Source organism: Clarias gariepinus, chromosome 3 (assembly GCF_024256425.1).
Source record: "Clarias gariepinus isolate MV-2021 ecotype Netherlands chromosome 3, CGAR_prim_01v2, whole genome shotgun sequence".
NCBI lineage: Eukaryota > Metazoa > Chordata > Actinopteri > Siluriformes > Clariidae > Clarias > Clarias gariepinus.
The window spans coordinates 1048996-1193174 of NC_071102.1; the positions used below are offsets into that span (position 1 = coordinate 1048996).

At 40.0% G+C, this 144179-nt stretch overlaps 1 protein-coding gene across 1 annotated transcript; it reads left to right on the plus strand.

Moving 5' to 3' along the window:
* The first annotated feature begins 25298 nt into the window (after positions 1-25298).
* On the plus strand, positions 25299-107681 carry cdh11 (cadherin 11, type 2, OB-cadherin (osteoblast)). The gene is made up of 12 exons (XM_053491311.1): positions 25299-25789; positions 80078-80478; positions 81708-82002; positions 83405-83524; positions 84114-84281; positions 91790-91977; positions 95170-95423; positions 96005-96141; positions 99177-99298; positions 100704-100821; positions 105676-105927; positions 106205-107681. The coding sequence occupies exons 2-12, from the start codon at positions 80242-80244 to the stop codon at positions 106702-106704; spliced, it is 2391 nt and encodes a 796-aa protein (XP_053347286.1). The 5' UTR covers positions 25299-25789; positions 80078-80241; the 3' UTR covers positions 106705-107681.
* Positions 107682-144179: the final 36498 nt, after the last annotated feature.

A 144179-nucleotide genomic window follows, 5' to 3' on the forward strand; every position in this document is an offset into this window, starting at 1 on the left:
CACTTATCGGTCGGGATTTATTTTTCCTTTTTTAAAAATAAAGTGCAGGTTAATTTGTGTTATTTTTACATTATATTTTGTGTTTTTTGGGGGGGGGGGGCTGTAGAACAAATAATTTGAGTTTCTATTATTTCTTGTGGGGGAATTTGCTTTGATTTATAAGTGTTTTGAATATGAATGAGTTATGCTCATAATCCAAGGTTCCACTGTATTGTTTTTTTTTACTGTAGTTTTCCTCATTTTACATCTATTTGTGTGTTTTTCTACAGAACAGAGTTATTATAATAACAATAATAATAATAATAATTTTTTACAGAATGTAGTTCAGATATTCAGTGACATGACTCTGACATTTAAAGCTGAGGATGTGATTTAGATCAGACAGAGAGACGGAGTGACGTCAGTGATGTCTGTGATGAGAGGACGGAGACATTCTGCTTTTCTGCTCTGGATTATAATGTAGGATGAGTGGATGAAATGAGCACTTTGTGTAAATATCATAATGATAATTCTCTCTGTCTCTGTCTATCGCAAATCTGTCGGGTGTCGACCGTGTTTGTGGGCATCAGGGGAGAAACAGACGGCGCTAGCGGAGCAGGCGAGTTTGTCTGAGGTGGAGAGAACAGAAGAAGATTTGATACACAATGACACACAAAGAGCTGAGACGATCATCACACTCGTGTTAAATTAATCACACCCAGATCTCATCTCGTAGCTCGTACGTGTACAGACTGCACCTTAATAACAATAAATACGCTCCTCGCCTCTTCGCAGGTGCCGCATCCAGTTTGCAGAAGCAAAGAGGAAAATAAATAATGTATGAATTATGAATGCGCTCATCTCATACATGGGGAAATTGATGAAAAGGTGGAACGGCGCAGGCCTTCATCCCTCGAACCTCTCCCGGTGTTTGGAGTCAAATGCTTCTGAATTCAGATATTAAATTTTGAAGCGTGTGCTGATTGTGTGAAAGCGATTTGTGGGTCTTCACATCAGCCTTCAGGTTATTTATTCTAATAGTCTTGTAAAAAGCAGCACGATGCTGTAGCGCTAACGGCGCACGTCCTGCTGATTCGCCGCGCTCTCCCGAGCTAACAGGATTTCCAGCCGGTTCGCGGGTCTGATAAACGATCCAGTGACGGGACGCGGCTGGAGACACGTGTGTGTGTGTGTGTGTGTGTGTGTGTGTGTGTGTACCTGCAAATAAATACAGCAGCTCTAATGTTAGGTGGATGATCTAGTCATGGTGTTACACACAACCGCACATGTGATCATACAGCACGAGTGTGACGTGATCACGTGTGAAAACTTGGTGAGGTTAAAACTACGGCCTAGTTTCAGGAAACACATCATCATGACATTGTTTGCGTAACAAGAGGAAATGAATCATCTGAAAAAAAGTATATGAAATACCAAAGTGTTAAAATTACATAATAAAATAAGTTGATGGAAATTCACAGCATTATTCATGAATGAGATAAAAAATTATTCAGATGTGGAGCTTTATAAAAAAAAAAAAGACAAGAATAAACAAAAGAAAAAAGCGCAATCAGAGGTGTAACAATTGCATATGAAAACCGTGTAACCAGCGTGGAGGATTTCATCGTGTCAGGATCGCAGGATAAAAGTGAAAGCAGTGTGACGGCTGTCGGCTGTTTATTTACTTCGAGGTTTCCTCTGCGTGTTTTCTGTCTCGGGCGAGTGACAAGATTGTTGGTTTCCGAGGGAGAAATCCTTCTACCGCTTCCTCTTTTATCACACATGCTTCAGCTGCACTGACACGACTCTGTCTGACATGTGCAAGTCCTCGGGAGCTTCTGAACCACTTCATCATGCTCTCCTGTAAGTCTTCAGGTACACCGAGGTACACCGAGGTACGCTGGACTGGACTAGCTGCTCAACACATGGTGCTGAACTGCTCCAGATGTTTTATTCCCCCTAACTCAGGACATGTGACAATGTGAAACATGCTAATTGGATAGTTAGAAATCCAAGGTTGTGATGCTCCAGTGGGGGTCTTTTAGCAGTCTGGTTAATGTAGCAGGCTCAGAAGTAAACCAATGTGTAAGTGCAACAAATAAAATCCACTTGACCACCAAACCACAAGTCCAACAACAGTGTTATTTTTCCTCATGCTAAGGCTTGGAGTGTAGAAATAGCACTATACACAGAGAATAAAAGCAGGACACATTGGGAAACCAGATCATTTAGCAAGCTCAAGTGCTTGCTAAAGTGGCAGAACGTCTAGATGTGCTAGCTAATCTGTATTCTGAAATGTTTCGATGAGTTGGTGCATTACTGATCAACAACAAACATCAGCTAAGATGAGACAGAAAATGTTATTCAGGAACTAGTGACAGGCTAACAGACAGTCCTGAGTATTTCCTGCTGTCTGTCTGACATGTCAGACCTTTCTTAGTTTGTTAGCACAAACAGGTTCCTTAAAATGCATTATGGTGTCCCACAAGGCTCTCCTAGAGGCCCGATTTCTTTCCTATTTGAAGTAAATTTTAATTTGTAGTGTTAGCCAGCTCTGTCAAAAACCTTTGGCTTATCTTTTAATGTTTAATAAATCTCCCAGAGTGTTTCATGAACGGTTGGCTGTAAGGAGAGCGTAATTAAAAAAGAAATCCGTTATTGCATCCAAATCAGCAAGCGTTGTAGCACGGGGACTTGGGAATGGTGAATCGTTCCCATCATGCTGTGTGCTGGACTGTGCTGCATTGATCACACTGCAGGTCTTGAATATTGAATTTGGTCCTGATCCCTCTTCAGCAGATGTGTGTCCGGCTCTCAGCTCTCGGCTTCGGCCTAGAGCGCAGCTGAATTATTTAAACCTTTTAACACTGGCGAGGGTTTGTGAATCGACGGCTCTTAAGATTCACCAGAGGATCTTTGCTTTGCAGCAAGAAAACACTAATGCTAGGTGTGTTGTTGTTCAGAGTTTAGCACTCAGTGAGATTTTAATACTGAAATGCTGAAATTCCAGACGTCTGGAACTACACGCTAGGGCACTGAAACTTGTGCACAAGACAGACGGAGTTTGTCTACAACAGGGGCATGTCTTAGTTAGTGCATGTTTACTACATAACCAGTCCAGACGTGATGGGAGATCACTTAAATGGTAAAAAATGTACAACTGGAAATCAGAGCTATGTTTAGAGTGACAGTAAAAGCATTCACACACACATACACATACACACACACACACACACACACACACACACACACACACACACAGTGTAATGGGAACTCACAGGATTGGGACTAAAGAGCTGTGTGTACATAAGAAAACCACTTGTTAGTGAAGTTAGTTCCTAAAAAAGGGCTTCAGTTTGTTAGGGATCATAAAGACTGGAGCGATGGAAAAAGGTCATGTGACCTGATGAGTCCAGACTGAGCCTATTCCAGAGTGATGGAGTGTTATGATCTGGGGTTGATCAGTTACTCAGGTCTAGACTCAGTAACGTTATGGGGCAATAAAATGAAGTCAGCTGACCACCTGAATGTACTGAATCACCAGAGGATCACATCTGTGAAGGGGTTTTATCTTCCCTGATGTTGTTTTTTCAGGTATAAAAGTGAATATATTGAAGGTAGTCCTGATGCTGCACACATACTGTAGTATTAGGAGGCAGTGAGTCTGAATTTGGTACTTTGTCTGTTTTTCAATCAGGTTTTTAAACACTAACGGTGTGTGTGTGTGTGTGTGTGTGTGTGTGTGTGTGTGTGTGAGAGAGAGAGAGAGAGAGAGAGAGAGAGAGAGAGACCACAGACATTATTATTTTTTTTTTCACTTTAAATCGGATGCAGTAAGGCTTCCAGATCAGCAACTTTCCTTCCAGGCTTCCTGAAACATTGCTCTCTACTCTCTGAGCTTTTTCTTCTTCTTTTTCACCGTGATCTTCTTCATCAACGTAGCTCACTGATCCAGTGACATGTAAACTCCATCACACATTTTTTGCACCCGAGACCCATCAGCCGTTGTAGAATACGTTTCCATTCTCCACAAGGGACTTTGCTATTATATGTGCTCCTGACAGCGCCATTTTTTTCCCTCCACAACGCCTCCAGCGGGGATCAAATGGAGACGAGTCTCTCCCGCTAGAAAGTAAAGAAAATACAAGGAAACTGAGATGAATAGATGTTTGAGACAGAAGCCAACAGAGTGACAGATATTTAACATCCTTCATTTTACATCTGGGCTCGTCTCACTTTGACTGTGGAAGGGAATTACGGTGAGCCTGAAAGGTCAAACCTTACCAGATTGTAGCAGAACACTAATCATCTCGGCCGGCCCATTTTCTGTACTGACATTCGCTCATTTGTTACGTGCTGTCTGGCAGCTTCAAAGCGCTCCGAGAAGCCACGGGCGGCGTTCGCTTTCTCTTACTCGCTAAACAAGAATGGAAGGGCTGCAGAATGGGGGTGGGGGTGGAATGGGGTGGAAGTGTGTCTCAGGGTGAGAGTTGGGAAGGATTGCGGTGCTTCATCACAGACGTGTTCGCTCAGGCTAGAGAGAAGGACACGCTTTATGTAAAATTTATTTGTTCTGGCTTGTATATGTGACGCAGAGTTCTCCAATCTCGCTCCTCGTCCTTCAGCTCCTCTCTGACGTGCGCCGGCCTCCATAAATAACCCGCCTTTCAGCGTAAAAAAAAAAAAGTCTGAAAACTTCCACAGTGAAATTCAGAAACTGGTCAAGATAAACAGAAATCTGAAATGCAGAAAAGAATGTTGTGAGACGTGAAGCTAGAAGGCCGAATTTCCCGAACATGTAACACACAGAGTATAAACCTCTCCTCTGACCACGCCCAGTTCTTTTGTGATGTCACACAGACAAAATGTGACCGGTCCGGTCATCTATAATTATGAACTACGACGTCATTGACTGTGCGAATAGACGCTGGAATGTTATTCACCGTGGCAGCCATCTTGGATTGTCGCCATCACGCGGCCACGCCCTTTACAGTTTACAGCCAAAATTCATATAAACTTTTACTGATATTTATTTCTCTTTTTATTATTTACTAAAATCATAAATCATAATAAAATCTGTGTATTCGCATTTTAGCAGTGAAACAAACACTGCATGGCTAATCGACTCTATTTAGTGTTTTTCTTATTAATATTCTTATTGTTTACATTATCACATGTTTTGATGCTGGCTCCGCCCCTCTCCTGTGATTGATTTACCTCCCTCGTGATACACAGCAGTTTCCTGATTGTGTAAAATTTACACACTTGCATGCTGAACTCTGGAAATGTACATTATGATGAGATCCTGTCAATATTTTTAAAAATGATGCCACTTTTCTGAGACAAACTCTGACTGGATGTAGCTGACTGATGTTAAAATGCTGTACTGAATTTTACAATTATACAAAAATAAATAAATATTTTGATTTGATATTTATGGAAATTGTTACATTTTATTGTGTTATTGTTAAACTTATTAATTTAAAAAGTAGTATACCGATATATCATAGATATACTGTATTATTAAGTATATTATAGTTTAACAATTACAAATGTGCTTGTTTTTAAAATTATTTATTTACATAATGTTTGGCATATTTATTAAGTACAAATTTAAATTATTGTATTTTAATATTTATTTTATTTAATAATCCTTTAGGGTTATTTATTTATTATTTATTTTTTTTATTTAAATTTATTTTTTGGATACATCATGTATCGTAGGAACGTCTAACTTATCCTGATACAACATTCCATCATATCAGACGTAATACGGAAGGTTTATGTGAATAGTTTCTTTTGTTTTGAATTTGTTTAATGATAACATTGTCATCTTACATTTCTTTTATTCTCTCTTTTTAAGGACAGACTTTTTAGGGATTATTATAAGATGTATGACATTTTAAATATTTAGATAAAGAGTGTGTAAGGTGATAAGCCTCCGTGTGACTACAGAGCTGAAGGTAAATACGTGTCTGGAGCTGAAACTCTGCTGTTATCATGTCCTGGGTTTGAAATGCTCGCGGTTGCTCTGCTCTATCTGGAGTGACCCATCCTCCAAATTCAATTTCCTGCTAATAGTAAGCAGGCTCTCAGTCCCCGGCTGCCTAACGAGAGACATATGATGTGTAGCTCGAGGGCAGAGATAACACACTCGCGAGTGGACAGTGCCGAGCGGGATTATTACAGCGACGCCCTCCATTTAGCAAAGAAAGTCCATACGAAAGCTAAGATGAGATAATTAGACTTTGATTAAGACTAGAGGGAGCAGGAGACTCGCGGATGAGAGAAGATTCATCCCGCAAATCTGGCAGTGAGAATCCGGCTCGGGTAATCGCAAGGGCTCCTGCATAACCGCGCCTCGAGGCGATCTCCAAACCTCTTCAAACTGGCCCTCTTCTCCTTCACACACACACACACACACATATACACACACACACGCTTAAAATCATCCACAGTACAACACTAACACGCTCGGGACATTTCAGCCGTTTGACCCGACGAGGTCATGTTCAGCATCTCGCCTGCAAACAGATTCATGCAATTACCCATAATCCTCTGCTCATATTACATGCCATAACACACATACACACACACACACACACACACACACACATCCTCTTCTCCTCTGGGTATTTTCACACTTTTATGACAATCACATAAAAAAAATCATGACATTTAAACTACACTGATTTTTTATGATTTATTTTATTTACACTCATGATTCATTTATATGATTCCTTTTAATTCATGTCTTTTTCCCCTAAAATCAGACATTTGTTGATTGTGATTAATTAAATTGTATTTAAATTAAACTAGATTCTTCTATAGATGATTCATTCATTTGCATATTTGGTCGGTTTGTCCGTTTAAATGATTTTTAAGTTTTGTCCATGTAATTCCTTTTTTTTTTTTTTTATGTAAACTTTTTACCCTTAGATCTTTAAATGTTCACTTTTTTTCTTGAGATTAATTTTATTTACACGTGTGATTTGTTTGCAATTAACTCATTTATTTTTTATTTAAAAAATTCCATTTCTTTACATGGTGATTTATTTATCATAATTTATTTGATTTGATGAAATAAACAAATAATAGTTTATTTCAGAATCTTTTCCATTCACATTCTTTGCATATGACTCTAATTTCAAATTTTTTTTTTCACGGCTTATTCGACATTTTCTACCCATGAGTCATGACCTTCATCACCTTGACCCAAGACTTTTCATGTAAATCATGTGGTTTTAATTTGTCACATGTCGTATCATTTACAAACACCTGATTGTTTTCCCCATGAGCGTATGAGCACGTGTGACATCTCGCGGCTCTGCTCTTCCCTGCACGCGGCGGTGCTGGTGCTGCGGGGAAACGAGAGGTTTCTGGTTCCAAGCGCTGCAGATTTCCAGTCGAGCTGTGGCGCAGAGCGAGCGCCCGCACAGTCACACACGTCTCCGCTCAATCACGGCTCAGAATGGCCGCCTGGGCGATTCCACGGGCCCGGGATCAATTGTTAATTTAGCTTAGCCGTGTGCATTTCCAGTCAGCTGGCTCTTGGAGTCAGACTCCGGTCTCGAGACTCCGATAGATCAGACGCATTGGAGTGTCTCTGAGAGTAATTAAACATTTCACTCAGGCTTGGGGTTTTGTTTTTTTTGTTTTTTGTTAGGAAAGTCGTGAGGGGAAAGGCGAGCGCTCGGCAGGGGTTCGAGCACCACCATGTGTGACACACATGTGACTCACACCAGCCATCAGAACGAAACGAAAAACACATTTCATGAGTGTTTTAATCCTTTATGCTGTTTCATTCAAATTCAGCTTAAATTAGTTAACCATGCTTTCATGTTTAAACACTGTATGTGTGTGTGTGTGTGTGTGTGTGTGTGTGTGTGTTTTGGTGGGGGATTCATGCAGTACTGTAACTACTGTATCTGGAAAAATTCCCAAATACACTGCTGTGAAGAAAGTATTCTCTCTTTTTTGGCATATTTGTCACACTTAAATGATCCACATCATCCAACAAATTTAAATATTACACAAAGATAACCCGAGTAAATACAAAGGATGACCGGCCGACGAAAATCACTCCAAGAGAACAACGACAACTCATCCAGGTCTCAAGGCGAGAGCCACTAAAGACCAAAACGAAAACAAAGGCTCATCTGAAATTCACCAAAAGAAACTTTTGATTATTCTCAAGACTTTTAGGAAAATATTCTGTGGACTGATGTGACAAACGTTGAACTTTTTGGAGGGTGTGCATCATGTTATATCTGGCATAAAACTAACAAAGAGTTTCATAAAAAGGACATTGAACCAACAGTGAAACATGGTGGTGGAAGTGCGATGGTCTGGGTCTGAATTAACACAATTCTGCATAGTGGGTCAAGTGATGTGAAAGACTCAGTGTCAGTTATTACAAACACTTGATTGCAGTTGTGATGGGTTTAGGGGGCAACTACTTTTTCACACAGGGCCAAGGAGGTTTGGATTGTTTTTTTTTTCCTTAATAAATGAAATCATCATTTAAAAACTACATTTTGTATTTACTCTGTTTATCTTTGTGTAACATTCAAATTTGTTTGATGACCAAAATTATTCATTCAGTCAGATAGATAGATAGATAGATAGATAGATAGATCCATTACAGTGCTGTCTGGATAGTTTGTCCTTGTGTTTGCTCGTAGTGTTTGCTGTGTGTCTGAAGCTACACTAAGGCTTTTGTTTCCTCCGCTTTTGTCCGCATCTGTTTTATTTTGTCTTTCTTATTGTAATCGATGACCCGAAACCCGAGCTCTGAGCGCTGTTTATGCGATTCTCGAGTTTCTGCAAAATAAAAAGTGGAAATGTAAAAAAAAAAAAAAAAAAGATGACAAACTGATGTGTTTATTCCAGACTTCCCCTTTTTATCACCTCCTAATTTTATCTACACACCAACTGTTCCACACACCCCACACAGTCCCGGAATCTGGCGTTAAATAGCACAAACGCAATGCCAAACACGAGCACAAGACCTTCAAAAACTACACACACACACACACACACACACACACACACACACACACACACACACACAAACAACTGCATAAGTGAACAATTACAGCGATTTGCGCTGCGATCTGCCGGGACTAATCGATCCCAGGTTGATTCCTAAAGCTGCTGCTGCTGTTCTGTGTTTGATTCCAGCATCTGGTTTGCGTTTGTCCACTCGCTCTGAAAGCTTGCCTCTCAGCACACGCTGTTTGTTCCGTAAATCCTCTCAGCTGCGGAAATGAAGAACACGATCCAGGTGTTGACAAATGTTGCAGCGGTGCTGAGCGGAAACGGCGTAAAACACTCGAGAGCGGCTCGGGAAAGGGCGACGATCTACAGAGCTACTGAGTGAGCGGCTGTCGAGACGGAGACGCTCCTGAGCGCTCAACACTGACTGCGGAAAATTCACAAGTATTATAATGTCGGTCTCTGTATTCAATCCAAAACCTTTACAGGCTTCAGTCGGGGCCAAACGGTAACACAAAGTGTAATTTTAACAAAATTCTGCTGTTTTAGATCTTTTTGATTTAGATGTTACTCTGGTCTACTGATGTATAATTACAAGCATTTCATAAGAGTTAAAGGCCTTTATTGACAATTACATTAAGTTTATGTAATGAGTCGATATTTGCAGTGTTGATCTTTCTATCAAAAGACCTCTCAACTTCTGTTCCACACCCCGACTGATCGCAGCTCAATGCTTGGAGTTTGTGTTTTTGTTTGTCCGCCCGCGTCTTGAGGATCGACCACAAGTTCTCAATGAGATTAAGATCTGGGGAGTTTCCTAGACATGGACCCAAAATTGCCATGTTTTGTTCCCGGAGACACTGAGTTATGACTTTTGCCTCATGGTGAGGAGCTCCATCATGCTGGAAAAGGCATCGTTCATCACCACACTGTTCTTGGAAGGTTGGGAGAAGTTGCTCTGGGAGGATGTTCTTGTACTGTTCTTTATTCATGGCTGTGTGCTTAGGCAAAATTGTGAGTGAGCCCACTGCCTCGGCTGAGAAGCGACCTCATGACTGGTCTCAGGATGCTTTACTGTTGTTTACAAGACTGATGGTAGCCTTCACCTTCTCTTCTCCAGATAAGCCTTTTTCCGGATGCCCCAAACAATCGGAGAGGAGATTCATCAGAGGAAATGACTTTACCCGAGTCCTCAGCAGTCCAAATCCAGCACCTTGTGAAAAATATCACCCTGGTCTTTTTTTTTTTTTTGGAGAAGAGTGGCTTCTCTACGGCCTTTTTTAAAATGTAAGGTGAGCGCTACCATCACTGATCCGCTGGTAATTATGATAATCTTGTACCAGTTGCTATAAGTTTGTCATGGAGTACACCTTTTATTTTTATTATATCTTTTATCCTTCTATAGTTACACTCGATGTTGTTTAAACAGGTGAGTTCCTGTTCTCACTTACAATATAGCAGCTACAGTATAAATCTTCGTTCCCTCACCAGACTCTCTTTTTATTCTCTCTCTTCTAGTTAAGGCAAAGAACAATCCTTGTCTTTTTTTCTTCTTTTTGGTACTGAGGCACTGTTCTGTCCTGAAGACCAAAAACTTAAACTTTAATCTTTTGCATTGACACTAGAGACTCCTTCCATAAAGCTTACAAAATCCTGTCTTCACTCTGCAGAAAAATTTAAGAACTTATTAAGAATTTACATCCCTACAGTATGAATGAGCTGTTGCTATAGAAACCATAACATATGAGAACCTGCACTACCGTCAGAGCTGCTGTTTAAGAGAACTAATCTAAACCTTCTCTTCTGACCAATCTGGACTCACAGGACATCATGGCAGGTTGAGCTGTTTTTACCTTAAGGCAGGTTTATCTCATTTATGCGAGGAGTAAGAGACGTGCTCAAGGGTCTACTGCTGGGATTTGATCTCATGACCTTCTGAGGTTTTAACATCCTGTGCTCCCACCACCTTGTGATGTGACTCACAGCGTTATTATTAGCACCGCTGTCTTGCTAGCACGCTCTGGGTAAGTGTGCTAAGTGCTCAGTGTGTGTGTGTGTGTGTGTGTGTGTGTGTGACCCCCATTCTGACACTTGTACTCTGCAGATCCAGCGAGAAAAAAGCTGCAGGCCTTGACCAGAAAAAGCTGCAGAAGAGCTGGATTGCAGAGTGTGTGTGTGTGTGTGTGTGTGTCATGTCATGTCATGTGACTAAAACACACACTCGCACACACTTTCAGACAGTGATACACACCAAGCACAATGAACAGAAGGTGGTATGAAATAAATATATGTTTATAAGTCAGTTGTGAAGCTTAAGAAATGGATGAAGAACATCTTTACAGTTTCTCCCTCATTAGAAATGCAACGGTCTATGAATATGTATGAGTATGCTAATCTGGAAACGCCCACGTGCCCCTTCTGGTAGGACACACAAAATCTGTTTATTACCCACGTTACTTCAGTTATTCTGTTGTTTTTTTTAAAAAACTGTTTTAAATGTGAGAATATAAAATCACCATGGCAACCAAACCACAGTTAGCATTGCGGGGCGTGCGGCTAATTTTTGCCTAGCGTGTCGCTTATCTCCAAGATGTATTGTAAATGGGATTTTGTGACATCACAACCTGATGTCATACTTATCCCCGCCCTTACTATACAACCCAGTGAGTATACAGTGTACCATGAAAAATAAAGAAAGAAAGAAAGAAAGAAATAAATAAATGAATGAATGAATGTAGGAGAGAATTTATATTGTAACACAAAAATCTATTAAATTAGCATCGTCACTGTAAATCCTAAACTTTTTTTTTTTTTTATTATAAAAATTACAAATGTTGGAAATAATCCAACATGTTTACAGTAAAAAAAAAAAATCTCTATTTTGCTCTCTCTCTCTCCCTCCCTCACACACACACACACACACACACACACACACACACACACACACACTTTGAATGGATTTGAATAGAAGCAGGAGTGACCTCAGGCTTGGTGGAGCGCAGGAGACATTTAAATCAGGACACGTTCTCATCTCACTTTAAATCTTATTCCGGAATGAGACTCGCGTAACAAACCAAACATCATCTCTCATCTTTATTACGCAGAACAAACAGGTTGCCAGATTATCACATTTTAGCCTCACAAATTATGGGACCACTTTATGATCTGATGTAGAATTAAATAATGTAGTGTTGGCAGGGTTGCCAGATCTGTACCTCTGACAGGAAGTCTTATGGGTGCTACAGAAACACATAAAGATCTTAAATTGTTCTTGGAAGTAAAATTTCAAGTTCTCGCTGTTGTGGTGTGAATGCAAGACAAGTTAATGGATTTCTAGGAAAAACACAGTTTATTTTGTTTTAAGATAAACTGGGGTTCTTGAGAGTCTCTAGTGTCATAAAAGCTCTGGTTGCTTAAAATCAATCAATCAATCAATCAATCAATCAATCAATCAATCAGTCAGTCAGTCAATCATGGGTTTCTTAAGGTTGTAGAAAATAATCCTGTGTTCCTGTAAAAAAAAAAAAAACATTACATAAAAATTCCAGGCTCCTAAAAAATATGTACAAGAACAAAATCGGACATTTCTGAGTTTCTGGGGGGAAAAAGGTTTCTGTAAAAATGCGGGATTCGTTTCAGTTCCTACGACAAGTTTCTAAAAATAGTTATAGGTTCTTCTTAAATTTTTTTTGAACATACTGTAGATTTTCCTTAAGTGGTTGACCTTTCCATAATAAAAGCTCCTGGCATCATTTAAAATATATAAAGTTTCTGCACAAATACAGTTCTGAATTTTGTCACTGCATATCGTACTGTGTATGACTGTGTTTGTGACAAATAAAATTTGAATTTGAAAAGAATGTGTTTCTCTAAACATTGCCACTTCACTCAACAAGTTCCAGGCTGACTGTATCTTCTTAAACGATCCTCCTAAAGCTGCTCTGAGGTTGATGAAAAGATTGCTAGTCTCCTAAATAATCCTGGTTCCTGTAAAAGTTCCTGCCTTCGTACAGTAGTTGCATGGCTCCTAAAAAGTTAATAAGAGCTTTAAAAAAGTGGACAGTTTCTGTAAAATATTAATCTAGACGCTATTTATCTAAACAAGGCTCCAGAATTTCTGAAAAGGTTCCTGGGTTCCAGAATACTCCCGGCCTTCTGAAAACAGCTCTGTTTTAATGACCACAGTGTTCTGGGTGACCTTTGACCTCCGCAGCTCCAGCCAGTGAGTTCAGTGTGAAGAATAAATGAAGTCTGTGAGTAATGAAGGACGAGGTCGAGGCACAGGATGTGGAATATTTTATTTCTGTGTAATTACAGGATAATTAGCATGCAGTAATCAGACGAGAGCGTCGGGGTGTGTTGCGTGTGTGTGTGTGTGTGTGTGTGCGTGTGTGTGTGTGTGAGCCTCGGCTGTTAGTAACACTCTGTGTTTTTATGTTTTATGTTAACACACTCTGCGTGCTCGATGTTGAGGAGACACCGTGTGACTTGGCGTGGCTGCAGGTTTGAGTCGAGGCCGCTGGCATGACAGAACATAAAATATACCATATCTATACCATTCTCTGATGGCACGCGCACGTGTGTGTGTGTGTGTGTGTGTGTGTGTGTGTGTGTGTGTGTGTAATCAAAGCTAAACATGCTCAAAGTGTTTCATTTTGTTATTTAATATACACAATGGAACCAAAAGTATGTACACTCCTTTTCATCCCACCCTTAAACGGTTCTTCCCCAAGTTCTTACTACACAGCTGTATAAAAGCACACAGGCATGTGGAATGTCTCTGATGCAGATTCCCCTAAGTAGATCCAAGAGGTCCAAACATTCTCCAGCATGACGATGCACGAGAGTGTGTTGGAGTGGAAGAACCCGAGTGTCCTACACAGATCCCTGACAGAACCATCAGATTTGTGATGAACTGGATGAACTGGAGCTTCCTCAATATACCGACATCAGGTTCTAATGCGAGTGTAGACCATGTGAATGAACATAAATACACACACACACACACACACACACACACACACACACACATCTAATGTAAAACTTTCCCAGAAGATTGGAGAACATTATAACAGCAATTAGAGAGTGTAATACATCTGCAGTGGGAAAATATATAAACTGATATTTATTGTACACTCTCGATTATTAGTAACACGGAACTTATTTATTATACTGCATTTCCCTGAATGAAGGATCTACTGACTGTATCCATCTTTATACTCCTTCTCTTTTTTGTTTGTATGTGTGTGTGTGTGTGTGTGTGTGTGATGGATGTGGAGTTCATTGGAGGTCTGAGCGTTAACCGGCGGGGGAGAGAGACGATGGAGAGAGCTGAGAGGGTGGAGAGGAGGGGGTTTGATCTGAGAGTGGAGTGATGGATGGAGCGGAGTGACGGCCTGATGTGATGACCTCACACGACTCGGCCTCCTCGTCCCCCGCCGGGAAAGAGGGAACCTCTGTCAAAATGGAGAACGGATGAGTGACGGCTCGGTGTCGGAGTTCAACTGCACGCGATGTGAAGAGAAGTGGAGTTCAAAAGAGAGAAGATGATCAAACTAATATGAAGATATGAAGAGGTCTGGAGTGAGGTCTGGGCGGCTCTACTGAGATCTGAGTTCATTTCTGCAATTATTAAATGCTAAAGAGGGCTCGCTGAAACCTCCTTTTAATTAAAACACATCATGAGTAAATGACCACAGTGTGCCTCAGAAGACTCTTCTTTAAGATGAGTTCGTTTTTCGCATATCTTCTTGTTAGGAACGTGAGGTCAGAGACACGGGGTCAGCCACGAGACAGCGCTGACGCGGTTATGGGCCGGGATCAGAGCACCTTAGTGGCAGATGCTGGGGCTTGAACCTCTGACCTTATGATCAGGAACCAGAGCCCTAACAGATGAGCCGCCGCTGCCCTGGGCACGGCTGATCGGCCAATCGGAGGAGAGAACAAAGCATCCGGGTCATTTCCTGTGTACTCACGTGTTTATCGATAAACTACAGTTTTTTATTTTTATTTATCGTTAAATTTCCAAGAGTGTTCAAATTCAGAATATACAGTATTTTTATATATTTTGCTATTTTAATTTATCTGGGAACACCAATTAGCCTAATCTGCATGTTTTTGGATTGCGGGAGGAAACCGGAGAACCCAGAGGAAACCCATCAAGCACGGGGAGAACATGCACACACACGGTCTCCACACACACAGTCCGACTTCAGGTTCAGTGAGTGACATCAGATCAACATGGCCGCTTGCAGCATCAACAGTAAACACAGCAGCATCACATCTTACCTGTACATGAGTTAAACCGTACAGTATCTTCACATTTCTGCTTTATATAATTTAACATACAGACGTATTCATGTGCCGTATCTATAACACTGACTCCACGGGCGGTAACTATACATCACTCAGGACAGCGAGGTAGATAGCTTGCTGCTCGTGAAAGACGAGGATGAAGGTCTCCATGTTCTTTGTACTGTGAATGTGTGAAGGTGAAATTATTGTCATTTCCGAGCTCTAGCTTACAGACACCCCCCCTCCCCCCCGCCTCTCTTATCCTGTATAAACTCTTCTGCCTGTCTGAACCTGAGCCATGTGTTCGCTCGTCCAATCTGCTCTGTATCCTCTGGTGGCAGCTCCTAAATTTGAATGTGAGATAGAAAAGCACCGGCCGGACAGTTGGTTGATAAGGACACGGCGATGGACGGGGAAGCATTGGCAGGGGCGCTGGCCGTAATTGAATGAGCACTAATGGAAAGGGAAGCGGGCTGCTGAGCTGAAATGGGAAGCAGTGCAGATCCGAGGCCGAGTGCTGGCGCTCCTGCTGTGACACTGATATCCAGTAAATAGGATTGAACACGGCGGGGATTCTTTTTCGTCTTCTTGGGGGGTTTTAGGGGACAGACATGACCTCGAAGCGATCCCTGTGACCAGAGACGTCTTGCAACAAACATCACCGTTATGACGGACACGTGTAGGACCTTTAATCCGATCACATGGACCAGCCCTGATAACTCTGATGTTTACTTTATCATTTCTATAGTAACAGCTGCTACGGTAGAATAATGGCTGTACCTATTAAGGATAAAACAAATGATGTGATTTCTTTTATGAATAAACATTTTCCGGTGGTGTAAGAGAAATAAAACACCTGATGGTAAGAACTGTACAGTAACTCTGCATCATCATCACCCGACTGCTGATTATTTCCTGTTGTAGACTCACTCTACTCCTCCATCCAGGCTGAAGACGTCATTAAGGATAAACTAGTTGCTGTGAGCTGAAGGTAGATTTGATTCTGTGCTTTGATGAAATCCAGGCCACGGCCCGAGGCTTTAAAGCAGTGAGGAGTAAATCAGCTCATCCTGCTGCTCATTCAGAAGCTCACTAATGATCCTGTCACATACACAGTGCTCAGTCTGTTCCAATGGAACCTTGGCATGTTGTCCCCCTCGGGGTGGTTCTGTGGGGCAGTTGAGAACACACTCGCAGTCACACTCAGGTCTGAGGGGATCAGAGCAAAATGGTCACGGTACGTTTTTAAAGTGAACAGTGTGATACAAAGAAAATGTGATAAAGAAGTTTTTTTTTAGTTTTTTTTGCAAAGCACGATATATCCCTCTTTTTAAGGCATTAGTGAACAAACATTTGATCACTGTCACGTGATCGGTGAAGCGTAACTATGGGCTGGGAAACATAATGATGATTGCTATGTAAGTGAACTAAATGCGTTTGAATGATTTTTGGAGAATTTTGAACCTCTAGTAGAGGATGTTTACAGTCTGTTAGTGTCGTTGCGCTCACTTCAGCAGGCACTGACTTCTGTAACACTGCTCTCTCTCTCTAACCTCTGAACTGAAGCTGAGGCTGGTAGAGGACTCAAGCTTTTGTATTGTTTATGATGTTTCTCATAATTTCCGACAATCTTTGTATTAAAAAATGTTTTGTGTAGCACAAAACTCAACATGCTTTTTCTTGAACAAATTTATCAGTGATTTACTGCAGAAACACAATCAACGCATGAGTTTGTTATGTTTTGTATTAAAATTCAACCAACATGTTATTGATATTAATTCGCGTACATAACCGCAAACACAACGTCAGGCTGATTCACTGTCTCTGTCGGGACAAAACTGTGCGAGGTCGAGTTATAGCATTTAGAAAAAATGCACAAAAAATTCACATATTTATCATCTGTTCCTCTTGACACCCATGTGACTCAAAGAAAACGTAAACAAAATAATAAAAATTGCTTCATGTGCAAAAACTCTTTTACCACAATTGAAAATAAAAGGATTTATCTTGTTTTGCATTGAAACCTCTCAAGAGATCTCTAACATTGAGAAAGTGAATTGATTCAAATAGCTTGAAAAAAAAATGGATTGAATTGTGTTAAGCAGTGATTTGATTCGATTGCAGAGATCTACTGTACAGTTCATGCTAGCTAGCCATGCGGTCAAGAGCAATGTGTTAGCAATATCTAAAACGTACATGAGCAGTCAGAAGAAGAAAATCCTATTAAACACGGCTGACTCAGATCTGATACAGATCAGAAAAGAAACGCTCTCGATAGCTAGCACGCCTGACTAGCATGGCTAATTTTTGACATTTCTCCATCATTACATGACATTATTTACCTTAATGCACACTTTTACAGCAGCTAAAAATAAAACCTGGTATTAAAAATAATATTATTCATAAAACTAAGTAGCATGTGTCAAGGGAAAACCGTGAAACACTCTTGCTAGCTAACGCTATCCACATTAATTTAGGATTATTTTTATGCTCAGTTTCCTGCAAGCTGTTCTTTTGACACAAATCTAAAAAAAATGTGAATAAATTAAACGAGTGGACACTTCATGGAAATTTGGGAACGCTGTACTGATTCCATTTGGAATTTCATTACGAGCGTAATAGCGTGAAATGTGTGAAAATTCAACCCGATAACTCGATAATGCACTTCCTTAGGCTGTGTGTGTGTGTGTGTGTGTGTGTGTGTGTGTGGTGCACCACATTATTCACAGGAAGCAGGTCGTGTCTTTAAAAGCTTTCCGTGTTACTGAGGTGATGCGGCTGAAACGTTCGCTCATTATCACGTACGTGAGCGCGATCGCTCGTCTGTCAGCCAGCTGCATCGACAATTAGCGTTAGCTTCCACAGAACAACCAGCGTCAGCAAAAAAACGTAATTATCATCGCTAACGTGAAGACCTTCCTCACTGAAGCTCATTAAATTATTCATAGGTCATCCTCTGAGTCTGTACGTTCTGTTCAGCCTGACCACGACCGTGTGTGTGTGTGTGGTTGCATGCATGTGTGTGTGTGTGTGTGTGTGTGGGTTTAAAATTACACAGTAAACCTGTAGATACATTTCTTTTCAAACATTTTGCACATTTCCCGAAATAAAACATCTTTAAATAAAAGAATCTGCTCGTTCGGTGAAATCTGGACTGTTTATTTGGACGAGATACACGCGTAGCATGCTAATAGCCCAACTAGATAGTTTGAACTAGTTGAATACATTCATTAGCAGGAATCTGAGGAATAAACTGCTGCCGCTAGCTTTATATACAAACACATTTATATCCATTGGTTTTGTTAAACACATTAGTGTAGTGACAACCATAAACATCAGCTAAAAAAAAGACATGAGTCTAGCTAAAGGGTGAGAAAGTAGCTAAAAGTGAGGGTTTTTTTAAAAGATTTTTTTTTTTTTTTTTTTTTTAATTGGTGCAAATGAAGTAATGACAGTCAAGTGTGTTTCAAAGTCAGTGAGCAGTGACACATCAATTATATATATAAAACTACTTTTAAAAAATCATACAACTAATTAGTGGTTTAAAAAAAGTGTAAAGTTAAAAAATATATATAAAAAAAAAGATAGGAACAAAGGATAAAGATTAACCTTGCTCCTTGTCATAGTTTTCTCCAGTTTCTTTCTTTTTGTGTGTGTGTGTGTGTGTGTGTATTTCTCTGTCAGGGTTTTTTGTCGTTGTTCATCTTCTTCTTGTTGTTTGACTTCAGTTCCCAGCATGCACTTCAGCCAGTAGTCACATGGTCCTGACTGCACTCAGCTGCATTGTGGGAGGTTTTGATTAGTTTAAAGCCTTTTATTCTTGTTTAAACTCTTCCTCTCTGCTTCCTGTTCTTGTAACACTGAGTTAGCATTAGCATTATGTTTGGGTTTGGATTCACATTTTATTTGTCACACACACGGTTAAACACAGAATGATATTCAGTGAAATGTTTTAACAACCGCCCATGACCTTAAAATAATTGGACCTGTGTAATGTTAACACTTTACTAAGTTACAAAAAAAGTCCGCACCTGCATCCGGCGTGAAAAAAGGAGGAAAAAAAGATAAAACAAAAAAAGTAATTTAAAAAAACCCAAACAAACAAACTGCAAAAAATAATACTAGCATATTAAAAAATAAAAATAAAAAAACGTTATTAAATTATTAAAAATCTAAAATACAATAAAAAAAGAAAGAAAAGCACAAAATGTTTTAAGAATTAATTTTAAAACAAAGTTTAATTCATTAAAATTGTTTAATTTGTTAAAATACAAAAAAAATAAAGTATAACAGTAGTATAATAGCATATTATCTCTGAGCAACTCCTTCAGTGACCTCCTGAGTGTCTTAAGGAGCGATATCGAAGGTCGTGACTACTGTATTGTTTGTTTCTTTTATTTTACATTAATATACTGTACTGTATCTACTACATATTTTCTTTGCCGCTGTAACATAAAATTTCGTTACTCTCTGACGCTTCACAAGGCGGATGTTACGAGCGATACTCTGAGGTATCGCGATGCAGAATATCATGATAGTGAGACGTGTGATAAATCGGACCAGTCGTGATGGCAGAGAAAAGCGAGAGATAAAGAGGAACAAGGAAAGAGAGAGAGAGAGAGACGGCTATTTGTTTGCTTTACAATGGCTCTGGTCTCGCCTGCTGCCTCTGTTTTTACAGCAGCGGTGTGATAAGCAGCGTGATCTCTGATTCCACGTTCAGCGGGGAGGCGTCTCATCCTCCCCCATTATCCGAGGAAAATCTCTGGAAAAGAAAATAAAGACTTAGCGCTCGAATGCACTCCTCCTCCCGGTGAGGAGTGAGATCTATCACTCCATTAGGGAGGAGGACGGAGAACTGCTCTGGTTTTTGTTTCGCTTGAAATAATCATCCTTTCAGAGGCAGAGGTGGATATCGACGTCTCCGTTAAAGGATGAAGGCCACACTCATCACACTCATGGATACCGATCTCCTGCAGTGCGCTCTCTCCATCGCAGGAACGGAGGTGTGGACGTGGAGAACGTGTGATAAACGGCACAGAGGATTGATTGTTTTCTTTTTCTTCACAATAAATGATGATAAAGCGAGTGGGAGTCCTCGGCTCTTATCCGGATCGACCAGCACGTCAGGAAGAATCCAAACAAAGCATAGGGCTGAGGGATCTGATCTCATAACCTCCAGGTTACCAACAACACTGACCAATTAAGCAACGATGCTAACTGCTAAGCTATGCTAACCTGTGCTAATCTGTGCATGTACATTGTTTTAGACAAAGCCTTGGGTTAGCCTTGGGTTAGCATCACGTGTTTGTTTGATGAAAACACGCAGCATGTAACAAGAGCTGTACCTAATGTACGCCTCCCGCTGCCTCCTGGGTACCAAGAGTACCAACCAGGGGTATGTGGGCGGAGCTAGAATAATAAAGATTGGTCAAACACAATTATCACACACTTGTCCTTCTGGCATCTCTGACTTTATTTAACTTATTTGACTTTATTTATCTATTTTTTATTTATGTATTTTATTTAACTTTATTTATTTGTTTGTTTGCTGTAAATAAGAGTAGCTTTTAGGAACGAAGTTTAAGGAGCGAAATAATATATTTTTTTAAATGACAACTATAAGGAGACTAATTAAAGATACTAATTCCAATAATAAAATATGAATAAAAAATATATAAAATCCATAAACTTATTTATGCAAATAATATTTTTCTCCCATCGACATCCAGCGATTTTACACTAAATAAATTACTTATTATTACGATAATGTAGTAGCATGGCAGACGGGATATTAATAATTTGCTTTAAATGCTTTAACAGCATTGATGTTGATCCATACAGTACATACAGTATGTATATAATACAGTATATAATATATATATATAAACATTTTGAAACTCTTTTGATTTTGATACATGTACAGGATGTTTACATTTCGTGATGAGGTAATAAGATTCGTCTCACCCGGAGGTAATTCCACAAAACTTTTGTACACACACCTGATTGTGCGCGGGGGTGTTACCTGCACCTGCACCGGGTTTACGTTACAGCACCATAAAAGCTTCCTGTCAGTAATCTACCTGTCCTGGCCACGCCCCCTCGTCTCCACTATCACCTGGGACTCCTCTGGGATTGTGTCATTGTGTGTGTTACTGTGTGTCTTACTATCCCTGTGTGTGTGTGTGTGTGTGTTTATACTCCTTTATGTTCATGTCATTGTGAACTCTTTCACACACTACAGGTAATGTTTGCGGTGCGCTCTGAACTGCTCTTCACTGGGCGCTCCTGCTTTAGACCTCTGTAGGGAACGAGTGATACGTGTGTGTGTGTGTGTGTGTGTGTGTGTGTGTGTGTAATGATAGCGTAATGTTATTGCTGTGTTTCTGTGTGATAGTTGAACTGTACATTAGAGCCACGGTTACTTACGTCCTGACATTTTATGAGCGTAACGTAACCTTCTGTTCCTTCTGCACGTCTTTATTACTCCACATACGTGCTGGTTTCGACTATAATCACGTCTGAGCTCTGAGAAACCTCTCTGTGAATAATCTGTGAGACGAGCGTCTGAGGTCAGAGAGGAGAAGGAGACGAGCGCCGAGTAATATTTCACAGGAAATGTCAGCGTGCACAATGTAAATATAACAGTGTCGCTCTTATGGCATCACTCCTGCAGTTCAAGAGAAGTGGACCGTGTTCCTCTTAGAACCCAGAATAACCCTGAGCCACAGACGTGTGATTCAGGAGCAAAGAGGAAAAACAACACGCTTAATCTGTGTCACCAAGGCAGCTGTTCAAACCATCGCCGTCTCACTGCCTGTCTCACTCACCCTGTCTGTCTGTCTCACTCACCTGTCTGTGTGTCTGTCTTGCTTTCACCATCTGTCTTACTGTGTGTCTCACTCATACTGCCTGTCTCACTCTCATGGTCTATCTCACTCACACTGTATGTCTCTGCACTCAGTCTGTCTGTCTGTCTTCCTTACCCTGTCTGTCTCACTATCTGTCTTACTGCCTTTCTCACCCACACTATCCATCTCGTCCTACCGTACCCTGTCTCACTCACACTGTCTGTGTGTCTAACTCTCACTGTCCGTCTCATTGTAACTATCTGTCTCACTCTTACTGCCTGTCTCGCGCACCCTGTCTGTCTCATTATCACTGTCTGTCTCACTCTCATGACATGTCTCGCTCTTTCTGTCTAAAGTGTCTCTGCCTTTCTTACTCTCTTTCTTTTCTTAGTGAGTTAAATGTGTGTGTGTGTGTGTGTGTGTGTGTGTGTGTGTGTGAGCGAGAGCTCAGAGTGAATCCATTACTCTGCGACATTTTGATTCAGTTATTAGAAGAGTTAATAATCTGCTGGATTGATTGTTCGCTTCGTCTGCAGCCAAACGGCCGACGCTGTGAAGCTCACAATGAGTTTCTCGCCTCAGGAACCTCCAAAGAACGTTCTCCAGAATACACCAGGTAAATATTTATATATAGACATGAAGTACCTACACATTTAATATAAAAGAGTTATAAAATACAGAAACTATTTGTCTGGTAATGAAAAAAATATCTTTAAAAAAATTCTAGGGCATCTTTAACGCTTGCCAAGATTTCTCCTTGATTCTCAAACCATTAAGCTCTCACTCACTCAGTCCTGGTCTGGTGATCACGCTGGACTCCTGACTCCATCCAGGCTCAGTCTTAGTGCCGGGAACCTACCGGAGATGGGTATGGGCGGTACGGGTGATCCAGAAACATCTCAGTTTTTTATGTTTTCTTGGGACGTGTGTTTTGTGCTCACTGCAGTCGTTCCTGTGAACATTGAGCGAGTGGAACATCTGACCCTTAAATAGGGTCTGTGTGATAACTCACCTTGTGTGTGAACTGTGCACACACACTCATTCACCAACACTACCTGTTACAGGGACTCGGCTGGGAGTTATCGCCACGTCCCCCTGTACAGTCCTGACCTCGCTCCAAGACATTTCCACAGTCATTAAAGGAGTTCCTGGGAGGCCGGCGTTTCAGACGTGAATCATACAGATGGTCCGATCACGGCTGCGGCGTACTGAGAAACTTTTCTACCCTGATGGTGTCCAAGCGCTAGTGAAACACTGGGGAAACAGAGAAATAAAGAAAGTCTATTTCTGTTATAAAGGAAGAATGAGTTCTGTTATTCTGTACAATCACAAGTCCTGCTTAAATAAATAAATAATGTAATACCACCAAAATGCTTTTTTTTATTATAAATGTGTAATAACAATAGATTTTAAAAAGTAATGAGACACTGGCGAGTGTTGTGATCCAAGATGGATATGATGTCATATTCACATATTAATCAATGCTGTTAAACATGATGATTACAACACACACACACACACACACACACACACACGCACACACACATCCTCCTTTTACTTTCATATTTCATCTTGTGTGTGTGTGTGTGTGTGTGTGTGTGTGTGTGTGTGTGTGTGTGTGTGTGTGTGATGAGTTGTCTTCATTAGTAATAAGACCGAAATTCTGCACAGTCGAGAGATTAATTCATTCATTTTACTCCAGTTTGAGTTTTCTCTTCCTCTCTGTGTCTCTGTGTTGTTTTTGTCTCTTTTTTAATTTTTTTGTTTGTTGTTTGTGTTTAATGGTTTTCATTTCTACATTTCTGCCAAATCTACAGTGTTCAATTTCTTTATGTTATTATTCTTTAATATTCTCACACTGCGTGATTAGTGTGTTGGTGAGAAAAGAGAGAGAGAGAGAGAGAAATGGTAGAAAAAGAAATAAGGAAATAAGCAAGAGAGAGAATGAATGAATGGATGAATGAAGGAAGGAAGGAAGGTATAATAGCAAAGAAAGTGTTTAAGAAAAATTAATAATAAATGGGTGGTGAAGGGGTAATGAGAATGCAAAACTGAATATGGGACATGATGGAAAGATGAAAGAGAAAGTTGATGGTGATGAAGATAATGATGAAATGAAAGAATAGAAAGAACATGAACAGGTGAATATGAATGATTAGTTGAATGAAGAAAGTAAGGATGAAATGAAAGAATTAGAATGAAAGTATGAAAGAAAAACCGATGAAAGACTGAGTTTTAAAAAAGATAGAAAAAAAGTAAAGTTGAGTAATAAAAATGGCAGAAAACTTATGAATGGAATAGGAAATAAGTGTGTGTGTGTGTGTGTGTGTGTGTGTGTGTGTGTGTGAGAGAGAGAGAGAGAGAGAGAGAGAGAGAGAGATTTTAAAAAACTGAGTCTTATGTAAAAAACACTCAAAGAGAGAGAGAGAGGATGAAACAAAAGAATGGAAAGAGAGAGGATAAGGATGATACAATGTAAGAAGGGATGCTAAGATTAAGTTAGGGAGGGAAGAAAGAACGAATGAAATGAGAGATGAGCGTAAAAAAAAGGAAGAGAGAGAGAGAGAGAGAGTTAAATGGGGTGCTGGGGAAAGACGGGAAGAAAGAATTGAGTGATGAAGAGGATGAGAAAGATGGAATGAATGAGAATGAATGAGAGAGACACCAAAGTCCTTAGGAGAGAGAGAGAGAGAGAGAGAGAGAGAGAGAGAGTTTTGTTGTTAATGGGTTTTTGTTGTTACTTTTATTGTTTACCTAATATGTTATAATATTTTTATAAATTCAGATTGATGTTATTTATATTCTTTATTATAATGTTTTATAATTGCTTTGTTAACATTCAGGCCAATCAAACCCTGAGGAACTGAACAGAGAGAGAGAGGGAGGGAGAGAGGGAGGGGGTGAACAAGGGTAGGAGCCAATGAAGGAAGGAAGGAAGAAAAAGAAAGAAAAGAAAAGAAAAAGAAAGAAAGAAAGAAAAAGAAAGAAAGGAATGTATAATAGCAGAAACAGAGGGATATTAATGATTAGGTGGATGAAGACAGAATAAATGAGAGACACTAAAGTCATTGGGGGAGAGACAAGGAGGAGAGAGAGAGAGAGAGAGAGAGAGAGACACACACACACACACTCACATAGAGAGGAGGAGGAGAGAGTGTGTGTTTAGTCGCGCGCTGCCGCTGCAGTTTGCACTGCGCTCCGAGGAACAGAGAGAGAGAGAGAGAGAGAGAGAGAGAGAGAGAAGCTGCTCTTATTCTCTCTATTCTATTTTTCCTTTTTTCTCACTCTGGACTCTTTAATCTTCCACACCGGATCATTTGCTTCATATTCTTCTTCCTCTCTTATTCTTATTGTTGTTGTTGTTGTTGTTGTTTATCTCTCTGCTTACGGACTCGCGCGCTTTAACGGAAGAAACCGGAGAGATCGGAGCCACACACACACACACACACACACACACCCGAGAGGAGAGATACAGAGAGAGAGAGAGAGAGAGTTGAAGTGTGTGAGTGTGTGTCAGTATGAGTGTGTGAGTGTGTGTGAGTGTGTCGGTGTGTGTCGGGGGCATGTCGGTGGTGGTCTCGGCGCTCGTGACTCGTTAATGGGACCGGAACTTCAACAGCGACCTTCATCATCATCATCAGCATCATCATCCTCATCTTCTTCATCAGGTAAGAGATCAAAGCGTTCAGAAATCAATCCGTTAATTAATTAATTAAAGGGATCAAAGTGAGTGCGGTGCCGCGCGCGCATCACACACACAGACGCGCGCGCGCACACAGAGACAGAGACAGGATGCTTCTGAGAATTCTGAATAGAATGTGATGATGATGAGACACACACACACACACACACACGCGCGCGCGCGCGTGTCACAGCGTCCTGACTTACTCACTTCATAACACGCTTATGAACGCGCGCCTGTGTGTGTGTGTGTGTGTGTGTGTGTGCGCGCGCGCGCATTGTCGCCCGTGCAGTCCCTCAGCGAGGACGTGCAGTTACAGGGGAAGAAAACACAAACCGGATTAAATCAAAGTGTTCCGACATACAGGGGGGAAATTAACCAGCTGCGCGTGTCGGTCAAGTCGTGCGTGTCGCGCGCACACCGGGAGCCCCGGGTCTGAGTGTTATTACCGGCGGCTATAAGCGTTCAGGGGGATTTATAATGCAAATATGTCGCGTCTCAGGACTGTGGACTGGACACAGGGAGGATTTGGCTGAAGCAAAGCAGCTCAGAGTTGTTTGCATGCAATGTGTGTGTGTGTGTGTGTGTGTGTGGCATCTTAAGGATTAACATGCAGTGTAATGGAGTCAGTGCGCGCGCGCGCGTGTGTGTGTGTGTGTGTGCAGTTTTGTCTTAAAATGATGTGAAATTGTTGGAGTTGTGTTGATTTGTTGCTGCATCAGGAGAGAAAGGAGATGCTGAGATCAGGACACACACACACACACACACGAACAAGAACATAAAGTTTCAGATAAAAATGTGCAAAAAATTTTACCACATTTGCTTTTGGTCCTCAGAAAGTACGTAGTGATTAGTGTGTGTGTGTGTGTGTGTAAATGAGAGAGAACGAGGGAGTGTGTGTGTTGTGTTTTCTCAATTGTTTGACTGAAACCTAGCTTCTATATCATTATTTCTATTAATAAACATAAATAATTCAGGTTTTTATACCTATAATAAATCTCCTGTGAGCGCATCCAAATAAAATACATAAAAAGCTTTATAGCTGAGGCTCTTTTCCTTTAGTTAAAATAATAAAAAAAATATTTACAAAAATTGCAAACCGTTTAAATCTCTTCAGTACTCAGAGTGTGGGAGATTTTGTATAAAGGAAGAAAAGTCCTGAGATGGATAAATAAATAAATAAATAACTGATCCTTCAGTAGAGGGTGCTGTTGGTCTTTTCTCGCTCGTGGTGCGTCTCTCAGGCCCTCTCAGAGCGATGGAGGGCCACCGGCGCTGTTACCCACAATCCCCCCAGGGACGCAGGATTCAATCTGACGGCTGGTGTGGCTCAGTGACACTCTGTCAGGATGAACAACTTCCCCGGCGCTGGCTTGTGTTACTCCGGAGTGTCGCGTTCCCGCCTCGGCCCGGGGTTCCGGGAGGGGAAGCGCGGCTGGGAGCGAGTCACGGTGCCACGTCGCTCCGGTCAATACAAGATCACACTCTATCATTTTCCTCTAAAATAATGCGTGTGTGTGTGTGTAAGAATTCTCTCTGTGCGGATTTGTCACAGATTTTAATCGATCACGGTTCCAGAAAACACAGTGAAGCACACCTTTATCTTTCTCGCCTCTATTTTACCAGCATTTGGGATTTCTGTGACGCTCTGGACCTGGAATTGTTTTCCGTGATTTGTGACGTCACATTGTAGGGAAGAGCGATATCTCTGTCTAAAACACAAAGTGAAATCATGCTGAATGTGACAGATGTTTCAATAAGGAACAAAAATATCAAGTCATAATAAAAAGTGAATTCATATATTTTTTAAAAATCAACCAGAGGCAAGGTCACATGACTGGAATAAGATTTTAACATCGATGATGTCGAGATGTACGATTTAATCAAAACCACAATCATAAATTAAAAACAACATTGTACATTTTTATTTTAATCAGATTAATTAAGCACTATTTTATTTTATATTAAAGGTTATAGATATTGGTATAATAAAAAAAAAAATAGCAAGTAGATGAAATCAAATGACTCAACTAAAAGAGAAATATAGATTTTAAACTTTTTAACCTCTTACTATAAAAAGACTATTCTAGGTAAAATACATCACGATACTTTCCAGTGTGATTATGTTAGGACACACAATACTCACCAGCACAATCATCACAATTATTGAAATTATTTTGTTTTTGACATGTAGTAATATTTTCCCGAGAACTCTTCCTGCAATTTAATCTACATTGTAGAACTCCCCCCAAAAATACTAAAATCCAAAAAGAAAAAAAACTAATATAATAAAACATTGACAATAGGTCTCTAATAACAGGAAGTACAGTACAGTAAGAAACAAAACTATTGTGATATCGATACTGAATGATCTTAGACACAGTTAGACCACAAATAAAAAAAAAAATATTGCATAAATTATTAAATAAATGATTTAATAACAAACTAACCTCAGAGTGTAAATGAACACGCAGTTAAACTGTAAGCGTTAGAGAATGTTGTCATCATTATCGTAGGTGATTGTTTGATTAATAAAGTGATTAATTAAGGAAGCTGATGTGTGAAAGCGATGATGATCACAGATAGATTAATTAATTGCGGTTTCATGACATCGTATCATTTACAGATAATCGCGGTGTATTGGTTCAGCGATGTATCGTCACACCACCTTCCAGCTGAGGTGTTTTCCCAATGACCCTCTCTCTCTCTCTCTCTCTCTCTCTCTCTCTGATTAATAATTCCGTCTCTCTCCATCTGCTTTGGCAAAAGCTCATGCTTCTCGACTCTTCATCATGTTCGGTGAGGCTCTGAATATTTTCATGGCTGCTAATGGATTTTCTTTATCCTGCTGAGGTTTCGTCAGACAGCTTTTATGTTCGCTAGTGCACCGAGTTAATTTGTGTTTAGGCCTTCGTGAGACGTGTAAAAGGCGCACGAGTGGGAGGACGGATCGTTCGGAATTTAACGTTTTAATTTTCCTCAGAGGAATTATTAATAATGCACTTGACACCGAGCAGAGCGGAGTCGTAGCTGATCACGGCGTGGGCGCTCGACTCACTCGCACTCAATTAATCACACTCGAACCCAGGACGCTTTTCGTGTGAATATTCACACGATTCACGTGATTCACGTGTGAAATGTACACCCTTGTTTTTTTTTTTTTTAGCTTCATGTGATTCTTTACATGAGTATTGATTAGTTTATTTTTTAAATTTTTTTATACAATTCCTGACTCATTTATTCATATTAGGAATCATTTATCAGCCTGCGATTCTTTACACCAAACCCGAGTCATTTATCTTCACATTATTTTCTACACAATATATAAGTAACTTTTTAACATGACACACAGTTCACGATTCATTAATGTTTCATTTCTCAATCATTTATTGTCACGTGATCGTAAACATGACTCCTGAGTCACGTGTTACAGAACTGAAGTATGTATTTTTACGTAATTGTTTTTTGGATTATTTATGATTCATTGTATATGATTCTTTACATGATCCGTTTGTTTTTACGTGATTCTTTTTACGATTCCTGAATCATTTATTTTGGCATAATGTGCGACAACATTCATGAAAAAAGTTTCAAGTTATTGTTGACGTTCCCATATTTAAAAAATTTCACATGAGATTTGACATAACTCAAGATTATTTTTTCTGAATCTTCATACGATTCACAATTCATTTCATTTCACACGATTCCTTACATGATTCACGATTCATTAATGCTCACATGGTTTTCTACATGCTTGATGAATATATATTTTTTAATGATTCTTCATGAACCGTTTATTTTTACAAATTTTTTATTCTGACATGATTCATGTAATTCATTTGCTTTTACCTGTAACTTTTTTTAAAGTTTGGTTATTTTCACATGCAATATTTACCCATGATTCACTTCTTTTCCGCTGTAGGATGAGTAGTTATGTTTGTCCCATAAGGTTCACATAATATTCGAACAACAAAATGTAAAATGAACTCATCAAATGTGAAGAATTTTCCCCTTTATCGTGTAGTTTTATGACCATCAGCACTTTATATTCAACATTTCAAAGATTTACATCATGTTACCAATGCAGGAAAATGTAAACGTGTGTGTGTGTGTGTGTGTGTGTGTGTGTGTGTGAACACACTTAACTCAGCAGCTAAAAGGGCAAATCCGTCTCCGTCTCTGACTTCAGGAAGTGAAGTGGAGCTCTGGACAGGATGATATACTGAGCGGCCCTCACAGCTAATTTATATATTTTAACCTGCAGCAGATTTTGAAAAGGTCCGCGTCAAGGCGCGCACGCCGCTAAATCAGCACCGGGTATTTCTCCGTCCCCGAAATGTCAGGCTCAGGCTTTGATCAAAAAGTGCATTATCATACCGCTTCCCTTTAAAACCTGGCCTCGGAGTGCAGGGAGAAACTAGCGGCGTGTACGCTACATACAGGAAACCATGCTAAAGAGTGAAATAACGGTGTAACGTGACTACAGAACAGGTCTAAACCTGATTATAAAGAGCTTATTCATGCTTTTCTTTTGCAGGCTTTTAGCTGTGTGGCTATTTCTCCGGCCGCCATCACACTTGTATTGTGAGTCGCTAGCTAGTTACAAAAGAAAAGGAGAGAATCTTATAAAGTCAGATCTGCGTCATTAAAAAGTAAATCTTAAATGAACCTCAGTAAGCGAAGGAGGTTTTTAAAGAAACCACACAAAACACCATGCTGCTCTTTGCTGAGCTAACACAGGTGGTACAGGTGTGTTATGCTAGGTTGTTGCTAATCATCTATAGGAAGCGCTAGTCAAGAAGAGCTAGTGTAGAAAAAGAAATAGCAACGGTTAGCTGTAGTTAAAGAGAAACATACGGTATAGCATTATATAGCATTTAGACATGTAGAATACAGAGACCTGAAGCATTAACATATGAGCTGTGATGATACGGTGTAGGAAACGCTAACTTGATAGCTAGCAAGTGTTCTGTAAGAAGCGTAAGTTAACATTTCATTGACCAAATACATTCCAGAATTGCTAATAAAGCAGTTTCCCGCGTCTTAGACAGAACACCTCGCGGCGTCAGATGGTTTATGAAAGTTTTAGCATGTACATCTGTGTTCTGCGCACTCTACTGACACAGTAACACACACTCCAGCGGCTGCATCTGTTCTTTAATACCTCGTCCTTTAGCTAAATCCTGGCTTGCGCGCACTCGAGCACCTGGCTTATTTCAGGAGCTTGATGAATTTTTTTTCCCGCTTCCCATATGAAGTCATTAAAATACCATCACACATCACCGCTAATAATCTCTAACACAGAGCGCTGGAGAGACTCAGGCCTCGCGAGTGACCTTTAGAGAGCAATGCGGAGGCTGACGGGGAACCGGGGAACCGGAACAGAGACGAGGAACCGGAGAACATGCACCGCATGCGAATACTTTAACTGAGACGAGATGTTTCACATCACAGCATGCTAGAGAGGTGTGTGTGTGTGTGTGTGTGTGTGTGTGGCAGCTGATGTGTGCTTGTTGTGACAGGACAAACGTTTTTTATCATCTGCTGTACAGTATGTGCATACTTATACTTACTGATGCTGTGTGTGTGTGTGTGTGTGTGTGTGTGTGTGTGTTGTGTTCTGTGTGTCTGAAACTCTGCTGGGGCTAATGTGGCTATAAATGCCTTTATTTGATATTGATATTTAAAGCCCAGGAGAAATACGACAAAGCTACAGTGGCACAAAAAAAAAGATTAATAACCCACTTTTGGTAACTGATGTGTAATAGAGGTAAGTTGGCAAAAGATTAGATAAATATAATTTAAAAAAGAAATAATTGATTTATGTAACTGGTATTAGCGAAAATAAATAAAATCTGGATAAGATCTGTTTTATTAATGATGTACACTACACTGGAGTTAATAGTTTATTAAATCTGATGGTGGCTCAGTGCTTCAGGCTCTGTGTTGCTGATCGGAGGGTCAGGGTTTAAGCCACGCCCCTCTTTCTGGATCCTTGGGTGAGACCCTTAACCCTACATCCCCATACATCCCTTCCACTGCATGCAGTGCCGGTCCCAAATCCTGGGGATCACATGATCTGATGTGATGCCTCCTGGGATAAAAGGGGCAAAACCCAAAGGGAAAAAAGTGGGTAATATGGATAAAATTAGCAAAGAAAAATAAATAAATAAACTAGTTTTATTGGAATGCTTAACCTAAATATGATAGATATTTAGATGAATTTAAAATAAATGAATCCTAATAAATGTACTATTATTTGGAATAAAACCTCATCCATTAGTGAAGAATGTTACTTTATGATTTACCATTAATACTATATAAATTAATATCATAACACATAATTAACAGCATCATTTATTAATAAAAAAGATCCTTTTTTGACAAATTTGAACAATTTTTACCTTAAATTCATGTACAAATGCCAAATTCAAGCTGTTTTATTCTGTTTTGTATTACAAAAAAAATAAATAAAATCTCCTATCTGCCCCATTTGTGCCTAATGAATAAATGAATGAATGAATTTATTAATTGCCCACTTTGTGGACGATGTGGGCATAACGACCTGTAAAAGTCTGACAGTACATCCTGTGCAGTGTTTGTGTCTCTGAGATAAACCCCTGAGTTCAGAAGGTGATAAAAAGCTCTGATGTTGCTGTGATTTGGGATACATTTAGCATGAGGTTAGCGTAGCATGCATCGTTCTCCAGCAAAGCGACCTCAGTCAAGGCCAAAATAATAAAAGAAAGCCCAGACCGTAAACGTACGAGCTGTCGGCACCCCTGCCTCGCCCTACATTTCCTCCTGCTGCTCTGTGGTATTAAAGTGTATTAGTATTTAAATACCAGAACAGACATTTTTCCTTACAGACGTGAATAATGGCATCATTTGTGCCTATGGCTTTCGTCCACCGAGGCTGCTACGTCTCTCTCTCTCTCTCTCTCTCTTTCTCTCGCTCTCTCTCTCTCTCTCTCTCTCTCTCTCGCGCTCCTGCTCGCTTTAATGATGTGCTATAAGAGGCTGGATGAATGCAGGCCACGGTATCAGACCATGAGATCACCATGGTTTCCATTTCCTGAGAAAATACCAGCGGTGAGAGTACAGCGTGTGTACGCTCGAGTCCAGCGTCGAGCTCTGAGACGGTTCGGGTTATTATGATTGTTGGACGATTCCAGAGTTATGGATGCGACGTATGAACTCATATTGACCTGTAAACTGCTTCACTCACTCGTTTATCTGATCATTTATGTATTGTATCTCACACACACACACACACACACACGCACACAGCTGTTAGTGCTTTGGATATCATATACTATATGAAGTCATGCACACAAAGTGACTGTTTAAAATGCGTTCACGTTAACGAGCCGATTGTTCGTTTCCGACAAACACGTGCAACACGTGAGCCACGAATTTAAGCGACAGAGTAAAGATTCTCTCTACTTTATGCAACTTCGGTATGAAATAATTCACATTAAGCAAACCATCCAAATGATTCACTCAAATGACACTGCTGTTTATTACAATTCTAAAGAAGCTAAGCGAATAGCGCTGTACTGCATGCTAATATGTGAACATGTTAACACCACCTGTAGGATTATTGAGGAACTGCAACATTTTTACACCTCAAATGCAAAGATATAAATAAATAAATGCATTTCGGAGATCTTATATATGAAACGCACACAGAAGAATCGGAATACATAGCTGAATATTTTTTTTGCATATCTTTAGCAGCTAGTTTAGTTATCTTCTACAGCTAATCTGCTAACAGCTAATACTAAGCTTGCCATGTACAGTAGATATAGATCGTATTTACTCTATGTGCTGATTTTTTTGTGAGGTACAGTTACAGTTAGCTTTCACTGCTAACAAAGCTAATACAAAGCCTAGCAATGTAGCATGCTTATTCTTAACACAGTAATTCCTTCAAATTACAGGAATTTCAATTGAAATAAATAAAAATAAGAATTAAATCCGTCCTCGTATCAGGAATTGAAGGTGTGTATACGACTTATCAAGTGTTTTTCAACTTCTACATTTTTCTTGATTACATAAAATAAATATCCAACAAATATAAAGTAAAATGATTGATGCGGTTTAAAGGTAAAATATTATATAATAGAGACGTACTGTATATAAGTGACCTTTTGCTTTAGAATCCTACATTAAAATTACAGCTGAAGATTAATTTATGGAAATTTATGCCGAGTGTGAATCACATGATCCTCTGTGCCGTGTGAACTTTTGATTAAAACGTGGTCGCTGCAACTTTACATCTCTTCTAAGCTGAAGTTTGTTTTTTTGTTTGTTGTCATGTGACCAAGTACACCTTTTGGAAAAGTTGTGGATATTTTGTAAAGCGTAAAGTCTTTAACTGTCCGATTAGTGTCTGTGTTTAAACTACGCAGTTAAACTGCACGTTTCTCCTGAAGCAGCGTCTGGATTTGACTGCAGCTCTGTGTTCTTTCTCTTTGAGTGGATGAAGAGGAGGAGGAGGAGGAGGAGGACACGTTGAGCCCTAATGACATGCTCCATTACTCCCTCTGTTAATCTGCAATAAAGCTAATTGCCGGATTCTCCGACTCCTGACTCCGACCTCCTGAACAACACGCTGCAAACCGCATCGTATGAAAGCCGAGCACATAAACCTCTGATGTCAGGGACTAATGAAACAAATAGGAGAGCTTTGTGTAGCGCTGTAATCACCTGCAGGAGCGCTCTGACTCAAAGCCCAACTGCTTTTTTTTTTTTTTGCCAGAAAGTCTGCTTAATTATTTGGCAAAACATCCAGATTTGGCTCGTATGAATTAAACCCAGAACTAAGGGTCAGTTTCTCCAGACTGGAACTGGACTACTTTTAGGATTTTTTTTCTTCTTTTAATTTTAGGCCCATAGTCCTCCCAGTACATATGTTTTTTAAATCTCTAGAATGATCCAGTTGTTTTGGGTCTAATAAAACGCCACGAGGCCCTCGAGCTCAGCGTCCACCTGGTGCGAATTTAAAGACGCGAACAAACCCTAACAAGGGCCCTTTGATCTCAACAGGAACTGCACTGCTTTTATTTTCTTCTTGAATTTCCAAAATCGCCCGCAGCATCGTCCGGATAATCAAATCACCTGCGCTAATGAACAACACGAGATCATCTTCAGCAGATCCAAAAACAACCCTAACAAGAGCTCTTTTATCCTTTTTAATCTCGAAAGAAATCACCCGCAGCCTCATCTGTTCGTCACATTCGCTTAATTATCTGAGCTTCACCCAGTGCCGCCTCTGATTGTGGTCTCGAGCTGCCTCGTGCATTAAAGCTCAGATGTTTGAGACTGATGGAGCGATGTGAAGCCTGCTGGAGCTCATGACTCACCTGGTTTGAGCAGAAAGTGTCGACCGGACCCTAACTAGTCCTCTTTTTATCCTTTTCCTCTGGTTTGTTTGTCACATTTGCTTTCAGTGACGCCTTTTCAGCTTTCTGGTGGTTAAATCCCTCTCACGCTGGGATTAATAAAGCGATAAGGAACAATAAGGAGCTCTTCTTCATCACAGCATCCACCTGAATGAACCCAGACGCAGCCTCGACGTACAGTATCTGCTCATGGAGAGTCGAGTTCCTTAATGACAATATCTCTCATGTCGGGGTTAAAAGAACAAAAAGAAGCCTTCTTTAACAAAGCGTCCACCTGCCGAAGATGCACACGGACCCTAACTAACTCTCTTTTTATCCTTTTAATCTCATCTGTTTGTTATATTTACTTCCATGATGGCTCCGAGGCTTTTCAGCTTCCTGCTGCCAAGAAACCCGTCTCACTTTTGGATTAATAAAGTGATAATTATTTAAAAAAACCTTCTTCATCACACCATCCACCTGGCAGGAGCCTGATGATGCAAACAAACCCTAACCAGGGCTCTTTATTCCTTTTGAAAAAAACGGTGCTTTATTTTTAATTCCGCAAATCACACACAGCCTCGTCTGTTTCTCACAGGTCTATTATGGTTTGGCAGAACTCCTGTCCAGGATTCGTGATGAGATACGAGAAGTTCTGCATCACTTTAATGAAAGGCTGAAGATGCGATCCACCCGAGCTAGGGCGATCACGTTCACTTTTAATGTCTGGAATCAGACGCGACCCTGTATTTTGTAATATTTGCTCGCTGAGACGCCAATGAGGACAAAAACCTGCACATTTGGATTGATAATGAAACCTAAAAAGAAACCATCATCGTCACACCTGGTCCAAGCACAATGATGCAGACGTCCCCTACCTAGGGCTCTTTATATATACAGTACAGGTCCTTATTTACTGTTCCCAGCAGCAGCACAGCGATTCGACTTATTCTTACGAGCCGTATGAAATCTCTAATGTTTGAGGCTAATAAAGTTCTCCTGAAGCTCAGGATCCACCTGATAGGAGACAGACCAGGGCTCAGGATCCGCCGCTGGATGTGAAACCGTCACTTTAGATTTGCACAACCCACGTCCTTACTGTGTGTTACACTATATTCTGGATTCTGATTGGTCAGATGGTGTTGATTAATTGTTTAAAACAAACACAGATAATTGTTGACGTCTCCACCCCCAGCTGTGAGTGTCGGCGCGTTGAGACGGACTTCAGGCTTCTCTGTGGCGTCTTTGTAACAAACAAATTATGCAGAAATTCGAGGCTGGTGTTTACAGCTGCTATAGTGTAGGTGACATAAGGAATTAAACCGTTTCATGAGCATAAAATGTGACTATAAACAAATAAACAGCACAATATTTACTAAAAACATGAAGAAGACACTTTATCAGGTGATGATTTATTTACACTTTTGGCAGGATGAAGGTTAAGGGCCTCGCTCAAGGGCCCAACAGTGGCAACTTGGTGGTTGTGGGGTTTAAACCCGTAGTCCAACGCCTTAACCACTGAGCCAGGCCTATGATTATTGTTTTGTTCTCCGACCCTTCAGTGAAGGTTTTGATTTTATTAAAATTGTCTGATGGTGAAATTTTGACACACAGAGAGATTTAGACAAACACTTTTTTTTTTTTCATCTCAACCCGACTTGCTTGTTTTTATTTTCCCAACACCAGCATAGCCTTTACAAATTATTATAATCAATTGGAAATTGGGTGAAGATGTATTTTTCGGGTTGAATAGAGTGATACAAGATCTTTAGAAACAGAAAAATCCAACTGATGGAAGATTTCTTTCATTTACCTCAAAGCCCTAACAATCGTTCCGTTCTCTCTCTTTGTAAAAGAAAACGCACTTCCTTTTAATCACGTTGGCAAAGTTTCATGCGGTGATTCGTCTTCGCCTCGTGTGTAAAACTGATGTTTTGGGGCTTATAAAGTGACGAGAATCCTTCTGCAGCTCGGGATCCACCTGCTGCGAGACGGATGATGGAAACAGCCCTAACTAACCGGGGCTCTTGTGTTTCTTTCTTAAGGTGAACAATGCATCCCGGAGCAGGAGCGTTAAGTGCATGAGGTTTTGCCAATTATCAGCTGGTGTTCGGTAACAAACACGGAGCGCGGGAAAAAGCTTCAGCTTCAGACGAATTGCTGTTTTATTCTTCTCTCACCTGCACGTTTCTTTATCCTAATTGCGACTCGGAGGCTGAAAAAGCGAAGGATGTAAAAAAAAGGAAGAAGAAGCCCTATGAATCAAAACCCGGCTTGTTTTAATCTCCAGCGACACGTGTTCCCGTGTTATTACAGAACGTTCCGAGAGACGATGTTAATCACGATATTTTACTCCTCAAATATTTGCATGTTGCTTCAGCAACCTGTGAAATTACACAGATGAGAAGAAAAAAAAAAGAGGAAGATGAAGAAGGATGATCGCACCGCCAGATGCTCGCTATTTATCTGCTCGGTGACGTTCAGTGATTGCCTGGACTCTCACTGTAATCAGGCGACTGCATGCTGTAGTGCACCGCTAATGAGAATTAAACACAACAGGGAAAATAATCATGAAGCGGAGTCACAGTCACCCCTGGGAAGCTGATTATTTTCCTATAACTGCATGTCCCGGAGCGTTTTATTCCTCTGACGCCAAAGCAATTTATCCAATGTTATAATTTTTTTAAAACTAAAAGATCGAGACACTGTCCTGTTTGTCCATTTATAGTTAGACAGTTTAAAGGTCCCGTGTTATTCTACTGATTTAAGAAGTTAACAGCGGTCTCAGCTAAAACACCCCTCAGAGGATGATTTTTAACACCTCAAGGAGCTTCGCTTTCGCTCCTCTTGAGAATGCATTGTTTTAGTGTTCATGTAAATGAGGTCCTGCTGAGCCACGCCCCCAGAGACCAGCGTGTGAGGTCACATTAGGGGAAAAATATTTAATTGGCTTGTTTAAGCCCCGGCCAATAGATATACTGTATATTAAAACGACGAACAGCAGGGAATGTGTTTTGTGTTTGTACACACACACACACAAACACACACCCACACACACACACACACACACACACACACACAGAGGAGAATTTTGTATACTACATGTGGTTTAATGTTCACGAAACAAACTAGCTGAAGAAGATCAACAGTCCTTCCTTCACCAGCCTGTCCACGTCCCTGTGAATCAGCTGTTGCTATAGAAACGGGGTTCCTTTGATGTGAACCTGTGATTTGCAGCTGCATTACATTACAGTGAATCAGTTAACACTTTCTGACCAATCAGAATCCAGAACTTTCAGATCATCTTTAAGGTCTGGCAGTCGCGGCTCTGAGGTGAAACTCAGCTTGCTAACTCCAACGCCGCGACGTGCGCGAGTCAGTATCTCTCCGTCACTTGCTCTTGGTTGTGTTTTCGGCTCACGCGTCTTCAATATTTCATGCAGCAGAGCCTCGGCTGGACGTGTAATGAAGGGTAGGTCAAGAGCTTCATCCAGCTTCTCTCCTACAAACAGGCGCCGTAAATGTCACCTGGGCCGCGAGGAAAGCAGGCTGAACTTTTCTACTCACAGCACACGCACGATCTTCATATTCCTCTTCATCTCTCAGCTAAACGAGTTCATATTCACCTCTTCCCTCTGTGTCACAGCCTTCTCCAGTACTAACAGGGCCGAGGGTTCCTGATGTTCCAGATGTTCCATTCAGAAACTGAGGATTAGACGAGCTGAATGGATACGTCTAAGCAAAGGATCTAAAGGGAGCTGATCAAATTAAATGAAAATCTAGAAAACCTGATTTGTGTGTGTGTGAAAGCACTATTTGTGTTGAAAATAGAAAGGCAGCTAATGGAAATGTTCACTAGATGTTCAGTACTGCCGTTGACTTTCCAAGTTGTGATTTTAACTAATACTGCGAAAACTCACTTTCAAACATCTGTACAAGGTATCCTCCAGATGTTTTAACTACATGATGATTATTAAAATAATACAAAGTGAATGTTTCAGAGGGCCTGCATCAAGCAAAGATAACAACTAAGAAATGACTGAAATGACTGGAACTGGGTTAAGATCTGTCCGAGACATTACATTATTAAACCCTGGAAGGACAGAGCAGAACGTCAACGTCACAGAAGATAAAATCCTGAACGATTGTGATGGAGATCACTTACACACCTGGTGAAGTCACATGGTAAAAATATCCAGTGTTTAATGGTGAAACACACACACACACACACAAACAATGTGATGAAAACTTACAAGATTGGGACTAAACAGCTGTGTGTCCATAAGAAAACCACTTGTTACTGAGACTCATCAGAAAAAAAGGCTTCAGTTTACTAGAGAGCATAAAGACTGGAGCGATGGAAAAGGTCATGTGACCTGAAGGTGCTCAAACTGAATAATAGTCTGAGTAAGTGACTTCTTTTGTCCGGGCGGTGTTTAATCTGTGATATAATCAGGCTGAACGACTCAGCGATGGGAAACATGACCAAAATGCAGCATCATGATGTTTTAAGACATTTCCATTATACACTTTAACGCTGATGGAAGGAGTCCCCAAAGGTAAAGCTCTAACTTTAATGTTTTGACTGACAAGCTGTGCTTTCTTTTCTCTTTTTAAATGAGAGAGAGAGTAAAGAGAGTAAAGAGAAGCTGGAGAGAGGGGGAGTGTTTATAGCTGCTATAATGTAAGTGAGAACAGGAGCTCACGTCTTTTACAAACGGTAAATGGATAGAAAGTATGACCTCGTTCTTTAACAAATAAAACATTGTAATTGTTGATTGAAGTGAACTAAAGAGTGTGCATTCTTTCCTCCTTAATGGAGATTGTGTAAGTGAGTGTTGGAGCTGGCTGTGTGTGGAGGTGTGCTGCGGTGCTGTTGGTTGTGCGAGATATGGGATTCATGGCTCTAATGCATGAGCCGATACAAAGGCTTGTGAGAAACAGGGCCGGGTTTCATTCTGCTGACCATCTGATGGGCTTTGGTTTCTAAAGAGCCGAGGCACAATGGTGGCCTTTTGGCTTCAAGATAATGAAAGGTTTAAATCGAACACCGGCGCTGCTTTGTCAACACTGAATACCGAGCAGGGCTAATTACAACTCGGGGCGGAAAAAAAGCCTGGAAGGCAAAACGGCTTGACCTCTGTCTCCTAGAGGGAAAAAGAGAGGGGGCGAAGAGAGAAGTGGAGATGTGGAAGAGATAATGATGAGAGAGAGAGAGAGAGAGAACCGGTTCAACTTCCTGCTGGATCTTTCACGTATTGAAAGGTTTACCAGAAATACACTCCCGGTCTGATATGAATGATTTATAAAGAGCGAAGTGAACCAATCAGGAGTGTGTTTACTCCAGGAAACGCCGAGGTGTGTGATGAGTTCGCTTTTTCTTTCTCCTTAGGGTCCATTAAACTTGAATAGTTATGCAAATGAGTCTCTTTTCCTTCTTTCTACTTCATTTTTATTATAATATCTTATTATCTATTATCATATGATTAGAACTCACTGATTCTGTTGATTCATTTTATATATTTAAAGGGGGAAAAACTTTTTTTTTCCTTTTTGCTATAGAGGAATTTTCCTGTTACACCAATGAATGATAAAAACGAGAGATAAAAACCACGAACATCTGCTGTTTTATTGAATCTTTTTTTCGTGCAGGGGAAAATAAAAAGCGCCTGCACATGTTTTCACAGTCTAATTTCAGTGAGAGGGGAAAAGAAGATTTGATCTTGAAGGTTTTTTTTTTTGTGTGTCATTTTCTCTTTGGATTAGAAACAGTGAAAAAAAAAGAGAAAAAAAGGGTGAATAATTTATTTAGTTCTGCTCCTCGTAGTCACTAATGGGAAGCGTTTTGGGTCACAAAGGCAAGCGTTTTGTAAATGAGGCCGATAAACCTTTGGGCTAGACAAGGCAGGTTTTGTTTGACACAGGAATTCGCTGTTTTTGCTTGTCGAGTGCTCTGGGAAGGCAGGATGTGTAGCAGCTTCACAATGGCTCTTTCAGCCGGCGAGTCTCAGATGCGAAGAGACGCTGTCCCTGCCTCCTTTCACTCCGTCCTAATCTCTTTATCAGGCCTCCACAATGCCGGATTCACATCTCCGCTTCACATACGAGAGACGCAGAAAGGCCGGCGTTTAACCCCATGAGAATAGCTAAAAAAAACTTTTGAAACGTGTCTGGGTCTCATCTTTTGCAGAAAAAAAGAAAGAAAGAAAAACTGTAGCTAAAGGAGTAAACAAACCATAAGAAAGGGATTGTGTTTCTCCTCCGTCTGCTCTCTCGCTCTGTTTAGAGCAAACTGTCAGACCCGGTTTGCGTCACTGACTCAATTCGAAGAATAGCCGACGTTGTGCATTTTTATAAAACCCTAAGAGACGGGTTCTTCTGTTGGTCCTTTGATGGGCTTTAAACATATGGAAAATGCATTAGTGTGTTTTTTGTTTCATGGCAGCGTGCTCTGTAAATGTGAGTCTCTGGTCTAAAACAGAACCGAGGCGATTCGCTGATTCCTCAGGTTTGATTTTGTAAATAAAAAAAATATATATATTAATTTAATTCAGATTGCACGGTGGTGAAGTGGTTAATACTGTCGTCTTGCACCGCCAGGATGGAGGGTTCGATTCCCACCTTGGAGTTTGTATGTTCTCCCTGTGCTTAGTTAGTTTCCTCTGTGTACTCAACAAACCCGGTTTCCTCCCACAGTCCAAAGACATGCAGATTAGGCTAATTACGTTCCCAGATTGTCCATAGTGTGTGTGTGTGTGTGTGTGTGTGTGTGCCCTGCCATGGATCTGGGTTCACGGTGGTGTAATAATGACTATACACGATACGATGACTGTTTTAAAGGGTTTATCTTTATTAAAGTGAAACCATCGTGGATTTTTGGTCTTCACAACATTGCAGGGACATTAATTACAAACATTAGGACACCATTAGCATGTTTAAGATGAAAGAATTAGTTTAAGAAAATGATGCTGGACGTTGACTTTAAAACATTGAAGAAACGACCTAAAGATGACGAATAAATAAAACGTAGCATCCATAACATACATGAACGTACAGGTGTTTTGTGAAACCGAACCTTAAACGCTGTAATTAAATGTTCCGGTCTTTTAGGTTTGTATTCGCACATATTTTGTTTTCATGTGATTAAATTAAGGTTATTTAAATAAAGTCACTCTAACGTTCAGCGTTCCAGACCAACCCTAGCCGGTGTTGTGTTTTGAGTGAACGACCTACAGTTATTACCTAATTACACCCATATGGTGACGCCATCCAACATTAGAGTTCCTGCTGAGAACCTAGTTTAGCTAGCAGATTCTTTCATCATAAAAAAGAAAGTGGAAATTTTTAATAAAAAAACACTTTGACTTGATGTGATGTGGGTCTTACTGTATATTTCCCCTCTTTATTTTCACCCTAGGTTTTAAGAGGTTTTTAAAAGATTGTACTCCTCTACGTTTACACTGAAGGTAGATTTAATTTCCCGACATTGCGGGTGGCTTCACTGCTTCCTTCCTCATTAGCGTTAGCCAGCGTTAGCATTACAACAGCACAACCGGAGGACATGGAGAGTGTTAATGGAGCGTCATAAACCTGTGATGGAGAAATCTGTCCCTGCTGAGAGACCTGAAGGGCAGGAAGGGTCAGAAGGGGGCAGATAATGACTCCCTGAAACTAAAGGCCACCTGCGTGCAGCCTGCCGTTCATGCCGTCTCTCCTCCGCACAAAGCAAACGACTCTCGTTTCCTCGACTGTCATGCTAAACGTGTTTTATTGCACTGAAAGGCCGGGACGCTCTCCTTTTCAATCTACCGCCGGTGTGACTGAAGCACACTCGCGTGATTACTGACCCGCACTCTGACGAACGCTTGAACGCCTCTCTCAATGGTTGAAAGCGTGGGAGCGGGAATAAGCAGGAAGTGTGTGACATAAGGGTTTCATTTGGACAGTTACACAATGCTAACTTTATTACTTCACAATCTGCTTTTATCTAATCCCACTCACGCTTAAAGAGTTCAGTTTATAGCTTGGACCATAATGTAAAGTGAGAAGGAGATCAGCTAAAGAGTAATTAAAAAATCACCTAGCTACTAACTAGCATGTTAATCTCGATTAGCAAGCTGAACATCTACAGCATCATGCTAGAACACAACCCTGATCACTTCACACCGGAGGTAAAAGACCATCGATTCAATTGAGATTTTTTTTTTCAATTTGATTCTATTCAGTTCAGTTTATTAAACAAACCGAAAAGATTTTGAAATTAAAGTTTGTTTAAAGAATGCTTCAGATACCTCGGTGTTCACATCACGCAGGACCTGACATGGTCCTGTCACATCAACACCGTGGTAAAAAAGGCCCGGCAGCGTCTGTACCACCTCAGACGCTTGAGAGACTTTAGACTGCCCTCCAAGGTGCTCAGGAATTTCTACTCCTGCACCATAGAGAGCATCCTGACGGGAAACATCACGACCTGGTTCGGGAACAGCACCATGCAGGACAGACGAGCTCTACAGAGGGTGGTGCGATCAGCTGAGCGCATCATCCGCATCGAGCTCCCTGACCTGCACTCAATCTACACCAAGCGGTGCTGGACCAAGGCCAGGAAGGTCGTGAAGGACCTCAGCCATCCCAACAATGGACTGTTTACTCTGTTGCGGTCTGGGAAGCGATTCCGCTCCCTGAGGGCCAATACAGAGAGACTGAGGAGGAGCTTCTTCCCGCAGGCGATAAGGTCTCTCAACCACACCACTAGGCATAACTAACACAATATTTTCACAATTCTCAAAATCAACCAATCAATCTTTATACATCAATGGACAATATGGACAACTCCACGCACATCACATCTACACTACATGTTCACGTTTACATTCTGGACCATTACACAAAGTCACTTTAATAACTATTGCACAGAGTCACTTTTTCTATGCATACTTGCACAAAATTATAGTTCTATGCATACAATATATTTCTATTTTCATGTTCCATTTTTTTCTAGTTAAATTTTTATTTAAATTTAAATTTTTTTATCATATTTCGTCTATTGATATTTATTACTTATAAGTTTTAATTCTCTTTTTAAGGTCACTGGCGGTCGTGTAAGCATTTCACTACATTTCGTACTGTGTATGACTGTGTATGTGACAAATAAAATTTGAATTTGAATTTGAATTTGAAATAAAAATATTTGTATACCATGTGGTTAGCATGTTAATCTTCATATTCAAATGTTCTCATGGTAAAAATGTTATTTATTCATATATGCACATTAATTAAACAACCTTTAATCTCTCTTAACTCTGATCAACACAAGTGACTAAGATAAATAAAAAACTATAACTTGTTTAAAGCCAACTCCTTTGTTTTGGCTCTGATTACTTTTTAAAATGCTAATACTTAACCAGAATTTTTTAAGGGGATTTTAAACCTAGTTATAAAATCAAAAATCATTATCATGTATAAAATCTGCTCTGTTTGTTTTCTTATATAAACCCTTTCTCTTTTACTTTAAGAACTAAGAAGCCCTGATGCTTTAAAGACGGATAAATGACGCTAACGCTACATCACTGCCTTAACCTCGTTTCTGAGATTAGCGCTTTATGTTCTACACGACAGTATAGCCCGAGAGTCCGTGTTCAGGAAAGCAGCAGCAGACTCGACTTGTGTCTGTGTTTTTTCTTTTTACTTTTTATAATCGTCAGCAGGTCAAAATGATGAACCCTCGTCCTTGAAAGTGTTTATGGAGCTCGGTCTCCAGTTTTCGTCTCAGCAGGAGACAGATGGACAGAGCACTATCATTAAGAATAAAAAACAGAATGCTGACTCACGTCCCTCTCAAGGTCTGTGCAAAGTTGTTTTGAGGTGCGTGGCTCGGCGCTCGGACTGAGCCTGGAGTCTGAGTGGATCGGGATGAAAGCGAGAAATAAAGGCAAATGAACTGTAAATATAAAGGATGAAGAGAAGAAGAGTGCTTTCTTTCTCAAGTGCAACAAGTTCAGTGGTTTCTTTTACTGCAGAGCATCATTGTGAACTCCAAAGGATAAAGATACACACACACACACACACACACACAACACACAACAGGTATTGTTAATTTCAAAGTATTTAATTTTATAGAGACAGCCAGAGAGAGAGGAACAGTTCTCCAGGCTTTTTTGCCTCTCATCTTGTTCACTCCAGTTCCTGTACCTGAGCATTTTCAGAGGAATGTTTTTGGTTTTTTAAGCCACACAGTAACCTATCATCATTCAGGCATAAAAAAACATCTAACTTAAGACCTGAACCAGTGAGAAACATGACGACAGATGATCATTCCAGAAGTGGCTCGTATTTCAAAACACTTGTAAACCAAATTGAATTTGCCCATAAGAATTAATAGAAACTTAAATTATTTGTTCCACAGCCCAAAAAAATAAATGCATAAAAAATAATTAACACAAAGTAAAAATAAAATAAAAAACCCTGCACTTTACCTTTAAAAAGAATCGCAACAAAGCAGTGTTTCTGTGTAAAGCAGAGAGAAAGAGTGTGTGTGTGTGTGTGTGTGTGTGTGTGTGTGTGTGTGTGTGTGTGTGTGAAGGCGAAAGTGGGAGGGGTCTGTGTGTGTGGCACGGTGTCCAATGACAGACGCGCCAACAGACACAAAGACCAGACTGATACAAAGAGAGAAACTGGATCTTTAACCCCTATAATGAGACTTGCTTTTGCTTTTACTCGCGCGCTGTACACACACGCATACAGACACAAAATAAAATGTTTTAACGCACACACACACATGGTCACAGTGTTATAGTAAACAGTACATGGGTGCACGGATGTTGATTATACCAGTAAGAGACGAGCACTAAGACCCAGCAGGGGAGACGATTACCCACAATTCCGCAGTGCAAGAGAGAGAAAAGCTGATGGCTCAGTTGAGATCACATGACACTCGCCATCAAAACAAGAAGCACATGCGTGATACATAATACCTGGTACTCGTAAACCAAGACTTCGTTTTCCAAGTCAAAATTTATTAAAAATCTTTGGTCGTCTTGCGGAACACTCGCAAACCGCGTTACTCGCGATCCAAGGTTTCACTGTATCTCCTGATCCTGAATGCTGAGTGATTGGAACAGACGAGAGGGGAAATGAGGTCGCTGCTGAGGTTGTTACATAAACAAGCAATATTTGGTTGCAGTAAAACATTTGTTTCCATTTTTTTCATTTAATCTACATCATGCAGGAGTTCAGAAGAGAGTTAAATATTAAAACTATATTTGTTTCTCCCTTTACTGGTTTAAAGTGCAGGAGATATATCGTCCAACTGGGACTTGTCTACAAACATTGTATGAGATAAATATTACAATATATCATCGACATGATTTTTAGCAACACACACACACACACACACACGATAAGTATGGCACAAGTTAACAGTTTGAATGGAAAACTCCTGGGCAGAGGGCAAAAGAGGTAAAGTGAGGGTGAGCAAGTCATATTCTCTCCCTCTCTCTCCGTCCCTCTCTCTCTCTCCCCCCCTCTCTCTCTCTCTCTCTCTCTCTCTCTCTCTCTGTCTCGGGGTCATCAGTATGCAGTGTGTGTCGTCACCGTCCGCTCCATCAGCTCGGCTTTTCAATAACTGACCGAGGCTGAGGGGGAAAAGCAGCTCCACAAAAGCCATGGCATAAACCATTTATAGTGCGCCTCAGTCTCGGCCCCGGCCCCGGCGCGCCTGCCACAGTGCGCTTGAAACCCGAAATGATTTGGGACGAACACTAACACTTTACGACCGGACGCAGGGGCGATCCTTAAAACCAGAGGGACGGACTCAAAGATATCAAAACTGCTGATGAATATTGGCCTATTGTTTTAGGTAACTGTGTGTGTGTGTGTGTGTGTGTGTGTGTGTGTGTGTGGTTAGGAAGTGTAATATTTCAGATTACACTCACAGACAGAGATCCAAATATCACCATAAAGAGATAAAAAAGTAAGCAGCGATAACATACAATTTGTGTATAGCATATAGTATATATTATAATAAAACAAAATAAACACAGTTTAAAAATACAAAAAATACAATAATGTCATTATGAAATTAGATTTACAGAATTAAATAATAAAAACACTCAAAATTTATAAAATTACATTAAAATAAACTATAAATGCATTTTAGATCATTGTTACAGTATTTTTTTAATTAAAGTAAAACTGTTTTTTAAATTTCTGCCAAACAGAATAATATACACTGTAGACAAGAATCAGTTCTAAACTTTCTATGAAATAAAATGAATAAATTATAGTATTAATATTACGGAGGCTTAATTACTTCCTGTCAGCTGCCGCTGTGTGTTTAACGAATACTTCTCTTTCTCTTCTTTTCCTTGTATTGTTTACAATTCAGGGCAGTTTAAATTTTTTTTATTGAGGTTGGAGATGCAGGACACTCCCCCCCCCCCCCCCCCCCGCACACACACATCCACATCCACACACACCCACGCACACACACACACAATAAAGACTATTCCACCTATTCTCTAACATGATTCTATGGTTCTGTAAAGAACTCAGCCATATATTACTGCAAAGGTACGTGTATGAGAGAAAGAGAGAGAGAGAGAGAGAGAGAGAGAGAGCTCTAATTTAACTATTTAATCACCAGTATACTAAATACGTACATTTATAAACAGTGTGAAATGATAATATATTGCACCATTACTCTGTAACTGTAATATACGATATGTGGTATAAAGAATTGCATGCTAAACAACCATCTGTTTCTCGTCACTCACGGTAACAAAAAGAATTTCCCGCATTTTATGAATTAAAGGTAATTTATATCTCTGGAGCCGTTAAATCATTTAGAGTGATGTGTACGATCAACATTTAAATCTGCCTTTCTTATGGTATTTACAGTATGGTAGGTGTGATGATAAACTGTAGCTCAAATAACATAAATGCAAACCCAGTTAATACAGATATGTCAAAAGGAGGTCATAGCACAATGTAGCACCCCCTGTTGGCTGTGAGGTGAACTGCAACCGCTGCTAAACGTCTACAGTATGTTCCACCCAGTTTACCTCCTTATAGAAGATTCGACTTAAACTTGCGACTTAAAATTTCTAACCAGTGACCCGGATGCACTGAGGAAAATTCACAACTTTGCAATGACATGCATGAAGCTCTGTGCATGACATCATACCAATATAACATTTGCTTGGTGAATCTACAACATTATCAGTTTGTGGTAAATATACACCACTTACAGTAGCACAGTTAGCTGGCTAGCCTGTTATGAATGAATACTGTCCATGGAGGCATCTATGTTTTATTTCATTTTCCTCATTTCTAGTATGTATTTAGTATTCCCAGTATTTCTTCCATTTTTTGAGCTAAGCTGAACGTATTGTATATAATACTAACCTTGTGAGTTGCCTTTTATGAAAAATGGTGAACAGAGCTTAGTAGGACTGTTTTGAGCTAGGGGCGGGGCTTAAATCTGAACCCTGAAATTTATTAATAATAATAATAATAAGAAGAAGAAGAAAATTAAAAACAAGATTATTATTATCTGCCACTATGGTGTGCATTCAAACCAGGACTACTGATATAGGATAACAGAACACAGTTCTGAGAGTCAAAACTCCCTTTATGTCTCTATATAATCCCCTGATGCACTAATGCACTTATCCCAGTGTCTCACTAGTGCGTGGACACCATCACCCTCGTTTTCTCAGCTCGCCAAGCCTTAATTGGACTGTCTGTCTGAATCATGTCTGAAATGCCGGCCTCCCAGGAACTCCTTTAACGGCCCAAACATGTGTACATGGCTTGGAGCGACTGCACGGGGACGTGGCAATAACTCCCAGCCCAGTTCCTGTAACATGAATGGAATAACATGATCAGGCGTTCCACTTGCTGAATGTTCACGGTCATACGGGCTTCTTTAAAACATTTACACCGTGCAAATATTTTACTGTGGCTGAGTCTCATCACCTCTTACTGTGTTTAAAGTCTTCTGTAAATGTCACGCTTTCACGCCTTTATTCAGCAGAACGCCCCATGTGTAATTATTATGTTATTTTTTTCTTTTAATTTAATTTTATTTAATTATTGTTATTATTATTATTATTATTATTAAATAATAATAAAACATTTAAACTCAGCTTTACCGTTCAGTAAAAAGTAACATTATTTTTTTCCCCACAATTTTTCTTTCAGTAGTCATTTCACCACTGCCCTTGCCCATGTCAGGATTTATTCTGTGAGCTTTTATCCTGCTGGCTGTTGGTTTTTGTATCACACACTTTGTGCTGAAGTGAAAGACGGCTGCAGGCAGACAGACAGGAGTAATGCGGCCTATTTCAGAAAGGTTAAGAAGAAAATGAATGATGCATTATTCAGGTCTGGAGGGATGAACTTCCTTTCATTAGGGTATGAATTATTTCACATTTCTGTCCTATTCGCGTTGACGGGAAGGCGACAGCGCGGGCAAAGGATGAGTGTGTGAGACGCTTATTCAGATTGAAACGCCAGTGCGTGAGGACAGGAAGAGAGACGGAGTGTGAATTTGGAAACGTGAGGAATAAATGATGCGGTAGAGAGTCTCCTCACAGCTCTGTGTGACTGGTCATGACGATTTCATGATGCTGTTCTTATTTAAAATAATCGACAGGACATGGGGTGGAAAAAAAAACGCCTGGATGCTGAAACCAGAATTTAAAAAAGGGGATAAAAGAAAGATGATGGAAAGATTCAGGAGGATAAAGGGATGGAGCGAGGGAAAATCGTAATGAATGGAGAGTGGATTTAGGAGGATGAAGGCAATAGAGAGACGAAGGTTTCAAAAGTGAGGGGAAAAACAGCAGGAGAGAAAAAAAGAATTAAATAGGAAATGAGGATGAAAAAGGAAAGACTAATATAAGGGAGACCATAAGATGAATGCAGACAGAGAGAGGTAAAGAAATAGAGAGAGTGAGACAAAAAATGGAGAGAAAGAAATAAGGCAGAGAGGATGTGCAATAAAGATGGAAATTGAAGATCAATGGAAAGAAAAAAGATAAAATAAGAGGAGGTGAAAAAGTGGGAGGTGCAAATAGAGATAAAAACAAAATGAAAAAAAAAGAAAAAATAAATAGCAGGACTAGAAAGAAGGAATGAAGAGAAAAATAAAAGTAAGAGAATATAATAAATACAGAGACAGAACAAATATATAAATAATGAAAGGGATTAGAAAATGAAAAAGAAAAAAATAGGAGAAGAAGGGATGACAGAGAGAGGACGAGGAACAGGAAGAAAAAGTAAAAGGAATAGACAAAAAGGAAATGCTAAAAGAAGTACAGAAAAAAGATAAGAGAGGAAGAAAGGAAGATTAAAAAGAAAGAAATGAAGCAGATGGAGTTGAAAGGGGTGTGAATAGAGAGAAAGAGAAAGCAGATCAAAAAGTAAAAAAAAGAGAAAATTGAGATATGCAAACTGAATGGATAAAAGGGGGACTAGAAGCTATAAAGAAAAAAAAAGAAAATAAGGATAGAGATCAGAAAAGAAAGAAAATGTGGATAGAGAGAAAGGGTGAATACAAAGAAGAGAGAGAGAGAGGGAGAGAGAGAGAGGGAGAGCATTAGTGAAGGATGTATTAAAATGGGTTAAAAAAGAGGGAGGAATACAGACGTCTGAAGATAAAAGGCAGGAAAAAAAGAGAAGGTGCAAAGAATGATGAAGAGAAGATGAAGGAAGAGTGGGAATGGAAGAGAGGGAGGAAGAAGTGGCGACCTTCTCACTCAGATTGGCTGTCAATCATGTATAGTGGGCGGGGTTTCTTTGTAGAGCGCATGAAGGAGATAAAAAGAGAGGGATGTAGAGAGGAAATAGGGAAGAGGATGTAAGAGAGAGAGAGAGAGAGAGAGAGAGAGAGAGAGGAGGTTGGAAAGTGAAGATCTCATTCCACTGTAGCTCCAGTAAAGCGAGACTAATCATCCCTGATGGACTTGTAGAACTGAGAAATGACGGTTTCACTGGTTAAGCATGAAGCGCTGTGTGTGTGTGTGTGTGTGTGTGAGAGAGAGAGAACGTGAGAGATGGAGAGAGAAAGTGTGTGTGCATATGTGAGAGAGCGTCCATGAAGAAGTGTTCCGAATGTCCTTTAGCGATCTCCTCTGCGTTCCCGTCGTCTCTTCCTGATAAAGTCTTCTAACACGTGTAAATAAACCCAGAGCCGAGTCTTACTCAAACACATCGACCCGTCTCTCTTCATCTGAGGCGGTTCTGTCCGCCGTCTGTCTTTTAAATCAATACACCTTTCTCTGGGTTTAGTACAAAACTAAAAACTTTTAAAGATAAAACTCAAAATCGCCTGAGACGTCATCCGGCACGTTAGCCTCGACTCCACGGCTGACTAGCACAAGATATTTACTTTTAAATATAACCTAAAATCCTCTCGAGAACCGTGTCATGCTAGTCATATTAACTGGTAAGTCTTAGCAATTAAAATAATGTATCAACATTAATATAAAATTAATTATTTTCTCACTAATTTTGTCAAGTTAGCTTATTAAAGCTCTCTTTCTATTGTTAGCATTCATGATTATAAACAGTTATGAATATTAGTCAAAATCCCTTGAAGAAATCCTGTCAGGTTAGCTCATGTTAGCAACAAGCTATAACAGGAAATAAATTCACTTCAGATATCCTGCCAGAATATTCCATTAGCTAGCTAGCTAGCATTACTAGCAAATATTATTGACAGGAATATTAGATTAGTTGTTAGCTGATTAACATTAGCAGTAAACATAAGCGAGTATTTGTAGGTTAACTAACTAGTTAGCATTATGAATTATACATATTTATACATATAATTTATATTTATATTTTTGTTTTACATGAATTACCTCAGAAATCCTGTCAGAATGTCAGCTAGCTAGAACTACCTTCCATGTTAGCCATAATAGGAATATCATAAATAAACTTAATAGAAATAAAGTCCTGCCAAGTTAGCACAAGCTAGGATTAGTCTTATGAATGATAAAATATTTAGGAATACAGTGAAACCTTGGATTGCGAGTAACGTGGTTTGCGAGTGTTCCACAAGTCTTGCAAAGATTTGTAATAAATTTTTACTTAGAAAACGTCTAAGTAAAAAAAAGTCTTAGTTTACGATAAGTAAAACAAGCTCCTTACTTTAGCTTCACACACACTCACAGCTCCTGCCGCACAAATGGAAACAATTATCTGTCAGAATTTATTTTTATGTTTTTTTGAAGGTAAAGTGCAGGTTATTTTATTTTATTTTTACTTTATATTTTGCGTTAATTGTTTTTATGTATTTATTATTTTGAGCTGTGGAACGAATAATTTAAGTTTCCATTATTTCTTATAGGGAATTTGATTTGGTTTATGAGTGTTTTGAAATATGAGCCCATCATGTTAGAATCATGTTGACTCTGAAGATCATTCTCGTTAGCTTAGCTAGTGTTAGTCAGCAAGCTAAATGACCGTGGTTGTATTTGTTTGCCTGTTTTTAGCCTTTTCTGCATGGTGTTAGTGTTTAGCATTCCCCAACACTTTGATTTGCTGAGTGACAGCATGTGTATGTCAAAAACCCAGCTTTGCATCAGCTCCGGCCAGAAAGAGGGGAATAATGGCCATCTAAATAGAGAAAGCAACTTTAATAGAGGATTTTTTTCCCCCCCTGAGCCACTTGATATTCATTGGAGGCTGTCACAAAGCGCACAGCTCCTGGCTTCTTCTTATCAAGATAAGCGTTTTGCAGCTCTGGTTGCGCTCGAAAAACGAAAGTAAATAAAGAAATGCACAAATAAAAATAAGTAAAAAGGAAGAGGGAGTGTTAGGCACTTTTCCAGAGGGAGAAAAGACCAAATAACGGCGTTGTCGTGAGGAAGGAAGCCATGATTTATCTGTTTATCTGTTGCCTGATGTTCTCATCATTAGTGTGTTAGCATGCATGCCAATTAAGAAAAGTTTTTTTTTTCTTATCTAATAATTTTATAATAAGTCACAATAATCTCTTAACATATTAAATCTGAATATGAAATTTAATTAAAATGGTAAGTGATGCTAATCAGTTACAGAGCTAACTAAATATAACCTTTTTTTATGATAAGCCCCGCCTTCTTACACTACTTATTGGATGATACAGAACCTGCTCTGATTGGCGTATCCATGCTCTGTGAGTTAAACTTTAGCTGCTGTAACTCTTGATAATTACCACCATTTATAACCATTTGACTATTACGAATATATTACTAGAAGTTTGTGGGTAATATTAGGTGAATAAATCACTTTTAGAAAATGACCTAGCAGAGATAATAAAAGCTCCGTCAGTGCTAATTGTTTTCCATAGTTGTATATGTATATATATATATATATATATATATATATAACATGTTTTCCATAGTTGTAAAATTATGCAAACATTAATATACTTGAAAGTACAGATGCTACAATTTCTCTTTAGCAAACGCCGGGTGATATGCTAATGCTAATAGTTGCTAGCTTTTTCAGGATACTCTATGCTAATGTTGCTTTTTGGTTTGTTTTTAACAGGTTTCTGGGTGCTTATACTATTTATTTGGTTAAAAGAACAAAATGCTAAACAAAATAGTATACTATACTTTCTTTTTTTGTTTAGTTCTTTGTTTGATTAAAATAAGATGCTAAAGTTTGAATTTTACTTCATGTTTAGACTCATTTGGTTTAAAATTAGATATTATTTGTAATTGCTTGTAATTAGATTTTTTTTTTAAATGATGCAAATTTTAAGGCTAAAGGGATTTTAAGGGTAATCTTACTAAAAATTAAATTATGGTAATGCTAGTATGATTTTTTGTGACAATGTGACAAACCATGATGGTCATAAAAAAAAAAAAAAAAAAAAAAAATATATATATATATATATATATATATATATAATTATTATAAAATAACAATTTATTTAAATTACAAAAATGAGACACTTGTCAAATTTTTATCTTAAGTTTAACTGATTAAAATGAACATTTTATTTAAATTGTATTTAATATATATTTTTTCATACTGTGTACTGTAACCACTAGTCCTAATTCGCCTAGCTCTAAAGATTCTGGGAGAACACGTATACAGACAATAAAGACGAATAAAAGCGTGTGACTTGCTGAATGAGGAGCTGGCAGGTCGAACTGGCCTGTTTTTTGATGAACAGTCTTGTATTTTTATTTTATTTTAAACTGCTCTACTTCATGATGAATCCTTGAACTTGGCTGCGTGTTGAGAGCGTATCGAGTTTCCCTTCATGCAGGTTTTCTCTAACCGTAATACGACTCTGTCCTTCAAGATAAGATAAGTGACGGTCCAGGAGGGTGAGGTAAAGTGATTTCATTTCGATGACCTTAAAGCAAACAACATCAGCGCAGAGGTGAAGGTCTTAATCTGCACAATACACAATGAAAAACTGAGTCGTAAACATAAAAAAGGGAAAAATTGTCTCGGTTCTGTCAGAAATTCTACCTGCGGAGGTTACGGCAACATGCAGCATCGCCTACACACACCTCCAGCGCAGTTCTGTCTCTGTTTACCGTCGCTCAGCCCGGGAAACCTGCCCAGCATCTCTGAGGTGGGAGGCTGGAGGGGAAAAAACGGAATACAGGCGCATACAGAAACTCATTACTCAATATAAACATATTAATACATGCCTATGTGAACCGGGAATAAACTATTTTTTTTATAAATGCTGTTAAAAATAGTGATGAACAAATATATCTTGCATTGCTTTTCATGAAAAATGTAATGTAAAAGATTTGTTAAATTTTTATTTTTTTTATGTACGATTCTGTACCAGTCAGTACGAATGTATGAAGAATGATTTTAAGAAGTAAAAACCATGAGTGGTTCAGATTGCATATTTGCTCGTCTCAGGTGCAGAAATTTCCTCAAAAGAAAAAAACCCTCAAAGAACTAAATCATTGCGAATGGTTCATATTACTGATTCAGTTTAATCTCCTGAACTTTATATTCAAAACATAAAAATTTGGACGCATGCATGTGTACAAAACTTTGCTCACAGGATGCTGTGCTGCCTGGCAAAGTGTCCATAATTTAAAGTCCACCACCTGTAGGATTATAGAGAAACTGCAACATTTTACCACCTAAAATGTCAGCATAATTAAAAATGAGTTCAAGACAAATGAGGTCACTATTACTGCGATGCTTTACTCATATATTGACTTTACTTTCTGTCCTATCATCATGCCATACGTCTCCAATAGCCACATTTGCATTTAAATTCTTTTCCTCCTCAGCGTCATTCTCAAGTCTTTCTGTATTCACTGTATAAATTGATTTTTTACTTTTCTATTTTCTGGCAGCAATCTGTTTGAGGTGTAACACTAGTGAGATTGATCACAAATCGCTTTCAAGTGTCCTAATTGGACAGTGATATTAAATGATGGGAAATCCATACATACATTTTAGAGACTAGGAGAAGAAAGGCATTGGTTATGTAGTGTTGTGTTTCATTCTGTTATGTTATTTTATGAGCGTGTCTTTCACTCCTTTATTTTTAAATATATAAGTGTGTGTGTGTGTGTGGCAGGGAACTGATGACTTCTGGGAAAATTATAGCTTGTTTTTTCCTCCTTCTTTTTTTTTTGAGAAAAGTTCTAAACCGGCAAAACACCGAAAGCTGTTTTTATTCCATCAGCTGTCACTAATACTAATGCACAAAAACATTTTACTCGACACACAGACAGATCCATTGTTTAGCCGAGCCTGAAGTCCTCACATGAAACTGAAATCGGTCTAAATATCCTGTTTATGTATCATTTCTTCAACACAGCACATTTTTTTTTTCACTAAGCCTGAAAGATATATCATTTGTCACAAATATAGAGTACTGTGCAAAAGTCTTTGAAATAAAGTCAGTATTTGGTGTGATGATGTTTTCAGGATACTTTAGTCTCAGGTACAAACTGTGCAGTTTTTATGAGGAAATTAGCTGCTATGCTTTACTGAGCCTCCTGCAGAAACACACACAGTTCTTCTGAGGACTTGGACTGATGCACCTGCTTCTTTTTTGCCCGAACCCGACAGCTTCTGAAAAGGTCCAAAAAGTGGTCGCTTATATAATCTTTAACCTCTTTCTTTTATTTTTTATTTTGTGGTGGGAAATCAGAAAGTTTTTTTCAAGAATAAAGTATAAAATATATACAATACTTAAAAGTTACAATACACTTGAATTCTGGATTCTGATTGGTCAGACAGTATTAATTCTTTTTCCAGTAACTCATCAAGTTCTGAAAGTATTACGGTTGTTTATGGAAGGAGTCTCCAGTGTCAGCGCTGCGAAACACTCAGAGATAAAGCTGTAACTGTTAGTTTCACATTTTCACATCTTCAGGCCAGAGGAGGTTACGATGCTTTGTGATTTCTCAGTCACGTGACTAGCGGAGTGATGGAGTGTCTGTTTATAGCTGCTGTAACTAACAGGAATTTGCTTGTTCACGTTATTGTGTGTTGTTTATAAACATCGCTCTGATGTTATAATTATTATTGCTGCTTATAAGAAGAGTCGCGGACACGCGGACACGCCGTACCATGCTGTTGATTATTTTACTATAACATCACGGCACACACTGAGTGTTTATTACTCACGGTGTGTGTTTCAGCGCTGTGTGTTATCTCTGTTCTTTCAGCTGCTCTTACACACTGGTATTTGTGCAGGATGATGCAGGATGATGCAATCTGATGCGGCGTGATGTAATAAACGCTTCTCGACAGTGGACTCAGTCTATAAACAGCTTTAATTTGTGCGCGTCTGTTTCATTCAGACAGGAAGTAAGCCTCACAATTTCCTCCAACACGCTGCTGATAAATATAGATTTACCTGTCTGTGTGTCTTTCTTTTATTTTTCCAGTGTAATGCTCTGTTTATGGGAATTCCATTCATCCTGCTGAAATCAGAGCGGATGTGAAAGCATGTGGAGGTGTTCGGCGCCTCTCTCTCTCTCTCTCTCTCTCTCTCTCTCTTCACACGCGCTCTGTCGGGTTTTAGCACGAGCTTGTTAATTACCGCTCTCTCACGCCTGAAGATTTGCGCTCGGGAACAGAAACAGGCTCAATAGTCTCTGATTGGATGAATGCAGCGGCGCCTTTCTTCCCACACACACTTCAGACACCGTCATGGAGCTGGGAGGTGGAATTTTATTCATAGAACACACATTATTGTGGAACAAAATGGTTAAATATAAGTCTTGCTTCTCGTACCATCCAATAGAGCAGGCCTAATTTTAAAAGGATGGGATTAAACACTGTGAACGAATGCAGAACGCGAGCGTATTTTACATGCTGACCTGCTTCAGCCAGGGGGCGGAGCTTTACATGTAAACAACCAATTACTTAATCTTGATCTTTTTTCTTCTTCATTTTATGTGACATTAGCTTAGCTTAAAATAAACAACTGATTAGCTTGTTATCCAAATGCCTTTACTTGCTAACTTTAGCATTACACTTTATCGTTAACCGCCTAGCCTAGTTTACCACATACATGGTTTTGTTCAATTTTGTGATTAGCTAAACATTAGCCTGTAAATTGAGGATAAATATTATAATGAATTTATATTTTTTTATACACATACATGTAGAAACAATTTAACCTCAGATTAAACCGACGTAAACACCATGGCGACCGAACTGTCTTTCATGCTAGCACAGTGAAGCGTGCAGTGTGGGTTATTAATCATGTCGTATGTCATGCTGTATTTTGGCGACGTCCGGGTGTTTAAATTCCTTCGCGTGTCCTCATGGCTTTCGGCTGAATGACCATCTGTCCGGCTGTCTCGCTGCGGAAGTGCAGCGCTGACCGCGTCTCATTCGTTATTAATATTTTGCATAACTTTTGGAGCGCTTGCTCGCCTTCTGGCTTCCACGGTGGATTGGATTCCACGCTTGAGCTAAATGAAGCCCAGTGTGTCACCAGAAGTTATTTTGCGGGCGCCGAGCCCATTGCGTTTAATGCCTTGACCTTTCTCCAGCGTCAGATTCCACCCTGGCACGCAATTCACTTTCTTTCTGTGTGTGTGTGTGTGTGTGTGTGTGTGTATGTGTGTTAGGGGAGAAATAGAGAGCAATAGGGTTTTTTTTTTTTTTTTAGACTTCTCTCTCTTTCTCTCATCTAATTGGCACAGAGACTTTGGGCTTCATCCAGTGTGTCATAACAAGCACTTAAAAAGTGATGGATTTGTTAGCAAGAGTCTCGACCCTGTTCTCTAATGATGCATGAGTCACAGGCTAAACCTTTTTGTGTTGATTATCATCCAGCACATGCTAATTCCACCAGCTCACTGGACTTTGTGGCTCTACAGTAGGCGGAGCCAACCACAATTGTTCATGAAACACCACTAATAGCATTTATTTTCACTTTTTTTTATTATGTTTAGCATATCATTTTGTAACATAGCGTAACACATAGCAGCAATAACAAAGCCAATTGTAGCTAAATGTTGCACCAGCTAGCTTGTTGACTAGTTAGATTGGTAGCTCACAAAGCTATCTGTGGCCCCTGTGCTATTCACACTTGTATATAATTGGTGCTGTTAAAGGGGGTGTGGTTTATGTACCATACCAACCTGTGTATATGTCGTGTTATAAAAGGGGGTGTGGTCACTGTGCTATTTAAACTTGTGTATAGTATCCTCTGTATCATTCACGCTTGTATATAATTAGTGCTATTAAAGGGGATGGGCCTCTGTATCATTTATACACAAGGATAATTAGTATAATTAGTAGTATTGGAGGGGGCGTGGCCTTTTAACTGTTTAAATGTTTTCCATACCATATTAAAACAGTTAAAACCTAGAAGCCAGAATTACATTTAAATTTTGTTGTAAGGCGTGTGTGTGTATGCGTGTGTGTGTGTGTGTGTTATTGTGTATGTGTGTGAGAGAGAGATAGATAAAAGGAGGCTACAATGAGATTCTCACACTTGATAATATCTCAGTTGAACATCAATAACGCTGCAGTGTGTCGTTGTTCAGGACAGCAGCTGGATGTGATGAGATTTTCTTCTCTTTGCATCACGAAGACAAAGCGTTGTGTTTATCTGATCCTGCAGCAGCACGGCCGTAATGGAAAGGTGGAATTCTTCTTCTTCTTTTTTTTTCTATTCTATGAAGCGGTGTGAGAGCTCGAGAAGCCGGAGTGTGAGAATGATTGAGCGCGTATCTGTGATGAAGTTAAAGACAGGGACTTCTGGCGTCAGAGGAGTTTTTGGAATCAAACGTGGTGTAAAGTGTTCCTGGCACCTCGAGCGACGCTACCGATTTAGAATTCATCAAAGCTGCTCTTAAGTCCGGACGGATTTAAGAAAAGACAGACACGCCAATGTCACACAAACTTTCTATCTGCACTCTGGCAGGAGTTTCATCAGATATTATTAATCTTTAGCAACTCCAGAGCTGTAAAATATTGACTGCTGGAACACAAAGTCTTTAGCTTGGCTGTGATTACGGCTGCGTGCAGCTGCTTAGCCATGCGCTCAGGTTAAAAAGACCGAGTCTAGACTGCTTTAATTTTTTATCCTTTAAAAAAGAATAGATTTCTTGCCAGCTCATTAGATGTATTGGCTTTGGAACACTGGAATATATCATGGAGAATATAAATCCACTTGTGTTTTTCCACAAATAGTTGTATTATTTGTCTTTGAATATAAAGTACAGTAGATCACTCCACACTCATCTAAATAGACAAAACCGAGTAAATTTTTAATAAAATTGCAGTTATGGAAAAATCTAACAGATACTACCATACACTCGAACTATAAGCATACACAGTATGGCTTCAACTGCTTGTTCATTAAGATTTGTTACATTAATTATTATTATTTTGGTGCTCGTTATTCAGTATAAATTGTTGGTGCTTATTATTTGGTTCTTAGCTTTTTCAAAGAAGTTCAAATTCATGTGTTCCTCAAGAAAAGGAGATTTAACTCTAAAAGTGTACTAACATAGTACATTACTTGGTTCCTCAAGAGTTCCTTAAGGGTTCTATGACTCTAAAGAGGTTTGGCCTGGAAACTTTGCTGAAAAGATGAAAAGTCTCTGCATTCATATGGAAACTTCAGTTCTCTGTTCTCTCTGTAGGAACTCCAACAACTTCCATGCTGTATGTTGAGTTCAGACTAAGTAAAACCTCCTTGGAATGACCTGAGAGTCTAAAACCTGTCCGAAGAACCCTTAAACCAGGTACGATGTGTGTATCTGTCCATCTACAGTACATCATCAGTTATATCCTCTCCTTAAGGGTTCTTTGATTAGGTTAGTTAAGGGATCTAGGGAACGGTATCTATAAAGGGAAACTTATGTTGAAGTTTTCTGTATAAAAACATTTTATGGGATAAACCAAGGAACCCAATAAGATGCTAAACAGAATATTTTTTTGTCCTTAGAGAGTGTATCTAAAGTTAAAAGGCTAATTAAAGTAGGAAACGGAGGGTGGGGGACTGGAATTCACCATAAATGACCTGAGCGTCGATATTTATGATTAATGTGTGATATTTAATTGCATCTAAGACAAATTAGAAAAAGAAAAATTTCAATATAAACATGTTTAATGTGTTTTAGAGTGGACTTTAACTTTAATTAAGGAATAAATCATTCTAACTAGAATAAAACAATAGAATAATAATAAAAAAAAAACCTTCATAAGACTTTAGAAAGGGTCAGGAAATGAATAAAAACGATTTTTTACCCTGCATGTATTTTTAATTTTAGTTCAGAAAAAGGGAACTGGTCATTTCAGCCGGCTGTGAAACTGCACCAATGACCAGCTCCGTAATAAATAAATAAATAAATGAATGAATAAATAAAGTATTAATTTTGTCTCCAACGAGAGAGTATAATACAGGAAGTGGAGAAATCTGGTTGTGCACATCAGCCAGCCCACCCTCTGAGTGTTGACCTTTGACCTTAAGCCTAAAGTAGAATAAAGCCCAACAGGTAGCTGGCATTTATGGAGGTTCGTTCCTCTTTATGTGCAGATGAGTGTTTTTACAAGACATTTAACTTGGTTTGTGTGTGTGTGTGTGTGTGTGTGTGTGTGTACACACACACACTCATGTACACACACATGAGATTCTAGGTTTATTTTGAGCTACGCTGCTAAAAACCTAGTTTTATTGACTGGTTGCCATGGAGACGGTCTTTTTATTTATCAATACGACTGCTTGTAACGTGTTGTCTTTTTTGTGTTAGCGTGTTAGCGTAAGACATGCTAGTCACATCCCGGACTATGGACTGAACTTTTAGCCGCCAGTGTTTAGAATAAGGCTTTGTTCTGAGGTACCTGATGGTAGATTTATGGTACGGTTGCCATGACGACTGACATATATTTTGGCCCTACAAAGCTGGTGTTTTGAGGCTATAAATAGCGACGGAGACTCAATCTAAATCAGGGTCAGTGAGGCCACCTCCTCATGTCTAGAAGGATTTTCTCAGACTTTGGATATGGCATTAATGTATTTCAGATCCTCTGGCGGTTATTGATCTCAAAGCTGGAGTTTTGATTAAACAGAGATGACGAATCGATAGCTTTTCAGCTCAGAGCTCAGTGCTCAGAGCGACGCCTTGATATTCGCGCCACTTTTGATCAGAACGCCGATTAGCTCCTGAAACGTCGGGGTTTTATTTTCCGTGCATTAAAATTCAACTGCGGCCGAGTGACTCCTTTTATTACTAAACCAGATTGTCCAGATGCAAAGCCCTTCTGACGCTCTCTCGCCGAATAAAAATGTCATGCATAAATGAAGAAAGGGGGAAAAAAAGAAGGGAGGGAAGAAAGTGAAACTCGGTTTCCGCAGGATTACCGTGCTCCATAAATCCCAAAAGGAATCTGAGAAGACACTGAAAACAAATGTAATCCCCTGCAGGGGCTTTAACAATCTCATTTCTCCACTTTGTGAGAATGAGAAAGAGGATTGCCCTGGTTCTCGCTTCTCTTTGTCAAATTTCCGTCAAATTAATATCTTCTTAATTTCTGCTTTTGCTGCAGGAAGAATAGCAGGAGCTCCGGTCGGCTCGGGTCAAAGCCAGCCTGGGAGTCTGTGCGGCTCGTTTTATTCTTTGCAGCTGCTCATGAAAAACAGCGTGTTAACGCGGAGTGCAAAGTCCCCATCAGGCACATGTGGAGTGTGCGAAGGCCGCGGGGGTCAACTGCCACACCGAGAAAGGTTATTACGTAAGGAAAAGTAGACAGCAGTGGCATAAATAGCATTGTGTGTTGTGAGAGTAGCTCAGGAAAATGGCTGAGGGACGGAGCTGATGATAAGGTCCTGTATGTCCTCAGTGTCAGAGACTTAAAAAGGTCACGGCTGTCACGATGAACTGGAATGCGCGACATGTGCTCGAGCGAGACGTGCTTTCTGATACGTCCATTGGGACTTAAACAACTGCGCCTACATCTCAAATTATGCTGTACTGTATACACTCTACTGTTTCTACTTTCGTATTTATTTAAAGTTTTAGCGAAATGTACATTGAGGCACCATCGGAATTTTTTTCCACATCATCAGAGTGTTAAGTGCGTTACAAATAGGCACAGAGAGTCATTTAAGATGCGGGAATTATTTCTTGTTCTAAATTTGTAACAGTTGCTATACGAAAAGCAATTCAAACATTTGCATGATTTTAATATTTAAATCAAAGTTTCTTTTTTTATATAATCAGATCTACCTTATGGTAAATACCTCAACCAATCGTGAGCAAGCATTTTAATTGGTCATGGTTCACTTTACAATATTAATATTATCAAAAACAGTTAGCACTCCGTTAACATTCTGTTTTTGTGCAGGTGTGTAAAGTTATTTTGTCTCTCAACAAAAAGTTTGCTGTCAAATATTCTTAATAAATAACGTATATACATGTTCCACGTGCACAAGTTATTCGAAATGAGCTTAAATTACATTTGCCTAGCTCATCACCTCCCGGCAGGCCTTCACTTTTAAAGCTTAACGATAGAGACCCAGGCTAGCTTATTTAACACTGCTACGCTAACATACGGTGTATTTTTATGCTAAACTCCGCCCCCTTGTTAACCCGCTCACTCCGTATTTAAATCCAGCCGGATCGCCGCGCGTCGTGTTTGCGACTCATTTTTCACCTTAATTAAAGTGCTTCGTTTGCTTTTTCGTCACGTCTCGACTCTCCACCGTGGAGAGAAACTTCATTTCAAATTTTATTTCTGGTTCCATTAATTTCAGCATCATCTGCTCTAGCGGGTCAGAGTTTTCTCCATTAAGTCGTCGGGTATTAATCCAGACAATCATGTCATGTATGTGCACGGGCGACGGGTAATTTCCTCCACTGTGACTCCCACGTGTGACTCATTAACCGGCTGCTGTGGAAGCCGTGATATATTGGGATATATTTCACAAACAGACGTGTTGCTCCCAGACGGGATGGTTATTCTTAATTAATGACACAGACGAGACCAGAGGAGATTGATAACGTACACTATATTACTTCTTCTCCTCCGGCTCGCCATGCTTTACTCCCGCTTGGCGTCACGGTGTTGTCATTTTCGGCCTCCGTTTTGAGCCGTTTACACCTAATCAGCAGTTCTCAGTTGTTTCCGAGCGTCCCTGCTGGTAGATGGCTGTCACTGGATGTCTTAAAGGAGACGGAGAGTGTTGGAGTCAGCACTGTGTGTTCAGTGAGCTGGATTCGGAGGCCGGGAGATGATTGGAGATGAAGCATTTCCTGTTTTAGTCGTCTCAGAGGAGCGCTAAGCTCCGAGCTTGAACTTCAAATTGTCTCCTCTGATGCTCTTTGAAGCTTCAGAAGCTGCTTAGCGTTGCAGTTTTCCTCTCATTTATGTTTCTTTATTTCTCTCCTGGACCCTGGAGGCCTCAAAGTTCCACAGGTCTTTGCTGGAGTGTCTTTTCTGCTTGAAATTGCACGTCAAACATTTAGGTTCCTCTGATTTAGAGAAGCCGCTTAGAACCGTGTCGGAGTCCTCTTAGGGCCGAGGGTGTCGTAAAGAGCTCGCTCACGGTCAACCCTTCAGTTCGGGGTTAAAGTCAGATTTTGGTTACGATGGTCGTCAAGACACAGATTTCGAAAATGAAAATGCGTCACGGTGTAGCAGAGCGTGCTGATAGAGTTCAGGAGTTGATGCTTATCGGGACGGCTGGTTAGACTTTAATCTAGCAGTACAGAAATACTCGAGAGAGCAGTGTAGACATATGAGTTAACTCAGAGATAACGTTAGAAATTTGCTTTAGTAATAGAGGTACTGACATTATGTTATATAGAAAGATAGATTGAGTCAATACTATAGAATTTGGATTCTTTTAGAGTTTAGAACTAGTACAGGTACTAAGTACAGACTTCGAGCTAGCAGTATAAAAACTTAAGTTTTTGTAAAGAAATGAAAGTATCACTAAAATGTGCGTTTTCGTGGTGTAAAAATTATTTTTAATATGTAACATTAGAAAATACAGTAGAATTAGTGTACTAGCAGGATTAAACTATCTGTCTGTGTTAGCAGTGTATAAATTAGTGTGGAGTGTTGATTAGTTCTCTATAACAGCAGCTCTGACAGTAGTGCAGGTTTATATTAACATTCTGGTTCTAAAACTGTATCGTTTCCATTTTCCCGGCCGTGTACGGCACATTAACTTCAAGATTAAGATTCTAAGATGCAAGAATTGTTCACGTATGGAAGGAGTCTCCAGTGTCAGAGTTTAAGTTCTCAGAACTCTTCATAGAAGTTTACGTTACTTTGCAGTTTATCGATGACATGCTGCATTTTATTTATTTTTTTTGTTTCATTTACTTCAAGAGAAAGAGGAAAGAGAGGCCGATGAGGGAGCGGGTGTTTACGGCAGCACACAGGGACGATGGACTCGTTATGGGAAAATAATTTACGCCGCGGTGGCAACGGCATCTCCGCCTCGTCACTCTGCACTCCGTAACAAAGACTTTGGTTCAACGATGGAGTGAGAATCTGAATCAAATTTGTAAAATCGAGCCTCCCGGAAGAAATCTTTTTTCAGTATAATCACGTCGTCTCTCCATCACAGACCGGAGGAAACCGATGGCAGGAAAATGGCCTCTGACTTTCCCCGTGCTCTGCTTCTGATTTTCTACTTTCCCCGCCGTGTTTATTCTCCGTCTCGGGCCTCGTCTGTGTTTGTTTAACAGACGCGGACTCCATCAGGATCAGCGCTGTGGCTCTGAAAATTCCTGGAGACGCTTCAGAGGAAGCAGATTAGGATGCCGATGATGTCGACGTCGGGAGAAATGTCAGGAAACCCATCAGCTTTTCAGTAACGGAGTGATTTATAGGTCAGGGTGTTTATAGACCGGAGAGACATGCGAAGTGATGCGTGTCAAAATTCTGCCTCGGAAATTCTGCGATGATATCCTGAGACGAGTCCATTATTTATTTATCGAGCCGCCGAATTCTCTGGGAACTTCCTCGGCTTCAGAATTTTACTCTCTTTATGAGTGCTAATTTTGTGTTTATCCATTCAGAGGATTGAGCTTTGCTCCTGGGGGACTGATGAGCTGAAAAAGGTGTTGTGATTGAAGCGACGTTTATCTGTGTGCCATTCGCTTCCCGATCGTTTCTGAAAAATAATAAAAGCTGTCACTCAAATAGAGAAAAAAAGTAAGAAGGAGAAGAAATCCCTGCTGAAATTCAGTAGAGCGGCCCGAGGAGATTTACTTTTGCATGAATAACGCGTTGGAGCTTAATGTCACATTTTTCAGATTTTACCCAACAGATGGAACTTTTTTCTCTTGAAACTGAATCCACTTCCTTTTTTTTTTCCACCAAAAGAAATAGAAACATTTTTTGTCCTCCTCCACAATTCAGTAGTTAATCCTTCACTCTTCATCTTTGCTCTCAACTCAAGTACCGCAAAAAAAAAGAAAAATACACAAAATGTAGAAATTAGAGTTTGAGTTAACTCAGTGAGAAGTTATACAGAGTAATGCAGAGACGAGTTATCAGTGTAGAAAGCACAGTTAGTTAGCACTAAAGAAATGAGAGAAACCGGAGTGTAAACCTCGGCATGAAAGTTAGATTAAACAGAAATAAAAAATGAGTTTAAGATAAAGGTCTAGAAACTGTTTAGCAGGAAAGCAATTAAATCCACAATGTGTAGAAATCAGAGATAGAATTAGCATTGTGGAAATGTGTTAGCATTGTTTAGTTAGTTTAGCACTTTGTAAACTACAGCAAGAATTAATAATACAGAAGTCTACAAATCAGCCTTGGGTCCCAAAGTGTAGAAATTAGAGTTGAAATAGTTTTGAAATTAAAGTTTGGTACAGCTGTGTAGAAATTAGTTGAAAAAAGTAAAATTAGCTGAAATTGTAAAAACTGCAGGCGATGTTATCGCTCTAGACATTACAGTTAATATTCGTATTGAAATTCACATTGGAGTGAATTAATTAGTTAGTGTTTAATTTCTGTGTGAGTCCTAACGCTGCTCACTCTGATATTCATTGAAGTTAGTGTTAGCCTGCAGAAGTTAGGATGATCAGAGTGATCAGAGTCAGGACTTACATAGAAATTAGACTCAGGTTAAGCACTGTGGATATTAGACAGCTAGACATAGTTATTGTATCTTATTACATCTCATTAGAACTAGAGATTAGAGACTCGGCAGTGTCACTTTAAGTTAAAGTTAAAATTATAGAAATTATCTTTTAAAAGAAATTAAAGTCAGGTTCACCAGAGTGGGAATTAGGGTTTGATCCAGTATGTGATGAGATGTAGTGTAGATGTTAAAATGGGCTAAAATTAGAGGTTCTATCGGCATAGTTATTAAAGTGAAGTTTAGAAGTCTTAGATGAAATTAGAATTAGTGTAGAAATTGTGACGTTAATTAAGCAGTTTTGAGACCATGTCTCATGGTAAAATGCCATATCAATTAAATTGTGTTAAACTGAAAGTAGTTGGGTTTATTACTGCGTATATTACAGTTACTATAGAAAGTGAAAAATCTTTAGAAAGTGCAGTCTGTATTTGTATAAGAAGTTAACTTCAGGGTTGAAATTAGAGTTAGTGTAGAAATAAGAGTTAGTGTGAATAGTGTTGGTTTTTAGGGCATAAATTAAAGTTCATGCGGTACAGTTAGTGAAAAAGTGCAGAAACAAAAGGTAGTGCACAATAAAAGTTAGTGCAGGAATTAAAGTTCGAAAGTTAATGTGCGATTAAAAGTTGGTTTAGGAAATAAAGTCATTTATAAATAAAAGTTGTTAGCGCGTTTATTTGTTTTAGTGGAGAAATAAGATTGGAGTGTAGATTCTCAGTGTATATATATTTGTTAATGTGGAAATGAGACTTTAATGTAGAAATTAGCCGTGATGTTAAAATTAGAATTCCATGTTAGCAGCTTCGGCAGCTGATCCGTGATCGTTTGTTTTTCCGCCTCCTCTTATAGCAGCGTAAGAATTCCAGGCATTTTATTTTCCTTTTCCCTCCAATCGATTCCAGACGCTGTGGTTTCCTGCGAGTCGTCCCCTCCGGGATGAGACCGTCTGAAACCCTCGGCCATTTTCCAAGAAATGAAAAGGTCCTTTCTTTCTTTTTGTGTTTTTTCTTTCTCTGTTGCTTGGCAGAGGAGGAGCGCTCGGTGTCGTCTGGTTGCAGTTAAAAGGAAGCAGAAACGCGGCGACTTCCTGCGGCGTGACAGAAATCCTCCGACAGGAAGAGGGGAAACTCGGCTCTTTTATTAACCTCGTACACTTTAATTATAGATGAACCACGTTGTGAACGGATTGAAAGCTGCAGAGATGCAGATGTCCTCAGTGTGTGTGTGTGTGTGTTTATAACTCGCTCATTAACATTCTGCCGTGTACAGCAGCGCTCCGGAGTGGAGGATCCGAATAGAGGGATGACTGAAGACATAATTACCACCTTATTGATGTATGAGGAGGAAATAAAAAGGAAATAATAGTCTAAAATGACTGGAAATCTCATCACACTGTTAACTGACATCCTGAAAAAAAAAAACACCCAAAAATGAAAAAGTTTAGACTTCAATTGCTTAGAATTTTTTTATTTTTCTTTATAAAGAGTAAAAGATCAGATTTAATGATCTCATGTGATTACTGTCAGCTGAGGGATATTATTCTAATAATTTCCCCTCAATCGACTGATAATTACTTTTTAAATATTCTTTTGTTTGATTTTAATCACCAGAGCCAGAACGAAGACTAATGGATAGATTTCAGAAAAAGAAAAACAGAAAAATCTGCATTTGAATTTTTTTAAATGCATATTTTACAAGTTATTTATAACTTTTCTCAAAATCAAAATAAAAGGAGAAAACAGTCGACTGAACAACAACCCAAAAGAAAACAACATTAAAAAGCAAATTATTTCCTGTAAGGATTGTAAAATCTGATAACACGGCCACCAAAAACGGCTACAAGAAAGAAAGAAAGAAAAAAGGAAGGAAGCGTACTGATTGCTTTTAATATTCTCTCATTTTGTTCAAATCTGTAGAACCAGAGAACGAAGCATGCGATAGACTTCGTTGTGTTGTTTTTTAACAAACGCTCTGAACAAACGAACAGATTATTTTTTGTTTCTGATGTTGTTATTTTTTTTTACATCAAACAGATTGTGTGTGTTTTCTGAACAGACAAAAAAATAAATATGGTTATAAATTATAATTTAGAAAAGGAGCAAGGGAAATATCACGAGGTTTGAAAGGATCTTTATTATTATTAATCCGGTGGCGCCGAGGTTCTGCGCATATAAACAGCGAGGTGAAGCGAGAACACAGATGAGTAATGAGAAATATTAGCATGAGCAGAATGTGCAGAACCGAGGCCTTGTAGTGCGTAATTACAGCTTTCTAATGGCTTTGAAGTGTGTGTCCTCATACACACACACACACAAACACACACACACACACTGCAAGTTCAAGGGAACAGTTCTCTTAAACATAAAAATGTAGCTAATATTCTTGTTGTAAAATGTTCTTCGAAAGGCTTTTGGGACGGTTCCTGGTTCGTCCTAATTTTTATAACCCTGCATGACTGTAACAGATCTCTGACACTAGAGACTTTATTCATAAACTTCACATACTGTAAACATCATATACACATCATGTAAACAACTACCGTGTATAGTAAGGCTCTTACTATAGAAACAATACAGAAATCCAGCTGTTACTACAAACACAATAACTATTTCCAGCTGTTACTATGACAAAATAAGTATTTCCAGCTGTTACTAGAGACACAACAAAGAAATCCAGCTGTTACAACTGACAAAATAACTATTTCCAGCTGTTACATCAGAAACAATAACTATTTTCAGCTGTTACTACAGACACAACAAAGAAATCCAGCTGTTACTTTAGACAAAATAACTATTTCCAGCTGTTACTTCAGACAAAATAACTATTTCCAGCTGTTACTGCAGACACAATAACTATTTCTAGCTGTTACTACAGACACAACAAAGAAATCCAGCTGTTACTTTAGACAAAATAACTATTTCCAGCTGTTACTTCAGACAAAATAAGTATTTCCAGCTGTTACTTCAGACAAAATAAGTATTTCCAGCTGTTACTACAGACACAACAAAGAAATCCAGCTGTAACAACAGAGAAAATAACTATTTCCAGCTGTTACTTCAGAAACAGTAACTATTTCCAGCTGTTACGTTAGATACAATAACTATTTCCAGCTGTTACTACAGACACAATACCTATTTCCAGCTGTTACGTTAGATACAATAACTATTTCCAGCTTTTACTACAGACACAATAATGATATCCAGCCAATATAACAATAATGTGTTGGTACTATAGAAACGATAATGATAATCTGCTGCTACCATACACATGATAACGATAATCGTCTGTTACTATAGAGACGATAACAATTCCCCATATTTTATAGGCAGTTTGTTGTGTTTATCTAAAGCGAGTCTGTGTGTGGATTTATTTCTGCGCTTGCTGGAGAGGAAGCTTCACCACTGAAGGGGTCAGGGTTCTGTATTTATTTGTGTTCTTGCTGTATTTATATCAGGAGGCGAGCGCACAGAGGCGTTCTCTCTTACAGACACACGCCGTCTCTTTCACCGCCGCTAGCGCCGAGCCTCTTAACCTTCAGCTCGGAAACCGAAGCGGCGCTGAGACGCGTTCTCTGTGGAAAGCTGACACTCGGGCTCTCGTATCCAAGGGCACGGTTCTAGTCCACTAACACGGAGAACCACACGCCCTGCAAGAACACCAGCCAAGGAGAGGAGAGATCTTCTGCCTCTCTCTTCTCTTCTCATTTTATCTCTTCATGTCTCGTCTTGTCTCTTCTCTTGATGTCTTGTCTCTCCTTTGTTATTCATTTATTTCAATTGTGTCTCACTTCTCTCATCTCTTCTCATCTCCTTTCTTGTCTTAGTTTTATAACTTGTCTTATTTTGTCTTGTCTTCTTCTTTTTTTGCTCTTTTCTTTTCATCTTGTCTCGTTCTGTTTTTTCTGAGCTCTTCCATTCTTATCTCGTCTCCTCTTCAGTTCTCGTCCCTTTACATTATTTCTTTTATTCTTTCATCTTCTCCTTTATTCTCTTCGGCTCAGTTCTTCGTTTATTTCCTTCTCCTTCATTAACAGCCCTCGCAGCTGCGTTTCTTCATCTGAATGATTCAGGCGAGATCATTAGCATATTTGCTTTAGTCTATTTTTCGAATAATTATTATAACAAAAAATTATATCTATAACACACACACACCTTAATGAGCTGCACAAAAATAAAACACATTAATCCATGAGTCAGAAACATGAAATGAGATGATGATTGTGGGAAGAGAATGAGCTTAGAAGAGATAAATAAAGCGCTCGTAAGCTAATATGCTAAACACGTCCATTTCGGAGACGCGCGCTCGATTCATTTGCGGCGGATTTGCGGTAGTTACTGGAAAATAAAGCTATAGGTTTGGGAATGTAAAGGAGCGCAGGATGTGAAAAAGATGCGAGCTTAAAATAAACTAAAAGTAAGGTAATAAGATTTAATGACACATAATATGTGAGAATGGAGCGTATAGTAAAGAGAGCGAGCCGATGATCTTGTTTGCAGATCGGAGCTGGCCGGGTCGTGTGTTCCACAATCTGTTACTGTAATGCACTTTCAGCTGCGCTGGCTTTAATTCTGGGAACAGCTATTAAGAGCTTTGCTACCCAGTAAAAGAACTTAAAAATCAATTCTGGAGAGGTTGGAGTGATCTGAGGAGAGTGTCTTATCATCATTATTTCTAGGGGAACAACGGATCAAAAACTTACGGTTCGGATCAGATCAATGTTTTAATGTCGCAGATTACATTTATTTACAAAGAAATACATGAAGCGTGATGGTGATGATGATGGTGATGATGATGGTGATGATGATGGTGATGATGATGAGGCTATTTTTGTGTCACCTGCCAGTGAAACATAGGCGATCACATTTCATCGTCTTTCATTATGTCTCATGTCAGCTTCGTCCATCATCCGCCAGTTGAGTTTTATTGTTGAGTTTTAAACTAAACATGTTTTGACGAACACTTACTGTACGTACTGTATGAGGTTGCGATTTATCAGATGGAGCCTACCTCAGAAATGTCTGGTTTACCATTCAAGTGATGTGTAAATAGGAATTAATATGATTAGTAACATTTATTTATGCACATAAACTTTTACCTTTATTTATAAATAATGCCTGTTTTTAATTGGGTCGTGATGGTCGTTTGAAAACCCACTGTGGCTCTGCCAGGGCCGGGCGACACATTCACTGAGGTTCTAAGCAAGAAGGTACTGATCACCATCCTGTAAACAACAGGAAATTAAAAATGTATAATAACCGCGGTACATTAATCATTTTATACATACTGTATATAAAACATAAAAGGTTCACAGAAACAGAACTTGATCCATGAGGGTCCTCAGTTTGCAGTGTTTTGGAGAAGTGTTTCTCAGAGTTTTTCCCCGTGTTTGTGTGTAACACCCGGACCGATTAGTCGCTGGGACCGAACGGCATTTTAGAGTCGGGTTTCGTCCTGAGAGCGCGATTGCTGACCGCGGGAAGCTCCGCACCGTAACGAGAGCCCGAGCAAAACGGCGCCGTGTTCTCTGCCAGGCTTTGATGACAACGGTGGTCATCAGATATCCATCAGGAGGAGCTCCTCAGTGACATTTCAGAGGTTATGAATTCATGTTACAGGCACTTTCTGAAAGCAGGATTGCTTTTCACATCAAACGCTGAGAGGTGACGCGGGGGGGGGGAGGTGGGCGAGTCCTCAGGAGGGCGCCGATTCATGTCGTGGTTCGTTTGATTGGAGAAACCAATGACACTTCTTCTTTCTCTTCTTCTTCTTCTTCTTCTTCTTTTTCTTCATAGTTGAGATTAATATAATGTTTAAGTAATAAATATGAACTCCTAAAATATCTTAAACTGTAAAATGTTCTTAAACTGGTAATTATGATGAAGACTTAAAGGAAATTGCTAATTTTCTTATTTATTAGCCCCGCCCACAACCAAAAAAGGCTAAACCACACCCCTCACTTTTTTTTTGCACCTTCTGTAACAGAATGCAAGAACAATGAATTTTACCAAAAAATCCAAAAGTTGCTGCTTTACCTCTGACTGTCACAAACCACTGACACTGGAGACTCCTTCCTTTGACTCTACTATGATGATATCTAATATAGATTGTTTTTTCAGAGTTATTGTGTGCATCATAAATATTTTTAAAATAAGATAATAAATAGATTAATACAATAATTACAAGAATAATTTCACCACGATGATGAAAATAGTTATACATCATGAACTCTACTCTTGTTAATGTTTAATAATTTCCATCTGCATACAGAAATCTTCACCATGTCACACTCTTTAAAGTCCGTTTATGTGGCGCGTCCTGCACTACAACGTGAACGAACTGTTACTATAAAAACGATAACGTTTTAGAATGAGAGCATTATTTTAGAGCTAAATATAATGGCTCAGCCAATCAGAAGGCAGGATGGCACGATGTGACGGTGACGGAGAAGCTGGACAGAGAAGAAAGAGCTGTGAGTGTCAGGAGCGCTATAAATACACCGTGGTGAAGAGGAGGCGTCTCCGCTCAGACTCAAACGACGTCTCGTTATTGTTCAGTCAAAGAGCCGAGCAGCGTGAGGTGCGGCGTGTAGGAAGCCTCGCTGGGGATTCGCAGTCTGATAGACATCCGACTTCCTGCTCTGATAAACTCCGGCAGTCAGTCATGGAGTAAAGAGCAACTGTCTGTGTTTATCCACAGAGCCTCCGGGAGAAGAAACGCAGCGCCGCTGAAGCATTACACCGAGCGGAGGCACTGCGGTTTTGACGTGGTTCTGTTAACAACAGCCGAGAGACAGGGGTCTGATCCGAGAGTCTGACTCAGAAGTCTGATCTTAGAGACTGAAAAGAGAGTCTGCTCTGAGAGACTGATTTGAAAGCCTAATCTGGGACTGACTCATGAGTCTGATCAAAACGTCTGATTGAAGGGTCCAAACTAAGACTCTTCTCCCAGACCCTGATCCAAAATTTATTTGAGAGCCAGATCTGAAAGATTCTAATCTGAGCGTCCGATCCGAGAGTCTGACCTAAAAGTCTGACCCAATGGTCTAATTCTAAAGTCTAATCCAAGAGACTGACCAGAGAGTCTCATCTGAGAGTCTGATGAGCTAAACGTTAGATCCAGAATCTAATCCATAGTTCTGATCCGATAGCCAAATTTTTAACCTGTATGTTGAATTTAAGAGCCTAAATAGAGGGTATGATCTGGGAGACCCAAGAGTCTGATCTAAAGGACTAGTTCAAAAGTCTGACCCAAGAGTCTGATTAAAAAAGTCTGATTCATAGTCCATACTGAGACTCTTCTCTGAGACTCTGATCCAAAAGTCTGATCTGAAAGCTAGATTTGTAAGTCTGACTCAAAAGTCTGATCTGAAACCACTATTTGAGAGTCTGATTCGAGAGTCTGAGCTGAAAGTTGGATCCAAACATCTGATCTGAAATTCTGATTCTGACTTGTCTAAGTCTAATTCAAGAGCCTAAAAGGAGAGTCTGATCTGAGAGACTGATTCTAAAGTCTAACCAAAAAAGTCTAATCTGAAAGTCTGATCCAAGATTCAGATCTAAGAGTCTGGTTCAAAAATCTGACCTGAAAGTCTAGGAGTCTGGTCTTACAGTCTGATCTGAGAGTCTGATCCAGGAGTGTAGTGTTGTTGTTTTTTAGAGAGCTGATTCGGTTTCTTCTGCAGTTTGCTGCTTCATGAGAAATTGGTGTGAATGATCACGTTCTCGCCCGGTGCACTTTATTTCATCACCTCTCACCCGGAGCGTTAATTCTGTTTGACTGCAGCAGGAAATCAGATTCAGAAACGCTCTCACCGTCGCCTCTGCACGTTAGCGACTGTCCGAGTGTTAAAAAATAAAAAAACACACCAGTTTATCTGCAGCGTCTCGCTACACTTCCAGAATATTTTATTTTCTTTTCATTTTATAATAAAAATCTGACTATAATATTATTATTTATTTATTTGAGATTTTTCTTATACACCTACCAACCTGATTTAAAAACAAATAATAAAATTATTTCTAAAAATTGTTAAATAATAAAAAAAAAATCTAATAAATGAAGAAATAAATGTTTTGTGAATTTCCTTATATTTACTGCAAAATTACTTCAACGTGTATTTAAATTTTAATGAATCTTTCTTCATTCTATTTTAACACATTTTTGTTATTTTATGTGTATATTTCTTGGTATTTTCTCTTTCTTTTTCTTAAATTCAAACATATGAAAGCTGCAGTACATATACATTTATTTATTTATTTATTAATGAATGAGTTTTGTGTTCCCGTGGTGTCGGTCCTCCTCAGCTGGTGATGTCATCGTTCCTTCACCTCGCTGTGTTTCCTCCGAGCGCAGCGTGAGACATTTAATCTGCTTTTATTCATAACGTAAGGGGCGTGGCTTCACTCGGCCGACTCCAAACACACACCTCAGCTTCAGTACAAAACTTTAACCTCACTCTCAGTACACACACACACACACACACACACACACAAAGACACACCCACACACACACCTCTGCTTCAGCAAAGAGAATTATACAAACTATAAAATGTATATAAAAATACACTGGAGCTATGACGCTAATGTAGCTAATGAGGCTAATGCTGTGTAAAGCATAAAAAGTCATATGAAATGAGTACTGTGTGTGTGTGTGTGTGTGTGCCTAAAGTGTTACTGTGAAATTTCTTCAAGATGTGTGTCTTTTTTAAAGCCACTGAGTGACATCACACACAAACACACACACACACAAACACACACACACACACACACACACACTTGTGAAAATATCAGGCGTGTTCTCGAGGGAGCGAGTCGACAGGAGCATACATCACATCTGCACACACATGAATCACTATTGTGTGTGTGTGTGTGTGTGTGTGTGTGTGTGTACATGAACAGAATAATGATAAAGTGTGTTACTACCTGATTCTTTTTTCCATTCATTTGTGTTCCAGATGCTTGTTTCGTTTCATTTGTCCAACATAAAACACGTTTACAAGAAACTTCAGCTTCTGCAGCGTAAACAGAGTTTATTATCTATAAAGACTAACTTTAATAAATATAATTAAATTAATAAAAATAACATTTATAATAATAATAATAATAATAATAATAATAATTTTCCTTTATTTTAAATTGTTCTAGAGTAATTTACTTTGTAATAATTATGTAGAGAACTGATTTACAACATCAGTAAGTTTCTAATTAAAAACAAACAAACAACAAACTCGAAAACTTTTTTAGGGCCCCCCACCCCCCTCCCCGTTTCCCGCTGAAATCTGCTCGTTAGCGCTTCTGCATCTTAACGAGTCAACAATTAACCGCGCTGTTTACAGTTTTTATGCAAACAGAAAGAAAAAGTCAAAGTCAAATTTGTTGCTGGGAGCAAAATGGATGCTCTGTACACACACACACACACACACACACACACCTACACACACACACACACACTAATCAGGACCACCAGAGGGAGTGTTTTAATTACCCTGCACTGTGAGAGACAGAGCGTCACATCTCTTTCTCTCATTTTCCTCTTTTTATCTTCTCTCTTTCCTTTCCTCATCACTCGCTTTTTATTCCTCATCCACATCTCCTTTGTTTTTAACTTTTAACTTTTATTTTTTTTACCTTTTATGATTTCCTCCTTTTTTAGAATTATTTTTACTTTTCTCTCTTCTCTTCTCTTCTCTTCTCATTTCTTTTTCATCTCTTTCTCTTCACTATTAGTTTCACTTCTTTTCTGCTCTATTTTCATCAACACTGTTCCTCTGGTTCTTTTCATTTTTTCTCACTATGTTTTCTTTGTTTCCTTCCCCTTTTATCCCTTTCCTCACTTTTTTCTTCCCTTTCTTTTTACATTTCCATTCTTTCTCTTCCACTTCATCCACATTTCTATTTTAAACTTCCCATCTTTGCTGAATTCTTACTTTTCTGCTTTGCATCCTTTCTTCACCTTTCCTCTAAATTTCACCCCCCCCCCCCCCGACTCCACAGTGCCCTTTATTAACCTTTAAATAACTCTTTGTGAAATGGTTTTCTAAGAATTCACTCTTTTATTGTTAGTTTTCTCATATTCTCTTCTTCTCTCTTTCCTTCTCTGTTTTCCTTTTCCTGTATTTTCCTTCCCATTCTTTTCTTCTTTTTTTGTCCTCCTCTCATTCCTCTCCTTTCTTGCCTCTCTTTCCATTTGGCGTGTCATGTTGGAAAATCACAGCATGTTGGTTTGCGGTGTGTGTGTGTGTGTGTGTGTGTGTGCAATATATTCCATTGAGTTTTTTCTTCTCTCTTTCTTTAAACTGGTAATTAGAGAGTAAGAGACTGCGTAATCATTTCTTTTTCCAGAACCTCAGCCTCGGGTTCGACCTCGTCTCCTCTAAACCCCGTCAGCTCAGTGCTGCTCCTCTTCCTCCTCCTCCTCCTCCTCCGCTCTCCTAGTCTCAGTTCTGTATTATTTTAGACGTTATCAGGTGTGTGTGTGTGTGTTTCTCTTGAACTCCCTGTCCTCACATGTCCTTCTCGACACCAGGTGCATTTAAACGCTTTTTTTCCGTCTGAGTGCTGAAGGTCTAATGCGCTGCTCTGTTCCCGTTACAGACAGACGATAAAGCGCTGACGCTCAATCGCTCTCCATCCTCCAGCGACTCCGGCCCAGACGGCTTTACCTTACGCGCAGGATGGAGATCGATCAGATTCAGGGCGTTTATTAGGATTCCCCTAAATCGCCTCGTGGTTCTGGGTTTGGTCGGAAAAGGACGGATTAATCGGAAGAGGAGAGATATTATAGAAAAAAACGTACAGACTTACAGTAGGAGCGGAAATCACAGGCGCCAGGGGCACTTATTAATATCTGTTCTAATAACGTCACTCACTCTCTCATTATCTTGTATTCAGGGTCACGGGGGCGGAGCCTATCCCAGGAGACTTGGGGCACGAGGTGGGGTACACGCTGGACAGGGTGCCAATGCATCACAGATTTAAAAGGCAGACATAGCAATAGGCAGCACGATGTCGCGATGTAAGCGATGTCGTCTTGCACCTCTATGGTCCGGGTTCGAGTCCCGCCTTAAGGGCTGTGTGCATGGTGGGTTTCCTCCCAAAGACAGGCACATTAGGGTGATTGCGAGTGAGTGAAAGCTGCTTTATAATGTAAAGTAATGGGGGCGTGGCCTAATGTAAGAGGTGTGGCTTTTGTGGGTTTGTAAGGTTCTAACATTTCTGCAGGCTGAACTTGGGCTGCATTTAAAGAACTAGTTTTATCTTCTCTTTCCTTCTATTTATTTATTTGTTTATTCATTCATGTAGTTTAGAGTCTTAGAATATCTTGACCTTGTTAAAGAGTGAAGCTTAGAGCCTGTGATTCTCCCACAATCCCCCTGAAGAACCCTGAAGAACCTTAAAGAACCATGAAGAACCCACAGTGTGAAATTGACATTCATGTATTCAGTTTGCGTCAGTTTTACTTTAACGGATCTTTAAACAACAGATGTTTTCAGATCTGTTCAGCTCTACAGTGAGGAGGCGTGGCCTAAATGTGGCGGCCGTGGCCTAAAGATTTGTAAATTAGAAAGGGTTTGACTGATCTTTTTGTGTTTTTGAAGACAGGGACCTGCAATTATTACAAAAAAATACAGTTTAAGGACATTTGATGAATTGTTTTTCTTCTATTTATCCTTCTTCTTCGACCTTCTTTTCATGTCTATAAACCGGAGAACTGGTTTGAACTCCACATCACAACCAAACAAACAGACCATTAGAGAACATCTGAAGAACCCACAGTCTTTCTCTATTAGTTCAGCTACTAGTTGTACATTAGCAGCAATTCTTATTTATTAATTTTATTCTTTTGGAAAACTCGTGATTATTACCTTCCTTTACTCGTGAGCACGTATCTTCACCAGCTTCGTCTTAGCTTCGTATCTGCAGTCCAAATCTAACTAACAGATTTTGCACTCTGAAGATCTCTTGGCTGATGAACTGGATTTGATGCAGCTTTTTATTCCTGGCTGAACTTTAGTTTTATGTGAGGAGGGATTTGTGAGCTGACAGAGTTTGGAACGTCGCTGGGATTTTCTTTTCCAGCTCCGTCCCGTGGTGGTCGTACACATCCGTTCCATCCAGCCATTTGTCCATAAAGCACATTCCTGAATACATCCAGAGCCGGAGACTCTCTGAAGAAGAAAAAATAAACCCTCCCACACACACACACACACACAAACAGTGGTGTCCAGTTCTTGAGAAAGGAAAATGCAGGGATAAAATCTGTTCTTTTTTTCTGAGTTGCTGCCAGTTTCACAGCCGCGTCCGAGCCGCAGCGCGTCAGCCGTTATCATCCCTCGTTATGGATGCTGACGGAGGGGTACGTGGCGTGGTGGGGGTGGGGGTGGGGGTGGATGGTGGGGTTGGGTGTTGGTGAGAGATGAGGCGTAAACCCCATTTTCCCGCTTCCTGGCTCCCAGCAGCTTATTTGTAGCGTATTTACGGCTCTCGCTTTTGCACCGGAGATTTGCTTGGTTTGTTTCCTTTATTTTTTTTCATCTCTCTTGTGCTCACCAGCATCCCTCTGCTCCTCTAAAACCCCTCTGTCTGATTTACGTCTGTGGCGAGCCGTGATTAGGGCCTGCGTCAGGCTGAGAGAGAGAGAAAGCGAAGCAGGCAGGAGGCCGCGGTGGCTCTCGGTGCCGGAGCTGGAGGTTATTAGTGACTCAGTGAATGGGAAAATCTCTGCAAGCCCATCTCTCTCTCTCTCTCTCTCTCTCTCTCCAGCAGGAGGTGATGAAAGAGCGTCAAGCCAACATTTCAGCTGCTTAATTAGTGTAGTATGGCATGGCTATCTTCAGATGTGGAGAAGAAAACGATGCCATTGAGGAAGGATCATTGCTCCAGTAAACACATGGCAGATGTCAGGTCCATAACTGTGATCGTGTTTCACTTTTTAACATTAGCATTCTGCTCAGATGGAGGAGAGAAAACAGCCATTTCTGTGTGTCGTGTGGTTGTGTGTGTGTGTGTGTGTGTGTGCATGACAGAATCTCAAACCTCCAGCTATTAGATCACGCGGGACGGATGTGTGTGACTTGGGAAATAGCTGCCGGGAGAACACTGGTGCTGCGATGTCTAATTAAATAAGAGCAAATGGGCTTACAACCTCTGTCGCTTAATTAGTCCAGGCTGCACCGCTACAGCACGAATTAATACATTCCAATTTCAGGCAAAGTCAATTAAACTTTGATTGTGATCCCGAAACACTCTACACTCTGTCACTGAAAATGTTCTCAATCTTTTTCTCTCTCTCTCTCTCTCTCTCTCTCTCTCTCTCTCACAGGAACAAGCGTGTCTGGGATGAACCTCAGCGTGGGTGGACATATCAAGTGAACCACCGCGTCGTCTACTTCCCTACAATCTGTCCTACTGCGGTTCTGAGAATCTAAACGTCCAAGCTTTAGGACATATAAAAACAAAAAAAGGACGTCGGCGAGGACGGACAGGATGTGGGACGGTTTAAGAGTTCAGGTCTTCTTCTTGTGTTTAATAGCAATGTTATGGATTACGGCGGCGTCTCGGGGCCCTCAGGAACACGAACATCGCGGCCATCTGGCTTCCTACAGACACAGAGAGAGGCGGAAGGAGGGACACGTGCTCCATCGCTCCAAACGGGGATGGGTTTGGAATCAGTTCTTCGTCATCGAGGAGTACACGGGACCCGATCCCGTCCTCGTAGGCCGGGTAAGACACGCAACTCACCACGCGATCATATGATCAGTGATTAAAACTTTCCAGAAAAAGAGTTTCGTCGGTAGGTTTAAGGATCTTGGGAGCAAAAACAATGAAGCCTTTGGGAAATGTCATTTCTTTAGTTTTTTTCTATTTTGGTTGATTGTTGAGCGTTCTCAAAGTTGGAAGATCTTCCACGCTGGGTGTTTTCTGCTCCGTTTGTTAGAAACTCATTAGTGCTGATGTCCGATGGAGAGAAACTGCAGTGTTTTTGCTTCTTTTCTACAGTATTGGTGCGAAAAACTAACTCGATTGTTCATGAAACTTGGAAGCTTCACTTTTATCTTCTCCATTAAAAAAACCAACACATGATGATGATGATGATGATGATGATGTAAATTTGGATGTTAAACCAGTGTTAGTTCTTTTTCTTTTTATTATTATTATCATTATTATTATTATTATTATAACAGAACATACAGTGTATGGCCTTGTTGTATAATCACAATTAAATACAACATAAACCATAAATAAATTATATAAATAAAAGTCTTTGTTGTGTCATCAAATTGATAAAAAAAAAAATAATAATAATAATAATAATAATAATACACAAATAAAATAAATAACGTCCAGGATTGATTGAAGGTTTAGTTTATTGCCATACTCTTATTATAAACAAACAAACAAACAAACAAATAAAAAAACTGATAGTCTTTATTTTTTGTTTTCCAGTAGAAATAACATATGGTAATTAAAACTTTCCCCTTTTCTTATATATTATTATTATTATTACTGTTTTTTTTTATTATTTATTTCTTTTTTTACAGTACTTCTTAAAGTTAGCTAAACATCAGCTTAACACTCATTACGAAGCTCTAAACCAGTCCACATCTCAACAGGTTTCACATCCAAACCATTACGTCATGGTGTACCGGGTTCCTGATAGAGACTATAAAACAAGTGCAGCTGTTGGTTTCTGGGTTCTTCTCCTCAGAACATTCATTCAGTATCAAGTTACTTCAGGCTGATCTCCTCATGTGTTGGTTCCTGATCAGAATGTACGAAAACCAGCGTTTCTCCAATAAAATTTAAGAAAACTGAATTTGATTAGATTTTTTGGAAAAGACTTCTAATTAATGACGTAACCTGAAATCCCATCCAGTTAGCACTACGGAGTATGATGTGGAAGACATGGTGTAGCAGTAAGTTAAGACTCATGTCCTCCTGTCTGTCTTTAGCTTCACTCCGACGTGGACACAGGGAATGGAAACATCAAATACATCCTCTCAGGCGAAGGCGCCGGAACCATCTTCGTCATCGACGATAAAACCGGCAACATCCACGCGACAAAGACGCTGGACCGCGAAGAACAAGCGGAGTACACGCTCACCGCCCAGGCCGTAGACCGGGACACCACCAAGCCTCTGGAGCCTCCATCCGAATTCATCGTCAAGGTCCAGGACATCAACGACAACCCGCCGGAGTTCCTGCACGGGCCGTACTACGCCCGCGTGGCTGAGATGTCCAACGTCGGTGAGTTTGCGTTTTTCGCCTCATTTTTTTATCACTGAAAAAAAAAAAAAAAAAAAAACAGCGACAGCTCTGTTTCCTCATGCATTATTCAAAAGCAGCTGAAACCTGACCAGGAGAAAGTCTGAAGCCTGAAGCCTGAAGTTGGTGTTGTTGTGTTGTTGTGCTGCACTGGCTTGTTTACGTGTGTGTAGTTGTTTATTTTTAACGCTCTCTTCTTGCACAATACATCATCCCTAATGTGGCTGTGTCAGGAGGTAATGATGTGTTACCCCACCACCCCACACACACCCCACACCACACACACACCACACACACACCCAGACCACTCACACAGTGGGCAGTTTGGACCGGGTCAGGTTTAGACACGCTGCTCATCAGGGAGTTACACTCTTTATCGATTATCTGAATATTTATTAATATCATATGATTCTGAGACAGCGCCGGCGTCTCGTGAGAACGGCATCTCGCGCCATAAAACCGTCTCGGATTCGTCTCATTTGTCCGAGCTCGTAGTTCAAGAACTGTTTTATTTCACCGGTTATCAAAAACCAATAAACATTCACTCGGCTGGTGCTTATTATTGAACGGCCTGCTGTTTAAGAGCGCCGAGACGAATCTAATGTTTATCCGTGTGGGAAATTCCGGTCTATACGCTCACTGTGGACTCAGATTGTTTTTCTGTCCCAGTGACTCCCACGACCTCCACAATAAAATCATAACTAGTACCACTGAATTTTGCAATTCCGTTTGTTTAAGAATCTCATTTTTTTTTTTATACAATTATAATTAGATTAAATGTTGTAGAACGTCAGGATCCCGTGGCCCACCCAGACCTGTAATCACAATTTCAACACACAATAATGGAAGAATAACATGTTTAATTGTTACATGGAAGATGGAAGTGAGTTCTGATTTCTTTCTTTAATGTAAATATTCAGTAATAAAAATCAAATTAAATGTTTAGATTTAAAAAATGATGTAAACGGCATCGTGTGGCTCCCGGGCAGTACCGCTGTGGCCCACTAGGGGGTCACAGCCTAGACTTTGAAAAACAACAAAACAATTTTTTAGACCAAAAAAATGCAGCTTGTGATTTGAGTAAACTTCACCTTATAGCTTTACCTCTGACTGACACTGGAGACTCCTTTCATTAATGTTATTCAAACCTACATCTCTCCAAAGACAAATTCAGCGATTACGAAGTTTTTAATTGGATTATTTGGGGTGTCCTGTGTACGAGTTGGTCACTCTAGCTACCTCTTTTAGCCTTACACTGTAGTAGGTGATTAGTAGCGAGGTAGCGTAGCCCTCAGCCGGAGTTGAACATGTGGACAGGAGTCAGTGGTGTTACTGGGAAGCGTTGATGTGAAGCATGGTTGCGTTTTGTTCTTCTCCACGGCAGGTACGTCAGTGATTCAGGTCACGGCTACAGACGCAGACGATCCGACGTACGGGAACAGCGCTCGGCTCGTCTACAGCATCCTGCAGGGCCAGCCGTACTTCTCCGTGGAGCCGCACACAGGTACAGCGCAAAGCAGCTAATCACGACAACCAAGGCTCCTGATCACCAGTTTAACAAACAAATTAATAAAATAAACAAAAAAATACATTAGGTTAATTGGTTATATTTTAGAAAAGAAGCCAGGAACTTTTAATTTGACAAAATTTTACTTTACAGTGAAAATAAAGTCTGAGTTGAAATAAAGGTTATTTATAGTCATGAGTGTATAGTCTCTAGAGTTTATAGGCATGGTCATCCGTTATAAATATAGTGAATAAAGTAAATAATACGACTGTTTTTAATACTTGTGTATATAAAATAAATAAATAAATAAATGGAAAAGTATTACAAAAAACATTTTCAAAAATTCTTGCAAAACAAGGCAGTCACGTAAACCAGTAGTGTCCTAATGTTTGTGTTTGTGGGATTTGACCTCACACCCTTGTGGTGCGGAGCTCAGCTCCCCCCTGTAGTGACTCACGACTCAGTGACAGATTTCAGTCTGTTTCTCTTCCTGTAGAAAGGATTTTCAGCTCAGATCCACCGTAATGCCATATCTTTGTGTGCGTGTGTTCGTGCGTGTGTGTGTGTGTGTGTGTGTTCTGTGCAGGAATTATCCGCACTGCGCTGCCCAACATGGACCGAGAGGCGAAGCAGGAGTATGATGTGGTCATCCAGGCGAAGGACATGGGGGGACACATGGGCGGCCTCTCGGGGACCACGCAGGTCAAAATCACGCTCACGGACGTCAACGACAACCCGCCCAAGTTCACACAAGGTCAGTGTGTGTGTGCTCACCAGCCTCATAAACATCTGTGTGTGTGTGTGTGTGTGTGTGTGTGTATCATATAAGCATTTCACTACACTGGCAAAATAACACGTCCACTGTGCATCTGTGTGTTAATGAGTGCGCAGTTTGGTGTGATTCTGCCTAAACGTTTAAAACACAGGGGGGCGGAGTCAATGCAAATTGATTGATTCATTAATTACATTTACATTCAGTTTAGGAACTAACGAGAGTTTATCGTGTATAAATGAGTACGACTGAAGGGCAGCAAGTAAATGTGTTGGACTGTAGGTTTGTTTCTGCAACCTGAAAGGGTTTAAAGAATAAATAAATAATAAGAAAGTTGAGAGAGATTATTCTTTGGTAAAATAATGTTATCATCATATCACATTACAATATTAGATTTTATTATTAGTAGTAGTAGTATTTATTAGAAACTTAGAAATGAAGAAATAAAGTAAAGGTCTGATTTGTATAATTAAAATAAATCTCTATTTAATAATAATAAGAATAATATTAATCATAATAAATACATATAAATAATACAAATGAAGAATATATTGGTCTTAAATAAACACAATATATATTTTATAAACTGACAGCAATACAGCATTATATATTCAGTTTTTAATATTTATTTATTTTTATTTACAAGAAAAAAATTTGAAATAAAAAAGAAATCGATAAAAAGAAACTACCCAAATTTTTACTTTTTTTTAAATATATGAGTTTAAGCACAGAATGTATAATTGTGTACAGAATGTAAAATTTGAAATAATAATAAAAAAAATAAATAAAAGCTAAAGTCGTACTTTTAGGAATAATCTCTCACTAATGCAACGCTGTAGATGATTTAATTTCATTTCATTTTTAACTCTCAAGCGTCAGAGTGTGAACACATCACTGCACTGTAAAACCTTAAAGAAATCAGAAGACTTGTGATTGGCTGCTGATGACATCATCAGTAATCGACTCGTTAATTACTAAAATGTTCATTAAACACAGACGATGGAGAGGATCTGTAGTGTGGGAAAAAACCCTGGATAAAATGGATAAAGAGAAATGGCATGAAGGTGTATGTGTGTGTGTGTGTGTGTGTGTCACGCTGCACACGAAAAGCATAGAGATCCTATCTTTTTTTCTGTTGCTGAAATCTCTCCAGTAAATCTGCCTGAGGTCTCGGTCATGGAGTCTCAAGCTCCAAAAATCAGCACAAAATTGTGTGTGTGTGTGTGTGTGTGTGTGTGTGTGTGTGCGTGTGAGAATTGAAGGCATTCCCACTAAAACAGTCATTTCCTGCTGCAATAAGAGCGGACCCTAAAACACCTGAAATAACATGGCTGTTAGCATGAGCGCTGCGCTTATTCCATTGTTTACAGGAACATTTTAGCCGCGCATTAAGTATATTTTGGTAGAAATGTTCCACTTTCTTCCAATTTTAAATTGTGTTTTTGTTCTCAAAGTGGGGATGTTTCACAACAGTATAAAACTGTTAGTGGAGAAACATTACGCTGTGCTTGTATTAGCTTCCTTTACAAAACTAAATGTGAACAAATATTCTATTGGCCAAGTATGAATTATTATTATAATTTTTTTTAAATCACTAGCAAATTTTAGAACTTACGTTTGATCAGTTACATGTAGGGTGTTGAGCAGAGACTAGTGTTTTAGATGTTTGGAGATCTAGAGGAGGTTTACTCCAGTACCGCGGCTCCAAAGCAGAGAAGATCCTGATGCAGGTTGTACCCTGAGAGATAGAGGGAGCCAGTGAGCAGTGCTGGATGATCAGTTCGGGGGTGTTTAGTGATGAGTGCGTAGAGGTAACAGGTTACGAGTCTTTGTAGGCGAGCATGAGTGAATTAAACCTGATGCATCAAAATACAGAAAGCCGCTGGAGGGAGTGAAGTTACAGGAGAATTTAGGAAGATTTAAAACATGTCATGTAGCTGCGTTGAGGATCAGTCCAGAGGTCAACCGTTCCCCCAAGGCAGATCTGCCAGGAGTGAGTGGACATGACAACCGAACAAGCTCCTGAGTGACCTGTGTGAAGAGAAACAGACAAATCTTTCAGATGTTGTAGAGACAGAATCGGCGTTAGCGTGTCAGATTAGCGCTGTAAAAGGAACCGGACAGCTGATGTTCTCCAGAAGGTTGCGTGCAGTGGCTGAAGGTGAGAGCGGGGAGCTGTGCGGGAGGATCACATCATCCTGAATCAGCAAGAGTTCAGTTTTGATGGGATTAGATTACTGCAGGGTGTTTCCAAGTTGGACGGCACGATGGCTTAGATGTTAGCGTTGTCGCCTCACGTCTCCAGGGCTGGGGGGTTGAATCTCGCCTCTGCGCTGTGTGTGTGTGTGTGTGTGTGTGTGTGTGTGTGTGTGGTTTGCTAAAGGGTGGGGTCCTCAGAAATGTATCTTCCTCTTACAACAATAACATCTGGCATATTGTCCCAGGTCATTGAGGCCAACCTTTGGTTACGATGATGGTTAAAGATGGATAGAAGTTTCACTCATCCATAATAAGATATCTATCAGACACACTGAGATCTGAGCAGAAACCCGACACTCTTAGGAAGGAAAGGAGAGGCTGAGTAGAGTGTCATCTGTGTACCGATGATATGAGAGCCAATGGGAGTGTCCTGTATGACATCATAAGAGTCAAGAGAAGAGAAGACTGAACATCAGCACCTCCCTGACCCGCCCAAAACCACTGCTGGCCAGCTGGTGATAATTCTGTACTCTAGCTGCATTGTTACACCACCTCACTGATCGGTTCTGGATTCTGATTGGTCGAAATCAGTGCAAGTTAAAATCACAGGTGTAGGCTCATTTAGTTTCTATAGTACCAGCTCATTAATAGGGACCTGTGTGTGTTGCGAGCACTATGGATATTTGTGGAGTCTCCAGTGTCAGAACTTTCTCAATGTTTCTCAGTACAATCGCCATCGATTTAAAGCGGCACCTCAGCATACAAATGTAATCCTGTCCGGAGGCGAGGTCTTAAGGTGAAGTTTCATATCATTAAACACATTGAAATAATGTACAGTAAATGCAGATAATCTGTTCCAGCCACCCAAAAATATTACGGATATTATAATCATATTTCTGCATATAAAAATGTAAAGAAAACATAAAAATGAAATAAAATATGAAATAAATAGACATTAAACCTCACTCGACCTTAATTTATGATTCCTCTTGTCACCGGCTGCTTTAAAAACCCAGCTGAAAGCGACAGAAATGCTTCGTATGCCGAGGGAAACTTCTTGCACAATTTAAGTCCTTAAGGTAAAATTCGTGCGGCGGGGCGTTGGTATGCTGAGGTACCGCTATACTTTTATGAAACAATTTTACAAACTCATTTCAATATAAAACTAAATTCCCGACAGCGCGCTCAGGTGCGACCTGGAACAGAAATTCCTTTAATTAGCTTATCAGTTTAGCTTGGAGAAACTCTTCAGACGCTCCAGGCTGGGAAAAGCGGTGTGGTTTGAGGTTTATTTTATTATTTCATTTATTTTAGTCTTTTTTCTTCACTCAAGTCTTTTTTCTTCCCTCAAGCTTTCCTGCCTGTGTAGGAGTTATTTTTATAAAAGCAGTCGAAGCCTTTGGCTTCGGAGAGACAGCGAGGAGAGCCATATGGTCCCTCTGCTCTGGCCCAGCATTGGGCAGGTGTGTGTTTCACACACACACACGCGCGCACACACACACACGCGCGCACGCACACGGTGGCAGCTGAGCGATGCCTCCACAGGTAGTGTTTATGTGTCAGTTTTCTTTTCTTCTCAACAGTGACTCATGAGCAAATTTAACATTTTCTTCTGTTCGAGGAAACAAAAAGCCACTTCTCATTTTTTTTAAATCAAAGGTGTTTAAAAAGGTCTCACAAACTTCATATTTTTAGCTGCAATCTTTAAAAAATAGCCTTTTTTCCTTCAGTAACGTTACAATGTTCATTAGCATTTTGTCCTAAAATTCCACCAGCTCCCTGGAGAGTAATGTGAACTCCTATACGTGGAAGATTTAAAACAAAAACAAAAATAAAAATCATTTAGTATTTATACTTAAATGTTCCTAGTCTAAACCGTCTAACAGCTAAGCGCTAGCTAGACAAATCATTAGCTTTTGTACGTATTTCCAGTTGATTAGCAAGAGCGTTGTCATGATATTAGCCAACTTTAACTCCCCCGTGTCGAATTCATCAGGTGTTAATTCTACCTGACAAGATTCAGGAGTTTAGAATTGAGAATTTCCACACTGTTCCTATGATCCAGTCCACCAGATGAAGTTATAATAAACTGTTTTCCAACTGATAACGGATATTGACTCGTGGACCGTAATTGACAGAAAGATTTGAGAAATAAAATATCTCTCTGTGGTTCCACTGTAGAACCACAAGAAAAAGGTACTATGACTGGTTTAAACACAAAGTGGTAACCCTCTCGCGTGTGGGACGTGGTGTAGTCCACTTCGCTGTCCTTCAGTCTGATAGTTGTTGGTTCACATCCAGCTTGTCCACAGCTGCTTTTTTTTTTTTTTCTTTTTTTAAAACATGTTGATTTTAAAAGCCAAAGGTCATATAACTCCAGGCCTTTGGTGTGGTTCTCAGTGGTGTAGTGGTAAGGGCCTTGTCTGTGAGGTTGAAGGTTGCTAGTTCGAATCCCGCTTGTCCTGTATGTCTGTCTCTCCTGGCTCGGGTAAAGAGAAGAAAGTGTGGAGCAGGAGAGGAGGTTGTGGGAGGTGGTCTTGCAGAACTAGAGAAAAGTGTGGTTGATAGGTTTTTACAGTGGTCCCTATATTATGCAAAAACTAAGTCGAACCTCTCTCGCTCGGCTGTATAACCCTTTATCTCCCATGCTCTGAGTCTGGGGGGGGGCAGCTGCCCGGAATTACCCCCCCTTAGGTTGTGCCCTCCATCTTTCCTGTACCTTTCACATCCTGCCATCAATTCCCAAACCATCCACACTCTTTTCCTGGAGTCCTGGCTGGGGTTTGAACCAGCAACCTCTCCACCCAGAGGCAAGTGCTCAACCACATGAGCTACAGGATCTCATGCTTGCTTTGTGTTTTCTAGAACATTTAAGTTTGTGTTCTTAACCCTGTCCCAAAGATAAAGTCTTGGTGGGGTTTGAACCAGCAACCTAACAGGTAAGCAGCAGCAAGTGCTCACTCAGCCTCATGAGCTACAGGATCCAATGGGCTGGGCTGCTTTTCTAGAACTTTTACCTTAGTGTTCTTAACCCTGACATTAAGATAAAGCAAAAACAGACCCAGTTTTTGCTTTAGGCACAATTCTCAAACCCATGAACTACAGGATCTTGCATCTGTGTGTATATATGAGTATATACAGTATGTGTGTGTCATTTAAAGAAAAAGAAAAAGCAGTAAATCAAACCCAAGACATCAGACACCAAAGACCCTATCACTATCCACTAACTACTGTTTAACAGCAGGACAGAAAATGTTGATGCTCTTAAAAGAGTAGGGGGTGGAGCATTCATCTCTTCGATGGAGATTCCATGTGTGAGACAGTTTTTTTTTTTTCCAAAAGTATCAAAACACAGGGCCAAGGCTTTAAAGAACCATAAACTTTGTTTTCCAGATCTTTAACCTGCAACCTCACCACCCAAGGCCTAGCACTCATCCACATGAGCCATATGACTGCAGGCTTTGGGTCTTTTTAATAGGACCTTTAACTTTTCTTGGTTAACCCTGACCTTAAGATAAACAAAACACAGGCTTGGCTGGGGCTTGAACCTGCAACCACACCATACAACAAAGTGGGTTATTCCCATCAGCCACAGAAACTCAACCCAACCCCCTATGTTTTTATAGAACCTTTAAATTTGCATTCTTAACCCTGCTCTAAAGATAAAACAAAGAAGGGAATTGAACCCAAAACATCAGACACCACAGACCAACACACTAACCACTCAGGCACAGGAGGACAGGAAGAGGTGTTGCACCCTGGAGTTTTGGTTCAAAGAGTGATGACTTTATTAAAAGCAGGTGGTGGAGGCTCAGGACCCATCACTTCTCATCACCTGCATGCAGGAACAGGAATTGTGGCTGTGAGAGCAACTCAGATCAGGAACTCTTCAGTGTCTTTGGTCACACTCAGCTCTCATCTGCCCAAAATGGTTTTCACTCCAGTTGTAGCAGGAGAGGGCGGGGTTAGACGGCAGTGGGGTAAAAGAATCAAAATTAGGGTTGATCTTAGGAGAAAGGCATTCTGGGGAAATAATGCTGGAATCTGAGGTTTGTTTTTAAAACTATAATTACTAGGAGTCTTTATAAACCAGAGCAATTATTATGAAATGCTAACAAACACAACACATTCAACAGTCATGATCTTCTACACCTTCATAATCTACGTGTCAGCAGGTTACGGGATCGATACCCAGACTCCTCCTGACTCCTCTGTTCCTGTATCCTACACACTATGTGTTTTTACTCAGACCTTCAGCTCTTATTGTCAAGATCCAGTTTGATCCAGTGACCTCCTGGGTAAAAGGAGAGGCTCAGCTACATGAGCTACAGGTCCTCACATGGGGCCTTTTATTTATAGAACATTTACCTTTTACCTTTTTAACCCCGACCTAAAGATAAAGAACAAGAATCCATGGCTAGGGATTAAACCTACAACCTCTCCATAGAGGCAACACGGACATCTTTTATAGAACCTTTTAAAGAACTTTGCATTCTTAACCCTGAGCTAAAGGTAAAGCACAAGCAGCCGTCTCTTGGGCTAAAACCAGCAACCTCCCTAGCCAGAGGAAACGGGACCTCATGTTTCTACACTCCTTTATAGAACCTTTATGTATTCATTCTTAACCCTGACCTAAAGATAAAGCACTCTTGACTGGGGGTTTGCACCAGCAACCACTCTAGCCAGAGGCAACACTTAGCCACATGAGCTATAGGATCTCATACTTGCTCCATCTTTTATACAAAACCTTAAATTTTGTGTTCTTAACCCTGACCTAAAGGTAAAGCAAAAATAAGCTGATTGGAGATTCAAGCCTGCAACCACACTGTTGAGGGACAACACTCGCCTGTATGAGCTACAGGATCACCTGCTTGAGCTTTATTTTATACAACATTTACCTTTCAGTTCTTATCCTAAAGAGCAGCGAATCGAACCCAAAACATTAGACACCACGAGCTATAACACTAACCACAGGACGCCCTCAGGACGACCACAGGAGGGGTAGTGAGGTCGCTCGCTGAAGTTTTATCTTAAAAAATGGCCCAAAGAGCGGTGGATTTATTGTGAGGAGGTGGTGGAGGGGCAGCTCTTATCACTTCTCATCACCTCCATGTAGATGCTCCATGAGATTGAGCCGGAGAGAAAGAAAAACATGGCGAAGCTACAGTGTAAAAGAAAACGGCTTTCAGTTCTGTTTTATATGTTTTCTTATTGATTATTATGTTACAGGTTTACTGAGTAGTGCATTTTACACCAGCCTCATTAGCATGCTGTGTGTGTGTGTGTTGTAGGTGTGTATTCGATGTCTGTGATGGAGGATAAAGTGCCTGGAGAGGAGGTGGGCCGTCTGAAGGCCAGAGATCTGGACCTGGGAGAGAATGGACTGGTGGACTACACGCTGCTGGACGGAGACGGCATCAACACCTTCGAGATCAGCAAAGACTCTGAGACTCAGGAGGCCGTCATTAAACTGAAAAAGGTAAGAGTGTGTGTGTGTGTGTGTGTGTGTGTGTGTGTGTGTGAAAGAGAGAGAGACATTCAATAGTAAATGGTAGACTAATGAGGCCTTAGTTTCTCTGTTAGAGAGAGAAGGACGGAGAGGGACGGAGATCAAATGAAAGTGAAAAGGTGAGAAAGTAGAAGGTAGAGGAGGAAAAAATAGGGATTGAGGGATAGAGAAAGACCTTATGATCGAAAAAGGAGGAGTGGGGTTAGGTCCAGGGTTAGGGAGTGGGTCCTAACCCTAGCGTGTAAGAGACGGAGAGGTTAAATTACAGGTGAGTTAAAATGGATGAAAAGTATGGAGAAGATAGACAGAGAGAGAGAGAGAGAAACAGATGTGAGCTGTGAGACTGCGTCTCTTTCTGTCTCTGTTCCACTCAGAAGTGAATATAATGAGTTTTATTATAAGTGTGTGTGTGTGTGTGTGTGTTATTTAGCTAATTTGCCATGTTGGTGTGACGTCTGTAAAAAACAGTGAACATTTACTTTCTTAATGACTGAATCAATGAATCAGTGAATTGATGAATCGTTGAATCAGTGACTCAGTGAATCACCGAAAGCAGTGAATGAAGTAGGCGAGTTTTGAAGTGAGACACGTGACTCACGCGTTATAAAAAGCCCTAAACTACCAGAGAAGAAGCTCAGTAAGGCGTGAGGGTTCCTCCTGCCACGGCCGAGCCAAAGCGCTGGCAATAAACGCAGGGGATTCTGGGTAATGGAGACTCTGTAGTGGCCAAATTGAACGGTGGGCAAATAACAGAGAGGAACAACAGGAGATAAAACATGTGTGTGTGTGTGTGTGTGTGTTGAAACACACAGCTGCACCAGAATTTTCGCGCTCTCTTTTCTTTCAGAAACAGAACACTAGTTCTCGGCAGAAACAATCAGCGCGACGTGCCCGAGTTTCTCTCAGTAACACACCTCTGGGCTGATACACCTCGCGGGAAATCATCACCTTTTGCTCTTCAAAGCGTTCTGTAAATTAAAGTCGAAATTACTGACAGAATTGCCGCCGTTTTAATCAACTATTCTGTGTGAAGTGCGGCCGCGCCGGCGCCGTGTGAATATTAAAAGCAGCTCGGCGTTATTGTGAATATTATCAGCTGCTGATTAGCTTCAGCCGTTCGCTTAATAGCAGCCGAGATATAACACGGTGCTGATGGATCGACAGACAGACGGAGAGAGACGGAGAGAGACGTGAAACCTCAGCCGTGATACAGAAATGACATCAGAGCTACTGTCAGCTGAGATAACGTTATCGCTAATCACATGCTAGCTATCACGCTAGTCAGCAGTTAGCAAGTCCTAAATGCTAAGATTCTTATCTGATTAGTCTGGGTGTGTGTGTGTGTGTGTGTGTGTGTGCGTGCTTACGTAAATTCTTAAAGGTTCAATGAAACACGTGAACATGGAGAACTCGGGTCCAAGAGGAGGAAAAAAGAGAAAGAAATACAGAAAGAAAGAGAGAGAGAGAGTGGGGGGGGGTGAAGAGCTGAAAGAGAAGAAAGTAGAGAAGAAAAAGAGAGATGAAGAGAGAGAGAGAGTGATGGAGTCAGAGCAAGTGGTGGCATGAGATGAAAGGAAAGAGCGAGATGGTGTGTGTGTGTCAGTGTGTGTGAGAAAGACACAGAGAGAGAGATGGAGTGAGGGATGCAGGAGAGATATCCAGGTCACGTCTGTTTTCAACCCTGCTTCATTAAGGGAAGAAAATAGATACATAAATAATAAACGAAAAGAAAAAGAGAAAATAAATAAAGAAAGCAAGGGAAATGAATTGTGTGCGTGTGTGTGTATGTGTGTGTGTGTATGAAGGTCATGGTGTTTGTCCTTTATATGCATTTGTCCCAGCTTACTGTTCATAAACTCTTACAATAGCGCCCCCTAAACACTCTCACTCACTGATACTGTGTGTGTGTGTGTGTGTGTGTGTGTGTGTTGTTCAGTTACTCAGCATAGATTTATCATCATCATGAAGCTAACGCTTTGGTTTAACAGAAAGTCATCACCGAGTGTAAATCAGGAAGACGTACAGGTTAGAGTCCTGGACACGCATACAGGGGGCGTGGCCTAATGTATGAAGGTGGAGCCTTTGGAAAGAAATGGAACAGTAAATGGAGGGAAAATAAGAAGAGAATTTGAAAAAAAAGAACAAAAGAGGGGTATAAAAAAAGCTGGAGAACAATAGAAAAAGAAAAAAGTGAAAGGGAAATTATAAAAGAAAGAAAGGCAAGGTTTAATTAAATCTGTGAAAGAGAAAGGAAGAAAGAACTTAAATGGATAAATGAAGGAAAAATAATTAGAAAACAAAAATGTAATTAAAAAAATGAGGCAAAGAAATCAAAAAAATAGATCAACAATTTAAAGAAAAATAAAAAAATAAAAGTATAAGATAAGAAAGAGAGCAGATCTTGTATCTATAAATCACTAAATAAATCAGTGAGATTGTAAAGAAGGAAGAGAAGGAAGAGATCAATAGAATAAATCCCAGCCAATTTTTCCTTAGACTAAAAGAAAGGATATAGGAAACAGATAATTGGATTAGTGGAGAGAAAATAATGAGGAAATAAAGATTAAGGAAAGAAAGAAAGCTAAAAAAAAAAAAACTAAATATTTTTTAAAACTAAAAGAAAGGAACAAATAAATAAGAAAAAGGTGGGTGTTTGACTCTATAAAAGGATTAGTGCGATTGTAAAAGGAAGACAGGAAGTAGTTTCTTTAAATCACAGTCTATTAGAGAAATTAGAATTCCTCAGACACTCAGTTTGGGAAAGTGAACCTGTGAATCTATAAATGAATCAAAGTGTTAAATAGTAAATGACTCCCAGCAGCACTGAATCGAACTGTGACACGACTCTGGTCTTGATTCACACACCGAGAGTGCTTTAGATTCTTGCCATGTCTTTAATGTAAACAATTAAGCTGCTAATGTTCGGCTAATTCCGCCCGTGTGACTAAAATGATGCGTTCAATCGCTCTCTTGAATTTTTATTGCCCTAACACAAAACTGCGGCTCGATGTATTTCCAGCCCGTAGATCTGAACTCGTCAGTACGCTTGGCACGTTTTCCACCGTGCACAGTATTTCATCAGTAATTAAATCAGCGTGGCGTTCTGATTAATGACATCAGAGAATCACAAAAAGAATAGAGGAATCTGATTTCTGTTTCCAGCACGTGGACTTTGAGACGAAGCGGTCTTACACGCTGAAGGTGGAGGCGACGAACCCGCACGTGGACCCTCGGTTCATCAGCTGGGGGCCGTATAAAGACACCACGGTGGTGAAGATCTCTGTGGAGGACGCTGACGAGCCGCCGGCCTTCTTGGCTCCTGGTTACAGCTTCGAGGTGGAGGAGAACGCGCCGGGGGGAACCGTGGTGGGACGCGTACACGCCAAGGATACGGATATTGCTAACAGCCCCATCAGGTAGCGCAGAATACAATTCCATCATTATTAAAATTAGTAAAATGCTTTGCGCCCTCTGCTGTCTGTGAGGAGAATTGCACTAACAATCGTAAGATGCCATTTCCTGATAGCTGTACTTATAGTTAGGGGGCGGAGTCACAGTTAAATGCATGCACAAACATGAACTCAATAAAACTACAAAGTGAACGTCTGGATCACAATCAAAGCTAAGTGGATAAAGAAGTCAGCTAAGCTCCTCCCTCTTTTTCCATAAAATATATATATGAGAATGTGGTTACTCCAGTTACTATGTAGTAGTCGTACACACCCCTGTGAAGGATCCGTTACTTTAGCAACAATAATGTGTTACAGCAAGAAAGTGTGTATTAATATAATAATTCTCATGTACATCTCTACATCATTAAATATTAATCCGCGATGCGGCGCGGCGTTTAACTCTGCCTCGGTGTTCATTTCTCTTCACCACTAAGGGAATCGTATTGGTGTATAAACCCTGCTGAACTCTGTGCAGTGTGTTTTTTTTTTTCTTTTGCTCTGCTCCATCTCTGAGCTCTACACGTCTCTCTCTTGTGTTTTTTTAGATATTTAATCCCTAGCTACACAGATCTGGAGGAGTTTTTCTCCATTAACCCTGAGGACGGCATCATCAAAACCACGCGGCCTCTGGACCGAGAGACTCAGGCTTGGCACAACATCTCCGTGAGCGCAACAGAGATCGGTAACGCCTCTGCACTCGGCATTCTGGGCCTCCTAATTACATGGCAGTCTTGTTTTTCTCATTCTTTCCCTGGCCACACGGCCAGACTTTCCCTCCAGTCGGCTTTCGTGTGGTCAGCGCGGCTCCGGGCCTCTGATTTCCTGCACAGATTGCAGTTTCAAACCCCTAATCATGCCTTTATTTCTGTGCAAAGAATGCTGTTTAGCTCAAAAATAGATTCATTTAGTGAGCAGGCACCGAATGTATTTCAGCTAAGCTGTGTGTGTGTGTGTGTGTGTGTGTGTCTGTAAGAGAGAGAGAGAGAGAGAGAGAGAGAGAGAGAGAGTGATACTGTGAGATACTGTTTCATCTTTCTCTCCATCATTGGTAATAAATTCCCTGCCAGCACTGTGTGTGATGTGTCTGTGTGATGCTACACTGTGCTGTTAATAACACGGTTAACACTGTCTCTATGCCTTACACACACACACACACACACACACACACAATACACACTCACACTGATACACACTCATACTCACACATACACACTCATACTCTCACAATTCCCACTCATACTCTCACAATTCCCACTCATACTCTCACAATACACACTCATACTCACACAATTCACACTCATACTCTCACAATTCACACTCATACTCTCACAATACACACTCATACTCTCACAATACACACTCATACTCTCACGGATACACACTCATACTCTCACGGATACACACTCATACTCACGGATACACCCTCATACTCACACAATTCACACTCATACTCACACAATACACACTCATACTCACACAATTCACACTCATACTCTCACGGATACACACTCATACTCTCACGGATACACACTCATACTCTCACGGATACACCCTCATACTCACACAATTCACACTCATACTCACGGATACACACTCATACTCACGGATACACCCTCATACTCACACAATTCACACTCATACTCTCACAATTCACACTCATACTCTCACAATACACACTCATACTCTCACAATACACACTCATACTCTCACAATACACACTCATACTCTCACAATACACACTCATACTCTCACAATACACACTCATACTCACACAATACACACTCATACTCACACAATACACACTCATACTCACACAATACACACTCATACTCACACAATACACACTCATACTCACACAATACACACTCATACTCACACATACACACTCATACTCACACATACACACTCATACTCACACAATACACACTCATACTCACACAATACACACTCGTACTCACACAGATACACACTCATACTCACACATACACACTCATACTCACACATACACACTCATACTCACACAATACACACTCATACTCTCACAATACACACTCATACTCACACAATACACACTCATACTCACACAATACACATTCATACTCACACAATACACACTCATACTCACACATACACACTCATACTCACACAATACACACTCATACTCACACAATACACACTCATACTCTCACAATTCACACTCATACTCACACAGATACACACTCATACTCACACAGATACACACTCATACTCACACATACACACTCATACTCTCACAATTCACACTCATACTCACACAGATACACACTCATACTCACACAGATACACACTCATACTCACACAAACACACTCATACTCTCACAATTCACACTCATACTCACACAAACACACTCATACTCTCACAATACACACTCATACTCACACAATACACACTCATACTCACACAATACACACTCATACTCTCACAATTCACACTCATACTCACACAGATACACACTCATACTCACACAGATACACACTCATACTCACACAGATACACACTCATACTCACACAGATACACACTCATACTCTCACAATTCACACTCATACTCTCACAATTCACACTCATACTCACACAGATACACACTCATACTCACACAAACACACTCATACTCTCACAATTCACACTCATACTCTCACAATTCACACTCATACTCACACAAACACACTCATACTCTCACAATACACACTCATACTCACACAATACACACTCATACTCACACAATACACACTCATACTCACACAATACACACTCATACTCACACAATACACACTCATACTCACACAATACACACTCATACTCACACAATACACACTCATACTCACACAATACACACTCATACTCTCACAATTCACACTCATACTCTCACAATTCACACTCATACTCACACAGATACACACTCATACTCACACAGATACACACTCATACTCACACAGATACACACTCATACTCACACAGATACACACTCATACTCACACATACACACTCATACTCTCACAATACACACTCATACTCTCACAATACACACTCATACTCACACAATACACACTCATACTCTCACAATACACACTCATACTCTCACAATACACACTCATACTCTCACAATACACACTCATACTCTCACAATACACACTCATACTCTCACAATACATACTCATACTCACACAATACACACTCATACTCACACAATACACACTCATACTCACACAAACACTCATACTCACACAGATACACACTCATACTCACACAGATACACACTCATACTCACACAATACACACTCATATTTACACAATAAACACTCATACTTACAGATACACACTTATACTCACCCATAATCATTGTTACTCACCCTTGGAGGCTCATACTGACTCATGCTCACTCTTAAACACTCCTAAACACTCATACTTACTCATACACAGCCCTAAATACTCACTCCTATGCATACTTTTAAACACCCATGCTCACTCATAAAGACTCCTAAACACTCATACATTCTCATATGCACTCATAATTACTCACTCTTAAACACTTATACTCACACTTACAGACTCATACTTGTTCATACTCACTCGTAGTTATACCCACACACATTCATTCTCACTCTTACACTGACAGACTGATACACTTACACACACACGCGCACACACACACTCATGCATGTGCTTCACTCTGTTTCAGGTGGACATCACCAGGACGCTAAAGTACGAGTGAACATCAAAGTAAAGGATGTGAACGACAACGCTCCGGAGTTCGCTACTCAGGATGAAGTGCTGATGTGTGAAAACGTCGCTCCCGGAACGGTAACGCTCTTCATCATCGTCTTCTGTCCCGGCGCTGTTATCTCACCGCCTGAGTCAGAGACACTTAAAAATAAAAACTCTTCTAAAGAAACATGAGTCATCTGGAAGACTGATGTTTCACGTCTGCACTCTAGAACTTTCTTTTTGAAATAAAGAGAAATTTGCATAACTATTGTACAGTTCCTCTGCTGGAACGTGTCAGACTTCATTAGGCGCGAGACGGCGTTCACACAGACAGTTCTTCCCTGTCAGGAACGCACCGAAGCCGCCAAAGACATTTACAAAGTCAAACAGAACTGACATGGACATGCGTGATATTTAATGAGAAAAAGGAAAAGTATCATTTCTAGCTCCGCCTCCTAAGTGTAACTTTAACACTTCAAAACAAAGTGATAGTGACCGTCTTTAACAGGGTTTACTGGTTCAACATAGAACAGTACAGAAAAAGTTTAAATTTAATGTAAATATATTGTGAAGAATTTGTTTCATTCATTAGCATGATTTTCCTAATATTATATACAAGATTACAACATACTAACTGTAAAGAAGTTTATATATTAATATTATTATACATTACTTTATACTGTTATTTTTTGCTGTATAGAATTTTATCTCATCATTTAAAAAAAATTTTAAAGCATACCTTTCTTGTCCTAATATTTCCGCTTTCCATGATAAAACTGTAAAGTGGGCGTTTCTGTACATTTGATGACGCTTGTCATTAGGATGAGTAATAGAACACATTAAGACTTTTATCTGTCTGTCTGTATGTTTGTGCAGCATCACGTGTAAACTACTAAACAAATGTTAACAGGGTTTTCACGGGTGTATTTGGCCGAGCTCGAGGTAGCGTCAAAATTTTATAAATGGCGCTTTTTTTAATACACGCTTATGAGTGTGCAATTTACGCAATCTCACACCTTCTTTCCGCGCACTTAACGGTAACATGTGAAAACTTTTGTTTATTCCAAAATTCAACAGATGGTGCTGTACAGTCTTACAACGTGTTTATTTAATTAAATTCCACGTGAACAAAGTCACAGGCACATCTAGTATTTATCATTTTATTTAAACATTTTTCTGCTGAGAATCTTTGTAACTTTTAATGAAAATAAATGTTACAAGAACAAATTCTTCACAGTAAATTTAGGAGTTCTTTTCAGACTTCCTGGACTTCTCTATGTAGAACCATCAAACCATCGGGTTCTCTATATGAGTAAAATGATTTAAACCTGATGTACGTTGTGACTCGAGGTATACAGTATCTATTAAATCAGTTTTGTTTGCTATTTTTTTTCTCTAGCTTTAGCTTTTAAATAATAATGATGATGAGAGATAATGAGATAAAACCCAGGTGTTCTGTTGATTGTGATGTGCCTGACGTGCTGATCGGTCGCCTCCGCAGGCCATAAAGACGGTGAGCGCGGTGGATAAAGACGAGATGGCGCACCGGCAGCATTTCCACTTTAGCCTCCCGCCCAGAGTCGCCAATAACCACAACTTCTCGCTGAAGGACAACAGAGGTGCGTCTAACACAAACACCAAAGTCTTACTGTAATAAGCCTTCATAGGTCACATTGTGTTAGTCTTCTGAAGTTTCGCTCATGCTTGCTTTGCTGAGTTTGGACCACAGATGTTGGATGTTTGATCTCATCCAGGTAGAGAGCCTATAACCTCATGATTTCTTTGTTTACAGCCAGTGGTTTCAGTACGGTTGTTTCAAGCGCACACGTTGTCTCTTTTTCCTTTACCACACCCCCGCTCCGCTGATTTTTACTCAGATGTCCTTCATCCGAAGGATGTCTGAAGAACACGACACTGAAATGTCGCTACAGCTCGTGAAATCGATCGTCTGATGTCATGAGACAAGCGAAGCTAACAGAAAGACGTTTTTGACGCGCGTGCTGGTCTCGCATTACATCATACACATCACACACTCGTTTTGGTGTCTAATCACTCGCATGTGTGTGTGTGTTTGTGATGGATACACATGGCAGACGTCCACGTGCGCTCGGTCCTCTGCATCAGCGCCAGCCCGAGACAGCACGAGCCAGGACACGTCCCTGAGATCTGCCGCTCAGATCTGACGACCGAGGGAGAGAGAGAGAGAGAGAGAGATGATTAGCAACGGGGTTTAAATCACAGCTTTAGCCAAAAACGTTTCACTTTGATTTGATATATTTTATAAGAAACTGAACTTTGTAACTTCACATTCAAATTATATATTGTAATATACACATTTAAAATATAATTAGGAAAGCATTTGATCTTCTGAAATAATAAAGCGATAATTTACAGGATTTCAAATTGATTCACATTTAATTATTTAATTATGAAAGGTATAAGGCATTGAATAACTTGGTTTAAAACATTTTTAAAGGCTTCTTTTTAGATTCAAAATAAAAAAATTATATGAAATATAAAACATTATTCGAGCCACTCAAAGTTTTCTGTATAAAATGGCTTTTTAGTAAATGGTCACTTCCCAGATCATTAAGCTCGACTTTTAAGTGTGTAATGAAGTCCATGAGAGACGTGTAGCGTCCTGAGTGTCGCTCCTGCAGGAGAAAGCTCATGATAAATGCAGTTTAAATGGATCATTTCAAATTAGAGATAAACCCTCTTTATAGACGGCTACTCGAGTGTCTGTGGAGCGACAGAAGTGAAGAGAGAAAGACTAAGAGATAACAGATCTCCCTCTCTCCCTCTTTTCTCTCCCTCCCCTCAGTCTGATCTGTTATAATGAGAGAGCAAACGAACACTTTCTTTCTCGCCACTGTTCAAACGCTGGAGATATGACCAAGGCGGATCGGGTCGCTCAGACCGGCCGTCCTTATCTGAGACTCGCTATAAATATAAAGGAAACAGTCTTGAGGTTTTTTTTTGTTTTTAAGTCCACTCGTTTATCTCACTGTCCATTGTGTCTGGTGTAGAACCTTTGACTCCCTGTTCACAGGCGGTTTAATGAAGCAGGGAACTCATCATCCTCATTTTCACATTCACTCCGTGAGCTTATGGTTCCGATCCGTATCATATTCCGGAGATTGCATTATAAAGAAGAGATTTGGTCACATGACCAAAAACGTATAAATCAGATTTTTAACCATAGCTGGATTCAGACACGCTTGTCCCATGTGAAGAGAAGAAAATAACTAAAAATATTTAAAAATAGATTTGATAAAGTATATGAAAATACGTGCAAAAGTTGTCAGAGTATTGTTGCTAGGATACTGAAGATGATGGATTTTATACATAATCGCAGTTACTTTTTTTTATTTACACTGGAATTTCCTCTGGGATCAATAAAATATCTATCTCTAATTATTTATTATTTTACTCGGATGCCTCACTAAGCCTGCTTTCACACTTGGGACTCGGACACGGATCTGAGTACACTTGACCCCAAAGCCTGTTAGATTGTGAACACTTGTGTGCTGTACCCACATGCTGTGCTCTGGTCCACTTACAGGATCTTAGGTTGTTTTCACACTAGGCACGATTGCTTCGTACAGTGGCTGGGAACAGTTGAACCCCACTCCACATTCCTCCTTTGGCCAGTGTTTACATTATTATTATTATTATTATTATTATTATTATTGTTATTGTCTGTATACAGGCACACTTGAGTATTTACACTTTAGTATGCAGTTTGTGAGCTGCCAATAAGCACAACAATGAGAAGAGAACAAGGCAGTCAAAAGATGAGCAATGCCTAGGATTATCTTTAAGTGGACTTGAGCGGTACTCTGGTCCAGGCCCGGTCACCATACAGAGTGTTTATATTACACAAACATACAGAACTTTGGGGTTAAGTGTGAAAGCACCCTTAAGCACAATACAGTGGACTCAGGGTCAGTTTGAATTAAATATAAGAGCTAGCCATACCTAAACACGGACATGGACTGCTGTTCAAAACGTGATGTAATCGATGCTGCTTGTGTCTTCAGAAACCTGCATATAAGTGCAGCACCTGCAGATGAAAGGGGGGAGAGGCTCACAAAACCAACACAATTAGAAAAATAAATAAATAAAAAAAAAAACAATGGCTGCGGCTAACAACTGTTAGCTTAGCATTAGCATACATAAGCAAAACAAAACATAAATCAAGGGTCTAGTAACACCAACAACAAACCCAACATGGAAAACAAAACCAGTGAAGGAACCAGAAAACTGAGCGGGTTAAATAGTTAAGAGGTTGAATAAATCAAATGAAGAATAAACACAACATACCTGAACAGGAAGTGAGAGAACAGTGACACGATGCCTAGAAAGGTGACAGAACTCGCCCTCCTCCTGGAGCATCGTTGGTGGGCGAGAGGCCTGGGTGGGCAGGTGGCCTGGGTGGGCGATCAGAATAGGACTAAGCTTAAGAACTGGACCTGGGCATAGCATGCGTGTAGGCTTTTGCTAAATCCAGCGCTTAGCTATGGCTGGGGCTTGAAGCTTAAGAAGGGCACTGGGCCAGGGCTTAATATAGACACTGGGCTGAAAATAGGACAAAACGGACCGTTTGATGGGTTTGAGGTGTGAGTTGATCTGTGACGGAGCTCAAGTTTGGATCTTAAGAGGCCGCTCCGTAGGCCATGTGGGAGAGCTCAGGCCCAGAAAGACGTCCTCAGTGCTGGTGGTAGCTCTAGGACGAGGTCTTCAAAACCAAGATACAGAGCACACATGACATTTACAAGCATTGTTTTAGGCTCAGGGAGCGCTATCCTACATCAGGGTTCTGTCTTAAAGAAAGATATTAAAGTACGTTACCCATCAGCCACAGCAAGTTACAGGACTATGATTAATTTTGGCAGCGTCTTTTTATGTCTCATTAAACACCCTGGGTGTTCTCTAACTTTTACCAGTTTGTGCCTCGCTCCAGCTTTCATACTGATTTCATCTTAAAAAAGAAGCCGAAACCTGCAAGAGCCTTCACCTCGACTTTATAATACATGTGTCCATCACTCAGTAATAATAATTACATCATTAAACAAGTGGAATCTATCACTGTATATCTAACCCGAGCTCCAAGCAGCTCCTTATATAACACTCGGTCCCGCGGCGAGACCCAGAGGAGCCGTTCGTTCCTGTTCTCAGTGACGAGGCTGTGCTTTACGGTGCCCATGGTAATCTGCTACAGAGAATATTATATAGAAAGCTAATAGATAAGCGGAGATTGATAGAGTGGTTAGAGCGTGTCACGCCATCTGAGCACTGAAGGCGTCTCATTAGAGCTCTGAAGACAACGACTCCGCGGGGAGGGAAAATTACCGATCCGCAGGCCCCTAAATGAACTCGCTCCATCTTTCCTCCGAGTCTGTGACCTTGCGCTCTGGGAAAGTGTGTTGGCACTCATCCATTTGCTTTTCCCCCGCTGGAATAAAACCAATATGGCCTCCTCCACCGCTGCTCTGATTACACTTCAACAGCAGATGAATGTTCTGATCGCTAATTTCAGCAGTCTGCACCATTGACCCGCACCAGCGCTGTAGATTTTATAGCAGCAGTCCTGTAACGCGTAGCATTAAACACCGATTCAGATCGTCTTACTGCCGGTTATTAGCGATATAAACACGTAATGGATCGTTTTCATGCTTGGGGTCGTACAGACTTTCAGGCTGTCTGATGTGAATAAAGACACGCTCAGTGAAAAGCCTGGAGATATGCTGATATTAATATCGGACGTTAATTCTCGTCGTACTGTACAGCACAGGACAGTTTTTGCAGCATTTCACAGACATCGCGGTACGTGTAGTGAAACCATGGGATTTTACATCTTATCCATCTTTTTTTAGAGGAATCAGAATCTCTTCATCAGAAAAAAATATCAAAGTAACTTTAGCAAAGTAATCAGAATCACTTTAACAAAAATATTCAGAATCATTTTTTTTCTTTTTAAAGAAAAACTAGAATAACTTTATCGAAGCAGTCACAATCGCTTTATAAGAGTAATCAGAATGACTTTCCTTATCAAAGGAATCAGAATCACCTTATAAGAAGAGTTCAGAGAAATTAGCATTACTTTCTCATAAGAATAAAATAAACTTTCTCAGTTTTTCTTTATAAAAACCAAATCACAGTAACAGAAGGGACAAAAGAAAACAACCAGAAATACTTAATGAGTTATTAGAGTTATTAGTTAGATTCTCAAAAGAACCAGAAAACACTTTATCACGTGAATCAGAATCATTTAGTCTATTAAGTCAATTAAATAGATGGATCGAATAAACAAATTATTTAATTAGCGCCAATAAAAATAACAAACAGTACACTGCTGAACAACAAATAACATAAAAATACTGAACTCATAAAAAGATCAGACGTGTCGCTGCTTGAGTTCGTTGCCGTGACCTTCTTGTCCGTCTGTTTTTTCTTGCTGAACTCTACAGACAATACGGCTACGGTGGTGGTGATCCGCAAAAGTTTCAGCAGGATGACGCAGGACGTTTACGCTCTGCCCATCGAGATCAGCGACAACGGCGTGCCTCCTCTCAGCAGCACCAACACCCTCCTGATCCGAGTGTGCAGCTGCGACTCCAAACACACCATCCTGTCCTGTAACGTGGAACCGCTGTTCCTCCCGGCGGGCCTCAGCACCGGAGCGCTCATCGCCATCCTCGCCTGCATCGTCATCCTGCTGGGTAAACGCTCGCCGCTCCAGATTTCAGAAATGCGCGGAGATTCAGTGCCGTCGTTTTGTACTTTAAATGTCTGCAACAGTTTTTACGGGTTTATTTCCCGCCTTCAGTGGTTATTACTTACAATCTCTGATTCTGTAACAAATTTTTCTATTTGTATTGACCCCGCCTACTTTTTAATACTTTTAGATAAATATGTAAATATGGATTAATCTATCTGTTTAAGTAAGTAAATAAACAAATGAATTAAAAATGTGACCAATCTGTTGTCCTTCCACAGCGATTGTGGTGCTGTTCGTGGCTCTGCGCCGCCAGAAGAAGGAGCCCCTGATCGTGTTCGAGGAGGAGGACATCCGCGAGAACATCATCACGTACGACGACGAGGGCGGCGGCGAGGAGGACACCGAGGCCTTCGACATCGCCACACTGCAGAACCCCGATGGCGTCAACGGCTTCCTGCCTCGTAAAGATATCAAGCCCGAGCTGAGCTACAGCGTCCGCGCTGGACTCAGACCCGGTGGCGGCGGCGTCGACGTAGACGAGTTCATCAAGACGCGAGTATGCGACGCTGATAACGACCCCACCGCACCTCCGTATGACTCCATCCAGGTGTATGGCTACGAGGGGCGGGGCTCCATCGCCGGCTCACTCAGCTCCCTGGAATCGGTGACCACAGACTCGGACCTGGACTACGACTACCTCCAGAACTGGGGACCGCGATTCAAAAAACTGGCCGACCTGTACGGCACCAAAGACTCGGCAACCGAAGACAACTCTTAACGACGGATCACGTTCGTCTTCGCAAAAAACAAAAACCCTCCCACCCCAAACACCTTCCCCGCCCCCCTTTTTCCATCACTTCCACTAACGACGTGTGCTGTGTGACGTTTACTATAAGCAATTCCACGACTTTCATCTATTTAGATTCTTTTATTTTTGATTTTATTTTTTTGTTCCAGTATACGTCGTGTACACTGCTAGGAATCTTTAACGTAGGCGTGATCGGAACAGATGGAGCAGAAAAAAAAATCATTAAAAAAAAATTATAAAAGGAATTCAAAAAATATATATAAAGAAAAAATGACACAAAATATTAAACCAACACCTCTGACACGGGACGTGCGGAAAGTCAAAGCGGCGCACGCGTGTGGGACGCGACATATTCCACGATGATTGCTGATACTGTGAACGAGCTCACACCAGAGAGAGGGGGAGAGAAAAACTGTTGCCTTATTACCACAACACACGGAAATACGTCAGCGATTCGAGACGTGTCCCTCATCAACAGCGCCTCCATCAGGACATCGGAGGAACGACCCAAAAATCGTCTTCTTTTTTTTTTTTTTCTTATTCTTCAACGTATTATTTTTTTGCTTTTCCTCTGTATTATCTTAAACAGAAATCGGGAAAAAAAAAACATCCGTACAAAAAAAGGAAAAAAATCTCCTTGATGAACAATCACGCAGAAAGACACGTGAGCTCAGAACCCGCCTTAAATCACGGACACTCTTGCAGCGCAGTGCATTTCTTTTTTAAAATCGAAAACTATATCCTAAAAACAAACTAAAACCCATATAACCTGTGTACAGTACCAATGTGCGAATACGTCTCTTGAGGATCAAACTCACGACTACCGGTTTCACAAACGTCTTTTTATTATGATTATTACAATTATTATTTTATTATGATATAATTATTATGACTATCATTATTTTCAGTGTCTTCATTTTTTATTATTATTATTATTATTATTATTATTATTATTTTTCTTTAATATTTTTTGGTGTATTTTATTCTCCCTTATGGGAAAAAATAGCAATCTGTCCTGTCGCGGTGAAAGAACGGCTAATTTCTATGTCGATTTTATGGTAACTATTTGTACAATTTTAAAAGTTCTTATTTTAGTATACATACAAATATCAGTATTTCGACATGTAAGAAACTGTTACAGCATCACACTTATATTTTATGAACATTGTACTGTTGCTTTATTATGTGCTTCAATCTAAGAAGCGGAAAAACTTTGAAATAAATGCTCTTTTTATAAAATAAACAAAACTGTGTTAATTACATCACGCTTGTGAATATTTAACAGACACGTGATCTTATAATGTCCCTCCAGCAGCACTTCAGCACTCCAGCGCCTCCGACTGTGCAGGAATATTTAGTGTTTGTGCTATTAGTGTAACTTTTGGTGGTAGTCCAAAAACTGTGAAAATATTTAGCATTTTATCACAATATACTTTGCAAACGAGGAAACAGATACATTAAATATTCACCAATCTGCGTATAGTTTTAACAGATGTAGCTACAGGTTAAAACATTTAATTATTTTAAATTTTGTTTTGCAAAATTGAATGCACAAATTATCAAGTTATTTTTTGTTAAATAAACTTAAAGATTTTTTTAATATAAAGAAATCTGTTAAATAAAGGTTAAGACATTGTAACATAATTTAAATATATTATAAAGTTATTATAATGACACATGTCAAGCATACATCATGTTAAGGGTTCATTGGTTTAATTAAAGAAATGTAAATAATAATAAAAGACTTGGGTTCCTTAGTGTCTGAGAGCAGAAATGTGTTTATTTTATTGATCAAAGAATCATTTTGTAAACATAAACATTCAATATGTTACAATAATTTTACTTACTAAATGTAATTTAGTAACTAAATAATTTATTACTAAATGTAAAAAAAAAATCCATGAAGAACGTGTTAGAATTCATAAATAAAACATTTTAATATTTAATTTTTAACACTAAAAACAAATTTTAGTAAATACTTTTTAGTTATATAAGCTAAAAAGCAATATGGGAGAAAACTATTAATTGGAAATGAGAATTCTGAAAGAAAATATCTATAACGATAAAACAAATAAGTTGCATTTTAATGTTTATTTGAATCACCAATTGTTCTAATTATTGTTTGTTTGTTTATTGCGCAGTCACCTTGCACCTGCAGGGTCCGGGTTCAATTCCCGTCTCTGTGTGCCTGAAGTTTGCATGTTCTCCCCGTGCTTGGTGGGTTTCCTCAGGGTACTCAGGTTTCCTCCCACAGTCCAAAGACATGCAGATTAGTCCAACTGGCATGGCCTGTAGTGTGTGTGTGTGTGTGTGTGTGTGTGTAATGTGCGATCAATTGCCACTCTGTCCAGGGTGTACCCTGCCTAAGTCTCCTCAGATACAGTGAGTCGCCCCCCATGACCCTAAATACAGGATAAAGCGGTATAGATCATAAGCGAGTAAGTGAGTGTTTATCAACAGCGCCTCCATCAGGACATTGCAGGAACGACCCAAAAATTGTCTTTTCTTTTTTTTCTTCTTCAACTTTGTATTTTTTTTATTTATTTTTTTGCTTTTCCTCATTTTTTCCTGAAAAAAACATCCATACAAAAAAGGAAAAAATGTCCTTGATAAACAATCACGCAGAAAGACACGTGAGCTCGAAAACCGCCCTTGGAGCACACATACTGTAAACAAGCACACGCGCACACACACAATGTTAGGCTAATCTACACATAGTTTAAGTTACCGTAAATATTGTAGTAAATGTCTTACTATAAGTAAACTAATAGAAAGGAACTTTACATTTTAAACCCTGCACTTTACATTATAATAATAATATATTTGCTTTTTTTTTCAGTGTTTGTCTAAAAATATATTTTTTTAAAAGAGAAAAAAAAAATGCCATTTAGTCCAGAAAATACGGCAATTCTCCTGCTGTTTCTCCACAGCGTGTCTCCTGTGTTACTGACAGAAAGAAAAGAAAAGAAAAGCTGGAGGTTTGAGAGTATGTGCAGGGTTTGGGAAATGCAACACACACACACACACACACACACACAGAGTAGTGTTTTAGAGTGGCAGTGCAGCAGTGGGTCTGTCCTTTGTCCGTCACCGGGGAGTTCCACATCGACTCTCTCAGAGGGACGCTGCGTGTTGAAAGGTCAGCATGCACTTTGTTAAGAAAGAAAAAAAAAAAAAAAACAGCCGAGATGGAGAGAATTGAACCCGGGCGCTGATTTCCCGCCGGACATCTGGTGGTAAACAGACGAGTGTCGCCACGGGCTCTGCTCGATTACTTCCTGCTCCTGCACGACTCCATCTGTGTGCTAAGTGAAGGCCATGAAGTGGCCTCTGATGAGGAGCTAGCGTAGCCGTTAGCGCCTCTCCAGCTTCCTCTGCTGTTTATTTCTGATTAATCTTCTGACTCAAGGTCATTGCTTTAGATGTTATAGTGACGCAGTGCCACTGTAGCGTAGAGTTTAAACTCCTCTGGGCTTCATTTAGGTTTTCGTTGTCATCAGAAATGAGCATTTTTGTTTTCATCTTTAAAGGAAAAAAACGTGTAAATAAATAAATATACTGTATGTTTGTATATGACACATTTTTGTTTCTATATTAACAATTTTATTTTCACATTTATATGTAATATAATTGAATTATAATTTTATAATAAATTAAGTCATTAAATTATTCATTTGTTTAAAGAAAACTTTACCAAACAGCCTGCATAGATTTAAATAATTTAAACTAAAATTTAATGAATTTTCGGTAAAAATTTCCAAAAGCTTACAAAACATTTGTACATATTACATTTAAATGAAAAAAGGTAATGCAATATAAATACATTAAAATTATTAACACATATTCAGATTACATAAACACAAAATGTCAACATAAATTTAATCTGTTTATGCAAGCAAACAATTGTTTATTCATGTGACATTTTATAAAGTACATAAAAAGGTAACCTTATAAAAAATAAACTTGTATAAAAAAAATAAATAAACAAAATGCACGAATATATCTAATACAGTCCAGTACGTACAATACTACCCTATTGGACACCTGCTGAACTTGGTGGTACAACCCATAGTACTACCACCGTACCCACTAAAGTGCCACAGTACCTACCCCGGTACTATATAAAGACCAAAAAAGGAAAATAATACAAATGTGCAGCAGATGCTAGTCATGATTGGATGCTAGTTGTTTGCAAAACGTCATCGCAATTTCTTCAAGTGCTGAATTTAGTTATGCTCGTTAATGTCAAGTGCTATTTGGTGCTAATTGCTATGTAGTGCTAGTCACAATAATTAATTGGACTAGCATTAAAGCTAATTGGATGCTAGTTACTGTTTGCTAATTGATGCTAATTTTAAATTAACCTGTATTTCTGTTTTTTTAAATGTTGTAATTATGCAGCTGATGCTAGTTCTTTGACGCTAATCATTATTTGATGTTTGAAACTAGTTATCTTTGATGCTAGTTCTTTGACGTTAGCTGTTATTTGTCACTGGTTGCTATTTGACGCTACTGTAGTTGTTTGAGATGCTAGCAGAGTTTGATGCTAGTTGGTATTTGTCACTAGTTGTTATTCAATGCTCGTTGTCATTTGACTTTAGTTATTATTTGTTTAATGAGATTTACTAATTAACTCCTCATTGTAGTTTCCTGAAGCCCTGACTTTCTAAAAGCAGCTGATTTTATTCAGCACTGAGTGTCCTGACTCGCTTTCTGATCATGTGATTATCCTGCTCTCTGAAGTCCCTCGAGTCGCGTTTACATCCCCGTCTCTCTCTCTCTCTCTCTCTCTCTCTCGACCCGAGCGACTCTTTTGACCTCGGCGTGGTGAAAGACGGAGAAGAGAAACAGTGGGCAGCAGGTCTGTCTCTTCTCCTCTCAGGGATCCATAAGAAAGTGTCATATTCTTCCCCAGGAATGTGGAATCGATCGTTCCTGCTTAACACCGGCGCTGCACACATTAAAGCGTGGGCTCGAGGACACTCCAGAGTCTGAGGAGGGGATAAAGATACAGAGCGAATAAAAAATTCAACATCCAGCTCCCAGACTCTGAGGCTTCAGCAGAACAATACACACGACACTTTCTACAAGCTTTACATCCTTAATATAAAGTTACAAAAAATATACTGTATATAAATTTCTACACCAAACCAGCCCTAACATTATGACCACCTGCCTCATATTGAGCAGCGATGCGCCGTGTGTTCTGACCCTCTCCTATTGGAACAAGTTTGAGCTAGACTAGCTCTTCTATTGGATCAGACTACACAGGCCAGCCTTCATCTCATAAAGGCTGCAGTTTTGCATATGCTCTGATCCAGTCGTCTATACGTCTATAAGTCTCCCAACTTCCAACACGTCAACTTCAGGGACAAAATGTTCACTAGGTGCCTAAACTGTCCCACCCACTTCCAGCTGCCACTGTTACGAGCTATTCTAACTGTACCTACTGTGATAAGGGACACTTCATTAGGTACACCTGGACCCCTTTTGCCCTCAGAACTGCTTTAATTCTTCACAACATTCAGGAAGGTGCTGGAAACATTCCTTCGAGATTTCCCTCCATATTGACATGAGAGCATCAGGCAGTCGCGGCTAATTTGTCGGCTGCACGCCCATGATGTAAATTTCCCGTTTCACCCTGTCTCACAGTCTAATCTAATATCCCTGTCTAAACAGTAATATTGAAATATTTATTATACATATTCAGTATTTAAATGTGTGCTTGGAACCGAGGCCGAGCTGGATGCAAATGGAGTTAAAAGATTTAATGAACAAATAGAGAAGCGAGCAATTAAAAATATTCAGACAGTGAGGGTTTGGTGAATTATAATTCAGTATTAAATATTCAATTAATTATTTTATACAACTTATTTTTTTGTGTTAAATATTTGAATTTAAATTTACATTTCTGTGCAGATGGGAATTTATCTGCATACATACCAGACGTACAAGGGTTAATTCACGAGGTGAAGTAAAGTGAAGTACACTGCACAGTGTTCAGCCAACCTGCTCAGTTCAAAGGGAACAGGGAACAGATTAGGGAACAAGTGAACAACGGGTCTTTACTGCGCCAAAAGTGGGAATGAAAAGTTCCCCATTAGTCATTACACCTAAAAAAATTGAGCTCGAAAAGCACATTATATACAGGTATATACAGGCGCGTCTCAATAAATTAAAATATCATTAAAAAGTTGATTCATTTCAGTAATTCAGTTGAAAAACTGAAACTCATATTATATAGATTTAGTTATATAATACAGCTAATGATTACAGCTAATAATACAGCTGATGAAAACCCAAAATTTAGTATCTCAAAATGGTTTTTGTATATTTTTATGGTATCAAACACTAATCAGCTAATTAACTTAAAACACCTGCAAAGGTTTTCTAAGCCTTTAAATGGTCTCTCAGTCTCCAGTCCAAGCACATCCGTGGACTTTTTCTTCAATGTGACAGCAGCTGGAGTCGGTGCTTCAAGAGCCACCACACACAGACGTATCCAGGACATGGACTACAACTGTCGCATTCCTTGTGTCGAGCCAGTCTTAAACCAGAGACAGCATCAGAGGCGTCTTACCTGGGATAAGGACAAAAAGGATTGGACTGTTGATCAGTGGGCCAAAGTTAATTTTACATTTTATTTGGAAATCAAGGTCCCTGTGTCTGGAGGAAGAGAGGAGAGACACAGAAGTTGCTTGAGGTCCAGTGTAAAGTTTGCAGTCAGTGGTGGTTTGCTGGTGTCGGTCCACTGTGTTTTATCAGGTTTAAGGTCAATGCAGCGTCTACCAGGAAGTTTTAGAGCGCTCCATGGTTTCCTCTGCTGAACAGCTTTATGGAGATGCTGATTTCATTTTCTAGCAAGACTTGGCACACTGCCCACACTGCCAAAAATACTAATACCTGGTTTAGGTAACATGGTAAATTATAACCACATCTATGGGATCTTGTGAAGAGGAGGATGTTGGACACCAGACCCAACAACGGAGAAGAGCTGAAGGCCACTATCAGAGCAATCTGCGCTTCCATACAGTAACACCTCAGCAGAGACACAGACTGATCGACTCCATGACACACCGGTTTGCTGCAGTAATAAAGGGAGCCCCGTCCAAGTACTGAGCGCTGTACATGTTTATACTTTTCAGGAGTCCAACATTTGAGTTTATTTTATATATTTTTTTCAGTCTTAAGTAATATTCTAATTTTCTAAGATACTAAGTGTGGGGTTTTCATTATGCCATAATTATCAAAATTAAAGTGAATAAACACTTGAAATATATCAGTCTGTGTGTAATGAATACATATAATATACAAGTTTCACGTTTTGAATTAAATTACTGAAATAAATCGACTTTTTGATGATATTCTAATTTATTGAGATGCACCTTATATAGGGAAGTGACGTCTACGCTAGTGATGATGTTGCAAGGTGTTCCGAATTCTCTCTACAGGGAGTAGGGAGCACCTGTGAAGTACACTTTGGAATTCTCACTTTTTACAATGTTTCTGTAGTACAAAACACATTTTTTTCTAAGTAACTGTACCTTTAGTGTAAAAGAGACTAATATGCAAATTAGGATTAACATGAAAAGAATAAGAGAAAGGATGTGACACAAGCAGACTCTCCACTTCCTGTTTACAAAATGAATATGAATATGTGATGATAAAAGCTAAACTCTTGACCTTCCTTATGAGAGGCACAGTGTGTGTTTATCCTCAGTGTTTAATGTGTGTATGTGTGTGTGTGTGTCATGAAGGCCGGTGTGTAACTGATATCTGTGTACATGTGCACTGACCACACATTCCCATCGTTTATCTCTCCTTCACCTCTCCTCCTCCTCCTTCCCTCCACTGCTGAGTAAATTGTGCTGAGTAAATTGTGCAGAAGCGACATGACAGCTACATGAAATCCGACCGAAGCCCAAATGGCTCCAGCAAACCGCCGGCTGAAACCGGATCGCGCTAATAGTGCATTAACACTGCGGATCAGCTCTTTAAATAACACTGTCACTTTCCCACATCAACTCCTCTCATCTTTCTGTCCTTCATTTTTTCCTTTTCTTCTTCTCCACTGAATGCTTTAGCCCTTTTAAGGTTGTTATTTAAATAAATAAATAAATAAATAAATAAATATAAAAAAAACACCATTACCTTATGCCTTTTATTCTTTTGTTCCTCACTGCTGTTGAATTCTGAATATCGATTGGTCAAAAAGTCTTGACGTGTGTGTAACCACTGATATACCATAGTGTATTTAGGGTTGTGGGGGGGGGGGGGGTATGGGGTGCCTATCAGGGTGCCAATCCATCACAGGGCACACACACTACGGGCAATTTAGGAACACCAATTAGCCTAATCTGCATGTCTTTGGACTGTGGGAGAGACCCACCAAACTCCATGCACACGGAGATGAGAATCGAGCCTGGCCAGGAATCGAACCCAGACCCTGGAGGTGCAATGCAACAGTGCTAACCACTACACCACCGTGCCACCATCTTCCAATACATTCTTTTAAACTTCAATGACTTTATAACAACGATGTCTTTCAGTCCATTAATCCGTTTGGACACTTATTACAGGCCTTCAGCCTGTCTCTTGGTTACCATGGCAACATGCCATGCTCTATCCAGATGTGGCTTCTTTGGGAACTGTTTTCACTGACAGAGGAAAAACACAGAGATATGTTGTGGCTGAAATGTCAGGGTCTTGATTTAAATTTTTTATTAGAAAGCCTGATGTGCGAAAGAAATATCACTCTGATGAAGGTGCTGCTGTACTGAATATCAGCGCGGCTGTGATTACCTGCGATTACGTGTGATTAGATGCGATTACATAAGATTACACACAGTTACCAGGTGTTGGCTGTAATTACATAAATTTACATGTGAATATATGCAAAAACATTTAATTACCTGCAATTGTCTGTGATTACCTGAGATTCCATGTGATTACCTGAGATAGGAACAACGGAGGCTCAGATGGTTGAGGCTCTGGTTTGCTGATTGGAGGGCGTTTGAGCCTTGCCACTGTTGGGCCCCTGGGCAGGGCCCTTAACTCTATTCCCATATACTGTACACTGATTAGCCCCAACATTAACACTTACATTTCCATATTAACATTGATTATCAACTATGCACGAGTGAGAAACTAGTGATAGGGTTATGGGCACCCAGGGCAAACCACTAAAAAAGGAAGGTAGCACAATTCTTCCCCAAAAAACAAACAAACAAAAAAACTATTTTGGTTCTCCAATATTGAACCCAATCTGATTTAACCCCATGAGATGCACCAGACGAACAAGTCTGATCCACGGAGGCCCTGTCCTTCAACCCACAGCGCCCAGAGGATCCACTGCCAAAGTCCTGGTGCCAGACACCACAGCACCCACCCATATGCCATGTGGAGCCACGCCCTGTGGGCGGCCCAGTTGCACTAGAAGATCCTACACAATCCTGTGCTTATTGTTTTGTGATGTGATGTTATGGCTGATTGGTGTATAAAACCGAGCCACTGCAGAGGCAGAGCATCCTCTGTGCCAGTCTGTATCCTGGAGAAATGGGCGAAAGAGCATCCAGAGTAAAACCGTGCAAATAACTTAAAGATCAAATGATTCTTCTCTGAGTAAGAGAAAAAAAAGCCCAAAATCAGCCTGTGATTACCTGCAGCCTCACGCCTACAGCCGAAGGGTCGCAGTGGTGCTGCTTCACCCTAACAGCACTCATGCCGGTGAGATAGTTCTAACTGTTTGGATTTAGTTTTAAATAAACAGACATAAAAAAAGATATATTTTTTTATTTCTTGAATATGAACAACACTAACAAAACTGAAATGTTTTACTGCCAAAGAGCTGTACTGTGACACACCCCTGAGGGGCGGGGCATAAACATAACATCTAAAAAACATGTAATACAGACGAGGATTAAAATAAAGTGTGTCTCTATTTCCAAAAGTGAGAAATATAAAATTCTGTAAGTGAATTTTGTGAAGCTGCTCTGTGACACTGACCTATACAAATACACTGAAATTTAAAATCAAAATTTAGTTAAACATTCCCCCCTTAAAAGAACGCCCCTTTGTTGTGTATCTGTTTCAGAAAAGGACATAAAGATTTAAAAGACCGACTTGGTTTTCAGGAGGACTTTGAAGAAATTCCAAGCTGGTGTCTTGTCACCTTGCAGATTTTTTATTTTTGAGTCATTTATTAAATATCGGATGCAGCCGAACGTCCATCATCCAGGATAAATAACACCCATCACTCAGGTCCAAACACACAGACGGATAACAACACCCTCTCCCCGCCCTTTCTCTTTTCTTCTCTCCATGGCTATAGTTCTGTATTTTTTTCTCAGTTGCTAGAGGACAAAAAAAAAAGTGAGGAGTTAGAAAATAAATAAATAAAGAATAGGAAAGTTCAGCTTGGTGTGTGATTTATGGCGTGTCAGAGCAGAGCAGCAGTAGCTTAGCGTCCATAATTCACAGCAGAAACCTTGCGAAGCTTCAGGGCCGTATTGCTTTTCTGTCCCTCAGCCGTGGAGGAAAGGATAAATCTCCAGCACAGATCAGACATTTCTCCTTCCAGATTCATACCGAACACTCGACACTGTCGCGAGTGTGAGATGGAGGGAGAAAAAAAGCCTGAACCTAAGCCCGTATCGGACACTTTTCCTGCTGCGACTCCAATTTTAGGCTCCAGAAGCCGTCTGTCTCCGGAGAACTGGAATATTAAGGAGTGAGATTTAGCCATTAATACACAGCATGCGTGCGTTACGGGAGCCGGAAGCGGCATTGTAGCATTAATTCAATAAACCATGCGCTCATTCGTGGATAAAAATGAAAATGTCTGAATATTTTATGTTAATATTGGGGGATAAATTTTAATGTCTATATTTCGAAAGGGTGTACGTATTTCTAGTTACATACACGAGGTCCGTCTGGAAACTATCCAGCCGTGTAATATGAAAAACAGAGACATTATTGACAAAGATCCAAGAAACATTGTATTGTACATTCTGTAGGACAAATATCGGACGGCTCGGTCCATTTCAGAGTAGACACCTTGGGACCTCACACACACCTCCCAGCGTCTCCTACACTCTTCTAAACACTCCGCAAAATCCTGGAGTGGAATCGCCATCAGCTGCCTCACTGAAATCTCTTGATGATTTTCTGGAAGGGTGAGTCAAAAATTATCCGCACTGTGGCTGTAGAAGTTGCTTTAATTCATTTTTAGAAAAAAAAAAACACATACATAATGTTTCCGGCGGTCAACAAATCTTCATATTCTCTTAATTAAAAATGTTTTTACGACATGCTGAGCTGTGAGTCACGAACGCACCGCTGTCTTCATTTCACCATCAGAAGTGAATCTTCGTCCTCGTACAGTAGTTCTGCTTTCAGGGGGCCGAACAAGTCTGATGGCGTGAGATCAGGACTATAGTGAGGACACTTTTACACCTCAGAGTGTCGAGAGTGTGTGCGGACGTGCATCGGCACGCGAGATCACAACGCCTTCGGATAGCTCTTCTCTGTGTTCAATCCAAAGTTGAATCTTATGTTCAAGCTTTTTCCTGATAACGTTCCAATACTTCTGGCCCTCGAGAATCCCAGAAGAATTTTCCAGCTGACGGTTGACCTTTGAACTTTTTCCTCAATGTTTCCGTTCCATACTCTGCCGTTTACTCTCAGGCTCGTCGTGATGAATCCGTGTCTCGTCACCAGTAATGATTCTCTTCATGGAACTTTTACTTTCTTTAGAGTATCGAGCTCAGCAGTGACTGGGGAGACAGGAGCCTTGACTGGAAAGCGCTGATAAGACCAACAGAAGTTTTAATATAACCGGAGTGCGGATCATTTTTGAGTCACCGTCAAAGTTTTGGGAGAAGCCAGAAGTGGCAGAGTGCCAGCCGAATCTGGGTCGAGTTGGGGCGGAGTAACCTGGGTGAGTACCAGTGACCCGGCGACAGGGTTGATTGATGCTCGTGGGAGGCGAGTCCGTCTGATCCAGCATGGGTTTATTCATTTGAAGGAATGTTAGCTCATTGTGCATTATTGTTTTAATAAATTCCTATGAAGCTCTAAATTTAAACTAATACAGAAAACTTTCCTGCGTGTCAAGTGCTCTGGAAGTGATTAAATCTACATTCATTTAGTGTTTAATTCCTTTTTTTATTTAACCCCTGCCATGTGTGTGTGTGTGTGTGTGTGTGTGTGTGGGCGCGAGGATCAGAGAAAACGCTCACTCTGTTAGTGATTAATAAGACACGCTGGAATGAAATGATACGATAATGGAATGAGAGAGTAAGGATACGTATAATAAGGTTAAGTGTTCAGCTTTTTAATGATTCAATGATTAAAGCAGCATATGAGCAATTATAAATAAAATAATAATTACAATTCATTTAAGACTTAAAGTGTAGTGTAATTTTTATTTGCAGAATCAGAAATCTGGTAAAAGTAGAATTTTATTATATATATATATATACACACACACACACACACACACACACACACACTGTATGTAATTTTAAGTCCTGGAGCTGCTACGGGATGATTCCAGCATTTTATTAATAAAAATCAGTTTCCATAACCTAAAAAGCCTCGGGTTTCTAAAAGTATATCAGAAATAAAACTGAAATAGCGCTCCAGGACGGCGGAACGGTTCTCAGTCTGTCCTTGAAGCACTTCTAAGCCCACTTTTTTGTGTCCAGTTTTAAATTGCTTTACCATTAAGCACTTATTTTAATTAACCTAATTAATAAAAGGGGGAAAGTTAAAATACCCATAGTGAAATTGGGTTAATAAATCGGTGTAATTAGATGAGAAGGGAGATTCTGTATCTGATTGGCTCCTATAGATCACTTCCCCGATCCCTGATTATCAGTGGCCTTGAGAATTCTCTCTGTCTCCGTCTCTCTCTGTCCCTCTCTTCTCGTCCCGTATAGAGTGAGCGCTACATCCCTTGTCTCCATCATCTTCATCATCCTCCTGCATCCTTCGGCATGAGCGTTCTCTCCCCGCCTCGGCTCCGTCCCATCATCCTGAGCGCCCCGTACGCCGTACTTATTAAGATTTTGAAGGATATATGTTTTAATTAGCCGTACCTCTAGCGATTAAAACCTGAGAGACAAAGCCATTAAATAAAATGTTAATTAAAGGCACTAAAAAAAAAATCTTAATTGTTTTCACACCGTTGGTCCTCTGCAAGTCCCAAAATAATTTTTTCACACCCCACCAGGTTGGCCTACATATGTGGCGTTCCTGCTGTCACACGCCTCTACCTGCTGTTCACCATATGAGACTCTCCGAGACGTTTCAGTCACAGAACTGGAGCAAAGTGGAAAGTTCCAGAGGAGACGTCTCCATTACAGAGCACCGAAATACCTGCTTAATTAAGACATCCTGCACCATGTACTCTAGGACTTTATTAAGGAAAAAAAAAGGGACTTTTCTCATGTTTAACACTCTGGGACTCAGAATACAAACATTTATTTAAATCATAAATTTAATTTAATGTGAAATAAGTTTTAACTGCACAATAACAACCTTAGCAATAAAGACCTGCGTAAATAATTCATCATTTTACTATCTACAATAATAATCCTTTTATATTTACAATTATTTTCAATTAAATTAATTACATACATTAAAATTGAATACAATTAAATAAAATAATTGTATTATATTATATTAAAAAAGTTTAATCCAAAACTACAGACATAATAAAATATATAATCATGTATATTATAACTTCATTCAACTTCTTGATGGTTTTCGAAACAACAGTAGAAGGAAAATAATAAATGTAACTAAACAGTAAAAACAGGTTTTTATTTTATTGTTATATTTTTATCTTTATATCACTTTCGAAATCTTTTCTACCCAGATTTAAACCATAATTATGTTTTTTTTTAACGAAAATGAAAAAATAATTACAAAAAAAAAAATCATACACTTAAAAGCTTTTAAAAATAGCATAAATAAACAAACAGACAAACAAGTAAAACCTGGATGTATTTGTGGCTTTTGCTGAGTTTAGATACTTTATCTTTCTTTCTTTTTTTTATTTAGTTTTGCTTGAACTTAGTGAATGTAAATTGAGACGTTCAGCTTTAAAGTCAACAAACTGCAATATTTTGCATTAGCTAGTCCTCCAGTCCTGTGTGTATGTGTGTGTGTGTGTGTGTGAGTGTGTGTGTGTGTGTGTGTGAGTGTGTTGCATGTTCTCCCTTTGCTTGGTGGGTTTCCTCTGAGTTCTCCGGTTTCCTCCCACAGTCTAAACACATGTCCTGTAGGCTGGTGTTCCCAGTTTGCCTGTGGTGTGTGTTTGGGGGTGTGTTTGGGTGTGTGTTTGGGGGTGTGTTTGGGTGTGTGAGTCTGTATGTGCATCCTGCGCCCCTGTACAGGGAGAGATAATGGGTGTGTGGGGGGTTTATTGGAGTGAGCTGTTACCCATCCAGACTCCTTACTAACGATGTTAAAGTGAACGAGGCTGAACTGACGGAGCCCAGAGTGATGCTGCTGGTGATCGGGTTAAGATTCGGCACATCATCACACACATCATCTGAGCGACGCTTCAATAACAGAACAGTGTAACAGACTGAGGAAGTGAAGAAATCCATTAAAGTACATTAAATAAATAAAGAGCATGTACTGTGTGTGTTTCTGTAATGTTCGTAAATGTCATTTAAATGTTAATGAGAAGCAAAAGAGAGAAAGAGAGAGGGAGAGAGACAGACAGAGAGAGAAAGAGGGAGAGAGAGACAGATAGGGAGAAAGAGAGAGACAAAGAGAGACAGAAAGAGAGAGACAGAAAGAGAGGGAGAAATAGAGACAGAAAGAGAGAGAGAGGAAGAGAGAGAGAGAGGAAGAGAGAGAGAGAGAGACAGAAAGAGAGAGAGGGAGAAAGAGAGACAGAGAGAGGGAGAGAGGGAGAGAGAGAGAGGGTAAAATGGCAAGTTGTCAGCTGGTTACTGAGCAAGGACACATAACAGTAATGCAGAGATCCCTTACCACACACACACACACACACACACACTGCACATGTTGAAGGGACCAGGTGGAGTGTAACGATGGGGAAAGTGTGTGAAAAGACAAAATATGAAATTATTAAACTTATTTTTAGTCGAATTTTACCAAACAAAGTGTAAAGAAAAATGTTTTGTTCTATCGGCAGAAAATTTAGTTTCTTTCAAAAAATAAATTCTAAAAACTCTTAACGTTATCTGCTGATAGAAGACGAACATTTTCTTGAAACACATTTAATAATCTTTATTTTGAATATTTATTTTGTTGTAACTCAATTTTAAGAAGGTGTAGATAAACAGAACTATACTTAAGATTGTTAGGATATAATCCTCAGTGTATGTGGTTATGATGAAGCAGCTGTGTTAATTAAGTATAAATAATTAACGTCCCAGTGATCTAGTGTTTTTTCCTTGGAAGTGGGTGTGGCTATACGCGTCACTCAATAGGGCCAATGGTGCGAGAGTTGACTGTGTGTAGGCAGAATGTCTGGGGGAAACAGAATAGGAAGCGCGATGCGTCATGGCGTCGGCACAGAAGGGAAAGTAAACTATAAGAACCGAACCTTCAGCCGAACAGACGGATGAGTGTGTGTTTATTCCTCCTGCGAAGACGGAGCACCCAGAGGCTTTTACACTCATTTACATCCGTACTTCACTTTAAATCAGGACCCCTGATCCAGATGTTAGGTTAGTTATAGACCACTCAGGGACGTGCAGTATCGGCCACGCCCGTGGGATGTGACTCATACGGTACACGTGGTGATGAGTTACTGACGAGGTTGATTACTTTCCTATAACACACCCCCTGGTGTTCAGTTTATCTTACAACACAGCAGTTTGACAACAGTTACACCTTCATACTGACGTGTTTTAAACAGTTATACTGTAGTTCCCTCTCCAGCTCGACTCACGTCACTCACGTTACAGCAGCTGCGAACTCAACCAAAAACACTGATTACTGAGAAACCACAAAGCGCAAACTCAGAAAACTCACAGCTTTACCCTGACTGCAAACATATACAAAGGTGTTTTGTGTGTGTGCATGTGTGTGTGTGTGTGTGCGTGTGTGTGTGCGCGTGTTGCGCCTCTCGAGTCATTCATTACAAATTAAAAGCAGGCTCACGACACTCCTTTAAGAGCAGCCAGCTGTGCAGCTTCACACAGAACATCTGTGTTTCCTTAAACATAGAAATATATACATTGCATCCTGTGTGTGTGTGTGTGTGTGTGTGTGTGTGTGCGTGTGTGTGTGTGTGTGTGTGTGTGTGTGTGTGTATACGCATGACTGCACCAGGATGCATGCATTAAACACGTCTCCTCAGAAAAGCGTATGGATTTATTCATCTGTGAATTATTTATTCATTAACAAACGGCTCCATCTGCACCTTATCGCTACGGCGGAGACTCAGGACACGATTCAAATCAGACTCAGGACAGAATAAAGGTGAGACTGAGGACATGGTGTGGGACAGAATGCAGTTCAGGTTCAGGATAAGACTCAGGCCAAAGTCTGAACAGATTTACAAGTCATTCTTTTGGACATTTCATACAGTCAGGACAGAAATCAGGACAAAGTTCCAGACAGATTTCTGAAAAGACTCAGAACTGATCCAGGATGAACTTTAGGACAGATCAAGGTTGTGATCTTAAACATTTGAAATGTATTTCATGGCCTTTAAATGTTTAAATAATACGGTCGCTCGAACAGAACAGAAAAATGACATTCAGTATATCTCATGGCTTTTATCTGAAAATCCCAGCATTGTGTGTGTGTGTGTGTGTGTGTGTGTGTGTGTGTGTGTGTGTGTGTGTGATATTTCAAGGTCTCGGGTTCTGCCTAAGCTCCAGTGTTTCATTGTGTTCCAATAAACAGTTTTATTGAGCTGCCGTGCAGAAAGGGTCGGATATTTAAAGCGAAACAGAAGGAAGAAAACAGAGCGAGCGCTGCGGCTCAGCTGAAGTGTAGCGATATTATCTCCACGTGTGCAAATCTGTCTGCTAAAAACAAAAAAATAATACTCTGAATGGATTAACACTCTGGATTTGTTCATTATTTTTTCATTTATTTTTATAAGGTTCGTCCATTTCCTTTGTTCTTTGTATCTCCGACCTTAAACCATTTACACCAACACATTTAATTGCAATAATATTCGTTACATTACAGACTTCAGTCCTTTACAGGACATTAACTACAGAGTAAGAAGGGCAGATTGGAGTCAGACCAACATCGACCTCAGACTTTCTATATATATATATAAAATTCTGTAAGAGGTTCTTTGCAAGAGATTTAAATAGAGTGTTTATTAATGAGGGTTAAGAAAGTTCAATTTCATCACGGTGGTTAATAATAATAACGTTGTCCTTATCAGCTCAAAGCAGTAGTGACAATCATGTTTGTTTGCTTCATATTTCTTACTGCTTCGGCTTCGCAGTTTATAGTTTGTCACTTTCTCGTCATGCCTTATGATATTGCGTCCCGCCCCTCGGTCGCGGTGTAACACCAGGCTGTTCCTGCGCTGTAGTGCTCAGTGTAATCCTCTCCATAACTCTGTTATCCTCTGAAACTGTAAGTTATAAACTCATCACGTAGATCTTCACAGGGCTTTCGAGACCCAGCAGTCGTGTGTCAGACATTTTCCCATCACTGTTGTTGATCCGCTCCAATCCGTCTGTCTGCTTGAACAAATGCTGCTGTTTCTCCGAGCTCAGTCTGGGGTTCAGACGCGGCTGTCGCATCGCTGCCCCACTATAGTATGAAGATACACACATCACAACAACAACAACAACAACAGGAATAAAATATCTACCAGGTCCCTTTATCCAAGGACGAGTTTATCTCGCCCTCTATGTGAGGAAAGTTCCTGGTGTTCAGAGTCAGGTTACACGGCTGCTTTAGAAGATTTTCTGAGCTCCAGGTTCGGATTATTAAAATGCAGTTAACACCTCTGGGATTGCTTTAGCTCTTTCTTGTGTAGAAGTTTTTATAAAATAAAAATTAAATAAAATTATTGATTTAAATAAATAAATAAACTAAATAGCTAATCTCAATTACTCACTCATCTTCTATAGCCTTCTTAGCCTAACCTGCATATCTTCGGACTGTGGGAGGAAACCAAACTACCTGGAGGAAACCCACCAAGTACAGGAAGAACACGCAAACTCCATGCACACAGAGACGGGAATCGAACCCGGACCCTGGAGGTGCAAGGCACCACTACACCACCGTGCCACCACATAGCTAATCTAATGAATTTAATTATTTAATTGAACTAAACAGCTTCGTTATTGAGCAGCACAGAGAGTAGCACCTGATTCAGCACGCTCTTATTCTACACTTTTACACATGAACCTCATAAATGTAAGATAAAGCAATGTGCCTGATTATTTTAGTGGTCTGTAAAGTGAGGACATTATTCATTAGATCAATCCCTGCTATCTGTTTCACCCAGATGAGGATGGGTTCCCTGTTGAGTCTGGTTCCTCTCAAGGTTTCTTCCTATTACCATCTCAGGGAGTTTTTCCCTCAGCACCGTCACACTCAGCTCGTTCATCAGGGACGGTCTGATCATTCTGATTCACACACACACTCACATCTCATACACACTTAAATAATTCTTTTGATTGTGTAAAGCTGCATTGCAATAATAACAATTGTTAAAAGCGCTATACAAATAAAATTGAACTGAATTATTTATACAACAGTTAGTTCTGACCGAGTAATCAGATTGGATGAGAGGTGTTCCAAGAGGTGTTGTCCAGTGGTTAATGACACTAACTGTGTGTCTCAGCGTGGGTGAGAGTAGGTCTGTACGGTCCGCAGTACTGAGGAGAGAGCAGCTGTCTGACTAAACCCACATTCACACCCAGTCACAGAAGCACTTTCAGTAAGAACACACATCTGATAACGTTATGGCGTCTTAAACAACACGCCGTCTCTGCACTAATCACTTCTACGTCCTTCTCAATCGCCTCGGAACCGTCCGCGTCGTTCTGTTCACGGCTAACGCTTAGCTACAACGCTAACTAGCATCTAACACAAGGCTGAATCTCAAATCCCTCTCTAACCCCTGATCAAGGGCACTACTTAGAGTGTGGAACAGGGGAGTGTACACCCTACATACTGCACAGTAGTGCACTAGCTTTCCATTTAACACTATTTGGGATTCGACCCCAGAATCCTAAAGTTAACGGAGCTGATATTCTAAAGTGTAATAAGTTTAAATATACAGTGAATCTGGTGAGTTTCTCAGGACTGTCCACCACCTCCATGGTTCTGACCATGGTTCTCTCACCGCCTGTTAATTACACTAATTGTAGATCAGTACCTGTCAGTCGCGGTTAGGTAGTTCCTCCAGGTGCTGAAGAATATGTGGGGGCGGAGCTAAATAACAGGTTAAAAAAAAATTATAATCTGTTGATAATAAAATAGTGTTTGTGAAACTGCAGTATAAAAGCAATATCACACTGGAGGTCGTGCTGTTGTACTGAATATCAGCACGTCTGCGATGCGGTCATAGGCACAAAGACGCGGGAAGAGTTCTGAAGATATCAACAGCTCTGCTGATATTGAGTAATTAATGAAGACTCTGGTATTTATGTATTTAATATTATGCCCATATAGTATTCCACCAAATGTGTGTGTGTGTGTGTGTGTGTGTGTGTGTGTGAACAGATAATACATACATTTCTACATGACAGGTTATAGTTATTTTAGATAAACTCTGCCCTCATTAGTCTGGAGTTACGTCTGAGGTCTGAATACTGATGCGTATAAATCGCTGCATAAATCTCCAAAGGGAAACTAAAAATACTTTAAAACATCATTTATCATTCTTTCCTCTTTAATCAGATTCCTGGGCCGCAGTAAACACAGAGAGGCGTGAGAACCGACCCGTCTTTCATGTCTCGAGACGTTTCCAAAGTTTACACGCACACGAGTCATCTAACATGGAGTAGATTATTCCGAGAGCGAAGAAAAGAAAAGAAGATTGTGGAGTGTAAATATCAGGCGTTGTGTTAGACAACAAAAGCTCGAGTGTGTCGCATGATTGTTAGACGTTTGATCTTTGAAATGCGCTGATAAAAGTATCAAAGCTGTGCTTAAGAGCAGCGCAAGTGGAGGTTATGTGTTGGAAAATGTGTCGTTCTTATCTCAGATAGTGCACAAAAAAGGTATAATTATGAGAGATAAAGCAGAAGGGAAGATGTTAAACTGTTAAACGTGATTGACGTGCCTCGTAGGGAAGATCTGCTCGCTGGCGATTACAAGACGCAAGCTGTTTCTGAAAATAGTCATGCCTTTAATATCTTTATCAGTGTATTGGATTTATTTGGCGTTCGCGTTCTGTGGTTCTGTGGTGGCGCGTGTTAACATCTGGAATTTTCCTTCCCACATCTGGACCCACAGCATCTCTCTGGATGAAGGAATTGATAGATAGATCATGTGATACAAGGCACAGACATGCTTCAGGGGGAAAAAGGGTTGGATTCATCCGCACTGTCCCAAAGTCTGGACTAATTCTTAACTCATCTGATCTCAAGCTGTGAGTTTAGTCGGTGGTGGGAAAAAAACAAAAAAAGCAATATTTTATCTGGGATTGGATGATACCTGAGTTTCCCCTCAAACGTTGCCTTTGTTCCAGTCGATCCAATCACTGCCCTAAGCCCGAGCTGGTGGATAAGCTTTTTTTTTGTTGTTGATTTGCAGATAGACAGACGGAGAAATCGCTTTATCCACACCACGGGGTGAAAGGCTTTAGAGAAATTCCAAATCCTTTTCCTCTCCCTCATTTGCTTTAAACTTCAATGTCAAAAGATGTGAAGCTTAAATCCTTGTTTCTAAAGATTTTTTTTTCTCTCTCGACTGGAACATTTACCTGGAGAGAAGACGAGCGGAGGAGTGTAAGCTGTGTGTCTGGATGAGGATGAAGCCACTGGGTTGAACTTCTGCTGCTGATTGTAAATCGATAAGCTGAGTACAGTCGCAGATGTCATGCTGATTCACACACACACACACACACACACACACACACACACACACACGGAAAAAAGCAAGCGAAAATAAACATTATGCAAGGGAAAGTTTTGCGTATTCAGAATGGAGTTGAGATCCCGTGTGAAGGTTTATCCAGTCACCTGGGTTTGTGTGTATTATTTACAGCAGTGATCAAAAGTTTGTGAACCCTTTAGTACGTAACTCCTAGGTTTGTGCATGTTACCCTTTTCCACCAAAGTGAACTGGTCTCGTGCTAGTGCCGGTCCAGAGCCGGTTCAATAGTGGCTTTGTTTTCCCACGAGTTAGAGAGTCGCAAGGCTACACAATCAATACAGCATGTACAGGCACATCGAAATAAACTAGAAAGCATTTGAGTTGCCAATTGCATATTGAGTCCATTTTTTAACAATAATGGTCACAAACCTTTAGCCTCGGACTTAAGCGGTTCTCTGTTGTAGCAGAGTGTTGGTGCCGCGGTGGAACCGTTCTTTCCAGTGCTTTGGCCGTCTGAAAACAAAGAACTGTTTTAAACTTGGGCTCCGACTCTGTACTAGCCGTGGAAACGCCCTGGTGGAAAAAGAGTATGCAACAAAACTAAACAACAGACACTACAAACATGTACTATGTTCACGTACAAGCCACATTTCTGATGTTTTGGTCAGATCAGATTTGCATGTCATGAGCGGATTCGAGTGACTTTTATCTAATTCTATCTGATCCATACGCCTTTGCCCGCACCATCTGCGTTAAAACACATCATATTTGTGCAGGAGCTCATTCATTTTAAACAACAGATGCAATTTTAGCAAAATATCTGCCTATGGTTTTACTTTGAAATACGCTCATGAGATGCAGAAAAAGAAAGAAATTCTGGATAAAAGCATCTGCCAAATGCCTAAATGTCTAAATGTAAATGTATCTGATCTACGACTTACAAAAGTGACTCTGGTCTGATCTGAAAAACGGCAGATTTGTGTGTTCAGATAGCCGTAAACAATCAGACCTGGTAAAGTGAGCGTAGCCTGCGTGCTGCACAGCAGCGTCCCGGCCGAGACCTTCACATACTTCTGCTACATACACCGGGTTTTTTTCCCCAATTAAAGTTACCAAGTGTTATCTTTTAGTTTTATTTGCTTAATCGGGATCTCTTTACCCATGTTTAGGATTTGTATGAACTCAGGATGTTTTGGGTCACACTTATAGAAAAGATAAATCATTCTGTCGGGTTCACAAACTTTTAATCACTTCTGGTCTTGAAGCATTTCAGAATTTTTACAAATATTTAACACACTTTCTCTCTCTCTCTCTCTGAATGTCTACAGATGACTGGAGTTTATTCTCCGCACATCAGACTCAGCTATAGAGCTCGTCAAAGCCGTAATGTGACGCGCCAGAGCGAAGAAGAAGAAAAAAAACAACGACATAACCATTTTGGACTGATGTGTCTTAATTATAGCCATGATTAATGGTTAAGCGTTAAAATGGATCTTTGTTTTTTTGCTGTTCTGTCACATTAAGGTAATTATTCTGAGGAGTTTTTTTTTGGTACAAATTTCAACTGAAAACTCTTGGTATAAAGTCAAAGCACTTTTGCCGAACCCTTTTGATTATTACAAGCATCACTTCTTTTTTTAGATAATTTGAGAAAATTAAATAATTTCCCAGTTGTTGTTTTTTTTCCACAGTTGTCTATTCATCCTCTTTGAAGCTCTGTTATTTTCCCTCATGTTGCCTTGAAAGCTCAGAAATCACAGCGCTAATTGTCAGAGCTCTTTTATAGCAGATAGACGCCGCTAGTTCAAACAGAACGATTGCGGACGGAGTTGAGTCTATCACAAATCCAAATCAATGGGAAAAGTCATAATCATATTTTACATTTATTGTGGAAGTTATATTGAGAAACAAATATATAGTATTTACTAACACAAGAAATGTAATTTTTATCTTCTTTACTAGCTACATTTAATCTTTTATTCAGAGGAAGTTGTAATTCTTTACTGTTAAAAAGCAACGCAAGTTTCCATCCATTCATCAAGGAAACGTCGAGGCCGATGGTGGGCGTTGTATTTATTCCCATTTTTATGACCACGGTAGAACCTCTGGACCTCCAGCTAATTTGGGAACACCAACCAACTTATCTTAATCTGCATGTTTTTGGACTGTGGAGGGAAACTGGAATACCCGGAGGAAACCCAATAAGCACGGGCAGAAATGCAAACTCCATGCACACAGACCTGAGGTGGTAATTAAACTCAGACCCTTGAGGTGCAGGAGACAGCGCTAACCTCTAAGCCAGCATGTTCCCAACGTTCCCAAATTTAGTCTTGTGTAATAAGGCAGTTTTGTAGTACCATGCTTAAGAGAAGTGAAATGTGTTTACTTCATATATCTACACAAATCTGCAGGTGTGTGACAGACGAGTGAGATCAGTAGGTGTGGTGGTCATAAAACTAAATAGATAATGTATATATATTATATTATATTACTGTATATATAGGATTTTGGTAGTGTTATGTTTGTTATCTAGTGTTTATCCCCTTGTGCCATTGGCGTTGTTTTGGACCCTCAAGGAGTGGCTTCGCACCAGGAATTTTGCAGATGATCCTTCGGGTGTTTTGGGTTGCGGGTCTGGGACCCTGTAGATCCGAGATCATGGGAGCTGGATCAGGTCGGGGGCCTTGGGCTCTGTGCCTACTGGGCCCCGTGTGTGGTGTGATGTGTGCACTGGGTGTTCTGGAGCATTTCTATTACAACCATTATTGAATTTTTTGTGCTTTATTGGCTTTTCTGTGGGATTGGATTGGACAGGGTGGCCTTTGGTCCCCGCGGGTGTGCCTGAGCCTTGGGTGCCCGGGGTCCTGTAACCAGTTCACTTCACTGGGGTATAACTGATCATCAGTGTTATTGAGTTCACCTGGCGGCAGTGTTAGTGTGTGGCTAATTGTTGTAAGTGTAAAAGAAATGATCTTGCATTGTAGAGTGTTTTATATGTTCATGCATATACATCACAAAGACACGCCCACCTCTGTGATTACAATTACACGCCCAGATATACGTCCGGACATTAAAACTGGTAATTAAAGAGAATTTGTAATTAAGCTGTACAGTGGGATCAGTGTCGCTTCTCGTGAAGTGTTTCTGTTCCCCTGTGTGCTCATTTATTATTACATTTTATATAAAAGATCTTAAATCTCAAACGCTGCTCAGCTGGATTCAGGTCTACATGACGAACGATACGAGGCAAAGGCAAATGATAAACATTAAAAAGTAACAAAGCATTATGCAAAGGAGAAAATGCATGATCTTTCTGGAATGAAAAACAGCACAGCGTCTCTGATAAACAGCTGCTCCTATAAACCTGACTGTGCTTATTGTCCATCTCTTCTGCAAAGTTTATTACGCTTATCACGTTCCCTCCGGCCGGTCACACACCGCCAGTTTAATTAAGAATAAACATTTTGCCCATTGTGTGTGTGTGTGCATGTGTGTGTATGTTTGTGTGTGTAAAAACGAGAAAGGGAAAGAGAGAGACACTGTTTCAGAAAAAAAAAAAAAACACACTCGTGATCTTCATCATCTTCTAGGAGTTATGGAGCAATTCCACAGTACAGGAGAAGGTGGCCGTGCTCGGCTTTAAGCGAAACCCAGTCGCGGCCGACGCCGATGTCATTAAACTGTTTATTACAGAAGTGTGTAATGTGTAATGTGAATTAGCAGTTGTGGCTTCAGATCATGGCGCTCCATCGAGTGGATGAACAATAAACAAGATGAAGGAGCCGGCGTGAAGCCTGCCAGCGCCGCCAGCGCGCGCAACGTGTTGTACTTCATGTGCTGCCGAGCGTTTGATTACAGATTGTTTCAATCTAAAAGAAACATTCACTTCATGTAGAGACACAAACAAATACGCAGCGCCGGACACATTTTTAACCTTTATGAACTTTTATTTATTTAAGGAAATATAACTAGCACATACAATTTCATCAATACTGTTTCATAATTTGTTCAAGGCTCCAGTCCAGGATCGAGATTCATGTTACAGAAACAAACATTAAATCTAAGGAGGTAAAAAAACTGGAAATAAATCACCCGAAGGTCAGTTTCACTGATATTATATTCACACAGCCGCATGTGAAGTAAAGCTAAAGCTGTTTCACACTCAGCGAAAGTTTTCTTTGGACATATTTCAGATAGACCACTTAGTAATCTTAATAACATAAACAAAATGTATTGATATAATTGCACTATCAATTATAATATATTTCGGAAAACATAAAAAAATATATGTATTGCATGAAATCTTGATTGATCCTATTTAGCATGTCAGACTTAAAACATACAGTAACATTAACACATTATTCTTACATTATCTGCTGTATGAGAGTAAACTGGTGCCCGCGGGAACCCAAGGCCAGCCTGTCCGTCTGATCCCACAGAAAATCCAATGCAGCACAAATCACTGAGAAAAGTCAATGCTGGCCGTGATAGAAAGGCACCAGAACACCCAGTGCACCACAGCCACCCGCGCACGGGGCCCAGCAGGCAAAGAGCCCAGGAGACCGGTTCTAAACTGAAAGAAAATGAGTGATTTAACATACATCTTTATAATGCATGTAAGGTAATGTACACTTATTAGGTACATTTTATGTAATTGCTAATTTCATCCTGTAAAATTATTTTAAAAACCAAAAACCTGCACATAAACTTTGTGAGAAATGAATTATTTTCTGAGTTAAACGTTCTAAACGTTTGTAGAAGAGTTAGTTGTTAAAAACAGGCTAAAGATTCAGTTGAATAATCCCAATGTCAGTTTATTTTCAGAATTAATCTTAATAATATCAGATGTAAATTCCGTACTGAACTGAACCTGTTACTAATGACAGCTAGTTTACTAGCAACTAGCAGACCGCTTAGCCAAGTTAGCTAATGATCGCAATATCAGTGATGGAGGTGGACATGGAGACATTTCCGAATTTGCAAATTCATACTGTATATATTTATAGATCCTGGACTCTCTCATGGCTGTGAAGTGATGATCTGGGCCCTGTTTAGTCATTTCCATGGTTTTGAGAAAAAAAAAAAAAGTTCAAAAGCAGAAATCCAAGATTTTAGAAATAATAAAATGTTGGTAATCCCACAGGAAATAAGACAAGGAAGATACAAACTTTTGAAATGCTCTTATTTAATTTTTGTCATAAGGAGATCAAACAGATTCAAATGTTCTAGAAACTTTTAAGTTTGGGGTGCACAAACTTTTGCACAAAGCTGTAGTGGGTGAAGTGCTCAGACCCATACAATCACTCTATTATTTATTTTTTTCCTTTCCTTTTTTTTTTACTTATTCATTTACATAGAACTTGTCTCAGGAGGCTCTCAGGTGCATTTCCCATCATGCTTTGCTCCTGCACCCCAGCTGTTGTAATTAGTAGCACGGCTCCCTGCTGACTGTGATGAAGACCCAATTAGACAGACAGCAGCAGGTTAACGCCCGACACACCAACTTCTCCTGATTCCGAGGGTTTTTTATGGAGTTAGAAGAGACTTGTGCTGACGGCGTTGTCAGATTCCTGGGGCGAGTCGAGGCACTCTAATCCCCGTCTTACCCGCCGCAGCCGTCTCATCCTCACCCTTTATTATTTCTCCTCCATCTTGTTTCCTTTATTTCTTTTTTGCGTATTTGGGATTTGATGAGGCCCTCGAGTTGTTTGACAAGCACAGCGGCAAAATGAGAACAACAAAAGAGCAAGAGCAGGTTGATCTCCTCAAACAGTCGTGCGTCAGAGTTCTGCGGAGACTCGGTAAACGTGACGGGAAGAAAACACAGCACGTCTGTCAGGCTAAGAGGAAACAACGACACCGTTAGCTCTCGCGCTGTTTATGGGAAAATATTTGCTGTGCATTTAATTGAACTTGAAATAACACTATTGTTCTCTTGTTCATCAGGACTTAAAGTAAAATAAATACGATTTATTTATTACAACTCACGTAGATTTCACATGCATGTAGATACTGCATTCCTGTACGAGCAGAAGTTCTTGCTCCATTTAACCTATTTTTGAGGATTGTAGTGGAAATGTGGTTCAGTGTGATGGGGGTTTAACAGTCAAAGGTGAAGAAGTACCATCACCAAACTGTATTTTTATTTTTTGGGGGGTTGGGTGGGGAGTTATCCCAGATACCTAAGAAACAGATTTAGTCGAGGCTTAAAGATTGCCATGAACTCGACTGTACTGTACAGACATTTGGAAGAAGTTCATTTCTTCACCTGGGAACCAGAAGAGAAAACAGTCTAGATACGCGTCGTCCTCAATCCCTGAGAGATGGTGGGACCAGTCGAGCAGTGCTGCAGGATCGGAGGAAACATTGTGAGGTGCGAGGTGTGATTAGAGCTTATATGTAAGTGGGTACTGTGCGGTTTTTGAGCTACAGGAGGGCAGTGGAGTGAACAGAGACATTCTGGATCATCCGCAGAAGACAAATGTGGAGGGGCAGACCTGCCAGGAGTGAGCTGCAGAAGTCCAGTCTTGGAACAATAACTTTTTTTAAGCAAGAAAAAACACTACTGTGTCGTGTGCATTTGTAAAACCCATCAAGCTCAATAACTTTAAATGAGATCACAACATTAAATATCGAGAATGTTTATTTATTAGCAAAAGATCTTCTTTACAGTCACACTTTGCCCTTTCGGGAAAAGCAACATGTTGAAAATGTCCCTTCTGTAACAGAACGACAATAACGACATTAAGTGTAACTATAAACAGATCAAATCCCACAATAACGCGATCCTTTAGTGAAACTGTTTCGGATGAAAAGCGTCGAGAATGTGACGGTATCTGATACGGTGTGAAATGGAGTGTAGTAATGCGATGTTGGTTTTCTGTCCCTGATAGAATAAACACTGCGCTAAGTGTCGATCCGAGACCGTATTAGCTGGTGATTTGGACGCAGCAGTGAACTTTAGACTTGGTCTTTATCTGTAACTGAAAATCTCTCTTTACTGCTCAATGTTTTACTGTCGCTTAAAATCAAGTTTCCTTTTTTTTTTTCCTGCTGAAACTTTTTACACATCCGTTTCAGCGTGTACTCCACTGAACAAACTAACAACTAATCTTTAGTTTCTTTCTTTATTTTTCCATCTAAATGCAAATTTCCATTAAGGATGTGCGCAGTGCAAAGCTTCTTAATGTCAGAGGTGAAGATTAATCCCAATGACTGCGACAGCAGCAGGCGGTGATGTGCATGTGAGCTTAAACAGAGTAAATATCAGATTTATTAAGTGTTCTCCAATTCGGGTTCGAACGGCTTCTCGGGGTGTTGTGGTAAATTTATTGCGACAGTTATCTCAAATCTGAGAGAGTGTGATGGAGCGCTACACAGCTGCCAGTGACAAAATGGTGAAGTATTATAAATAAATAGGCTCCGTTTGTCAACCTGGTCACAAATACTGCTTCTTATTTTTAAATGTCTTAAACGATACGAAAAAAAAAATAACAAAGGCAAAAAAATAATAAAGACAAATCCTGAGTCCTACTTTAAGTTGCCAACCCTTTATTACATCTGTCCTGAATTATGACTCTTTATGTAGTGAAATGATCACGCTGTGATTTTATATGTAGGATTATTACCATCACTTTTTTATTCTTACTGTTTGATGTTAAGAATTAAAAAAGACATTTTAGAACCGATGGAGTTTCTGTTTTTACTCCTGATTTTTTTTTCTAAGATATGTTCTCTCTTCCTCTACTTAGTGAAAGTTTGTACACCCAGTTTGTTTATTATCCAAAACACACAATAATCTCCTCTGAACAGTTGATATTGAGATGTATATCTGCTACTTCTGCTCTGTGAAGCTTCATAACGGCTCTAATCTGAGCTGCTGGTGGTTAATTGGTGATTTCTGAGGCTGGTGACTCTAAATGAACTTCTCCTCTGCAGCAGAGCTCAGGTTTGGTCTTCATGAGAGACAGTTTCATCATGATGGGTTTTACAAACGCACTCGACACAATACTGTTCTTGCAGGAACTGTTCCAGAACAGCTGACCTTCATGTCTTAAATAGTGTGTGATCAAAATTTTAACTGGTACTGTACACCAACAACAGCAACACTAATGACAGAAATGCCTGCGACACTGAGAGTGTCCCGAGAGTCACTAATTACAAAATCACCAACATTATTTGGGGACACTGGAAAGGACTGGGATAAGTGGCTAACCTTGATCTTGTTTGAATACTGAGAGGTACCACAGGTGTCTACAGGCTTCTTATCTTTTGATTTGCTGTATATGTGGCCTATGCAAGGTTGTTATAGACCTGCTCCAGAAATGCTGGGAGAGACCACCTCCTAAAAGGGATTGTACTGTATGCTGTGTCCTAGAAATAAGGAAATGGCAGAAGAGGCATAGAGAAGAGGCCAAGGTGAACCTGCAACAAGCCCAGACGGCCCAGACACTCTGGTATCAGCGGTATGCCCGGGATCGGGTGTTGGTTAAGGCTGCAGGTTACTGGGTTACTGATCGGAAGGGTTAGAAGGCGTTGCTCTTACTCCCATCATCATCTGCTAGCAAACGTCTAGCTAAGTGGCTACTCTCACATGACAGACTGGTAACCTTGGGCAGGTAACTTACGAAGTCTATCATCCAGACAGAGATAAAACCCACCGGACTCACCATAGAAACCCTCTGAAGAAGTCAGAGGAAAGCAGCAAAAAGTGGAAGAGCTGGAGAGCCTGATCTCATCCACCTGCCGGCACAACAAGCCATAAAAACCGAAACAGTTGTTTGGAGACTTTCCAGAAACCAGACAGAACCCAGGTACTGAAGCATGCAATCCAACAACAGTGACAGTTTTACCTTTGACTGTTACAAAGCATTTACACTGGAGACTCCTTCCTGATACGTGTTAACTATTTAAAAAATTCACCCTATTAAAAATCACACTTTTTGTTTTATTTCAACTTTTTTAACACGTTAGAAGGAACACACTCTGACTGCAGCTGAACCTTATGATTCAATCTGACTAATCTAGAACTCAGCACAGAGCTATTAAAGGTGAAATGTTACAGTGGAAAAAAATAATTTCAGTTTGACATCAGGATTTTCCAAACAGTCACAGCTACGTTTTCTGTAAACCTCATCCTGTTTGGCCTTTACTTTACGTCTGCAATGTTGTTGTTTTTGACCCTGAACATTTTATTGACTAAATTTAAAATCTCATGAAGTAATGACTGTCTCAGACCCGCGCTGCCTCTCTATCCAGAACCTGACCCTCTGTTGTGACCCCTGAAATTACGCAGCATCCTGCACTCCCTCGATGAGATACGCTTGTGTGGATTTCTTTCTCTCTTTTTTATCATTTTACTCCGAGTAAATACCTCGTACGCTGCAGAAGCGCCGGGTTAATCCACTGCAAGCCCCGATGATTCATCAGCCGCTGTCAATCCATTTTTATTCCTGTCGAGACTCGGATGAAAATTAAACCAGCGGCTCTACAACGAGCTTTAAGGTGATTACTTCTGCAAACAAAAATGAGATATTAGAAACGATTTATAAAGTATTAAAATAGTGAGATACGTGCACATGTATCTTAAATTTTGACATTTAGGGATATAAAAAAGCAGCGCTGGGGGTCAGGGTTCTGTACCGGCCTGAAAACCATGAGGTTTAAAAACCTACAAGTGAAAGAGATTATTATTATTATTATTATTATTATTATTATTATTATTTTCAGTGGTAGTTGTAATAATATTATAAGTTACATGCTGAACTCTTATGAACTCGATCTGCTTTTGCTTTAGGCTGAGCCTAAATTCTCTAGAAGTATGGAAAAAGTTTGTACATCCTTAAAAACCTTTCTCCTCATTTCGTATTTGCATGAACCTACTACTTTAAAAATAATGATTTCTGGCAGACACTTTGTCCTTTTTGTCTTTTCAGATCACCTTCATTCATAACGATGTTCAATAACTAATCAGATTCACTGTGGTGTCAAGAAAACAAAAAGGAATAATTTGTGATCTGGTGTAAATTCCAGTTACTTTTTTACATTATATATGTGTTTGTTTATTTAAAAAGTATTCCACAATCATTCTTAGACATTTATTCTCCAATGTTTCATTTTTTAAATCTACATAATCTTCATCATTGATCACATGCTGAATTTAACATCACATGGTTTTAAATCCTACAAACTGGTGATGTAATTGTTAGCGCTGTGCCGGCGCACCTGCAGGGTCGTGTGTGTATACTGCACGCTCTCCCTGTAGTTTCTCCTGGATACTCCAGTTTCCTCCACAGTCCAAAGACATGCAGATTAGGTTACAGAGCGTTCCCAACTTCCAGGCCGTAGGTTTAGAAGAAAATGATTGACTAGAAGGTTTATACATATCGACATCTTCACCAATCCGAGAGTGAAATAGGAAAAATTGACTGATTTCTTCTCTCTTACATCATCAGGGCTAAAATGGGATCCAGCAGGTCTAACACCAGGCTTGAAAAATCCGTAACATTTGCTTAGTTGTGTTTAAATACAGATCGATGTGTGAAGGCAGGAGACGAGTTGGGTGAAAAACACCACAAAAGATTCAGTAATGATGTTTCCAGTTTAAAAGCAGAAGAATAAAGAGTGTTTATTAGACACGGCGGCTGCCATTCAGCTTCCTGACTAATAATCAGACGCTCTGTGATTAGACTCAGTAACGCATTTATGAGCATTTGGGGGATGAAATCCATCCATCATAGATAAGGAAAGCGGCTTTAGGAGACGGAATGATTGATTTCAGGTTCCCTCACTTGACCCGGGCGTTAATGAATCGGCGGTGAGACGATTCCTCTCCGAGTCACTCGACTGTTCATGCTTTGTAAAGCTGATCTCATTCTGATCGCCTCCATGCTTGGTGATAATAGCGTGAGCGTTTTCTCCACCTGCTGTAGCTAATGAGGTATCGACTCAGATTAGTCATTAGCTAAAACGCTGATGATTCACTGTCTGAGTTGCTAATGACTCGGTCTTGTCTGTCTGATTTTCAAAATCACCTTCAAGTGCTGTTTTGTTCCCGACTTGACTCCCTGTTAAACATAGAGCTGAGCTGATTATTACTGTATAATACACATTAAATTTTGACTATTTTTAATATTAAAGTAAAAAAAAAAAAAGAGGTGCTGGACTGCAAACTGTTCGTAGTCTAATATAAATTCAATAAAGTTGTCGTTGTTCATAGTTTGCACAAAAAGACTTTTCCAACATAATTATTTGTATTTCGTTCGAGTACTGACGTGAAGAACATCCACACTTCATGAATTTCTCCGAAGCGGTTAAAATTTCTGAAACGCGATGATGGACGGAGGATGTGATGCCTACACCAGCCTGTGGGAGGAATTTTTCCGCCCTGTTAAAGTCCCTCATGTCTCAGCAGCGTCTGAAATCCAGTCTGAATTGGTGTCTTTGAGCCGGTGCGCGTCACTGATCTGAGTCTAATCTAGCGGAGTGGCGATGGCTGGAGACGTGCAACCCGTGGCTCTGAAAGCTCTCTTCACACGGAGACAGGACTCGCTCTGCCGTAGCACAAGGATTTTACTTTAAAAGACAAAAACACGTATTTTGGCGTGTGTTATGCATTCCTTTGAGTTTTAAACCCAGAGCAGTGCTGGAGTAAATAATCCACCATGTTGGCGACTGCGTTCCTGGTTCTCACTAAAATCCATCTCAGACTTCTTCAAACTGTGTGTTTACACTTTAAAGTTCACGTGCTTTAATTTCCGCCTGCAAATAGTGTACAGTACGTGTCTTTAACGCGACATCACAAATCCAAAACAAGCATCAATGTTTTAGAAAACTTCAAAACTTTAAGCAATGCAAATCCAAAAAAAAAAAGTGGTTCAAATGCAAAAGTTTGAGAAGACAATTTTAATTTCCTTTAATTTATGCAGTACAGCCTGAGCTGAAGTCTAATTATGGTGAAAACAACCTGAGTGAGGAGTTCTGATTATTCTGAATATTTCTGTTTAGGATTTTACTTTCTGCTTTTTCTCAAAAGCTAAATGAAGTGGATTTTTCTCTTCTTTATTTCTTTCTCACGTTCATTGAGCAAATCTGTATGGTAACCCTTGTGTTATTGATTTTGGATTGAATTGATTTTTAAAACCCAGATGAGACCGGTGTACAAAAGACACACGGTCGATGTAAGATGCTGGAAAGACAACCTTAATAAAGAAACCTGAAGATGACATTTTGTGCCATGCTATTGGGTGTTTTTTATTCCACATGCCGAATTAAAAACACCAAATGAATCATACTAGCGTTTGGCGTCTGGATGGGATGGACAATCGGGCGTGATTAACTCATCGTTCGTCTGACCAGTGGCTTATTACACGGATCGAGATGAGAGAATGACCTTCAGAAGGGCACAGGATTTTACTAATTACTCCATTTTGGTTCTGCTGACCCTCTTTTCACAAAGAAAAAAGCAGACGTGAGGGTCCTTAAACCCAATTTTAGCAGAATGAAGGTCAGAAGAAAGTAGACGTGTCTCCTCCTGTGACTATCAATATTTTATACGTTTGCAGAGGTAAATCTGTGTCTTAATACTCCAGATAATTTAGAGCAGAGATCAGGCCACGTGAGGCAGCGGGATATATCGAGCGTTTTTAAAATCCATAGTGTGTTGCTCCACTTAGGCTCCGTTTTAGACTGAAATTATTCAGCGCTCATTAAAAAAAAGGGCTGCTCCCAGATGGTAAAAAAAAAAGGATAAAACATACTTATTTTTTCTCCTAGTATAGCTAAAACGGGAAATATGGAATACTTCTATAACATTTAAATGAACAGGTATTAAAAAAAACACTGCTGTTGAGATCCGGATCACGAAGATGTTGTTTAATTTTCCATATCAGCAGCTCTGACAGTAGTGCGGCTTGTTTTGTGAATATTATATGCACATAAAAATGTATAGAAAGCATCATGTGTCAGTTAAATAAATAAAAAAAATTGCTGTAAAAAAATGAATAAAGCCGTCAGGGATGTGATGTTAAAGAGAAACAATCAACTCCACAGTAGCAGTATAGATGGTACAGCACTTCCCTGAGAGTTTACACCAGTCAGTGATCAACTATTTAACCTAAATGTAAGAACAATTCACAATGCTGTGTATAGAGAATATAAATTTTAAAAAAGTAAATTATATAAAAGTACCATTTAATTTTAGGAGAAAAAAAGGCTCATAATAAATGATTTGGTTGCAATTTCATTAAAAAAGTTCAAAGAGCTGATTATAATTTTATTGTTGCACAGTTGATGAATTTGTTATTTGAAATAATTTTTAACCAAACCTGTATTCATTCAGATGTGTGAAGTGTTCCGCCGGTCCACGTGCTCACGCCACAAATACTCAGAAGAGACTTAAAATTCCCCCCTCAGCGCGTGTTTCGTTTCCACAAACAGCACCGGCGGCTTTTCCGTTCCTTTCCATCAGAATGAAGATTGATTTATACGTCTCTCCCGTCCTGCCTGGTGATTTATTACATGAGTTTCCTATTGAATTTTTTAATATGACTTGATCCGCCTGCGGGCGACACTTTGGTCAGACGCTTCAGTCAGAGCTGCACAACAATTAAAACAGCAACACCTTTACAAAAGAACCAGAGGAACAATTGATATGTTACATGTTCTGTCTTTTACAACACCAATAATAATAATAATAATAATAATAATAATAATATAGTTCATCTGCAGTAAAACCGTAACTTTTAGAAGGTAGTAAAATGTATTAATTATTTTGCTGAAGGTGTGTGTACCACAGTGTGATGTCTAGACGACTGGATCAGAGCAACTCCAAAACAGCAGGTCTTGTGAGGCGGTCCCAGTACTCAGGGGTTCGTGCTGACCCAAAGTTCTCCAAGGAATGACAACCAATGAACCGGTGACAGAGTCGTGGGGCACAAGGTTCTGTAATACACATGGCGACTGAAGTCGACTCCGTCTGGTTCGATCCCACAGAAGAGCTAATGGAGCACAAACTGCTGAAAAAGTGAATTCTAGTTTTGATATAAACAGGTGCCTTACTGTATGGAGCTGCGGAGGGGTAGGTGTGCCCATGCTGACCCCCGTGACCTCCACTGAAAGCTCCTCCAATGGGCACCAGAACTGGACCACGGAGCGATGGGAGAGGGGAAACAAGTCCGATCCACGAAGGCTCCACCTGACACACCTGAGGTGTGATCTGATACTGAGATACGGCTCGGCGTCCGATACCCCACACACACCTCCAGAGGGCCAGGGTGAGTCCAGGCCTCGAGCTGTTTTAGTGGCGCACAGGGACAAACACGATATTAAGCAGGTGGGTTTGTTGTCATGTTATTAGTTGACGGTCTGAATGTATAATTATCAGTGATTGCAATTGGAATTAAACTTTATTGGTCCGTAAATAGACTCGAATATGTTGATGGCCCCCAAGAGGTATAGACACCGGCGTCTACAGTCTGATTAGTGTGCAAACAGAACGTTGTATGAAGATAATAATGAAGCTGTCAACAGTAGCTGCATGTCATCCTTTAAAATAATAAATAATCCACCCACGTATGAAGTTTGAGTTTCTCTCTAACGCTCGGAAACTGAGCAGATGTGAGGTGTTTAGTGCCTGCAGGAACTCAGAGTAACTCGGCCAAGTGAAGACCGAGGATACATCATAGACCAAAGACTTTTACTGTAAAATAAATAAGTGTGTTCAACAAGACAACAAAACACAGCTGATGGGTAAAACTGATAAATATAGTAGATTATTGAGTAAAATATTAAATTCCAATATCATGATTTATTATGGTACTGTCCTTTACAATATGTGAGAAGGCACAGGTATCCAAAAAAAAGATAAAAAGAAATAAATTGCTTGTTTTAGTCCACACAGAAAAAAAATAATAAAAAGTGAAAAAAACAAAACTATTCTACACAAACATGTGCGAACTTCACCACAACATAAAACCTCGAAAACAAAAGCCAAAGAACCTAGAACTTAAATAGTGTGATTGATGAATAAAGCCATAAACATGTGACTATGTAAGTCATGTGACTAGGTCTCTTGATGTGCTAGAGCTGATGGGTAATGTACGTAGTTCTTGCTTTGTCAGAAAACTTTAAATGATACCTATTCTCTCCATTTCTCTCATTGTCCCGGGGGGCCTGGAGCCTATCCCAGGAGACTTGGGGCACGAGGCATGGTACATCCTGGACAGGGTGCCAATACATTACAGGGCACACACACATACACACAAACACTCACACTTTCATTCACACACTACGCGCAACATGGAAACACCAATTAGCCTAATCTGCATGTCTGTAGGGGGAAACCGAAGTCTCCGGGGGAAACCCACCAAGAAGATTCAAACTCCACACACAGACCACTGAAATGCAGGCTGAAGGCTGAAATCGAACCCTTAACCCTGGAAGTGTGAGGTGTGAGTGCTAACTCCTAAACCACGATGCCACCATGAAGCCTAGCATAGGCTGTTTCTTTATGATAAAATAATTTATTTGTAGGAGTTTAATAATAAAAAGAAATCCTTTAGGCTATTTAATGATATATATTTGAAACGAGTTCTAAATATTAATATAAAGCTACAATCACTACAACTCTAATTATAACATGTTGAGCAACAAGTTAATCATTTATTAAAATATTTGCACTTTGTTAACTACAAGCTTTATTTATTTAGGCCGGATCTTTCAGACTGTAAATATTTTACTATCCACTATTACTTTGTGAAAAATAACACTGACATCCAAAAATAGTTTCCTAATTCTGTGTGTGTATAATGAAGAGACATGATTCAGGTTATGAAACTTTAATGTCAGACTGAATGCCATCAAAACGAACTCCAGCTAAATGGTTGTGGCTGTTTAATCGATTTTCCCCCCCTCAGGCTTTTCCCTTTCCTATGAATCACCACATTGGATCATTTGATCCACAGATTGCTGCGGGTTTTACACCAGAAGCCTTTCCTGTCACAACCCACCCATTCCTCTTGGACACACCGCATCTCCATTGGCTGGTTATTGCTTAACAGTGTCGACCCGGCGGTGGAGGGGCTCAAACCCCCATCCTTCTGCCTAACAACCCAGAGTCTCAATCCCCTGAGCCACCCCTGCCCCGGCTGGTTAACAGATGCTCTCTTGCTTTGATTGAATGCCAGAAAAATCACTATTTTGCATTTAGCAACCCATGAACTTTTATTGCACCTGTAAGTTGAGTCTTCTCCCAATCAGATATACGTACTTGCAGTTTCTGGTAAGGGCTGACCCAAAGCTGACCCAGCTGATACGAGGGGGTATCAAAAGTTTCAAGGTTTCCTCTGTCTATAATCTTTGTTTTTTTCACTGTATGTCCTCCTCAGACACTGTAAAACCTGGCAGTATAATTGGCGATAGACGGTTTGGCCCCT

What these genes read in the sequence shown, in the direction of transcription:
- cdh11 (XM_053491311.1), top strand. Translation starts at nt 80,242, where the DNA reads ATGTGGGACGGTTTAAGAGTTCAGGTCTTCTTCTTGTGTTTAATAGCA. An exon ending in ATTGCTAACAGCCCCATCAG is followed by an intron (nt 95,424 to 96,004) that starts GTAGCGCAGAAT and finishes GTGTTTTTTTAG; the next exon opens with ATATTTAATCCCTAGCTACA. An exon ending in CTGCATCGTCATCCTGCTGG is followed by an intron (nt 105,928 to 106,204) that starts GTAAACGCTCGC and finishes GTCCTTCCACAG; the next exon opens with CGATTGTGGTGCTGTTCGTG.